Here is a 144,179-nt window from a genome sequence, read left to right as displayed (position 1 = left end):
CTACAGAACCTTTGGTGAAATTCTTAGTGATAACTATTCCTCCCCTTCCCTTCATTTTACCAGTTCCAAAGCAGAAGACCCAGGCACTCAGCAGATGTCCACAGGGGCAGAAGAGACCACCATTGCCAGGTATTGAAGCAGCTGAGAAAGTGATTCACAAACTCAACACACATCTGTTCTGATAAAGGAAGAAGCAGGTACACCATGCACTGTGCCTGCATCAAGTCCCCATGAAGATAGGGCACAATTTGAAGCTTAGTCTCCACCAGTTTGAAGCCTTTGTTTGTTATCATAAAAAGCTAGTGATGCCCATAAAATCATCAGACTCTCCAGAAAGACCACCTATGTATTTTACCTCAGTTATGAGAAAAAACAGGAAATTCTTTTAAAATGCTCTGAATAGTACATTGATGGGTACATACTATAGAATCATTGAATAGAATCATAGAATCATTAATGCTGGAAAAGACCACTGAGATCCCCCAGTCCAACCATCAGCCCATCCCACCACACCCACTGCCCATGGCCCTCAGTGCCACATCTACACGGCTCTTGAACACCTCCAGGGACGGGGACTCCACCACCTCCCTGGTGGAGCAGGTTTACATGTATAGCTGCCATGTAGACAAACAAAATAGCATTTGATTTGCAGCAGCAGACTTTGTGTTACAGCCCTGCATGGTTACCTGGTGCATTTCAATTTTCTACATAATTGCTTTGGAAATGTAGGTGGAAAACGTCTCTCTCTTTCCTTCAGCAATGCAACACACGGCCTGCACCCACTGCTAAAAACTGTATCGGTATCAATCTCCTCAGCATCACAAACACACCCACATGTGTCTGAATCCTGAAATGCTTATTTTGCAAAGCGTGCCAAAAGATTTACTTTCTCTTTAGAACTGTTTAATGATGTTGTGGGGATCAAAGGAGCAAGCATTTTCATGACAAAAGGAATTTGTACTCCAGGCTCCACAGCACAGACAGTGATTAGTGAGTCACAGAGCAGAAAGTGTCTGGCTTTTCTCTTTTAAATAAGTGTTGTAGCATTTACCTAAACATTACGGTGCTGAATCAGTAGTTTCTCAAGTCTTCACGGTGATTGCCTCAACTGCATACCTTTACCCGGTACTGTGAAGGAAGGGAGAAACATATGAATGAACAAATCAGGTATTGAAGCAGCTGAGAAAGTGATTCACAAACTCAACACACATCTGTTCTGATAAAGGAAGAAGCAGGTACACCATGCACTGTGCCTGCATCAAGTCCCCATGAAGATAGGGCACAGTTTGAAGCTTAATCTCCACCAGTTTGAAGCCTTTGTTTGTTATCATAAAAAGCTAATGATGCCCATAAAATCATCAGACTCTCCAGAAAGACCACCTATGTATTTTTCCTCAGTTATGAGAATGAACAATATCCTAGAACTTAAAACTGAAGCATTTACTCCCACAGATACAACCCCAGTCCTCACCCTTCCTCCTCTTGACTTCTTTGGATTTAAGCTCCACTCCAACCATTTTACAGCCCCTGTGTGTTGCAGCAATATTCTTATCTCCCCAGTGCCCATGCTGCTCCAACCCCTGCCCTAGGCAGGGCTGCCCCCCACCAGCTCAGGCTGCCCAAGGCCCCATCCAACCTGGCTTTGAGTGCCCGCAGGGATGAGGCACCACAGCTTCTCTGGGCAGCTGTGCCGGCGCTTCACCTTAGCAGGCGTTTCCTTCTTGTAAATTTCTAGGGAAACCTCCAACTTCTTGAATGAAATGAAAATCTGCATGAAAATAAGCCGTTTTCTCCCAAAACTTGTTTATGAAGGATAATAATAAAACCTTCCAAGATCGCTATCTAAGCTGAGATCACATCTTATTTTTGGTCTGCTAAGACTTCTTTTCCCCTTTTACAGATCTGCCACCAAGTATTCATTCACTTTCATTATAATTGCCTTCCTTGCCTTCAAGCAGCTTGTTAGCAATCTTTCTTCATTTCTGTTGGTTTTTTTCCTCAGTGTGTCTCAACTGAGAAAAAACTGAGGGGACCATCATGCATCAGATATGACACTGCAGTTACAGTGGCCCCAGTGGGTTGCATATCTCACAGCTTCTCCACTGTGTGGCTTAATTCCTCCCAGCATGGCTGAATCTGACTCTATTGGTGCTGGCACAGCTGCCCAGAGAAGCTGTGGTGCCCCATCCCTGGAGGCGCTCAAGGCCAGGTTGGATGGGGCCCTGGGCAGCTGAGCTGGTGGGGGGCAGCCCTGCCCATGGCAGGGGTTGGGGTGGCATGGGCTTTGAGGACCCTTCCAACCCAAACCATTCTGTGACTCTACTCGTGAAAAAGCAGCTAGGATAGTTTTAGTGCTCACCTTTCTCGTATTTCCTACTGCACAGAGCAGGAAAATATGTTCTACTGCAGGGCACAGCCCTTGCACTATCACTGTCCTGCTTCTGAACCCAGAAGGCTTCACAAGGCCATGGGCAGAAGCAGCAGCTCACCTACATGTCAGTGGCATGGGAGAGCTCAGTATGCGCTTCTGCTGCCAGGCACAGTGCTGTATGAGCAGAATCTCTGCTACCAGGAACTCTGAAAATCACTCAGGGTCCTAAATTGCAGGAAAAATACTGTTCAGAAGAAAATGTTACTGGAGCAGGAGCGTTCTACATGACTCATGGGCAGCATAACACCTGAAATATTTCTGCGACACGAGAAATTCAAAAGAACATGCCAATATACTCAGAGTATTTCCATACAGATCCCTGAATAGATGTTGGTAAATGTAACTGAAGGAAAGATCATAAAGTAGTACTGAATTCCTACGTCAAATATACCTAAAAACACGTATCTTTACTTGCCTGGTTTGCTTAGTGTTAGGAGAAGAGGGAATATATATGTTTGTTATTCTGACATTAAATGACTTAATACTCTGACAAAGGTTATCTCAGAGATGGTATCTTGTAATGCCTATCCAAATAACCATTTTCCAAAATAAAAGGAATATTCTGATTAAAACTGCAGGCCTGGGAAGAGTAGGGAGAAAAGTCTGCAATACCGTCAGTCAGATCTGGAAGATTGACATGAAAGCAGACTGCTCAGCTGGAAACGAGGCTTGGCTTTTTGAGAAAACTTAAGTCCTGTCTAATAGAGCTAGAGGCACACATGGCTAAGGCTTTCAGGAGGCCGTGTACGTAGCGATATGCCCTTCTTTCAGCTGAGTCACAGAGGGAGGCAGATTCTGGGTTGGGAAGGAGATGTGGCTTCAAGGTATGAGATGAGAACAGCTTTCTTGATTCCAAATGAGAATTTCACAACCATTCACTAAAAATCATGTTCCAGATTTCATGACCACCTCCTAAGCAAATATGGTCTGAGAGATCCTAAGCACCCACAAATCTTATTTGTGCCAACAGCAGCCGCAAGTATTCAGTATCTTTGAAACTTCATTTTACATAGCTGTCTTTTGACAGATTAAACCACCTAATATTTTAATGCAATTTTTATTATCTTGAGTAATATTCGAGAGCTGCAACTTTCTCTCTGCTAAGGCAAATTCTGCAGACCTCACGTGGTTCATTGGCTCTCACTTGTCACCATCCTTTTGTTAGAGTGTTGACACCCGAACAGATGGTATTCCCAGAGCGATCTCGCTAATAATCAGGAGTACTGCTCCCTGCCTCCTTTTTCATTGCTCTTTAGCTATACTGCTGCACTGATGCTCATGCTTGATTGATTACCTGTTATTGCCTCCACCTCCCGCACGGATCTGCTGCCTCTGAAACGTGCTGCCCAGTCTGATAAGTGAGACCTCATTTCATTGTCCCTGGATGGATGCCCTGGCATGTCACATTAGTAAAATGCATGTTGTTCAGATGAACCCACCTTCTTGAAAGATCAAGGGATCAAGGTGAGCCTATACCATTAACCAATTCCCCTTCCTGTTTATTTATTTCTGTGTTATCACCCGGGGTTTACTGTGATTAGCTTCGAAGATATTAAATAACACTAAACCTAGAACAGATTCTTGGAGAAAACTTACATTAACACCCTCATTAGGTAATTTCTCTCATGGCCCATTAGTAAGGCTGGTTTTAACCCACCTTTTTGCTGCCTTTCTGTCTTGATTTTTCTTTTATCAAAGGGGCAGGCATGAGCCATTCAGAAACCTCTGAGAAATCAGAGCAAACCATACCAACAATTACTCTTTGCTTTATTAAAAACTGTGAAGTTAGAATAGAATCATAGAATCCTTACTGAATGCTTAATGAGAGAAATGTCAATTGACATCACCATGCAACCTTAACACAAGCTTAATTTTTGCCCCATCCCAGGGAGGAAAAAAGGTTTTTCAGGAGTTTTATTGGATTTATTGTGAAATTAACCTGTTTGAAGTTTCAGGAATTATACCAGTTAGTATTTATAAAAATTAATTTTGTCCAGTAATTTGCAACTTTAATGCTAAAAGTCAAGAACAAAGCCTCACCCATTTTGTGTAACACATTTGGGTGAAAGATATCCAGTCCTGAAGAATTTAAAACATTATTCCTTAGTAGCTGATGTTTAATTTCTGGGGGGAAAAAACAAGCTGTTAGAATGTAAGTGAATCGCTCTGCACCTTCCTGTTGTGGAGTCACCTTCCCTGGAGGTGTTCAAGAACCATGGAGATGTAGCACTGAGGGACGTGGTTATTGGGCATGGTGGGGATGGGCTGGTGGTTCAACCAGATGATCTTAGTGGTCTTTTCCAGCTTTAATGATTGTATGATTCTAATTAGGATGAAAACTCTGTCATTCTTGCATGGGTGAGGAAATGGATAAGGGGAAAAAAATCCCTCTTACAAGAGTTCTTTCAAAAACTGAAAAGCACCGATTGTCCTTTATCTCTTACAAAGGAATGACATTTTTTCCAAAAGGAGAAAAAGACCCTTAAACTCCCAAAACAATTTTACCATAGTGAATGAAACATCCAAATGCTTGGATCTGCATCCCATATTCATAACAGACTCCAGCTCTTTCTTTTTTCATGAACATAGGCCTTTTTCTTCACACAGGCAGGTTGTGAAAAGTTATCTTCCTTAAATATTGAATCGGGGAAGGGATTTATTTGCTTCTCTAGCCACTTGTTCCATTTGCACACTTTCTCATCTAACTTTTATTTACCCAAATCCTTCACAGGTTGCCTTCTGCCTCTGATAATCCTTTTGAAAAAACGAAATGCCATATTTGATGAGTTCCAAAGCCCCACTGTTTTGGCCCTGTGGCTCTGACACTGGCTAGCATCAGCTGTGCCAGAGGCAGATACTGATGAGCTGCCTGCCCAAGGAGTCTCCTGATTTCTGATGCTTAAGGCATATTTTAATCTTCATCCTCTCTCCCTTCTCCTTTCCCAGAATCATATTTTTAAAGCTCACTTCAGTACAACTACAGGCAGGATAATGAGAGTAAAATCCAATCACCTGTTTTTCATGGGGATCAACAGTGAATCTTTTGAGTCAAGCCTTTGACAGAGAAATAGGCAGTTTCCATAATGGAACCGTGACTCAAAACATATCCCATTGATGGTGGAAGGGATTATTATTGAACTACCATCCTACAAACTAGAAATGTGTTTTTGAACTACTGCTTTTAGTGTATATTACTTCACATTCACCATACTGAAGCACGTAGCATCCCTTGGTTAAGAGAGATGATTTATTACTGCTGTGTGAAACTTCAGTTGTTACTGTTACTGCAACAGTTACCATATGCAACCTTAAAACATCCTAAGTATGCTTTATTAAATGTTTACAGCCATCACAAATAGGATGTATTATATAAATAATACAATATGCATAACGAAGATTAGACATGGATGACACACAGTTATATCATGCCCCCAACATGTCCCTATATTTTCACATCAGCCTACCTAACAGATCTGTAAATGGAAGGGCCATGCATAATAAATACTGAAAATTTTCTATTTAGTGCTATCAGGAGATGTTATACCAGTTTATTTATTTGTTCTATACGCGGTAGAAAAATAATTATACTATATTGTGAGAACAACCAAAAAATGCAAGCAAATTCATGAGAATCAGACCTCAAGAAATGATGGGACAGATTCAGAAGAAGAGGTCACCACAGCTGAAACAATGCCACCGTGCCCCTGGCAGAGGGTGCCCTCCTTGCTAGAAGGCTGTTGACAATGCCATTGTCAACAGTTGCTGCTATGTAGAGCAGCAAATGACATACAGGGACACACAGGGCACCCAGCAGCAGCAGCAGTAGTTTTTAGCTTTATCAGGTTAGCTGTGGTATTTTCCTTCATGTCTCAAATCCTGGAGGCAAGCAACCATATCACTACCTCAACTTACTTGTTTTTTTGAAATGATTTCTTGCCTCCAAGTTTGCAGAGAAATGTTTAACAAATATGCTGTTAATAACTCAGAAGACAGAAGGCAATTGCAAAAAATTTTTAACTTATTTTTCGAAGTCTTACGCATTATTCTTCCATGCCTGTTTTAGCCTGACTCATCTTGACTAAAAGCTTGGCAATAGCAAGGGTTGCCAATGACTCTAAACAACATTCAAGTGAGAAACTGGAAGGCTGGCAGAGGTAATGAGGTTTGAGGATAAAAAACAAATCTCCCAGCAAAGATATGCATCTAAGCAGCCTTACCACTTGAACCCCAGGCATGCTGGATGGCGTGGCATAAAGTGAAGGTGCACAGAGCAAGGAGGGGAACCTGCTGCAGAGAGCCCATGCACAGAGCATCACGCTGCCATGACAACTCGCTTGCTGCAGTCCCAGGGAGCATGCTGCTGAAACCTGCAGTTCAGCACACAAGCAATGATTGAAGCTATAATTTATTCTTTGCTCTGGCCCATTTAGAAAAGCTGCTAAATGCTTACCCAATTGTTTGCAGGATCAGAAGCAAAAGTGAAATTAAATTTTTCAGTGGCCTATAGCTACATTACAGGGAGCAAAAGGAAAAAAAAAAAGACTCAGAATTATATTTTATCTTTTGGTTATCAGAGCCTTTTTAAAGCATTCCTCTTAAGGTACAGTTCATAGTATTTGACTAACTGGCATCTGTGATACGAATGTGTTTTCAGGTTGTGCACCTTATTTTAGTGCAGCTCATGTATCTGTTACAGCATGAAAATGGCAGAACATCGACCCTGAAAGTCCTCCGAGCACAGAGGAGACATTTTGTTTGCTAGGAGCTGATGAAGTTGCCTAAGGTGATACAAACAACTTGAGAAAACACTGCTATATTAGCTTACCTCTTTGAAGAAAAACACATACTTTGGTAATTTCTTAAACAAGAATACATGTATGTTTAATGTCTGCTTAATATCTCACCTCTACACTCCCAGAAATCAGCTTATCTGCCATGACATTTTGTCTGCCCAAGCAGCAGGTCAGCACAAGCCTCAGCAGTCCTCAAATCCAGGCTTACACAGTGACTCCCTCAGAGCCACTATGATGCTACAGTGGAAGTAAGCCAGTAGGCAGTAGCCCCAAAAGGATGAAAAACACTGGAATTAATGGCAATTCTCACGGCCTTTAAAGGTGACTGGAAACATATACACAATGACTGACAAGGATAGAGACAGCACCAATGGCAGAGAACTTCAAGGAGGAGACTCTACAGACTGTGGGCAACCTGTTCCAGTGCTCTGTCACTTGTACAGCACAGAAGCGCTTCCTGATGGTCAGTGCCTCTTGTATTCCAGTTTGCGTCCATTGTTTCTTGCCATGACACTCAGCGCCACCAAAAATAGCATAGCTCTGTCTTCTTTACACCCACTCTTCTGGCATACATTGATATGATCCCCCTGGAGCCTCCTCATTTCCAGGCTGAGCAGCCCCAGCTCTATCAGCCTCTCCTTACTGGAGGGGTGCTCCAGCCCCTTGATTATTTTCCTCCTCCTGTTCAACAGAAAGCATTAGAACTTCACAGATAAGAGGCTGTATGTTTTATGAATTACAGAGTTCAGTACAGAAGATCCTTTATGCTGAGCAGGTAAGCCTGGAAGATTTACATGTCTGAAAGATCTGCAGTAGTGAAAGGCCTGAGCCTCAAACACCTGCTCCATCCATTATGTCTGATGAGACATGATCAGACCACAAATGGAACCCCTTTTATACCACAGACTTCTGTGATTTTGGAAAAAATCCCTCACATCAGGCTGCAAGACTGCAGTTGCTGTAATTACTTTGGTGATGAGGCATGGAAAATTGGCTTGTGACTGTGACCAGAGCCACCAAGTTTGTCACAATTAAACTGGCATGGCTGTGGGTTCTGTTGGAAATAAAGGCTTCTGTATGGAAGCAAAGGTGGGAGTAAAGGTAGACTGTAGGAAGCAATGTATGGTTCTGATGACAAAATCTGCCACTGTAACAGAAGAACATTGTAGAAAATGGCTCCACAGAAGTGCTTTGAAGCATATTTTGAATGTTATGCATTAAATAGCAATATGCAATACTGGATCTTCCTATCTACTCCAGTGCAGCTCCTCTGGCGCTTCACACATTTCCTAAGCAAAAATGAATTTTCTTTCCTGTTTCCAGGCCTGGCAGCTGGCCTGGTCTGTGACCCAGCACTCAGTTGTGCACTGAGGGAGGCTTCAGCAAAGTTCTGCAAGTGGAGCAACATTCGCAAAGCCCCTGGTACTCCAGCCCCAGGGCTCTTTCGTGAGTCAATATGAGCCCTGAGGATTATTATTTTTTTTATTTTATTTTCTTATGAGTGGTTCCTGGTGCTGACCAGGACTTTTTCACTCAATGTCTCATTTTCCTAGGGCCCACCAAGTACTTTCTTACCCCAGCACATTCTGGCAGGGAGGGAAGCGATAGGGGAACGTGTCCTGCTCTGGCAAGGGCAGGAAGTCACATAAGTGTGCAGACAGACATACGGTATCAATACACCAGAAATTAATTCATCCCAAGAAAAATACCCCAGTGGCAAAAACTTTTATAAAGACGAATGAAGACTTAAATTGCATGGAACAGTGTGATCAATTAGCATTTTTTCGCCTTGTGGATTTGTTTTACTTTTGCATTTGTAATTACTTAAATCAGTGTTCTTCTCAACCAACATAATTCACAGGCCTTTAATGCCATGCCTTTCAAAACAAACATGAGTCACAGCCCCTAGGTAAACTTCCTGGGCTGGCAGCGAATATCATTATTGTGTGATTGAGTGCACAAGCTGTTTCCCAGATTACTCAAGCTCCTAAAGCTAGCAAAATACATTGCCATTTATTTATTATGCTCATGATAATTACAATTATCATCACTGCAGTGCCAATCTGTTTGCAGCAGAATGAAGGCCTCTTCACAATGTCTCCAAGGATTCACTGTTAGGCCTGAGTAGTTAGCCAAATTATGGGGCCTTGCAGGGTTTTTTTTTCTGTTAGAATGAGAACTTACTAAGAGGTATGAAGCAGCACACTCCTGTTCATTTAGCAACAACTCACAGGAAGACTGGAAAACCCCTGCTACAAACCTCCTATTGTGCACAAAGCACTGTCTCTGTCTTTTCTTAAGCACCTTCCAAGCACAGGTCCCAGTTCAATAGCACATACTTTGAACTTAAAAATTAATACATGTTTCCATTTCCCCACAAAAGTGTCTTTTCATGTACGTAAGAATCTGTAGAAATTACATAATGTCTGAGAACGTGTACAAAGTAAACATGAAACTGTCTCTGCCTTTATTTCAAGGCAGATCCTCAGTACATCTTCGCACTATGAAGGAGGAGTCAGAACATAGTGAGACATTAGGCCAGAGAGAGCAGCAAAACCCAGATTGTGAGCAGAGGGGGTGGGAACATGGAGTGTAGGCAAGTGAGAAATGTGAGATCATTTATCCAGCCCTGCAGCAGTCTAAAAGAATACTTAGCCTCATATGGTGCTTTAAATCTTCAAAATCCTCAACTAACATTAGTCAAACTAATGAAATTAGTCATCTGAGGTCATATTTTTATTTTCATTTTAAAGGAATTTTTCTTAGATGACTTTGATGAGTTGCATTAATTTTAAACTGTACAAATGAGTTCTCTTAACCTACGTTAGATTTCCCTCAAAATCTCTTCTAGCAAACCATCTCTAGGTTATCTGTTAGGCCCTTGAAGGCTCTTGACATAATAAAAAACTATGTTTCCAAGTAACACATGTTATAATGCTAGATGACATTTCTTGAACAAGATAAGACTGCATCTTTGGGACCTACTCTGGTTAACTGCGTTTAGAGAGTTGTCGTGTCAATGTACTTCCACTTACTGATGCTCAAATATGTTCAGTACAAGTGCATTAATCTCTGTCTTTCATTTTCATGTACAAGGAGATGCTAAATAAGCCTCTATACTCATCTCGGTGGGTGATGCAGATGATTGTAATTACTGTAAAATTATTGAAGATTATTTTACTGCATTGAAACTTGGCAGTTCAAATATGAACCTAAAGCTGAACTACAAACTGAGTCAGCTCTTGGATTGTATTACTGTTATTGTTACTCATTTGTGTTGTCTTAATTAGGAATGACTGGACAGTACAATACATGGTGTATGGCACATTTGGTTACTCTTTAGACACAGCACTAGTAGGAGTCTCTCTCTGCAGAAGATCAAACTATAGGTCAACCTACTTCTAAACATGCCAAGGAACTTTTCCACAGGCATCTGTTATTGTTCTTCAGTGAGAGAAAATGTAAGGTGAGAAAAGTGTGTCTTGAGCATTCACCTTGTCAAATTTCCCAAAATAATGAATACCAAAAGTTCTCTTAAACTGACACAGATTGCATGGCAGTAATTTGGGCAAAATTATCAAAAGCTGAAACTGTTTATGCCTCATTTTGCTGCCATGCATAATAGACCAATTCAGATATATCATGAGCTGCTTACTGATGTCAGATGTAAAGCAGAGGAACACAATCGATGGAAACTAAGTCAGACCATTGAGAACAAGTATAAAAGATCAACATCAGTACATAAAGAGAAAAGAGAAAGCAATGAGCAGGAAATGCAGAGGGAGACAAGAATCATTCAAAAAAATATGTTTATAGTAAGAGACTGAAAAAAGCTTTGCTCACAATAGTAAACAAGGAAAGTGTTACTCTGCTATTTAACAGGAAGGTAAAGTGACTGACAGGTGATGCTGGGAAGGCCATTATGGTTAGTATCCATTCTGCATTGAGTCTTCATCTCAAACATGTACCCTGTAGCTATCTTCTTTCCATCTGTAACAACAGAGAACAGAGGATCTTTCCTTATGATGAAAAGACAACAATTGCCTTGGCCTGATGGACTTTATCCTAGGATGTCTATAGAATTGTCATGAACCTTAACAGTCATCTTTGAGGACAGGAGGAGGACAGGTGAGATGGCAAACTTCAATGGGGCAAATCAGTGTACATCATGAAAAAAGGAAAAAGAGAGAAAACAGGGAACTGCAGACTGGTCTTTGTAAATACAACCCCTATAAGTATTCTGGAATAAATGAATATATTTGCAACCTTCTAAAAGGTTCTAATTTCAAACCGATTTAGTTTCTATCTGTAAAAGAATGAGGCGATTTGTGAATATAGGATAGGCAGACAATGTCCTCTGCTGTAACTTTAATAAGATTTTTTATATAGTCTGACATACTGTTTACATAACTGAGTTGTAAAGCCTAGTCATGAAAGAACTGTCTATCTACATATGCATACCCTAGATTCATTCTTGCTCTGTATTTTCATTAATAACTGCAACTATAGAATAAGGCTAGAAAATGCACATGGGAATAGAATGCGAAATTATATTTACACACTAGGAAAATGGAAGAAAAGAATAAAGTTCAACAGGTACAACTGCAATATTCTACACTCAATAGACTGAACAAACACAGGATGGGAAGAAACAGGTTAGGTAACAGCTCTGCAAAGAAGGATGTAGGTGTTACAGTCAATAACAAACTGAGCATGAGTCAGCAGCGTCACATTGTTGTGAAAATGGCAAATGTCATACTGAGATACTGAAACAGTAATAAAGGTTTTGAGACATGAATCGATCCTCCTGTTCTACTCAGCACTGACAAGAACACATCTGGCATGCTGGTTCTAGGCTGGGGCACTGAGCTCAAAGGAAGTATGGACTGGAAAAGAGTCCAGAGGGGAAGAAATATTCAAAGAACTGGAATACTCAGGTTGAAGAGAAAAGACATACTCATCTTCAAATAAATAGAAGGCTGTCACAGAGAGGAGGGAGTTACCTCTTCTCCATGGAAAATAGTAGTTTTGGAGCATTCTAGAGCATTTGCAGTAAGAAAAAGTTGGATTAAACAGTAGGAAAAATATTTAACTGAAAAGCCTAGCTAAACAGAGTATATTCCCTGGTAAGGCTGTTTCTCCTCTATCACTAGAGGTATATAGTAACATGTTAGAAAACTATCTGTCTTGAAAATGCATAGGTCTACTCAATCCTCTTCACAGGAGTGGACTCAAGAAATTCCTTCCACCTCTCTAACTACCCTTCTGCTGACTGACATCTCTGTCATTTGCTTTGTGTAAGGTGACCACAATAAATGAAAGCTAATTTTAATGAGTGTTCTTGCTCCTGCAGTCACAATGGCTAGTGTGCCTCACCCCCCACCTCCCCATCAATGCATATTCTGAATATAAACAAATTCTGTAGCACATGTTACAGCTCTCTCTTCTAGGTAAACAACATTGTTATTTTTAATTCTGAGCCTTTACCTAACCACGTCTTCCATTGTTGGCAGTTACATTTTGTGCTTAAGGAGTTATTTCAGAAAATATGCACATACTTTTCTTTTAAAGCATAAATACTCTTTCTGTTAAAAATGCATTCCAAACTAATGTAATGTTTTACTAGCTTAAGGAACACCATAAAAATTTATCACACATCAAAATGCATTACTGAGTAATTTTACAAGGAAAAGCATACAGCACTTGTTTGGCTGTATCATTTCGTTCCAAACAAGGTTTTATCTGTAAGCAACTGAACTAGAAAACTACGTTACTTTACATCCTGTGCAAGTTCCCTCACAATGCTGACTCTCCTGTTCCTGTGGGAAAGCTACAAACTGAATTCTGCTCCAGCCAACATTTATAATACAACTGCTTTAATCGATACTTTCTTAGTGCCTTCCATCAGGAACACTCAAATAAGTGATCAAAAACTGTTGCAATTCTCATTTTAGCAAACAAAAAATAGCAGCAGCCGTGCTTCACCGAAGGCTGAATATGATCTCTCAAGGTCAAACAGGAAATCACTCACCAAAATTGAGAATTTTTCTATTCATTCCCTGCATTTCTTTATGAATCCAACTCTGAGAAGAATATGCCATGTTTTGCCACATAATGTGATGCTAAATGCCCAGTTATAGGCTGAGTTCCCTTCTGTACTAAATTATAGAAGCACAAGGAGCACTTTTATGTTTGTTTGTTTGTTTTCAGAAAATACTGTACAGTGTTAACCATTGATGTTTTATTGTCATTGATTTAGTAGCTGCCAGAGAGCTGCAGCAGGAGATAGATTGCTGTTATTTTAGCCCATAAAAGGTCTTATGCCTCTGTCAGCAAACACTTTTGTTCCTTAAAATAAATAAGTAATCTGAAAGAAAATACACATGCTGGAGAAATCTTATAGAAAAAAAAAAAAAAAAGAATAGTGTTGTGCTGAATATTTCTTTCTAGATAGGAGTATACAAAGCTTTCTATATTTTACAGGGACCTGGAGGATTAAATAGGACATTCTTCATGCCCCACTGGAATGCTTGTACTGGGCATAACTGGCATGGCAGAGGGTACTGCAGGGATGACCTGTGTGGCAGAAGGCCATGAACTGCCTTTGGCTGATCACAGCCAGGTTGAGACAGCTCTGAAACAAATGAAAACAACCTACATCCCAAAATTTTAACCAGCCAGGGGAGCATGCGGCACCTCTGCTCAGACATGTTGAAGAAATGGTGGCAGGTGCTGGTGGCAGGAGACACAAGGACACATCAAAGGAGCCCTGTATATAGAAATGTAGAAAGGCAGATTTGAAGAAATAGAAGAGAAAGCTCACATGGAAGATGCTACTGGGGACACAGCTGGAGATGCCCTGCTAGAAGTAGGCACTGCTTACCAGAGGAAATTTCCCTCTGAGTGATGCCAGCCCATCATAAGTGGAGCAGGCACATCCTAGAGAGACTGTGACTATGGGTGAGCCATACTGGAACAGCGATACCCCAAAGGGACATGGCTGTGAATGACCCACTACAGGGCAGGGACCTCCCTGAGGCATATGTCATTCTAGAGTATCCCTGAAAGGACTGCAGCTCATAGAGGATCCCTCACCAAAGCAGTGAGAAGCAAAGAGCTGGAGAGAAAAAAAAAAAAGCAAGAAATGAGAGTTAGCAGGAAAAAAAACAAAAATACAAAAGTACGAAAAACTGCATGGTGATCTAAACTCCGGTGCTGCCCGTTGCCTCTGCACAGGTGTTTTTTGAAGGGACTTATTGTAACATGAAGGCATAAGGAAAGTGGAAAGTGGAGACAGGGAAGAGAGGAGGAGAGGTGCTGATCTGAAGCTGATCCTGAGGAGGAAAGCTGTTTCTCTAGCGTTTGTTTTAGTGTCTTCCTGTCTATTCTCAATGCCTGATTCATGTCAAATAGTGACAAGCGAAATTCCTTGAGATGTTTTGCCTGTGACAATACTTTGTGCCTTTACCGTATTCTGAACAACTTTCCAAACACTGTCATGTAAGCACATTCACCTTCTGTTTCCTACTTCTTAACTCAGGTTTTAAACTCACCCTCACTATAGTATAGGTCAGATTTAGACTCTGAATCCAAACTGGCCGCAGAAGAACACTTGAGGAAAAATATTCACCCATTTAGAACATCATCAGGAAATGCTACTGTGTTGCAACTAGCTTTTCCAGCAGTGCTCAAAACAACGTCCTTACATTCCCGTTCTGTGCTTTCATACATATAGCATAAGCATGTGCAGAATAGAAAAGTATTATTGGTGCTTTCATGAGGCATCAACTTTGAACAGTTAGCATTCAGCCAAAAGGTAAGGACTTGGCCAACATACTTCAATTATCTAATTTGTAAGGCTATGTTTCATATATGTTTTAGATGGATTTAATTAGTGTTAATTAACATATCTTTATGTATTATGAGAGACAGCAGATACCCATAGAGAATTTTATATTGAGCCATATGGCAGCCTGCAATACACTAGCCAAAAAAAAAGTATAATGAAGCATACAAAAAAAGTCTGCTATACAACACTCCTCGGTAATTTTGAAAAATGAATGTCAGAGTTTGCACAATACAAACAGTGCCATGCTGTTCTTGCCTTACCCACTCTATCTATGGGAGCTGGACCAAGCTTCAGTTAGGACTATAGAAGAAACAGACTCTGTATTAACAAGGCAGATCTGAAGGGAGTCAATTCCCACCTCTGGTTTTGCTTCTTTTGCAGGAAAGTTCTCCAATTGCTGCAGGTTGCTGGGGAATATGTGAGTCTGTAATGCATGGAGTGAATATTCCCTGGGCTTTCCTTGATTCAACACCTGTAAGACAATTGTCTGAGGTAGCAGGGCTTTGAGATTTTGCCTGGTCCTTTCCAACACTGCCTTACTAAAACAGTGACAAATGGAGCTTGATGTGAATGCAGTGACTAATCTCCACCTACATCCATGATTTCTCTTCCACAGGACAAGGGGGAGTCCAAGGCATGAAGACATGGATAAAATAAAATAAAATAGCCTGAGGAACAGCAGACATATTTCTGCATAGCATGAAGGGGAAAATGAATAAATAAAAATTGGAAGGGAAACAGTAAAATCTTTTTATCTCTCACAGTAAACAGCCACCTACTGATCCCAGGCACAGCCAACTCTGGACAGGAATCCTCTCTCATGTCAGAAAAAATGGCCTGTTATTTTTTTATGAGCATCTTCCTTTTGTTGCATTGCTGTCACCCATACAGGCAGGATTGAGGAGCTTTCAGTGACCCAATTTGCCATAAAGGAGAAAAGGTGAATGAAAAACAAGCAAACGGTTCCACAAGAAGATTTCTTATTTCTTTCTCCCAGTATTCAAAGCAGCACAGTTTCCAAACAGAATAGATGGCTTTCACATTGCTATAGCTTTATTTTCAGATTATTTTAAGGCTAATTTCAGAGGGGAGACAGGGAAGATAGCTGTTGGAATACCATAGGAAAAACTGGAAAATTTAAGCATTGTAAGGACAAAATGTTCCTATTAACTGTCATTACTCATATTGAATTACAAACTTCAAGAGGGTGCTGGTGAGAAGAATAGCAGAAGGGTTATTTCCCTCAGATTCTGGCCACAGAGGTATATCATGGAAAATAGCAAGACCAAAAAAACCCTCAAAATACTCATAAGCAAATACAACGTCCTCCCTGTCAGCTGCCCTGAGTACCGAACACCCCAAACTTCAGACTCTGCCCTGAGCTCAAAATTAAGGACTTCACTTTGATATTCTGGCATCCTGGAGTCGTGCCAGCACCATCGTAAAGGCTGTTCCTTACAGACACTGTTATCCTGGGCCTGAAGAGATGAATGTGCCTTACATGACTGTCATGACTAATAAATGCTGGCAGAAAAGCTCTGCAGAGCTGAACTGTTTGTTCCTGTGCTGGTGCCTGTTTTTCTCTATATCATACTGACATCTGGTGGGAATGGGCAAGAATTGACCTGCATTAGACAGCTGGGACTCCACTCTACAATCTAATGGAAGACAAGAATGCATCCTGAAATGCAACCAAGTTACACAAGCAGAAAGTGAAAATTATTCTATTAAATGCCTCTTTAGAAGCTAGCAGACTGTATGTAGATTTTTAGAGAAATCCATTCAAGTTGCTTTATCAATCTTCTAGTTGTGAATTTTTTGTGATAAAAGAGGCATAGTTAAAAATTGAATTGCTTAAATGACTCAGGATAAGTGGTTATTAAGTATAAATTTTCATTATACTTACTACTTCTTTCTATAAGGAATCAATGCCACAACACAAACATTTTTCCACACAGAAATTGATGGTTTCATCTTTTCACAATCTATAAATGGAAATAAGCGTAACAGAAGACACTCCTGCCTTGTTGATTTGTTCACATGCATAAAGACAATTTTCTGCATAACACACAAACAGTGTTATTCCTTCTCATAATATGCCAAAATACCACAAAAATTCCCAGTACTCTGAAGAGCTCTTTTCTGAAAGAGAAGGCATTGAAGTCACATGGGCAAGATTATACAGTGAGCGTCCGAGCTCTTTATCAGCTGCACTGGTTATCTCATTGGCCTGTCTCGGGTAAATAATTAGTGATCAGGATAATCAGAACTTAAAGAAGTCAACATTCACAGGGAGAACTCTTAACATTTACTCTTGCCCAAGAACAAGCCAAGACCAGAGATGCGATCTTCTCAATCTACAACTTAACAGTAACAATTCTGTTTTGAAAGTTCATGTATTTAAGGATTTGACAGTAGGATATTCACTTTCAGTGTCATGGACGCCTCATCACGTTGAATGAATTGCCAACAGCAGACCACATCAGGTCTTCCACTGATCTGATAGCAGTAATATTTCCAGTTCTGCTAGACCTTTCAGGACTCACTAGCCTCTACAAGGAAAATGGAAGCTCTTCCCTCTTCAAAACAAAGACTGCATGAGTTGTTTCACACAGTTGCTAGTAGGTCTGATACCATTGCTGGTCTGGCAGTTTTATGAGTGAGACAATATAAATAGTCCTTCTTGCCTCCTGCTACAACTGCTTTTTCATGAGGTTCTGTATTAACATAGTGATACCCCATTGGGCTTAAATATTTTTCCACATATCATGACGTATAACAAAAAACTAACCATAAAATATTCCAGATAGTACAGAAATGAAATTTTGCCTCATACACATAACATTATCTTCATCAAAGAAAAAGTATTGTAAGTAGTTTCATGATTTGAATGAGAGACTGATGTGGGTAGCTTGATACATCAGCATGCATGGAACCTATATTTCCTACACCATTTTTCATTGAGATTGCTTCATAATGCAAAGTCCTTTATAACTTTCATCATTTGTCATTTCACTGACTTCACCAGCTATCTTTCACTTTGTTCTCAGATCTGATTCAGTAATACAAATATCTGTAAACTATGCATCACACATGACTGGTAACCTCTTGAAAATTTCATCAGCATACTTGGCACAAGTATGGAGAAACTGTCAGACAGAGTGACTCTCTCTCATAGATCATAGAGTTATTCCTGCAAAAGCTCAAACTCAGTCCTCAGCAGCTGTCAGCTCCTCTCGCTATACAATTTATGGCCATCCTCTCAATGCAGCCCCTCCTCACTTTAAATACTTCATGATCTATGCAAGTGCATAGATGTGCAGGTTAAGGATTTATTAAATTATTTTCATGGTCAAGAACAATGTTGCATATTTTCCAAAACAAAGTTTCTCATTTTCCCAAGCTATTCACCAAAATAGTTGATAAAATTGTTCAAAGTTGAATCAAAAAATATTACTAACTCTCACTTATTTTATTCGCTATAGTAAAGGCCATACAAGGTAACATTATGTCTTCATGGACTATCCCTAACTAGATCTCCAAATATTTCTTAATAAGGACCCAGTGACACCTGACCAATCAACGCAGAGAATTTATAAAGCCAAGCAGATGTGTTATTTGGGCTGTTATAAAAAGCCATTACCCAAATGAGTGCCCCCTGGATCAGTAGTCTTTCTGGTCAGGTGACTGCACTGCCCCATGTGATTAGAGGTTACTCGAGATCTTTTCTTTTGTAGCTTCATTTTTAAAGCAGCTGAAGCAAATCAAAGCCCACCAGGCTATATTCTTTCTGTGATACAATTACTGCTGTCCCATTGTTATTTAGATAACCCACTTGGACTTTCTTCCTAGTAATATTTTTTACTTACGTGAGAGCGTATCTAACCAAATATTTTAAATATGCTAAGCATGCTTCAGCTTTAATCTAACCCTTGGAGCCCAACCCAAATGAAGGTTTTTTAATCATTTGGCTATTTTATAAAGAAACATACACTATGTCATGGTTTTGTGGGGGTTTTTTTTTTGGTTTTCGGTATTCCACATCATAACATCATGTAGTGCACTGGGAGTTAAAGTGTTAATGCTCCAATTCCAGGTACCTATCCCTATACATCACAAAAGTCATGGGATGGCTTCTCTTACTGCCAGGCGGTCTCTTACTGCCAGTAGGTGCTGAAGGGTGCTTTCCAGCCATTCCAAGCTTTTCAGATTTGACTCGGTCTCAAGAACTCTCTCCTATTTTATTTGATTTATTAATCTCAATTTCAATTAGATTGTATTATATTGTGTTATCTTGCATTCTGATGTCATAGTTAGTAAAATAAGTTTTTCTCCATACATCGTTGCCACTGTTTGTTTTTTTTTTCCTTCCTTGAGCCCAGCTCCCATCTCCCCATCCCTTTTCCTTTTCCCTCCCCATTTTGTGGGGCTGGAGGGGGGGGGGGAAGAGGGCTAAGGGCCTACTGCCCCCCTGTCAGACAGAACCAATACAACATTGCTGAGCCCCTCAGCATCACTGATGGCATCTTCCCCAATAGTATACTTTAAAAAGGTTAAAGAACACGGAGTGAGACAAATGAGAATAATATGAGAATCAACCCTGCAGACATTAGGGCTAGTGCAGGAAGAGGGCAGGAGGTGTTCCAGGTATGGAGCAGCAGCTCCCTGCAGCCCAGGAGAGGCCCTTGGAGGAGCAAGCTGTTCTCCCTGCAGTCCTTGTACACTGCATTGAGCAGATCTCCCCATGCAGCTATGGAGGAGCCCACAGTGCAGCAGTAGATGAAGCGTGAAGGATGCACACCTGGAGAAACCCTGCAGGAGCACCCTGGGCCAAAGCTGCAGCCCATGGAGAGCGGCCAGCAGTGGGACAGGATGGCTGGGGAAGCTACTGCCTGTGGGGAGGCATGGGGAGCAGTGCCTGAAGGGTGGGCCCTGTGGTACAGAGCTGTGTTGGAGAAGTGATTGGAGAGGTGCAGCCAGTGGGAAGCCCAAGTGGGATCAGTGCAGGAATGATGGCATCCCGTGGGAGAGAACCCGTGCTGGAGCAGGGGAATAGTGTGAGGGGGAAGGCGATGAAATGTTCTGAACCAGCCTCAGCCCCCATTCCTATCCCCTCTGCATTGCTCAGGGTGAGGAGGAGGTAGAAGAGTCAACACATCAGGACTTACAGTTAGCCTGAGAAGAAAGAGCTGGGAGGGGCAGTGGACAGTTGTGTTTTTAGGTTCTTACGGTGCGTTTTCTTCCCACTATCCTACTCTATTTTTCATTGGCAATAAATTAAATCTATCTTCCCCAAGTCAAGTCTGTTTTGCCACTAATGGTAATTGGTGAGCAATCTTCCTGTCCTCAGCTCAACCCATGAGCTTTTTTATCTTATTTTCTCACCCTGCTTTACTGAGGAGGGAGAGTGAGAGAGTGATGTGGTGCGTACCACGCAGCCAGACAAGGTTAACCACCACAACATGCAAAATGAATTATTGTTTATAAAGTAATTTTGATGTGTTGGTGCAGAAATCTTTGGAATGTAAAAAGATTAGAGATTGACATGTGCTCTGTCCTCTCTAAATGGACTTACAAGGGATCAGTAACATTCAGACAAGAGATCTCAAATATTTCTATATAGCGCTAGTCTTGAGACATTGCTGAGACTAGTTTTAAGTGACTTAATTCTGCTCTATCCTGTGAAGTCTTGCAACTGAAAGGCTTCCCTGTTATCTGTCCTACACTTTCCTCTCCATTTCATGCTATTATACCTAATAATACAACGATTCTTTTCTTAGCCTGATATTTATGTTTAAAAACATGCTAGAAGTGTTTTTAGACAAGACAGATAACATAACACAAAGTAAAGTTTCTCTAGAAAAGAAATGCATCATAAAGTTTCAGTTACTATGCCTTTTAAACATGATTTTCCAACCAATGGCAGTTGGACTTGATGATTTTGCGGTTGGACTTGATGATCTTTAAGGTCTTTTCCAACCTGAGCATGAAGATAGAGTCCATGAGAGAAAAAATGAAGCTGAATAGACTGTGAACAGTTCCCAGCTCTTTGAAGTGCTGTCGTGAGGCCCAAATAAATAACAGACATCAATCTTATGTCATAGAAAGATTCAGATAGTTGAGATTATGGTCCAACCTTCTCCTCAGAGTATGACCAGATTCACAGGTTGGGCCTCATTCAGAGAGTTCTGAAAATCTCCAGAGGTAGAGATACCACAGCCTTCTCTGGGTACTTTGTTCTAGTACCGAACTGCTCTCAATCATGGGATACTCCTTCCCAATTCCACTATTTCTTTTGTGGCCAAAGAACTGTGGGATTAGTGGTGAGTCAGCTTGTATGTTATTACTCAAAAAACTCACCATGCTCCAAGTATGACATTCATAGTCCAAACTACCCAGTATGACCAGAGATCAGAATAGAAAACCTATTCTTAGTTTCTCCACCATAGTCAGGTGCAACTTGGGAAATCCCAAGAAAACATATCAGTATGTAGTTATCTCCAGCATTCTTCCAGAGTCCCTCAATAGTCAATGGGTAGCAATTAATTAAGATTCTCCCTGCCTCCAGGATCATTCATCCAAGCTAACAGTTTCAAGATAGCTTTCGTGAAGCTAAGCACATTAAGAAACAGATTTTTAAAACGTTTTGTCTATGAAGACTGGCAGTCATTTCTAATGCCTTCATTCCCTTCCCCAGTTGCTTGTAGTTCCTAAAAGTGCCTGAGATTGCAACCTGTAGACAACATAAATATTTTAACAAACACAGAAACTTGGAACACTTTGTCTTCCCAAATATTCAGTGCATGTATCACCAGAATATTAAAAAGTAAGCAGAAAGACAGCAGTGACACTTGGCCTAAGGCTGGCACAGCCAAGTGATGTTTAAGAATGCTTCTTTGAATTCTGAAGCACTCTTATGCTCTTTTCTGTTCACATACCCCTATTTTGAAGTTCATAAGCATTCCAATGAATTGCTTTGTGATTCTTGTGAATGCTTGAAAAACATCTATTCTCTCCAAAATGCCTTCACATAATCAAGTCTTTCAATGCAGTACTACAAATGTTTACTATTCTACATTGTACTTTCTAAACAAATCTGTTCAGCAATGACTATGTAGCCATGCAAACACACATATATCACAGAGGGCAAATAGTCAAACTGAACAGTTTGCAAATTTAAATTGAAAATTGTTCACCTATATGATCTACTAAATACATTTGCAGAATCCAGATATAGTTTGTAGACAGTTCCTGAACAGCAAAAAAACTATATTCCACCTGGATAATTTCTCAGTCCCTTAAAATTTCTGAGTTTTATTAATAACAAAATAATCACTATTTTCCCTTTTTGCACTGTTACTCCTCATTACCTTTTTTAAAAGGCATAAAATTACCAGATATTTGGGAGCAACTTGGTTTTTTTTTCCTGCTGTACTGATGATAATAAAACATGTGAGTCTGCTTCATTTGCCACATGCAGATGTGATGGTTTGGTACTGCAAATCATCATAACATTGCCTTGGAGAAAATACCTCAGCGCACTAATTGCCTCGTGTGGACCTTCTGGAGATTTATTTAGTTAGTTAGATTTTAATTATTAAAGAGATGGAAGTGTTTTGCAATCTTCACACAATAATCTTAGGCAAAAATTGAAAAGTTCTGTCTCAAGGTTTTTTTTTCCAAAATTACCATGCTTCCAATACTCTCAAGAAAACTGACTGTTCATATAATTCTGTGACTGAAAGTATTACTTTCAGAATTAATTCCACATACTAAACTTCCACTCTGAAATTTTAGGTATATCCCCGCTGTATTTTTAGCCTGCATACAAACCTTACCTTTTGATGTTGTGGAAGGGCAGAAATAGCACAAGGCAACACGAAGCTTTACACAAGGCTCATGTTCCAGCAGGAAAAGCTAACACAATAGCCTTTTGTTGGCATTTCTTCTGATTCCTGCCAAAGGAGTGTCCACTGAGATAATGCTGGCACGTGGAACACAAAGCAGGTAACAAGAGCTTCCCCAAAACCACTTGGATCCACGCCATGCGCTGAGCGGGTGCTTGCCAGGCTCAGAGCTCCGAATGTGCGTGGCCTGGTGTGTTTTCCCTGACGTGCCCTTGGCCCAGCCGTTCCTACACTATGAGGAAATGAGCCCTTCATCTCTGTTGCCTGCAACAGGTTGCTTTCACACAAAGCATTTGCGGTTTGACTTGTTTGTTATGAATTCACTGCCGTTCATTCTCATAAAGAATCCTCTTGTTCTTTGAAGTGGGAAAGAGTTTAAGGAAGAAAAAAAAAAAAAAAAAAAAAAAGGCTTCTTTCATTATCTTCAGCTCTTTGATTCTAAACTCTTGACTAAGTTACATAAGCACTCTGGTTAAGGTTCCCATTGTGCAGAACCATGCCTTTGTCTCAGAGTTGTGGTCAACCTTCATCAAATTGTTCTGATCTCTCAGATAATTTGCTATCTTTTGTTTCAAATGACAGAAAAGTGCCCAAGTCTGTTCTTGTTTAGATCACTACCTGTGGGCAGAACTAAAAAAAAGAAGGATGTAAGTTACACACGGTTATGTCGCCTTCATGCTGGTGGGAATACAGAAGTCCTAAAAATAACCAGTGTCCTGAAGATAAAGGAAGAGCAGTCTGATTCTCCCACTTTACTTTTGTGCAGCCCCCTCCAGAGCACTCTGAGGACTACATTGTATAGTAGCTTAGCAAATTACCATGCATCAGCTGAGCCGTGGTTATTATCATTATTATAGTGCTCAAACCATATAAAATCTCAAGGAAAGCATTTAACACAGATGCACATTCTTTAGAGTTAGCTACAATTGTAGAGCAGGGCTATTTCATCACAATGAAGCTTGCCTGAGAAATTTTCAATAGACATTTTCAGACAGAACATGCTGAACCACAGCTAAGACATAATTTTGAATACTGTGAACAGACTCAGTCTGCTGCAACACAAAGCTGGTTGTTTGTTGTGTTTTGTTGGTGTTTTTTAATCAGCACCAGTAATTTACACTGACAACCTTTTGAGAGCATCCCAACAGCGTGTATACTGACAGTGTGTATTTCAGCAATGGATAGTGCAAAAATTAGCAATGTATTCAATGCTTGTTTTTTTGTTTTTTTTTTTCCTTAGTCTTCAGAGTCAAAGCCTTGTTTAATTCCACTCTGCTTATCACAGACATGTGAGAGGAGAAATATAGCTAGCCATGGGAGAGCAGGTTATTCAAGAAAACTAACAAGATTTACAAATAACAAGAACTAGCAAGATTTACCCAAGTGTGATGTAAGAGCTGGCTGATAGCAAGGCCCCTGCCTACCAAAATTTTGTGCAAAATCTTGACAATTGAGAAAGGTGACCTCACTACCAGGAGAAGGCTATCTTAAGGCCATCCTCATGAAGATATGAGTAGCAGGGCCCAAGGGCCTATAGGCCTATTGGTGTCAGGAATAGTCACAGAGAACTGCCTCCTGGAATCCATTACCAAGCATACAATGGACAAGAAGGTAAAAAAAGGACATTCTGCAAATTTAACGGGCATACTACACCTGAGCAACCCCACTGCCCTCTAAAAAGATGAATAGCTGGTGAAAGAGTAGGGGCTGTGGCATATCTTTACTCTAATCAGACTTTTGACGCTGTCTCCCACAGCATTCCCATTTTGGAGCTGAGGTTCAAGTTGGATATACGTAAGAACATGGCACTCTACTGAAACACGCTGCCCAGAGAGATCATGGATTCTCCATCCTCTGAAGTTTACTTGAATAACTTGTCTGGATATAACCTCAGTTGACCTTAGCTAGTGTCAGGAGCAGTCTGACTGTAAGCAGGAAGCTTACAATCTTCATAACACCATTCTGTTAGCTTTTTCCACAAATCCACAGCTCACACCACAGAATGCTAGATTGCAACTTTTCCCCAGAGAGATACGCAGGAGCCCTGGAACAGATCTTCCCTTGCTTTTGCAGTTAGGTGAAAAGCATGTGCAAGATTCCTTCCCGTCACCTCATCCTAAACTAGCCTGACTAGACTTCCTATGATTTGTTTGTGATTTGTTGTCCAGCCACAGGTTTGCCTGAACACCCTCTTGGGACATGGAAGAAACTACAAAGAGGTTTTTCTTCTAAAGAATATTTCCTCCCAGGGCTATTTTTGAGTGCAGACAATATGATACCCTGCGGAACAGGATACAGAAAAAGGTCCACAAGTTGCACCCAACATGTCTACATCTTTCATGGGACCATAGGACAGATGTTCTATAGACCAACAAATCCACCTGGTTCAGCATAGCAACTCACACACATACTGGCCAAGGTCCAAAAGCATGATAGCTGTGCTCTGCAATTTGACATTAAAACTAAAGAATTCCCCTACATGAGCTAAACCATTTCTGCAACTAGATAGTCTCCTGAGGTACAGAGCAGCAGTAGTAAATTAGCTGTCAGAGCCCCTCAACAAGGCCCACTGTTTTAAAGTGGCCTCAGTCTTGCCTTTCCTTCCAGGCTAATGAGCATCATGACATCCACATGAGAAATCTCCTGACCAGTTCCTATCACTTGCCTCCCCAGTCTGCACTGTCATCCTTTCAATAAGGAGTCCAGGATTTTTCAGGCTCCCTTTTCTCTTAGTATACTTTGTCTTTTTCTAAAAAGCTTTGTTGTTAATTCCCCCTGTTCCATGCTGGTTCACGTAAGCCAGAGAGGATATAAAATGGTTGGTCTAAATCCCTGCAACTGTGCATCACTGCATTGCACAGGGGAGCCAGCCATTCTTTCAGGTCTCTGAAGAGCTAGTGTGCCCTATTACAGGTCTCCAAGTCTGACACCTCTTAACAAGGGGCATAAGTCCACTCAAGATTTAGCAACAGCTAAGAGCATTTTAAGAGATCCTTATCCTCTCAGGCATGCAAGCACGTGAAACAGTTTCTCATAACTCTCTTTTCAGTTTCCTTAGTTTGAACAAGACTCTGCCTTGCGCCTAATAATCACATCATGTAAACAAAGCTCCTCCAGTGATTTTTGCATGGAAATACACCTCTCCCCTAGAGTTCTTCCTATTACAAAGGGCTATCAAAAGGCCTTCCACTTTTCTCCAACTCTGGTAGGAATGAGAGCTATTTCCATTAAATACTTTCAAACTCTAAATACAATAGCAAATGACAAATCGCCAGTCCCCAAATAATGGATTTAAAAATTGTAACATAATTTTTAAAATAAAAAAAGACTCTATACTGTAACTCCATTCCGGTTTATGAACATTTCAGACATATTCACATCAAAAGTTCTTCTCTCTAGAAATATTAAGGCTAGAAGCAAGCTTTTTCTTTTTTTTCTTTTTTTTCTTTTTTTTTTTTTTAATGAAAGAAAAGACTTGCACAAAAAGTACTTGTCTGGGGGAGCTGGGTGCTACAGACACACAGTAAATAACAAAAGGCTCAAGATAAAATCAGTATGGTGTATCCCCAAACCAGACATATTTTACTCTGACTTTCACAGTTGGGTTTTGCCTCCAGGCTTCCAGGCTATAAAGCATACTGTTGTAGCCTTTTCCTTGAGCTGCATGGTTCATGTGGAAATCTGTGACTGATTGCATTTGGCCAATGGGAGAAAAATGCATAGGATAAAAAAAAAGATAATAAACCTTCTGCAGCACAAAATGTTACAGTTAGTTGGGCCTTGAACATCCTCCAAAGTTTCCTGTCACTCTGCTTCCACTACTGGATTACTCAGTGCAGTATTTTTTTAGTCACTATAGAATATGTTTGTGAGTTCTTATATCATTTGTTCAATTCAAAATCAGTTTCCTGATATATTTTCTTTTCAGGAAACATAATCCTAAAATTAGCCTGATTCTGAGCAGAAAGTAAATAATGATGAACCTGGAAATAGAAGGCTCATATTCTTCTTGATGTGTGACATCTGGAGGAAGATGCATAAAGGAATACCAACAACAAAAACACAAATACATTAAGCAAGCTCAATACTTTCCAGGGCAGTAAAGAATACGAGCAATACAAGCAGTGCTGATACATGAGAGAGAGCATGTTGAGGATTAAGTCGGGGAACACAGAAACTCCTTTTAAGAAGATATAAATAGTGGAAACAAGGAGTGAAAAGAGTAATGAAAAATTCTAAAGGCCAAGATGAGAAGAGTATGATGTAGAAACAGCAAGGAATGAGTAAAGGCTTCTAAAATGAAAAATTCTAATTGGCATGTGGTGATGGAGCTGAGAAGTATAAACAGAAAAGCCACAACAATCAGCAGGTAAGAACATTAGACTAACAATAGGTCGCTTTCAGAAAAGATGGGGACAATGAGGAATGGAAAGAAGTGAAAAATATATCTGATCTGCATGAGCTTTATAAGCAACTGCGGAGATTATGGAGGGAAATGAAAAAAATAGGCATAGGTTATATGCTTGATGCTGAGACACAAAACAAATAAACATGGAAAAGCTTATTCACTGAATCAGAATTTAAAAACTTGGTATATATGCTTAAAAATATACATGCCTGTTTTGACTGTGGGAGAGAGTGGTCTAGGGCAGAGCTCCACTTGTTTTTTAAAAGGTACTTTTGTGGTGATAACAACCAAAATGACACTAGCAACGAATGTTGCTAGCAAGAAAAGAAAGATGAATAGTGAGAATCAGAGGGGAAGAAAAGAATTTCTGGTTTTTGTTATCTTTTAAGCACTTGTATCTCTCCAAGAGGAAGATAAGACAGGTAGGAGCAGAATTATTGATGAGAATGTGGGCAGACAAGAAAGAAGAAACGTACTTAGGTGCCATGAGCATACCAATATCATTGGTGAGGAGCAAAAGCACTGTTGATAGGGTGAACATAAAGATAGCATACAGACCCAAAACAATACGCTAGGCAAACTGCTAAAAGAAGCACTTCAAAACTGCTAAAAATCGAGAAGATTCAGTTGGTCAGACTGGAAGAAAGGTGAAGTGAAAATTCAATATCATGCTAATGAAGAAGTAAGAAACAATCTGGTGTCAAACACAGCTCAGGAAATTTGATTCCTGCACAAATCAAGGATGTCTGGTAGTAAGATGTCATGGAGCAAGAGCATCGAAGGGCTACAATGGTTCATCTCTTAAAGCCTGAGGATTATCATTAAGTTTACATTTTTCTTCCCTCAGTATCTCTTTCTAACTGGATGTGTTCCTAACTTGCTGACTTATACTGATCTGCATCTGAGATTTTTTTTTTTCTAGACAGGGCAAAGCAGTCACATGGAAGTGGAAAAGAGCAATGTCTTAGGCAGAGAAAATCATAGAATCATAGTATAACTGAATACGTTAAGTTGCAAGGGAACCACGAGGATCATTAAATCCAAATCCTGGCTCCACATATGACCACTCAAAATTCAAACCCTATGTCTGGTAGCAGTGTCCAGATGCTCCTTGAACTCCAGCATTCAGGTCCATGCCCACAGCCCCGTGCAGCCCGTTCCCCGCCCACCGCCCTGTGGCGCAGCCCCTTTCCCTGACCCCCAGCTGCCCTCCCCTGACGCAGCTCCATGCCGTTCCCTCGGGCCCTGTCGCTGTCACACACAGCAGAGCTCAGCGCTGCCCCTCCGCTCCCTGTCAGGAGCTGCAGCCGCCATCAGGCCTCCCCTCAGCTCCTCTGCTCTGCGGGGAGCACAGCGAGGGGCCTCAGCTGCTCCTCATACATCTTTCCCTTCAGATCCTTCCCCATCTTAGTAGCCCTTCTTTCGACACTCTTGTCTGAGTCTGTACTCAAGTTCGTAGAATACAACCACCACTTTTCTCTGCTACAGTAGGTATGCCACGAATGCCCACTCTAGAAAATGGTATTTTAACCTTACAGTCTTCATCCGTAGCACAAACATCTCTAGGAAATACTTCAAAAACCACAAAACTGAAGCTCTGAATGACTACAAACGAAATAAGTCACAAGGCAAGAATGACAATGAGGCATAAAGACTCCTCTAGTTGAGGAGTTTATATCTAGGATCTAGTTGATCCTAGTTTATACAATAGGAAACAACTTTAAGTTTACGCAGAAATAAAGAGGAATCAGAAGGAAGAAAGAGAAAGCACTTTTAAATTCTCTATGAGACTGAAAAAAAATGCGATGCAAGAACACATTGAATGAATAAGAAAGAGTTAAAGTAACTTTAGGTAAATCCTCGTACATATCTTAGAGGAATAATCCATGTAGGTGAAGGAAAATAATAGGCAAGTGCATTACATGCACCTTGATTAGTTTCAGCAGCAACTGCTTTTTTTTCTGCAATTTTAAATAGATAAATTCTTTATTTCTGAAGTGCCTTAAGCCAACCTGTAGAGCTGCTGGACGATGTTCAGCAATCACCTGCACTCACTTCAGAAGCAGTTGCTCTTTACTCATTACTGAATTTCAGTAGCATTACTTGCAAGCATCAAAACTACACTGAAGAGACGTTCCACTCCAGTAGCATGCTTTCACTGACTCAGGCCTCCCAAGGGGAAAGAACTGGCGGAATTATTTCATGTTCTTAAGGGCAAAGAGAGCGTTATTTTTTTTCCTCCTTAAAGCTTGAGAATTATTCTTCGGACTACAGGGTCCGAAGGTCTTTGCAAAAAGAGTATGTGCAGATAGATAAATGCATGCATGTGTTAACCAAAACTACTTCAAAAAACCATGAAAAATACATAGTCAAGCATTGCATCAAAGCAAGAATTAGGACTGTTAGGATAGCTTTCCCTCAAGCTTCTTCCCTGCTTATTATTATTAAGGATAATTATATATTATCCTTATCACATTCATTTTTTGCTTCAAGCACTCATAGAAGAGAGCATACAGCAGTCCGACTGTCTCCCAAATCCATATATATCTACTGCAATGAGTAGGATGAGGCCCTGGGCAGCCTGGTCTAGTATTAAATGGGGAGGTTGATGGCCCTGCATGTGGCAGGGGGGTTGGAGATTCATGATCCTTGAGGTCCCTTCCAACCCTGGCCACTCTGTGATTCTGTGATTCTGTGATGCTCCTTGAAACAGGTGGTAGGATTCTTCAGCAAGCAAAGAACAGTACTGGTCTCCCCCTCTACGCATGCTTACTTCTTGGGAAAATTGGTTTTGTAAGTTTAAAACTCTCTTGTTCGCTTGTGTGAGTTGCATTTCCTTGGCAGATTATTCCTGATCTCACTGCCCTTGGCAGCATTAGAGGGGTCACATTTTTACACAGCTGAACTTTAACAATTTCTTCAAAGTATGAAATAGAAACATTCTTTCCTTCAAAGCAGCCATGCATGCTTTCTTCTTTATTCTGTTTGTTCAGTTTTTATGGTTTTTTTTTAAGTCAATAAACACTTCATACCTTGTATTCATTGCAAGAAAAATAAACTCTGCTCCATTACTATTATCTGCATTTTGTTTGTGGCATTTACTACTGAAAATTAAGAATTTCGCATCTCAAATTCCTTTCAAGACTTAAGCACAATCTGTAAATGACGTTTTCTTCAGCAAAAGTTCTAAATGTATCTGGCAGGAATGAAGTAGAAAGTGACAACTCTGATTATCATTTGCCAAGCCTCAAAGAGCTGTTGTGTCCTCTTTCCCAGTTCCCAGGAGAAAATCAGTACAGTAAACATCGCCTTCCAAGGTACTGCATGTAGGAGCCGCAGACACACTGGCAAAGGTGACCTAGCAGAAAGCATTCCTGCCAACTTTGCTTCAAATTCAAGGGGTTATTATGAACTATTTAATGCAGAGTCTGCTTATATTTGATGAATTAACTGCATGTTCCGTCTCTCATGAGTTATATCTACTTATTTATATAGCATAGGAGATGGATAAGGGTATTGCAAATATAAGGTAACATAGAATTTACCCAGTCCTTTTATGTGGTCGAAATATGGAACTTCAGCCTTTCTGAGACCCTGGAAAGATGAGACAGCCATTCTTCTATGCTTTTTCCCTTTGAAACATGTATTCTCGTAGAAGTCCAATAAAGGAGATTACCTCCAACACCGCATCAACTTTTATTTCATAATTTTTTATTTCTTAAGCAGACTAATAGGATTATCAGTTCTGTATCCTGGAATTCATATTCAAAAGTAATAGCAACGAAATCTTTACCATGGAGACCAGAATACTGTGAGTTTTTTTGTGTGGTTCTTCAGAAGGCATTAAAATGCAGTCAATAAAGTCATCCAGCAGAGAGGGACAATGATGAAAAAAGCAATGACATGCCTGTAAGAATCCAGAAGGTCTAGTTGTTCTCTCTCTCTCTTAAGAGAGAGAAAGAGAGAAAGAGAGTGAGAAGGAAGGAAGGAAGGAAGGAAGGAAGGAAGGAAGGAAGGAAGGAAGGAAGGAAGGAAGGAAGGAAGGAAGGAAGGAAGGAAGGAAGGAAGGAAGGAAGGAAGGAAGGAAGGAAGGAAGGAAGGAAGGAAGGAAGGAAGGAAGGAAGGAAGGAAGGAAGGAAGGAAGGAAGGAAGGAAGGAAGGAAGGAAGGAAGGAAGGAAGGAAGGAAGGAAGGAAGGAAGGAAGGAAGGAAGGAAGGAAGGAAGGAAGGAAGGAAGGAAGGAAGGGAGGAAGGGAGGGATGGAGGAAGGAAGGGAGGAAGGGAGGGATGGAGGGAGGGAGGGAGGGAGGGAGGGAGGGAGGGAGGGAGGGAGGGAGGGAGGGAGGGAGGGAGGGAGGGAGGGAGGGAGGGAGGGAAGAACTCATATCTTCATTGGACAAGAAGAGTTTTAAAGTTACCATTACCACTTCAGCCGTGTAGGTCTGTGCTGATAGCCTGCTCCTGCTGTTCCTACATATACACCTCCTTTCTCCCTCTGAATCATGCCACCGTGCAGATTAATTTCTACTTGCCCTTTCACAACTCTCCTGTTCTCATCCCTGTGCCTGACAAACCAAGACCTGTGCAAAAGCTGCCTTCCCTTGCTGTACTCTCCTCAGAGGTTGTCGCTTGTGCTGTCTCCATTCCTATATCCAGCACTGCACTGCCTAAGAGCAGTAACTCCAAACAAAGTCTTACTGAGCTCCACTCGAGGAACAAGCAGAACTCTCAAGTCTAAAAGTGAAGGCCAATAAAGAGATAGAACACTTTCAGTGTTAAAAGGGGTCCTTGGAAGAAATTAGCTCCTAGATCAGTTGCTGCTGATATTTTTAGAGGACAATACCTGTCCAGCTGGAGAGGAGGTCTGCAGAGAAAGAGCTGGGTGTGCTGGTGGACAACAGGTTGGCCATAAGTCAGCAGTGAGCCCTTGTGCCCAAGAAGGCCAACAGTATCCTGGGGTGTATTAAAATGAATGTGGCCAGCAAGATGAGGGAGGTGAACCTCTGCCTATACTCAGCTCTGGTGAGGCCATAAATGGAATACTATGTCTATTTCTGGGCTCCTCAGATAGGAAAAAAAAAGACATGGATCTCCTAGAAAGAGTACAGTGGAGAACCACAAAAATGGTTAAAGGTGTGTAGCATCTCCCTTATGAGGAAAGGCTGAGAGACCTGGGACTGTACAGTCTGGAGAAGAAAATGTTAAGACAGGATCTTATCCCTGTTTATAAACATCTAAAGTGTGGGAGTCAAGTAGATGGGGTGGACTCTGTTAGGTGGCGAACAGTGATGGAACAAGAGGCAGCAGGCAGAAACTGGAACATAGGAAGTTCCATACTAACACAAGGAAGAACTTCTTTAGCCAAAGTGACAGAGCACTGGAACAAGCTGCCCACACAGTTGTGGGGTCTCCTGTTCTGGAGATATTCAAGACCCTCCAGGATACTTTTCTGTGTGACCTGCTGTAGGGAACCTGCTGTAGCAGTGGGTTGAACTGGATGATCTCCAAAGACTCCTTTCAATCCCTACAGTACTGTGATTCTGTGATTGTGTAATACCTATGATTATGTCCAGATTTGTTTTTAAGAAAACAATGGAAGACATATACTTCACAACTTTCTTTTGATAACTTTTTTATGGTACCCAGGCATTCCAGATCTGCTCTTCACCAATACATAAATAAATAAATAAATAAATAAATAAATCCCCAACTAGACTGTTTTTATTTCAGCTATAGAACAATTTGTTTTTCTTCATTTCTGCATTTCTCAAGAAGGCACTCACACAAAATAGGACAAGTTTCTGGCAGATATGCAGCTTGAAGTTTAGCAAAATTATAAGCTCTCACTAGAGATGCTGGGCTTTATCTACTAGAATTCATACAACAAGCTCCAAGTAATACACGTTTCTAACGTCTGTCATAATAATAGTATAAACTATTAAAAATGAAAGAAAAAAAAATGAAATAAAATGGCCAGATATTGCCCTTATCAGCAATAAATCAGTCTGACTTACCTCAGTGGGCTCAAAAATTATAAATGAGTAAAGAATCACCAGAAGTTTTTCCAGCTCTTTTTTCAGACTTCTGCTTCTTTTGGCTGTCTGCCTGTGAGAGTCTGTGTCTCTGAAACAGCCTCCCTGATGTATTGTTTCCTGAAAACAAAGGATACAAAAAGGCAAGCATAACTATTCTCATTCATGGATACTTGAAACAAACAAGAGAAGACATAAGTAATGAGAAGGCCTGTAAGTCAGTATCTGATGAGAAATAATGAAGTATCTTACAGACAGAGAAAAATTGAAGTGCAAAGGCATGTAACATTTCACACATTAATAATGTAATCATACTTTCTAAGATAACACATCTTTCTTTTTTTTTTTTTTAGAGAGGGATAGTGGTGTTTTGCCTTAGAATTTATTTTATCTGGACCATTTCATTTACCATCAATACCAACCAACAGTAGGACAACAGTTGTTTTTCTGATTGACTTGTTTAGCCTTATGTTTTTAAGTTCTATCCTGCAGAAAGACCGGCACTCACCACCAGAACAGTTCATTATCACTTTCCAAAACTGTGTGTGAGTTTTACGTAGCATTTGAGGCTTATCATTAGCAATAACACTCAAAAGGCTAAATATACCCTCAAACATCATGAACAAGCATGATAGTTGCTGTTGGAGTTGATTCTGTATAACACAATTCCATTTCACCTTTCTCTAGCCCCAATAAAGCATTTCAGGAGTCTCCAGAGGCCCAGAAGGATAACAATAAGACTTTATTTTACCAAGCTGATAGCTGAAAACCTTTCCCAGATGCACTGGGTTTTCCCTCTGGCTTAGATGCTACAAATAGTTCAGAGCTTGTGGACTACTTTGCTAGTAACATCCTCATTTTTCATGCAGGTGTTCATCTTTACATGTCTAACTGAAGAACTTTAATATGTGTAAGATACTTCGGAAACAAAGAGCTCAAGCTTGGTATTTTTTTCATCAGAAAGAAATAAGACACAGAGTAGATTATTTAGATCAAGGTCACTTAGAGCACTGTCATAATTTTATTTTCAGCGGGATGAAGACTTTACCCATATCCCTGCTACTATTTTGGACAAAAACAATGTAAATTTTGTAAACAAAGCACATTTTTCAAAACTAGAAAGGGAAAGGAAAAAAAGAAAGGACCTCATTATAAGCTGCAAATAATCCTTTAGCAAAATGAAAGTGATTTAAAAAATAATCCCACTAAATACATACCTAGGCTGTCATTCCAAATTCTCTTTCAGCCAAGTGTCACTCAGACACTTGATCTGAATTCCACGATTCAGCCTTCAGCACTTCAGATTTCATTTACTGCCCCAGTATACAGAATGGCTTAGGTTGGAGGGTACCTTCAAGATCACCTACTTTCAAGTTCCTGCAATGGGCTGGTAATTTATTGGTCCAGGAGGAGAGGAAAGGAAGGAAGCTCCGTGTCTACATGGCAGTCACTGAGTTGAAGAATATAAATTAAATAAAGTACAGATCTTCATAGATTATGGCAAAATGCACCTGCCACATCCAGTCTGCAGAGACTCTGCCGTGGTAAGCATCAGAATGATAATTAAAAAAGCAAGTTATAAGGACAGGCTGCAGGAACTGATTTTACCATGCATGCGACCATTTATTGCTTGAACTTTTCAGAATGAATTTGTTATGCAAAACACCACGGAGAAAATAAAGATAGCCAGCAACTTCCCAACTTTAAGTTGGCTGTACAGACAGTATGGTCCATCATAAGATTCTTCTGAGTCTCCAAAGACAGGCATAGGTATAGACCCACAGTTGTATTAAATGATAAGCTTATTATAAAATAGCTTCTGAGGAGGGTGCAGCCAGGAGCATGCCTGCAACCTCCTTGTTAAATGTCTGGTACACAGATGAATTGGAACAAAACTGTAATCTGTGCTTTTATCTCCCTGAAGTGACTAACATGCTGACTTTCACAGGCATTCTGTGTTCTAACTTCTTCATTTCCCAGTAAACACTGCTGAGGTCTAAAAACTTCTGAAAAGCTTGGACCAAGCTTATTAGTTTCCTGAACATTCAGTAACTAGCAAGTCTTTATACTCATACTATTAACAATAAATGAATAGTCCACCAATGCCAGGCAAGAGGATTGCAGTCCTCCACAGCTATGAAAGTATCTGAGTAATCTCAGCAATACGTGCCAGCTGTGAGTGTGGTGTTTTTGAAGTGCTGTTAAAGTTCACTGCATGTTTAATTTTTCATAGTTTATAAATTTATAACCATTGCCTATTTGTGGTGTAGGAAGGTCTGGAATCAGAAGGTCGATACTGGATCATTTAAGGACTAACCCACAAATAATTTCTTCCATGGTGCCAGAGGAGAGAGTCGAGAGAGCCTGCAGAGGTTTGTGAGGAGAAATAACACTTTTCTAAGAGTGGTCAATAGTGGTCAATGCATTCAACAGGAATTCTGTAGTCTGCCTCTGATGTGGGGCAGAAACTCAAACATCTGCCCTCCCAGCTAGCAATGAGCCACATCAGGCCCACAGTTAGCAAAATGTAGTCTACCAGTGATACACAAAGGACAAAATACAGTACTAATTGTATGAACAGGACTGTAGCACTGGGATGTTTGAGACCCTAATCTCTGCTCTTTTGCTGCTGTTTGAGCCTACAATATCTGGGACAGCCAGGCTTTGAGCCACTTAAACCTGCAGCCATGGTTCTTCCTCCCCATTCCTTTGCTCCTGGTCCTTTCCACAAAGGAGGGATGGTGGCATATTGGAAGATTCTGCTTTAACTAGAAAACAAGCAGCAAGCAAGATCTTTTTCCACATTTCCAAACTTTGGTTGGTGACACTCCACTTTCTTCCTGACAAAGGGATGAGGTGTTGCAAAGAGGAGGGCAGAAGGGCTTGAGGTCCAAGGGAGAAATAAAACATTCTGGGATGTGGAGGTTTCTATAGGAGAAAGAGCCTCCAAATGGAGAGGAGGAATGTCCTGTGGAATCTTGGTGAGGTCAAGGATCTTGCTCCAGGGAAAAAGATGTAGACTAAGGACCTCGGCACCCCTCTGGGTGACAGCCTCTACCACAAAGCAAAATCTTGGGATAATTTCTGATCTCATTTCAGCCAGGCGCCAGCAGTGACCGCGCAACTATGAATTATGTTTTTTCTCGATTTGTAATGGAGCTTTGACAGAAGACAGTTGGATTTTCAACATCTCACATGATTCAGCTGTAGCCAAAAGAATATATAACCTTTCCAAAATCTATTTGCATAAACACTGATCAAAGATGACACTTCTACCAAGATACTCTACCCACAGTAAAGAGAAAAGACACTAAATATTTCCACCTACATCCCCAACCGTGCGTTCTTCAGCCACAAGATTAATTTTGGATTAGTTCTACACACTGTGCTGTCCTTAAACAAATCTCCAGACTGTCCATGCCCTCATTTGGCACAGGACATGTTACTAGACCTCTAGGAGCATCACTGGAATAGCTCTCCAGTATGGCGTGCCCCTCATCCTGGTTTATTCATTCTCTTGGCAGACATGCAAAGAGCCAAACCATGCTATCTCCACTGCCGCTCTGCTGCTCAGCTGTTTACTGCTCTGTCATCTGCCAGCAGCGTTTCACTGGATTAGGCACAAAGTATGAAAGAGCTGATGCATGGAGATTGCAAACAGAGAAGACCATTTCCAGTGAGGTCTGAGAAGAACAAAATCTCCTCTTTCCTAATGCCATTGAACTCTTCAGATTAACCCTCTGTGCGCTGCAAATCCAGCTGGGTTTCTTGCCATACCAGTGTGCAATTAGTGGTAAAGAGCAATCAGTCTTCTTAAAACTGAAGTATTGATTACACTAACAGTAGGAACACAGAAAGTAGACAAAGCAATTTTAGAATAGAAGTCTTTATTTTGTGTCCATCTCTCCTTGTTCTTACATAATGATAGCGTAGGTCAGCCTGACTTCTTCAGAGGCACAGCTGACAATTGCTTCAGTTTTAGCAGTCACCTAAAAGCTTCCTGTTTTGGAAAGAGAAGATCTCTTTTTAGACATCCAGAGTTCCTCTGTTCCCATCAGTTCCAGCACTTCCTCTGCATGTTCAACCTTCTTCTCCATTCCTGTTCTCCCTATAGCTTCATTCTAGTATCTACATATAGCAACTGTCCCTCAGACTTAGCTAATACAGCTCATCCAGTAGTTACGTGTTTATGGTATACTGTATTCTCTAAATACTGGTGGAAGGTTATGCTATAAAGACATATGTTGATTAACTTTCAAGTGGCTCACAGTTTAAAGCACCACAATAGGATCAAAGCAGATGGATGCAAAGTCTAGATATACCTGCAAATTTATATGTGAACAAAGGACTTTTTAAAAAGACCTATTCTCACTGTAATGTTTAAAGATTTTTAACAACTGTTTACTCAAAGAACACATACTTGGAATAACAAAATACAGAGAAAAAAAATCTTCAAATACGCTAGAAAATAAGGAGCCCCGACACTCTTTATTTGCATCTGTTTCCAGCATTTCATTTATTTTGTATATGTGGTACATTTTGTGAATGTGGATGCATTACATGCAGATGATTTCTTCTCCAAGCAACTGTTTGTGTAGTCGGGCTCAGTTCTCTGGAAGTTTATAGTGTCTTCTCCCAAAGTAGCTGTTTACATTACTCTCATAAGATCTCTTTCTGCCATTGTTCAGACACGCACAAGGTCTGCTCACCTGCACATGGTACAGCTTGAGCCTCATCAGATTCTTCAGTAAATAAAGACGAGCACAGACAGATATCTCACAACACACTTTTGTGTGAACATGGGTCTGGCTGTGATGATGTGATGGGAGGATGGAAAGGTTACGTGTACACCACTTCGCATGCAGCAGCTTTCTTATCCACATGTGCAATGAGACTTGTACATAACCACAGAAAACAGGACAAAAAAAGTGTGACAAGACATGTGTGACTTAAAGGCTATGCTATATCTTCCATACTTTGACAACTACACAGTTCTCTGGCTGGGATTGCTCTCCCCAGAAATATGGTAATGTATCTTAGCAACAGAGGCGAGGGGGGAAGGCTTACTGTACTGTAAAAGAATTCAAACAAAATGTATATAGCTGCTGACTGTTATAAATACACCCCTACCACTCTGAGGGGGTGTTCAGTTATACTCCTGATTGCTTTCCTTTCACAGAGGGGCACGGGCACTTCTCCAGCTCTCAGCTCACCCACAAAGAGCCTTAACCATCCTTCAGCTGCAGCGCTGACGACACAGGTTGTGCAGCACTGCCTGCCCCTGCTCAGTTCCCCCCCCCCCCCCCCCTCCCCAAAAGCCAATACAGAGCACCCAGGAGATAACCACTGTTGTGAGCCAAACTACCGCTCCCGCAGGTGTTTGGTTGCCAGCCTCCAAAGCCGCACTTCCCAGCTCCTCTGCCCCAGGCAGCTCAGGCTGCTCAAAGTAGGGCTGCAATCTTTCACCATTCTCTTGTCAGGAAAAGAGAAAGCTTCCTGCCACCTGGCAGGTGCAGGGTTTGCACAGTTACACCTATGCGTTTCCTACAAGTAAAATAATGTGAATGCAACCTTTATCCTTGCCTTCTACCCAAGTTCTCCATCAGGACAATCCTGCTGCTCAATTCCCACCTCCAGAAAATCATGGCTGAAAGCACAGCAAAGCGTCCCTCCTCCCCATGGATGCCAGGGACTGCACCCACTCTGTGCTGTGATGTGTGAGAAGCACTGAAATGATCTAAGGGAGCGGTTACAAAGTGAGGGGAAGGGCTCGAGGATTTGAATGACAAGCCAAGGTGCTGAATACATCAATGAAAAAAAGTGAAAGCACCTCTTTTCCTTCAGCGAGAGCAGGTGGGCTTCAATTTTCTTTCAGAGTATTGTCCCCAAGCAACTTTGGCAATACCTATGAGCAACAGCCTCACCTAAGCAACCTTCCAGCAAAGAGTTTGCTCAGGCTTCCTGGGAGCAAGAACAGACATTGCTTGCCTCAAAGGAAACTTTACTCAATAGCTGTGAAACACCTGGAAATCCTTTGGAGGATTCTTGCCCCTCAGGAACTCCCGCTGCTTGCTATAGCAGATCTTCATGCATGCAATATGGAGTGGGTATATACTCAAGGATAAAACAGGTGGCTGCTGAGGGTTTGCTAAGGACAGCACGTCAGAGAATCAGAGAAAATCCCATATTGGAAAGGACCTACAAAGATCACCAAATCCAAATCCTGGCTCCACATATGACCACCTGAAATCCAAACCCTATGTCTGTGAGTCCTGTCCAAACACTTCCTGAATTCTGGCATTGAGGGCCCATGCCCACAGCCCCGTGCAGTCCATTCTATGCCCACTGCCCCCTGGTGCAAACCCTTTCCCTAATCCCTCCACCCGTCCCCTCCATGCTCCATGCCGTTCCCTCGGGCCCTGTCGCTGTCACACACAGCAGAGCTCAGCGCTGCCCCTCCGCTCCCTGTGAGGAGCTGCAGCCGCCATCAGGCCTCCCCTCAGCTCCTCTGCTCTGCGCTGAGCATAGCGAGGCACCTCAGCTGCTCCTCACACACCTTGCCTCTTCACCAACTTCATAGCCCTTCTTTGGACACTGTCTAATAGCTTTATGTCCTTTTTGCACTGCGGCACTCCGAGGTACACCTGGCTGAGGCTGGGCAGGCATCACTTATTTCCTGCAGAGAAGGTGGGGCAGCTGAGGGGTGCAGAGACCAAAAAAGCACGAGTGAGTCGGCTTAGATTGGCTTAATGCCACATCTAAAGGCTTCTGCAGCACCCAGCCTCACAGTGCCATTACTCCAGAGACGCAGAGGCTAATTTCATCCTAAGTGTTCTCATCCTCTGAAAGGCCACACTCGACTGCTGTTATTAATTCCGTGCATGATGAAGACATTTAGAGCCTCGCAGCCTTTTTAATAAGCGGACGCCAGTCATGCCCCGCTCTTATGACAACACGCCGTTAATGCAGCAGATGAATTTCCACACACACACGGACAGGACACGCGGTCACAGAGAGATGGCGACGGCGCGGCCCGGCGAGGCGGCGATGCCGATCCCACCGCCCCCGCTGCCGTCCCTTCGGGGCTCTCGGAAAGTTTCCTCCCCGCCGGACACACCGCGCCGACACAACTTTCTCCGCCGCCGCGGGGAGGAGCGCAACTTGTCCGGCCGAGCGCGGGCATCGGGGCCGTGCGGAGGGAACGAGGAGGAGCTCGGCGCGGGGGGAGGGGGGAGATGGAGCCGGGGCGTGGGGAAGCCGCTCCCGCCTTCCTCCTCCTCCTCCTCCTCCTCCTCCTCCTCCTCCAGCCCGGCAGCCAGGCGGCCGCTGCCTCCCGCCCGAGCCGCCGCAGCCGGGACGTGCCGCCGGGATGGCCGCTCCGGCGGCTCCCAGCCTCCTCCTGCTGCTGGCCGGCGCCGCGGGGCTCAGCCGGGCCTTCTTCTCGCTGCCGCTCCGCGTGTCCCAGCCCGCCGCTCCCCGCGCCTCGTCGGCCGCCCCGCTGCCGCTGAGACCGGGGAGCGCCGGAGAGGGGCAGCGGGACGCCCAAGATGAGGTGGGCGGCCTGGCCTTGGCCTCCGACCCCGCGGGCAGCCTCAACTTTTTGGCCATGGTGGAGAATCTGCAGGGGGACTCCGGCAGAGGATACTACCTGGAGATGCTGATCGGGACCCCGCCGCAGGCGGTAGGAGAGAGGCGGGGGGCAGCGGGGAGCGATATGGGGGAGAGCAAGCATCTCGGCAGCCGGGCTCCGCCGTGCTCGCTCCAACGCAACTTTGTCTCGATGCCGGGCACGGCGCAACTTTGCAGCCGAGCCCGGAGGGTCCGCTCAGAATCCCCCGCTGAACTGCGCCCCACCACCGCTTCAGGAGAGCCGCCGCGGCGTGCGGGGATCGGAGGGAGCCCGAAGTTTCCTCGCGCCCTCCTTCCCCTCCCCGCCCCGCAGCGCCCGAAGTTTTCTCGCGGCCGCGTCACGAGACGGCCGGGCTGCGGAGGGGCTGGAGGATGACTGTCAGCTGAGAGGGGCCGTTTCCTGGCAGCCCGCGGGGCTTCCACCCTTCCCCCCCTTCACCGACCCGGAGCTTGCTCTCTCAGGCCGAGCCCTGGCGTTCCCCGTGTACACAAAAATCTCTGTTCTTCTTTGGCTGTTCTCTGTAGCCAGGAGGCAGGGAATGCCAGAACGCCCAGCCTGCAGAGAATGTGTAGATACCACGTTTTTGGGGGCTTCTGTGGAATTTTTGTTACACCTGGATGTAACTGTAATTGAAGTGTTTGATAGCGAGCTCGATATTTAGGAATGAGTCTCTTGTTTTACAGTCAATAAATGGGGTTAAGAAGGAGCTAACCAGGTCTGAGGTACCCAGGTGTGGCCTGTTAGCCACAGAGGACAGAAATAATCCCTCCTCCACTGTGTATGCTGTGTTTTTTATGAGCTCTGAGAGTGTGGCATTGCATGGTCTTCATTCCTCGGAGGGATGTTCAATATTGTTTTCTGCCAGCATCAAGATATCAGGTTGAATTGGACTAATAATCCAATTCTGTGTGTCTTAAATTAAAAAATAATTTCAGGCAGAAAGGGTGAATGCAAAAGATGTCATCTTGTATATCTAGGGGGATTTTGAAAAGGAAAGAAATGGAAAAGGAAAAATGTGACAGGTTCTTGATAATGTAACTGAAGGTCTGCCCTCAGTATGCCTGGAGACTTCACTGACACTAACAGCCAAGTATTACTTGCACTGCATGCCATGCAAACGTGCCTTGCTGATTTTTCCACCTGGAAAAAACTCCAGTTGCAAAGCTTTCATCATCTTGAACCAAGTTCTGAGTTCTTTCAAGGTTAATTATTTAAAGGATCTCTCCTGGTGGCTAACACATAATAAGTTGTATTCATGTGAGCAGGCCCACCATGGTTGCCATAACGTTATAGATGCGCTTCCAGAATGTCAGACCCCAGGATGTAGTGATGGAGCAGAGTGCAGTTAAAATGTATTTGCTACTTTGGGTAAGAATTTGTTATCTTGTTCCCTACCTGAAAGTGGAAGACTTAAAGATCATGAATGTGCTTGTTGCTTTTCTGCTCTACAATGAGCAATAGATCTGCTGCAGTACACTTCCACTTGCGTTTCTCACAGTGCTGGCACTGAAAGCAAGTGTCTTGGTACTGCCAAGTGCTGGGATCACGTCAAACTCCATGGGCAGGCAGTTGCTGGAGTCACAGGGGACCGTGATTGGGTAGGAAAGGAGAGATGTCTTAGGCTAATTTAAAGGTTCCTCCCAGCCTGACTTTGCCACACATGGCAAGCTAGAGTGTATACCTTGAACACCTCCCTTCTATGACCCCCTGACGTGGGACTTTCCCAAAGCTAATTCCCTTCCTCATTCAGTCCCCTTCTGAGCCAAGACACACACGGCACCGCTGCTCCAATGCTTTGCCATGGATGAAGAGGAATCCTGCCAGTGAGGAAGAGCTGTGTAGAAAAGAGCAGAATGACCAGGGAGCAAGGCTACTCTCTGCACAGCATCTTAGTGAGGGGGGGGAATGCAAACAAGGCAGGAGCATATCAAGACCAGATAGCAGGCTGTGAAAAAAGGCACAAGATTTAATGTTGCAGTTATAAGGCTGTTGCTAGCTTTGCATTTAGTGTTGAAAGCCTGCTGTGCCAGTATGGGGGTAAACATTAGTTTCACAAGAGACTTTAGCATTCTTGAACTTGTATTACTACTTAACTGCATTTGTAGAAATTTTTCTTTTCTAATTTCAGTTCTTGGAAGGAAGCTGCTATGAAAGAACTTATATTTTCAGGTCATTTAAGGCACACAATTTGGCTTTCGTTCCAAGTCTGATTTGTCATACAGCAGATAAACAGAACAGAACTGAGCTTCACAATGGCAGTTCTGAAATACTTGTTCTGCCAATATAAAAATAGAGCAGTTGTGTGAAGTCAATTTTTTTTTTTTTCAAGAGAGAAAATTTGAGTGTAGTCAGTCCAATTTTGTAAAGTATTTGCAGTGAAAATATTTCTGACCATTTCCAATTTTACTATACATGGCAGATCTCCAGATTAGCTAGCAGATCACCAATAGTTCTCATTGCCTGCATTAATTTTCATTAATACACACACATCTCTTCTACATCCTAATCTCTAGGATTATGTGAAAGCTGAAAAAGAAAAAAAGGTTTTAGATTGTTTTGCATTGAAGAGTGTGATGTATTTGTCTCTTGCATCGTGAGTGTATAACCTCTTATTTCTGATGGCTTATGTGCTTTACACCTGTATAGGTGCACTTTTTCCAATGCTAGATTTAAATATGAAGAGGCAAGAGTCCAATATGAACTGTGTACACTGCTCTCACTTTTTATTTCTTTAAATAATCTGATGGAATTCCTCTGCTCTGCCTTTTATTATTTTGCCCGCCTTGAGATTATAAGCACTGTGCAGAACTGAATCAAAGATCATTCAGGCATTTGTTCACTATCTTCTTTGTAGTTCTGTTGATATTAATTTTGCTACTCTTAGAAGCCTTTGACCAATGAAACAGTCAAACTCCGAAAGCACCCCATGTTCTTCACAGCTTTTTTGAAGTCCATCTGGACCATATTAAATCTTAGCAAATAGAGTACTGTTGTCTCATTCCACCTGTTATGTTAGTCTTTATTATATGAAGTAGTGGCAGTCCTGTCAGTCTTGCTGTGTTTCCAAACTGTGCTTTTGTTGAGATCATACAAATATTATACCTTCAAATTCGTTGCAAAGGGAGGCTTGGCATGCACCACTTGAAAGCTCAGAGTCCTGTAGCTATGGTTTGATTAGTGGGTATTGAAACCATGGTAGGATCTGATTTGTGCTCTGAATACGCAAACCCTTTCTCAACCCTGAAATTTAAACTTCTCATTCTATGTACAAAGAGATTTTGTTTATTGTTCCTACTAATAGCAGTTTGTTCTGTGCAGGGGGTGAGCAAAAACCTCTCCTCTGAACTTTGCAGGTGAACATGTTGGGTCCAGTGGTCTTTGCTGCAAAATGCAAACTTCAATTTCCACATAATCAATGGGAGGTTGTCTTTCACTCAATTTATTCCAGTTATTAAAGAAAAGAAAGATATGTATTAAATATCTCAAGTGTATCACAGACTTTTATAATTTATAGCTTGAAACTTTGAAGGTGATGAACGCACACATTAGCAATTTCTGAACATGCAGCCATTCTTCCTTAATTGTTGATAGCTTTCATATTCAGGGTGAATATTGTGAGGAAAGATTCAGCTGCTCTTGTAATTTCATCACTTCAATAGTTTTGCTATGTTAAGTGATAAGTGACTGATTTCTGCAACTGTGTCATTCCCCAAGAAGCTAAGCTTTGTTTTCTTCATTTTGTTTAAAAGGAGTTCACCTTCCTTCTAGATACAAGGAGAAATTTTGAAAATATGATCCTACCAGGTTCAAATACTAGAAGGCAAGTTCCAGCTCAAGTCTCTCATTTCTTTCCCCTTCTTTTGTTTTGTAACAGTTACGTGGATCTCAAAAATATATTTTTGAGCTCTTTATGGAAGATGAAAAATGGAATGAAGATGAGTGCTGTGACGTATTGAGTATTTTAAGGTGGCAGCACAAAATTCTTTCTGATCCCTCTGCTGGAAGTACTGTGGAGATGCAGTGTACTGCTGTTACATGATGAGTTGGGTAGATTTTTTTGTTGCTGTTGAGTACCAGCAAAATAAAAAAGACAAAGACCTGAAAGTTACAAGAGACAGGGCTGATACTCTGATATAATGTGCTGGGGTGTAATATATTTTTGGTCAAAACAAAAGTAAACAAGAATACCAGATTTTAGGTGACAAAACTGTCCCTTCCTTTACAAATCTGCATTCCAACACCTCCTTCATACAAAATCAACCCTTCCAGGTTGACTGCATGGAAATAGTTGAGCCGGTATTATAAAAGCAGCCCAAATCATGAGTTAACTACAATGTAGTGGCCTTAGTAGAACATAGCACAGGGAGTACTCTGTAGCAAGGCTTTGCCTTGGTTTGTTTTGAGAGGTTCATCATGGCCTGTAACGTCTATGTGCAGTGTCACTGAATGGAAGAGGCTAGTTCCTCAGGATGTCCTTAAGGACAAATTCTTTAGCAGGGTGTGCTGTGACAGGACAAAAGGAAATGGTTTCAAACTGAAAAACAAGGCGAGATTTAGACTGGATATAAGGAAAGTTTTGGGTTTTTTTTTCAGTAAGAGTAATGAAGCACTGGCACAAGTTGCCCAAAGAGGCAGTGGATGCCCCATCTCTGGAGACACTCACGGTCAGGCTGGACAAGGCTCTGAGCAACCTGATGTAGCTGTAGGTGTCCTCGTTCATTGCAGGGGAGTTAGACCAGATGGCCTTTAAAGGATTCTTCCAGCTGAAATGATTCTATGTGCCAGCACAAATAGGTTGGATTAGAGCCCCACCTGCTTTTCGCAGGACGCTTTTCTGAAAGGCGCTTAACTTCAGAGCAATGCTAGAATATGTTATTCAGTGTCCCTGGTCATAGCAAACACAGTTGCTGTTCCTGGGCAGTTGGGGCAGAAGGGTGGCTGTGAAGATCAGTGACATGGCAGAAGGTGGCAGGTTCATACTTTTTACTGCCCCAAGCATTTATTTCATCCCCTACCAAGGCAAAAGCATTAAGTTAAATTTAGAAAAAATAAACTAGAATGTGTACAAAGAACAATGTTGCCTATTATGAAGCAGTGAAGCAGTACTTGGGATTTGGAGCAGGAGTGATACAAAATAAATAAATAAATAAATAAAAGAAGGAAAAAAGCCAGGGTACAAAAGAAAACCCATGTGGAATTTGGGATTATTAAGGGAGGAATATATATATTATATATTAAGCTCTAACCAGAGGTTTCTGAGCTCCAGGGATATTATCTGGCAAGATCAATTTAAAGATGACTGTACTTTGCAGTGGTGTTTAATTTTTTAAAGGAAACTCATGACTTTGACTCTTTGTGAACGTTAACTGCTCTGTTTGGTGTCCGTGTTTCATTATCTTAGAAAATGTCTCAGTTATTGTAGGTGAAGTTGTGACCCAAAATGTTATCTGGTTGTTGTCAAGTGTAAGTACATTTGAAAAAGGAAACTGAGATAGTTACATAGCCCAGCATATATGCTTTTCCAGTCTGAATCAAACGTTCTTCTCTCCCTTTTCTAACTTGTTGTAAAATATAGAATTGATCAGAATTTATGTTAATAAGTGAAGGAACTTGTTGCTTTAATTTATGTTCAGATTAGGACTTGAAATCAGGTTTTCAAAGTAAAAGAGGTAGTATTGAGCTGCCTGAGAAAAAGGAATTTTTTTTCCCTACCATTGATGGAACTGTCGTACATCCTACTACTTTTTAGCCTCATTTTGCTATGTAAATGTGAGCTTGTGAAGCAAATGGTATGCATATTGTACAGATACCAGACTGCTGTAGAAATAAAGAGTTTTAAATTTGAATCTGTATCTGTTAGCTCAGCATCCTTCAAAGCACTTAAATAGCCCAGGACTAAAATCTATTTTATCTGTGGCATTTTGCACATGAAACCTCTAGTTTTAAAATTATACATTAGCTGAATATGTCTCCTTTTTTTTTCTGTGCATGTCTACATCACAGACACTCATGAGAGGAAACTTTGGCCAGTTGGACCTCTCACTGCTACTTTATGAGGAGTATTGTGGGACTGATTCATTACTTTTTTTATGAGACCTCCTCGAATAGGTAAAGCCTGTGGAATACAGTGGAGATGGAATCTGAGGAAAATAAGTGAGCTGGAAAAAATCTTAAACAAGTGAAAATTAGAATTCATGGAATGCAATTAATGTGTCATAATTAAGAGGTTCTTGAAGAGAATCTGTGAAGACAGTAATTGCACTCTACAATCCTGTTACTGCTTACTAGTAATTTTAAATCATGAAAAGTAAATTACTTGTAGATTTTTGTCGTCTTTGCACAGCTTGTGTGTACTAAAATTAGTTGGCTTTATTTGGCTTTATGTTTGGTGTATTTTTGCACCTAGTTACTAGCAAAAACTGCTGTTAAGTTATGCTACATGCATTCAGAGAAAGTGTCTCAAAGTCGATAGTCCAGTTTTAATTTAAAGAGGAAGGTTATTAATGCTGCAGTAACACTTGGGAAGCTCCTATTTAAAGACACCCATTGGTTCCTAGGGATCTATTTTCTTTTTGGAAGAAAAAGCCAACTCAGGAGCCAAGAGTAACCTTTGCACTTGAGGGCCGGAACATAAACCTTTTCTCAGGAAAGGCCAACTCCTGCCATTTGACAGGGAGAAAGTAATCAGGCTGTTTTGGCAGCTCTCTCTTAGGTAATTCCTTCTGATATTTGTTTGTGGATCTGCCTTGTGAGCGGGCTGCAGGCAGTGCCTCAGGGCCTGCTGTGCAGTGAAGCCTACTTTCAGCACTGCAGCAAGGCCAAGTGAGAAGGTTTTCTTCCCACCTAGGCTCTTCTTTCTCTTTCTGCTGCCAAGCCATACCTCACTTTGCTTCTTGCTTCATGCCAGAAGGTCAGCCTATGGGCTATATGGGGCTTTTAAGGAAACAAAAGGGTTACCTAGAAGGCAGTCGTATGGAAGGGTGGTTCCAGTCTCCCTCTGTTCCCTAAAGTCATTTTATGTGGTATTAGAAAAGAAAATGCGCAGTTCAACTGCAGATTTGTTTTTCTAGATTGCAACTTCGACTGTGAAATCTTGAGGGGGAGGTTTTTATTCCTCTCTCTTTTTTTTTTTCCTACTTCATTAGAATCATAACTTCAAAAATTCAACAATTATCAGCCTGCTCATGCAGGACGTCTGTCAGCCTTTGCGACATAAAATATTGGTAGTTGTAACATCTTTTCAAGACAGAGCACGCTGTACCCTTTTGGAAGTTATTTAGTGCAGTGTGTTATCAGGCTGCTTGAGCACAGTATGGAAAGCCCTATGTTTTCCTTCATGGAAGGTGCTAGGTGTCTGCTGCAAGTGAGAGGGAGTTGGGACATGTCAGAAACTGATTAATCAGTCCTGCTGATGTTTTCCTGTGACTAAAGAGATTTTTATTTATTAATTCATTCATTTTTCTTCTCCCACACTCTAAGGTTGCAGATATGACAGAGTAGTCCAAAGGTGGTCACACTTTGAAAAAGTGTGAGAAATGCTGTAGCAAAGTAACATCTGATGAAGTCACACTGCTTCAGTTTATCTGTCACAGAATAATCTTCTCATTACTTCACAGATGCATAGTCCTTCAGGGAATAATGCAAAACATTTCACACGATCCAGAGTGCCAGTTTTTTTGCATTTGGACTGCTGAAATAAATAATGTATGGAAAACAAAATCGGAAAGTTTCTCAGCAGCCTTAGTTATAAATGCTGGAGTGTGTTACATATTTCAGCTAAAGTTAACTTTCATTAGCACTCTGTTTATTGTTTAAGCTAGCCTTGTCTTGGCAAATGATCAAATACCAATAATACTATCTACATTTTTATTCGGATTTAGGAACTTTGTTCGCTTCAGGTATGCCCTACAGTGTTTTCCATTTATTAGTCATACTTTCAGTGCTCTACTGGTCTGAGCACCCCAAGCTTCAGCACGAGCAGCAGAGTGACTGCATGCTGCAAAGCTTTGAGAGAGCCATTCCGGGCAGGACATGACATTTAGAAACCGTGGGCAACTGTGGTTCCTGAGGTACCATCATCACACAGTGGATATTAGCCCCTGGCTGAAGCAGAGCATAGTTTACTCCTTCATACAGGTTGATATTTGGAAGGGTAGCAGAAACCTCTCTATGTGAAGCAGCCTTTGTAAGCCTGAGAGAATAAAAAGTATTTTAACTTCCTGCCCTAAAAACTCAGCCTGGTATCTGAAAATAAAGCTGTGTTCCTGCATGCCTCTGTGTTCTCCTGTGTAATAAAGATTTTTATAGTAGAACTTAGTTAACAATTGTAACGATGTATGAGCCACAGGCAAAGCTAGTTCATTTCCCAGAGCTGCTGCCTCCACAGAATTAGCCAGAGTAAAGAGAGTAAAGTGTGCATGTTTGAGAAGGGGAGAGAGAAATAAATGAGACCAGGAGCAAGGGGAGTAATACTGCTGTTTTATTATTATTTTTTTTCAAAATAAAAAATCATATCTTATTTCACTTGAAAATTACGTCTGCTTTTCAAATTGCCCTTCTGAATTTTTAAGTTATGGTGTTAGAATAAATATGAGTAAAAATATCGTAATCATTTTTAATAAATCAAACTTTGTTGTGACATGACTTATAAGCTTTTTCTTTTATTTTATTTTCAATCAAACAGTCCTTCCCAGTCTTATGAGTTGGAAAGCTGCTTTTTGTGTATGCCTTTGAACTCCAAGGTGTGATTCCAGTAAATACCCATGATAACAATCAAATTCTGCTCATGATACTACCCTAAATAGGTCAGGTGGAATGGGGAGCAGAAGACTACCATTACTTGCATTCCCTGTAATAATTACCAGGGTAGTAAAAACAATAGTGTTGAGTCACCTTGTTTGTGCTCAGAGACCTGAAGCTGCATGTGTACATTCCCCGGGCTACTTGCATACATTCCCATGGCCGATCAAGGCAGCACAGAGCAGTGGTCAGAAGTTTGACCCAATAGCTTTCTCCAGAGATGTGGCACAGCTTTTGTAGCAGTGAATGCAGTCTGAATAGCCAAATTGCCGTCCTTCTGTTTGTCGCAGCTGGACCTGGTGTGATGTCTTCCCTCTCTTCTTCTTGACAGCAGCAGATGATCCAGTCCTGTCCCTTGTCATTGATATAGCAACAACCCAGTGGCTGTGTAAAATTAAGTGATGGTGGTTATCTCTCTAGGCAGAAACATCCCTACCTGGCCATACTGTAGAAGTTTTCCTAGGCTGAACAAAATGGAGCAGTATTGGAAGTCCCATCCTGAGGAACAAGTTGTGACATTTTTATAGCGTAGGTTATGACTTGAAATATAGGGAGCTGCATAGTGAGTGTTTCCAGGAGGGTGCTCATGTATGGATCTCCCTGTGTCCCATGATCCTGGCTAATTCAGGAATGCCATTGCGTGACCACGGGCTAGCCTAGTTTTCTGGCCTTCAGAAGGCAGAGGCTGCTTTCACAACCGTAAACTCCACAAGAGCAGTGAGGTGGGCATTCTCGTGTAGTCATGTCCATTGGTTTTAGTGTTTTGGAAAGATATATGTCACTGTTGTGGTGTGAAGATGAAGATTGCTTTAAGAAAAATGGTGCTTATCTGCTATGATTTTGTTACAGTGTTTTAGGGGAATGGGTGGAATATACTGTATAGGCATTCAATGTCCTGCTCTATGAAAGGCATAGAAAAGATATGAGTGAGACCTTTCTGTAGGAGTCCTTAGGTACAGCTGGAAGAATGTTACAGTGAGCGGCTATACTGTGTGGGTGCAGCACCCGGGTGAGGGCAGCCTGCTCGGGGAGAACAACTCAGCCTGATGTGTCTGGCTTGTCCTTCCTTCACCTTTCCTTGTGCAGCTCTTCAGGCTTTGAAAAACCTTTACTAACAAACACCCGTCTCTGAAACGAACGTCTTGACAGGGAGAAAAAAAACCTGAAGAGAGTCGTGTAGCTACAGGAATGAACTGACAGGGGGAGGAGAGGGAAAAGGGCTTTTGAGATCAGGTCGAGCATGCAGCATTCTTAAAAGATGGATTTTTCTCACTACCATCCTGCAAATGTAGAAGTATGGAAGTGAGACAGAGGCTCTACTCTTAGGCTGCTGCTGGCTCTGCCTGCTACTGAAAGATCTTGTCTTTGACAAAAGGAAGACTTAAAGCAATATTTTTGAGGCTAGACATACCTCCTAGTCTATACTCAGGAGTGTTAGGAATGGATTTCATAAGGTGTGTTGAAGTTTGAAATGTGACCTTTGATTAGTTATAATACTTCCAACTGTCACAGTAAACATGGGCAGTGACTCATGGTGTAGAAGCTTGTATGTGCGGCATGAGGAAGGTCAGATTAGCTGGGGCAGGCTTTCAGTTTATTTGGTGTAGCTTGGCTCTGCGTAAATGTGTAAAACTTTCAATCTTACAGATGCTGCAGTGGGAGGTGGGTTTCTTTAGAGTATAGGACTTCTGAAGGTAGGCAGAAAAAAGAAATACGAATGCAATTTCTTTTTTCAGACAGCAGTTTCTCTGATTCTAATGAACAATAGAAGTAAAGAAAAGGATGGACTGACAAAATAAATTGGAAGCTAATTTTGTAGAGCAGAAAGCCTAGGAAAATTGAAATTCTAAACTGTATGCAGCTTCTGACTATAATAATTCACTGCATATAATACATTAACGTAGGCTTACTGATTTCATTTCTTTAAAAAAAAAAAAAAGCAAAGCAAAAACCCCTTCTTCATATTCTGAAAAGTAATATATTAGCATGATGAGTTCTTTTCTCCTTTTTCTTTTTTTCTAAAACAAAACAAAATAACCCTCTGAAATGTTTGACATAGAACTGTGTTTTTTAGAAGTATCATGCTCTAAGAAATAGTGGTAGACAGAACAGACATAGCAGATGTCTAAAGTAAGACACATGAGGTGGATGGTTTTTTGTTGGTTTTGTTGTTTTTTTTTTCAGTGAAGTATTTGTTTTACAGGGAAAGTTTGGCTTCAAGTCAACTGAAACAATTTGATAGTGTTTTTCTTTACTTCAGGAATGAATTGTGGTTAAGCACATGGATATTAGTGCGTAATGCTAAGGAGGAGCTGGCTGGGGACAGTGAAACCATTTATGGCTGGTGGGTGTTCCTGTATTTTGAAACAGCTGTGCAGTCCTTCCCAGATCTCTACTGCCCTCCTGTTTACTAAAGAGCTATAAGCTCTTTCCTCTTTCCTTTCTCTGGGTCTCTGTTCAGCACATGTTCAGCACATACAGTCCCATGAACTCATAGCTATATCATATGGCTGGCCTTTGCTCCACAGAGCTCGGAATCCTGCCCAGCAGGGCCCAGCAAGCCTGCTCTGCTGTGACTACCCTCAGTGGTTTCAAAGCAGGAATGAGGTTCATGTTCAGAAGGTGACTGAAATCTGTCATGGCATTCACAAGCTGCTGGTTGAAACAGTCTTCAGGCGTTTCTTCTGTTTCTTGTTAGCTGTCGGGTTATTGAATTAATAGCTGTCTCTCCAACACCTTGACTCTGTGTTCAGTGGGGAAGGAGTGAGCTATGGATGGGATGCTCACTAATTCAGATGTGGCACAAAGCTCAGATGCCCATTTCTCTAAACCAAGGCTGAATGGGCACTGGGATGCCTAGTGAGCCTTGCAGTAAGACAGGAGTGTTAGTCTCGGTGGTACTCAGTCTACACTTCTCTTTTCTCTCAGTGCTGTACTGTAATTAGTGGAAAATTGATGAATTTAATTCCTGTATACCTACTAACAGGTAGAAACTTGCTTTTGGTCTAATGTGGGCTTTCTGCATACTTAACATGTAAATGCCTGATGTTTTCTGCTTTCATTCTTACATTTCGGGATATGTTTATGTTTTGTTGTGGCATTGTGTTTTTTTTTTTTAATCTTACACTTATTTAAGCATGTCATAATCTTTGAATTCACAAACATCCTTAGCATAAATATAGAAAATATATGTTTTTTCCTCACTGAAATTTGTAAGGACATCAGACTGTTCTTAGTAACAACTAATTGTCAACTTCACATTACAAGTGAAAGATGATACAGTGGGAAAGGCTGGAGAAGGTGCAATAAGCTTACATTCTGTTAAAAGACAATCACAGTTTTCCACAATCTTGCACAGTTCAAGCCTTCCCAGTGTTGGAAGGTATCCCTAGACCTATAGATGATTTTTGTTAATGAAAGTCTTCTGAGTTGTCCAGATTTTCCTTAAAACGCAATATCTAGAACATGGCATGACTTCAGTTGAGGTATAGCTGTTTTGACGAATGAGGGAGTTGTTTTGCACACATTTTTGTCAGCTATTCGGTGTCCAAGTCAGTGATACAGGAGAGGATCTTCTATCTGGAAGAAAAGAGGGGAAAAAAGGTCAATCTTTTCTGAAAAGGCAGTGAGACGAAATTGCTACGATTCACACAGCACTAAGATAAACAAGTAATCGCTCATGTTCAACAGCAAAGCATGTTCATGTAACATGAATAGGATGGATGTGTTGTGTGATGAATCTAGACACAGCAAATAAATTCCAGCTTGAAAAATAAGATACCACATGAGACAGTGTGTGCAGGAAGAATGTTAATGTTGAGGAAACTGAAGGAAATAGTGGAAAGGAGGGCGCAGAAATGAAGAATAGATATTTTCCTTTGTTACCAGGATTGATTGGCTTTTTTTTTTTTTTTCTTTAAACCATAATAGCCTTCCCTTATTGTCAAAACGATAATATATATAAAGCACTTCCTGTAATATTTCTCTTCAAAATGACTATTCATCAGTCCCAGAGTCAGATGTTCATATTTCAAGTCACAATTTAGTTTAGCAAGTTTATACTTCAGAGTAATCAGTCATCTTTAGCATTTGTGTTTTTAATACAAATCTCAACTACAGAAGCACACAGCTCTCTTAAACAGGGAAAGATTGGCTAATCCTGATAGTACTTTTCATCTTCTGGCAAAGAAAGAAATTACTACATTTCCAAGGAGAAAAAAAGGATTTTTCCCGACCCAGCAATTCAGATCATGAAAAGATTTGGGGCAGGAGACTCTGTCTTCTGTCAGCCCAATGCAGGTGTGATGGTAGCTAGTGATAGAAAAGTGTCTTGGAAGACAGGTGGTGGTAGAGTTAAGGTAAAGGTTATATAAATGTGGGATCACATCTCAGGTCCTGACAATATTTGGGTATGTGATGGGGGGAAATGACAGCAAATGCTGAACAAGTTCTGGTGGACTTGATCTACGGCAGCTCTGAAGAGCCTCCATTTACAATTTGTTCTCCAGCTTATTTCAATAACCTACAAACAGACCACAGTTTTTCTGACAGACTTCTGCTCTCACCAGAGCGGGAATTGTCTTTAGTAATATGCTTGACTGTCTGGTTTGGCCACCTTTTCATGGTTCTATAGTTCACTTCCTCCTGTGTCCCAAAGCGTGACGTTGCAGCAAAACATGGGCACCACCTGCTTAACAAACTTGATTAGAAAATCCATAATTGCGTTGCCATTTTGATTTCTTGCACCATCTCTCTTATCTCAGCTGGGCAGTTAAACCTTTCTAGAGAAGTAGCAAAGAATTTGTCTGTTGACTCCTGTGAGTTGGCTTTCCTCAAAGCAGCACTTGGAAATTCTCCTCCTGGATCCAACATAATTTGTGGGCTTCCCACTTCCTCATTCTCCACAAAGGTGAACTGTGATAAGGTCCAAGCCACAGAGTTGGGTAGGGAATTTCTCCAGTGTCACCAGTGGTATGCAACAGTCAGTCAAACAGCTGAGTAAAATTCTGTATTTCTCTGCTCAGCCCTGGTGAGGCCACACCTGGAGTGCTGGGTCCCCAGTACAAGAAAGGCATGGACATATTGGAGAGAGCCCAACAGAGTGCCACCAAGATGAAGAAGAGACTGGAGAACCTCTCCTGTGAGGAGAAGCTGAGAGCTGGCGCTGCTCAGCCTGGAGATGAGGAGGCTCAGGGAGGTCTCATCAATGTGTGTAAATACCTGAAGGGTAAGTGCAAAGAGCCCAGTGCTAGGAAAACTGGGAATGGGCACAAACTAGGACATGGGAGGTTCCATCTGACTGTCAGGAAGCACTTCTTCACTTGTGTGGATGATGGAGGACTGACTCAGGTTGCCCTGAGAGGATCTAGATTCTCCTTAGGTATATTCAAAACCTGTCTGGACTTGGACATGGGCAATCTGCTGTAGTTGGCCCTGCTTGAGTAGGGGGTTGGATCGGGTGATTTCCAGTGGTTTCTTCCCACCTCAGTCTTGTGATTCTGTGAAGTGGTGCAGGGCTGCTCAAGTCTAGGGACTGCTTAATGAGCCATGAAAAATTGCAGAATCCTGTCCCTGCTCCAGTGTTCAGCAGCAGTGTGCCAGTCTTTTGTACAGACTGACAGATACACACTTTTTTGTTTCAGTCCTGTCTGTCCAGTGAAATATACATCATTCTATAAGCAGAAATTGTTCATCACAGAGGCTTTCAGGTTTATGTGCAACTTTGCAGGCCTTGTATCTAGACACACTTCCAAAGATTCCTCTGACTCATGTTTTAATTAGGTTTTATTTCTTTATCTCAAAAGGAAGAGATGAACAATCCGCATTAAAGCTTAGTCTTCTGAATTTATTAGAAAGTAGGCTGTAAGTGCTAATTCTGGATAACACCGAAAATAGTGTATGGTAACTGTGCCTAAAAAGCCACTGTATATTGTAACATTATTAATTTGTAGAAACAAATTGCTGAAATAAGCTGACTGACAATCTATGCCGATAATTACACATAATAAATGTGGGCAAACACAGCATATAGTTGCTAGAGTTTTCTGTTTTGTACGATGGCTCTAAGCAATTCTTGCCAGATGGGCTGATAATGTAATTAGGAATCGTTGTGTTAAATGAGGCAGTATTTAAATTGGCAACTAATTTTCCTATCTATTAACCAGCTTAAAAAAGAACTGTTACCCAAATGATTTCTAGCTGCAATCACTTTTTTGCACTTTTTGTAAGCACTGCCTAGGAAATTATTTTCTGTAGGGCCTAGTATGTGTGGAACAAAAGAAGAAAGAGAGGGAGTTAAGACATGTTACAGTTTCAGGGGTTTTTGGACGGGATGGATTTCTACTAAGCCAGTGTATCATGGTATGTGGCAGCAGCTCAACGAGCCAGTAATGGGATGTTTCCAATTTAGAAGTCTCTAAATGTGGACAGAAAATGTTTTTACTTTGTGATAGCTTACTGTGCAGCATACTCCATCAAGCAGAGTAGGATTGTGAACCCTATTTTAAGCATATGTGTAGGAGAAATCATGAAAACACAGCAGGACAAGATTGTGAATGGTGTATGAACGTTAGTAGCGTGTAATGTTCACTCTTTACTGGGGAAGAGAGATAGAAGAATAGAAAGATGGGCCCTTGGGTCAAGTAGATATCCCAGGGAAGGTATGATCATTTATAGTTTTCATTGCAGTGTCTTACGAGTCCTGCTTCATTGGATCTACTGGCTTCATAGATTAGCTCAGGTTGGAAAAGGCCTTAAAGATTATCAAGTCCATCTGCAACCTAACCATACTACCCTAACTCTAACAACCCTCTGCTAAATCACGTCCCTGAGAACCATATCCGAATGGATTTTACACACATCCAGGGATGGTGACTCAACCACCTCCCTGGGGAGCCTATTCCAGAGCTTAGCAACCCTTTCTGTAAAGAAGTGTTTCCTGATATCCAACCTAAACATCCCCTGGCACAACATAGGGCCATTTCCCCTCATCTTGTCACCTGTCACCAGTGAGAAGAGACCAACCCGCTCTCGCTGTAAGCACCTTTCAGGTATTGGAACAGAGTGATAAGGTCTCCCCTCAGCCTCCTCTTCCCCAGACTAAACAGCCCCAGTTCCTTCAGTCTCTCCTCATAGGGCATATTCTCCAAGCCCTTCACAAGCCTTGTTGCCCTTCTTTGGATCTGCTCCAGCATCTCCATGTCCTTTCTGTACTGAGGTGCCCAAAACTGAACGCAGTACTTGAGGTAAGGCCTCACCAGTGCTGAGCTGAGTACACGGGCAAGATGACTTCCCTAGTCCTGCTCACCACACCATTCCTGATACAAGCCAGGATGCCATTGGCCTTCTTGGCCACGGGGCACGCTGCTGGCTCAAATTCAGCTGACTGTCCATTAGTACACCGAGGTCTCTTTCCATCAGGCAGCTTTCCAGCCACTCCTCCCCAAGCCTGTAGGGTTGCCTGGGGTTGTTGTGGCCAAAATGACCTGACACTTGGCCCTATTGAAACTCATACAGTTAACCTTGTCCATCAATCCAGTCTATCCAGGTCCCTCTGTAGTGCCTTTCTCCCCTCTGGCAGAGGGACACCATACTGACGTTCTGCTACAGGCCTCCTGACCAAGAAGTCTAAATGGATAAGGCCTTCTATAAACAGATATGAACAACTTCAAGTTCACAAAACATGGTCCTCATGAGAGACTTCTTCCACCCCAATATCTATTGAAAGTACAACACAGCAGGGCACCAGCAATCAAAAGGTTCCTGGAATGTGTTGATAATAATTTCTTCTTCCAAGTGGTACAGAAACCCATGAGAATAGGTTCTGTGCTGCACCTTGTCCTCACCAATGAGGAGGGACTGGTGAGTAACGTGAAGCTCAAGGGCAGCCTTGACTGCAGTGACCATGAAATGGTAAATGTTAAGATCTTTAGGGTGTCAAGAGGGTACACAGCCAGCTTACAACCCTGGATTTGAGGAGAGCAGACTTGGAACTCTTTGGGGAACTTCTTGGCAGGATGACATGGGATAAAGTCCTGGAGGGAAGAGGGGCCCAAGAAAGCTGGTAAGTAAGATCATCTCCTCCAAGCCTAGAAGCAGTGCATCCCAAGAAAAATGAAGGCAGGCAAGAATGTCAGGAGGCCTCTGTGGATCGACGAGGAACTCCTGGACTTACTTAAGTGCAAAAAGAAAGTTTATAAGGAGTGGAAGCAAGGAACAGGTTACATGGTAGAACTACAAAGAAGTTGTCTGAGCAGCCAGGAATCGGATGAGGAAAGCTAAAACCCAGATAGAATTATATCAGCCAGGGACATAAAGGGGAATGAGAAGAAATTCTACAGGTTTATCAGTAATAAAAGTAAGGCCGGGGAAGACATGGGTCCTCTCTGGAAGAAAACTGAAGACCTGATCATGAGAGAGAAAAAAAAAGCTGAGGTACTTAATGATTTTTTTTTGCCTCAGTCTTCACCAGGAAGGGCTCTGGCTACACCATCCAAGCTGCAGAAAGCAAAGGTAAGAAACTGGAGAAGGAAGATCTGCCTGCTGTAAGTGAAGATCAGGTTCAAGATTATCTAAAGAACCTGAAGGTGCACATGTCCATGGGACCCAATGAGATCCTTCCATGGGTTGCGAGGGAACTAGCAGTTGAAGTTGCCAAGCTGCTATCCATTGCATTTGAAAGGTCATGGCAGTGTGGTGAAGTTCCCATTGACTGGAAAAGGGGAAACATAACCCTCATTTTCAAGAAGGAAAAAAAAAAGAAGATCCAGGAAACTACTATTAGTCTCATCTCTGTATCTGGCAAGATCATGGAGCAGATCCTTCTGAAGGCCATGTTAAGGCACACAGAAAATAGAGTTGAGGTGATTGATGGTAACCAACATGGCTTCAGCAAGGGCAAGTCATGCCTGACAAACTTGGTTGCCTTTTATAATGGAGTTATAGTGTCACTGGATAAAGAAAGAGCAACTGACATCATCTACCTGGACTTGTGCAAAGTGTTAAACACTGTTCCACATGACATCCTCGTCACCAAATTGGGGAAAAACAGATTTGATGGACAGACCACTCACTGGATAAGGAATTGGCTGGATCTCAGAGAGTTGCGGTCACCGGTCAGTGTCCAGGTGGAAACCAGTGATGAGTGGCATCTCTTGGGGATCAGTGCTGGTACTGGTAATATTTAACATCTTTGTAGGCGACATGGACGGTGGGGTCGAGTGCACTCTCAGCAAGTTTGCAGACAACTCCAAGCTGAGTGGTGCAGTTGACACACTGGAAGAAAGGGATGCCATCCAGAGGGATCTGGACAGGCTTGAGAGGTGGGTCCGTGCCAACCTCCTGAAGTTCAACAAGGCCAAGTGCAAGGTCCTGCACCTGGGTCAGGGTAACCCCAAGCACAGATTGGACAGAGGTTGGACTGAGAATGGCTTGAGAGCAGACCTGAGGAGAAGGATTTTTGGGTGTTGATTGATGAAAGACTCCACATGAGCTGGTGATGTGTGCTTGCACTCCAGGAGTCCAACCATATCCTGGGTTGCATCAAGAGAAGTGTAACCAGCAGCAGGTTGAGGGAGGTGATTCTGCCCCCCTACTCTGCTCTTGTGAGACCCCACATGGAGTACTGCATCCAGTTCTGAGGCTCCCAACACAAGAATGACATGGAGCTATTGGAGTAGGTCCGAAGGAGGGTCACAAAGGTGATCAGAGGGCTGGAGCACCTCCCCTATGAGGACAGGCTAAGAGACCTGGGACTCTTCTGCCTGGAGAAGGCTCTTAGGTACCTCGTAGTGGCCTTCCAGTACCTGAAGGGGGCCTACAGGAAAGCTGGGGAGGGACTTTTTATAAGGGCAGGTAGTGGCAGGACAAGGGGAAATGGTTTAAACTGGAAGAGGGTAGATTTAGAGTAGATATTAGAAAGAAACTCTTTACTGTGAGGGTGATGAGACACTGGAACAGGTTACCCAGTGAGGTTGTGGATGCCATCTCCCTGGAAGCATTCAAGGCCAGGCTGGATGGGGGTTTGAGAAACCTGGTCTAGATGGAGGTGTCCTTGCCTATTGTGGGGGAGGTGGAACTAGGTGACCCTAAAGGTCTCTTCAAACCCAAACCATTCTATGATTCTATGAAGAATCTACATTGTTTAATCTGAAAGTATCAGGTCTGTTAACTTGAAAATATATACTGGGTTTTTCCACAGGCCAGTCTTTTATGGGGATGAAGATGATGGCCATGTCAGTGTGGGTGACCCAGAGAAACAATAGTGCAACAAGGTTGCATGCAAGCCCTAGGATTCCACACCTGGTAAAGACTGTGGATGCTAAACCCCCACGGAGAACTGTTTCAAAGAAATGAGTTATGCACCTTGCAGTCCGTGGGATTGGTTTTGTGTGTTTTTCTGAGCATGATGAAAAACTTCTGACCTCAAGACAAAACAGGAAAGAAACACTTCCCTAAGTCTGAATATAGTGTAGTTCAGAACAGAGGCAAGGTTTGTCCCTACTCAGGGACAGTGAAGTCACTTTCTGAATGCACTGTGCCTTTTGCAAACTGCACTTCTTCTCACCAGACAGTTAAATTAGACATAGATAATGCCTAGTGCTGATGATGTTGTATTAACAGCACTTGCAGTAGCAGGCAGGGCATGAGCCTGAATCAAGACAGAGGAAGCTTTGCTGAATGAAAAAAGATACCAAAGTACAACAATATTCGGCAATGAAAAACTTAAAAACAAAAAAACCTAAAGACATAGTGATGAGTTAAATTACTGAAGCAGTTGAGTGAGTATACAGTAAGTGTTATTTGATGCTGGTACTGAATCAAGCATTGGAAAGTTTGAGAGATCCTTGAAGTATTGACAATGCAATTGACTTCCACTTGAAATGAATCATTACAACTGTGGTTTTTTTTCAGCTTCACCCGTTCAGAGTAAAAAACAGAGTATGAGATATATGGCCTAAGGAGACTTCTGCCTCTCTGTTGATGCATTTCAATGTTCATTACTTTCAGTAAACAGGTTTTGAGTTGTTTGGGCTTTTTTAACTGGAACTCAATGGCATGTAGATAGGGTGCCAGATTTCAGCTGTAAGTTTTTCATGGCAGAAGTAGATATTCCTGTCTTGCTCGGTCTATACCCAGGCACCTCTGTGAATCTTTTATTTATAATCATACTGGTTCTGCTTCTGTATGAAACATACTATTCACAAAATACTAATCTCCAGGTATGATATGAGGTACCGATTTCATGTCCAACAGCTGTAGTACAGGTGACCTTTGGGGCAAAAAAAAAAAAAGGCTTTTAAGTTTGCTGTATAGGTCTAAAGCTGAACTTGGAAATGGAAAAAAACAAAAAAAAAAAAACAAACAAACAAACAAAAAAAAAAAAAAAAACAAAAAAAAAACCCAACCCACAATAGTAGGCTTTCCTTTCGTGCTTCAGGAAGTGAAAGGAAAAGAGTTTTACATGGTTTCTAATGCTAGGCATGTGATAACTCAGCAGCATTTGGGAGTTTTCTGCTTTGTAGCCTCATTCAACCTGAGGGAATGGCATGGAGCTGTGTCAGGGGAGAGGCAGCTGGGGCTTAGGGAAAGGGTCTGCACCACAGGGCATTGGGCACAACCACCAGAGCCAGAGTTTAGGAAGTGTTTGGACAGTGCTGTCAGACATTGAGTGCTGTGTGAAGCCCAGAATTGGACCCAGCGATCCTTGTGGGTCTCTTCCAACTCAGGATTATTCTATGATTCAGTCATGCCTCTCTGATCTTGGCTATCACCTAACAGTTTCTGAAAAAACATGGCAATGGCTAAATAGTCAGTTGTAAGAGATAGGACACAATTCTTTCAAGGTGGCTGCCGTGAATCCAGTGGATTTGCTTTGCCAGCCAAGGGAGAGCTTTGATTCTTGGTCTCTGGTGCTTTGCCAGGAGGCCATTGAGGAGAATGTTTCCACCACTGTTGGATCTCCCTCAGCATCAGTGCCTTCTTTTTCTGCTGCAGATAGGTGAAGGGACAAGCTGAGGAGCTGTGGAGTTCAGGCTTCATTGGCAAGCAAGATGGTGAAATGTGACAGCTGTCACTTCCATCTGCTGTGATATGGGCCCAGCTGACCTCTGCAGATGGAGCAGGGCAGGCCCTGGGCCTCAAGAACTCTGTCTGCTGCCCTGTGACTCACCAGAGCTGGTCTGGAAGCTGCCCAGCATCCCTGTTACACTGGCAGAGAATTGGCACAGAATAACACAGGCTCTGGCAGCAACAACATGAAAGTGGCTCTTAATGAGATGGGGAGGCACTAAAGAAAGTTCAGAGCCAAAGGGCAGTGGGAAGAGAAGGAGTGCTCAGTCAGTTATACCCACCCCAAAATGATCTGTTAATCACTGCTGCCATTGTGAGGTTCACAATAAATCTGTGTCTGCCCTGGCCGCCCGCGTCTCATTATGCACAAACATGCAGATCAGGAATGTCGGCCTCAATAGTGATTTGTCGTGTGAGCTCGGCTGCAGCCGAGTGGGCTGGGACCTGCATGGTTAGCTGTCTTTGTGTTTTCTTTTTTGCTTTTTTTCTGCTTTTTTTTTTTTGTTTGTTTTTCTTTCTTGTGAGGATATCAGTTTGCTTTTGGAAATGTTGGTTCACTCTGTCCTGTGGGCAGTAAACTTGCCCTTTTTCTCAGCGATTTGCAAATTCTGTGATGTTAACATTTTATACAAGGTGGGGAGGAAAGAAATATCTTTCATACGTGCCATTAGTTAATGACTGAGTTTTTGTTCACGTGGTTTTTTTTTCCAGTCCTCCTCCATGTACAGCGTCATGCATATTACTGAGGCTAGGGCAACACCTACATGTATTTATGCAGCTGATATACAGTGCCCATTATTCAAACATTCCGGACTGCCTTGATAATGCTAATTAATTTAAGCCCTGCAGCACCCCTTTGAGGCAACTTTTGTTGGTCCTGATAGATGCATGCATTGTAACTGCTCTTTGTTATTTATTTTTGATATGATTTCTATCCCAGAGGGGAAAGGGGGGGGAAAAAAAAAAAAGGAATAACTCTTACTTTCATAGGTAGTTGGCAGAATGTTAGATTTTAATCTCAGCAAAACAATGTATGAAGTAAACTGTGGATTTTATTGCAAGTCATGCCTCAGAGGTTCTCATTTTCTTTCAGAGCCTCAGTTCCTGAAGCCAGGTGAACTTAAATATGTCCTTTTGTTTTTAAAAGTCTGTCTAGCTTGTGTGTGTGTGATTACAAAATAAATTTTAATGTATTGTCTCCACTTAGACTAAAATCTGAGATGCAGTGAGGTAGGTAAATAACTTGACTAAGGTTGTGGTTTTATTTATATTTATTCTTAACGTTTTTGCATGATTAGGACTGGGAATGCCAATGACAAGTGCATGTAGTTCAAAAGAGAGCCCCACACATTACTAGTTGGTTTTGTTTTCTTCAGATCTCTGCAGTCCCATATTGCATTAGCTAGGTCAAACAAGGGCAACCCGCTGTTTCCTTTCTCTCCATGTGCAAACCAAAAATGTTTTCAGACATCAGCTCACACTTTTTTTTGGTCTATGCTCATTGTAAAATCTATTAAAGAAGTATTTAGCGTGTCTTCTCCAAATGCTTTATCCTCCTTTCTCTTTATGCTCCTTTCTGAACTTGATCCTTTTTCTCCACCTCTTTTGTCAACACTGAGCTCATTTACTGTATCTTTCTTACCCTTCCCACATCTGCTTTTGGTGCTCAGTCTTGAGTCTTAAGTACTTGACAAGGGCTACAGAAGCAGTGAGCTCAAGTTTTATTCAAAGCACAGGCAAACCAGTCCTGATTTCTCCCTCCTATTGGAAAATTCTTAATTCCTTAACACTGTTATAGGTGCAGGTGTCTGCTGTTGCCTGGAGGATGATTTCACAATCATTTTGGGGCCAATCTGAGACCACACTGACACCAAAGGAGGCAATCACCATTTTCTAGTATCTGCTCCTACCATCTCCTGTCAAGTATCTGTCTGAGTTGATAGATGACTAATTTTTTGTAACTGTAGGTGAGGAAACTGATCTGATCTGCAGCACAGCCACATGGTTACTAGTGCTTGTGCCAAGAAGCCGTGGGAAACATACAGCCAAGAGCAGGCAAAAGCATGGCCACCAGTTTTGGTACAGTCTCTGGCTTAAATTATCATTTAATGGCACTCCAAGCTGTAGTTTCAAGGTGATCCCACATCTCAACAAATTCACAGCTGTGATCTTCTGCTTTTTGCTAGTACAAGCATTTTCCCACAGCTGTGGTGAACCAGACTGGTCACCTGAGCCAAATGGAGAAAGAGAGAATTTCATTTTTTTCTGTGTTTATTAGTCAATTTTTGGCATAAATTATCCTCCCAATTAACTGAACAAGTGGCCCACTCTAAGGCTGCCTTCCAGTCAGTGCTTTTCACTGTGTTATAAATCTGGCCTCCTGTTCCCAAGCAGTGAAGATTGTGGTAGAGTACTGCTGCTCGGAAGGAGTTATACTTTCTTCTTATGCTTTCCAAACTTCATGTTTATGCTTATTTCTGCTCTGACTGGCACTCAGCCCCCCACCTAGAAACCTCACCAGCCCTACAGCAAGCAGTGCTTTAAACAGGTCACAAAGCAGTATGTGTCCTAGACAAGGCAGGTTGCTGACACACATGGATTGAGCCAAAAAGAAGTTTGAGGTGTTCATAAATTCATTTGCTATGCAAATACGGGCTTGGTGGGTGTTCTCCCTTCCACAACCATGGCTATTTTAAAGCATTGCATTATAATCAGCTGTTCTGGAGGGTCCACAAGCAACGTGTCTTCCCCAAAGGTTAACACTTTGTATTTATTTTTTCAGAGCAACTTCCACCTTCATTTTTAAACTAAAGGTAGTTTAGACAAAAAAGCTTTGATGATTTTTTGTTTGTTTAGTTGAATATGAAAACCACCTCTCCTTTCTTCTGTTTCGGCAGTTAAATATTCTGGTTGACACTGGGAGCAGTAATTTTGCTGTAGCAGGTGTGCCTGATCCTGATGTCACCTCCTACTTCAATACAGAGCTGTAAGTACCTGTTTCTGCACGCAGTGGTGGGATAGGATGTCTTTGAGATTCTGACTACTCGATGCATAAGAAGATGATCAGGAAGTTCATGGGGCTTCTCTGACATCCCGTTGAGAGTGGGTTTCTTCCTGAGAGGGTTTTCTTCCTGAACCAGAAGGTCAGCAGTCCCCAATGCAGAGTCCACCACAAATGTTCCCAGTGACAGCAAAATGATCTGGTGATGAAATAATGACAGCAAAACAGATCTGGGCCCTGTGCTAATTAGAGCTGAGGAAAAAGGAAGATTATAGTGTAAAAATTATTTGCAAGATCACACCAACTTCAACCAGTTTCTTGTCCAAACAGTCTTGGAAGGAATTACAAGTTTAAAATTACTTTCCTTTTGTTTAAAAACAATAACTAACACTAACTTTATCTACTGCTTGACATTTTATCTAAAACCAAAATTAATCAGTCAAAAACTAATTTGTTGTTTAATTTGGACGAGGTCTTCAGTCACTGTTTGGGATAGGCCCAGTTTGGGTATTTATAAGATACAACTTGGAGATTTTAGTGCCTGTTACCCACAAAATTTGCTGTTTAACAAGAGCTGACATTAGTCACAGCCAAACACAGCACTGTGCAAATAATTCATCCTCCTTTCATCTTTCCTTTCAGCCCTTCTCTAGTTTCAATTACTTCAGTTACATTTCTACAAATCAGAGTGCTTATCTTTAGCTGACCATGTAGATAAAATTACTTGAAGGTCTGATAGTGAGGAGAACATCAACATTTTCTTTACCTCTTCATGTGTTTTACCAAAGCGTGTTGCTTTTTTTTTCTAATAAGATGCACTGGTGATGGAGGAAAAGCCAGTATTTCCATGCTGCCCAGTAGAATAACCATACCTCCTGTCACATATTCAGCTGTTGGCAGAGATGTTTCACATAGGTCTGAAAAGTCCAGAATTAGCACTTGAATACTATTTCTGCGCTACTGCAGAATTTTACTTGCTAGCTATCCCTTTCCATAGGTGGCGGCTGTAATTACAAGAAAACTGAATTGTCAGGAACTAAAAGCTGAAGTATTCCTCCTCACTTTTCTTTTCAGTGATGTTACTTTGTCTGGACAGGCAAGGCCTCTCTTAAAAGAACCACACACCATTGCAAACAGCAACAACAACAGAGACTGTGTATTGAGAATGCTATGAAATCAGTTGAAGGTTACAGCCTCTTATCAGTGTTCTCTGTGTACATTGTGTTTTTAGAACTTTGATACAAAATTAATGATGAAACCTTGAAAATTAGGCCCTGCAGAGTTAAGGGTACTTTACCAAGTGATTTGAATTCAGTAATAGCAGCAAGCAATTGTGATAGCAGTTCCTAGCTTGGGTTGGATTGATGCAGAACTGGAATTTGCTCAGAATGAAGTGCAGCCATTAGCACGCTTGAACCCAGCTAGATCAAGCTTCTTTCCTTTCAGGTAGTTAAGGCATAAATGTCAGCTGCAGCACATCTTGGCCCCATTGTAATCAGTAAGGCATTTAAATACTGATTGAAAGAAAACTCTGTAAGTCACTTGTTACGTATTCCCACTGAGGCAAGGGCTGTCACTAGAATGGATCAACCACGGCTGATTCTTGCCAAGTCCTGTAAGCCTCTGAGGGTGGAGAATTCATGAACTCTGGGCAATGTGCTTCACTCATGTGCCATGCTCTCCTGTAGAGGAAATGCTTCATAATATCCCAACTGTACTTAACAAAAGGATGTTAACCCTGACAAAGAAAGTTGTCTGTGTCATTTCTGTAGCCATCTTTTAAGTGGTTGTAAGCTGCTATGAATTCTCCTTTTAGCTTCATTTGCAAAACAAGCCAAGATCCACTTAACTTTTCATAGGTCCTTTCTTGAGGTCCCTGACCTATTTGGCAGCCCTCTACCAGTCCATTTCTCCACATGCCTGTTTAACTGGCTTCATACAGCTGGCTACAATATTCCAGTTGTGGTCTCACCAGTGCTGGCCAGAAAAGGATAATAAACTTGCTTAGATATATTGACTGTTGCCCTCCAAATGCAGTCTGTTGTAGTTGCTATATGCACAGTGCAAGTATACTGCTGGCTCTTATTCTGGTGTCTACCATCACCTGAGATCCCTTTCTGTTGCTTCTCAGCCTATCCCAGTGTGTGGAGTTGTTTCACCCGAGCTGCAAAACTTTATGCTTCTCCTTGTTGAATGAATGAGGTTTCTGTTGGTCCACTCTTCCCATTTTTCAAAGTTGCCCTGGATTCAAGCTCTGCCATTCAGCACGCTCTTTAAGGTAGTGTCCTGTGGTAATCTGCTTGAGGGTGCAGTCTGTCCATCATGTCAGTTCTTCACAAAAATTTTCTCCCCACTGATGTCATGCACTCTATATGTCATGAGCTTGACACTGAGCCATTGATCACTGACTCTTTTAGGCCTGGAGGTATAGCCCATTTTCAGACACCCAGTGGTCTGTTCATTCAGCTGTACATCCTCAGCTTCTAAATGGGAATGCTGTGGGAGGTGGTGTCAGCAGTCTGACTAAAGTGAAGACGTGCTACAGCCCCTGATCTCTCCTCATCTGTGTAGCCAGTCATCTTGGTGTAGAGGGCACTGGAGTTGTTCACACGTGGTATGCCTGTGAAATTCCTTGCAGAGTTACAAAGTCCCTTTTTACCTTCTTGTCCATTGTGTGCTTGGGAATGGACTCCAGCAAGCGATTCTCTGTGACTCTTCCTGAGCTGAGGTGAAGTCACTGGGCCTATAGGCTCATTGCTCATCTATTTTTGAGACTAGACTTTTCCTGGCAATCAGATCACTTTCCCTAATTGTCAGTGATTTTGCATAAATGGTAGGCAGGGGCCTTGTTTTTATGTCAGCCAGGTCTGTAAAATGACTCCAGTGTGATCTTTACCCATGTGCAAGTGAAGCAAATAGTTTGTATGTACTTTTCTTCCATTCTATTTAGGACACTTCAAAATTAAAGACAGACATTGTCTCTCATCTAATACTTATTTCTGTAGTTTTTCCCTTTCTCATCATAAAGTGCTTTCATATCAAAGTCATAAACTGGAAACTGAAGGCAAGAGAAAAGAACGGTTAGTAATTTGTTATATTAGTAAAATTACTGGGACTGAGTTAGAAGTAAACACTTATTAGAATATTGTGTTGGAGAAACATTATGATGAGTATGAATTTCCTGATTGCCAAAATCTTATTTTAATTTTTTTTCAAATGATCAAAATACTAAATTAAATGCATGATTGATTTTGAACAGAAACTGGGGAGAGTGCAGAGGAAAGGTATCATCTATGTTTCAAGAGTCTTGAGGAACTTGGCATGTGTTTTGTTCAGAACAACCTTCCTTGAGCAATTTTGTAACCAATTTGTTTACTCGTATTATGTTTTCTTGTCATATAGTTGCATTGTTTAATTATCTCAGGTTTTCCATACAAAACAAGCAGAGCTATTCTCATGAATTCGTTAGCAACTTGCGTTTTTGAGTGGCTCTTAGAAAATTCTGCTGTGAAAAGTTCTGGCACTGATGTTCATACTTCATAAGTCACCAACATATATAATGTTGTGAGAAGTGGCCTCATAAACTGGAAAGAAAAAAAAGTTATGGCATTTGTTTCTCATACTATTCAAAATAATAAGTAGTTTTTGTTGAATATGCTAGTTATGATAAAAAGAGCTACTTAAACAAATTTATGAAGTGGTTTTCAGACTTAAAACTAAATCAGCCTTAGCGTTGTAACAGCGCATAAGAGAATGACATACATGGGCTGTTAGAACTCAGAATTGGTATCCAGTTTTATTTCAGTGTAAGTACCACTGCCTCACAGTCTAAAGTTTAAAGAAAAAACTGCTCAAGAGTTAGGTGGGGTAAGAAAATTACAAGGAAAAAAAATTGAGATTATGCAATAAATTATATACCTGCTGGCAAAAGTAAGCTTCTGCTTTACATTGTGGTCCTGCAAATTTGGCTGTGTACCCTGCATATTTTATGGTTCAGGTGAATTAGAAACTTGTTCTGGAACCCCTTCAAATTAGATGGGCTCCTTGGTTAAAAATTAGTAATTTATGTTGTGGAATAGCCTGTAGACAACTAGGTTGGTTGCTCAGTATTCTTTTTCACTTTGTCTTAAAGTCATTGGCTCTGAATCACTTGTCTTGTGCCATCTATCTATCACTGGAGGGAATGAAAACATCTGTTCAGATCTTTTGGTCAGTTGCCATTTTCCATCTCTTCTTCGCCATTGCTGGTTGTAAAGATTATTTGCTTCTTCAGAAAAAAAAAGGGGGGGAAAAAGGGCAGACAGGAAAATCTAAAGGTTTGTTTTATGCAGAGTGGCAATGGGAGTGCATGAAATGAAGAAGGAGTTGCATGTTTGATGAGGTCAAAATTAAACAGTGCTTTATGCACAGTGGTTTTGTTGTAGCTCTGTTGAGCTTCCTTTAAGTGTAGAATGACCACAGAAATGTTTTGACTATGTTTTGTTCAGTGCTGTAGGCTGGTATTGAAGATTAACTGCATATGGTAATGAACCTATTACTAGAGTTCTAAGCTGAGACTGGAGAGCCATTCAAGGTCTGAGAATTTTCTGTCGGCTGCTCTGGAGAGAAAACAGTTAACTGCTGAGGAAAGGGTGAGAGGAGTGGTAGTACCAGAGGACCTTCTGGTAGGCCTTTTTCATGCAAAGAAACACCCTTGTGGTGTAACCCCGCAAGCAGCCATACACCACAAACAAGTGATGTATAAAGCAATTGCTCACCATCTGCCAACCAGTGTCCAGCCAGTCCCCTGGCAGCAGAAGTCCCCTGGCATACTCCCCTCACTTTTATAGCTTTTTCAGCTTTTTCATGTGATATCATATGGTATGGAATACCCTTTATACCCTTTGACCAGTTTAAATCAGCTGTCCTGGCTCTGACCACTCCCAGCTCCTTGTGGCCACCTCCATCCCCTTCACTGGCAGAACAGTGTGTGAAGCTGAAAAACTGAAGTGTTCTTGACTCTCTTTAGCAACAGCTAAAACATCGATGCATTATCAACATTGTTTTTCTCCTAAAGCCAGAGCCTAGCGTCATACCATATACTATGAAGAAAATCAACTCTGTCCTATCTGAAACCAGGACAACTCCATCCCACTGAAAAAGCTGGATTTCTTATATTTGTTTCATAGTCAAAATGGCTTGTTTGGAATTAATGTGCTGTGCATTTATTTTAAAACTTTCTGCAGGTGAATAAGAACAACTCTCTAGTTTTGACCTCTAAAGCCATTTTCTTCTTTTGGATCAGTGAGTTGGAAAAGCATGGGCTGATTACAGTCAATAAGATGTAGCAGGAAATGTTTTTGCAGAACAGAATATAATTACTGCCACAAGGACGATGTCAGATCCCTCCCACATTAGGAATTTTTCTCCTTGAAATAATTAATAAGGCTTCCTCTTCAGTGTGACATTTGTGTGCTTTGCCAGTGCGATGAACAGCCTCATACACATTTCTACAAGAGGGGAAGCACAGAGGGGAGGAAGTGACTTGTCTGCCTTTGTGCAGAAGAATTCATCAACAGTACTGGGTGATGAGCCCAGTCCTTTTGTATCCTGTTCCAGAGCTCAATCCATGAGCCTATTAGTGCTCATGGAAGAACAGATATGTGCTGCTATTGTTGCTGGTCATGCAGAGTCTGTACTTGCAGACTGGCTTTGTGTTACTGTTCCAGTACTCACCTATCTTTCTAGTTTCAGATGATTCTTCTGTTGCACAGCCAGACACTTTTCAACATGACCAGCCCTGTATTTTCCCTTCCTTTTCCATGTTCTCTCACAGGTTTCTCTTATGTTGCTAATTATTCAGACTCTGTTTTGATTTATAAAATGTACTGCCAGTATCACAGTAATGCTCTGAAGACCCTGACTGAGCAGAGATGTCCCTTTGTTTAAATGTCACGGAAAAGCAAAATTACAAAGCACACTAAAACAGCAGTAGAAATGACCAGATACAGATAGTAAGTGCCAGTAACTCTGGAATTTGTGCATTTTGAAATATAATTAGTGCAGCCTATTTTCTCATTTATTTCTACTGCCTTGGATGTTACAAGCCACTGAGTCCTGAACCTCCCTGAGGGGCTAGGCACTGGGAATATCAAGAGCTACTCAGGATGGGGGAATGGTTTTAAACTAAGACAGGGGAGGTTTAGGTTAGATATTAGGAAGAAGTTTTTCACTCAGAGGGTGGTGATGCACTGGAACAGATTGCTCTGAGAGGTTGTGAATGCCCCATCCCTGGATGCATTCAAGGCCAGGCCGCATGTGGCTCTGAGCAGCCTGGTCTGGTGGTTGGTGGCCCTGCTCTCTGCAGGGGTGTTGAAACTACATGATTTTTGAGGTTCTTTTCAACTCAGGCCATTCTACCATTCTATGATTACAGCTTGGCCTCTTATTCCTCCATTAACTTGGAAGGAGGATCACTTGTATGGGCATTTGGTGAAATTGCCCAACAAGGTGTGTGTGCTCAAAAAGGTGGGAGTATGTGTGTAGCCATCTGAATGGTGTTCCCCATGGCAGGCAAAATTCTCCAATCTTTTTTCTGGCTGGCTCAGGTAAAGGTGGCTGAGGAGACTTCTGTGGCAGCTCACAGGCCAGGAGAAGCAGCTCTCCAGGTCAGCTCTTGTCAATGAGCTCTCATCTCTTGCACTGCAGTCAAGGACTTCAAGGCTTCACGGCAGCTTCTGTCAGAGCAGCTGTTAGATTAAGGCTGGGTGGATAAAGCTGTCCGCACTTGATAAATGACCTCTACTTTCTATTGTGTTACATGCATGTAATTTTTTTTAGATTTACTTTTAAAAAGGCTGTCAAGCTGAAAGTCTGCTCCGATGAAGTAAGCATGGTCATTTTTCTCTTTAGGACAAGAAACTGCATGCCAAGGAATGGGACCAAAAATAGATTGTAAGGGATCTATCTAGGTGTTCTGTTGCTCCTTATTTGTGATGCAGATGGAGGGTAGTTGCTATGTTTATACTGCAGGTTTTTAAAATGAAAAATTTCATGGTTTTTTGTAATGTTTTTGCTAAGCTTTCTACCCAGGGTTTATTTTCTTTGCTCCTTTGCTTTTGTTATCTTGGTCTAGAAGGAAATCCTCCCTTTCATTCTCCAAGTTAGTGAATCATTTGTTAGTGAAATCCAGATCTATTAACTTCTTTATGGACAGGCCAGGCTGCAGATTTCAGTGTGTATCTTACTGCTTAACTCACAGTAATATTCTCGTTTATCCAAAATGGAATTTTAATAATATTAATGAGATGTTAGTTTACAGCTATCCGGTTATCTTGGTATTTCAATTTTAGATTTGAATTCACAAGCTTTTTATTTCTTACCACTGCTTAGTACGTTCCATCTCCAATTAAAAATTATTGCTCCTATTTTGATGGACAAGTTTGAGTCAGAGACACATTGCTCTAGATGGCACAAAACCTTACATTAAATTTAAAAAAATGGGAGAGGAAATTTGAGTCATTTAAGGCTTCAGGTAGGGGCTCAAGGGTTTGCTTTTAATTATTATTATAATTGACTGTTACTTCCTTTAAAGTCCATCCCCCTTCTTCTGTATGTATACGTGATTGACTTTACAGATTTTGCTTTCTTTTTCCTGTCTGTGAAAAATGAAGATTGGGCAGTGCTTTGGTGTCTTAGATTGTAAATAAGCAGCTCACACGTAATGGTATCTTTTCCTTTTAAAGGTCAAGTACATACAAATCACAAGGGATCGAAGTCACAGTTAAGTATAGTCAAGGAAGCTGGACTGGAGTGCTGGGCACAGATGTCATTACTATCCCAAAGGGGATTGATGGCAGCTACACCATCAACATCGCTACCATTCTTGAATCGGAGAATTTCTTCTTACCAGGGGTTAAATGGCATGGAATTCTTGGTCTTGCTTATGACACCTTAGCCAAGGTAAGTCGTCTTTTCCCCAGCTTTTATCTTTCACAATGACAATAAATAGAAATGTAAATATTAAAGAGGACAGATGATGATCTGTCAGCATGAGATTCATCCCTTCCAATGACTCTATCCTAAGGATCCTTCAGATTTGTTAAAATATTGAAAGAATAAATTGGGTTGTGATGGTATCCCAGTTTCATATGTGGATTTAGGCTTTTCTGATGATGAAGGTTCTAATTTTAACGCATCTGGAATAAATAAACTTTTTAAGAGTTTGTAATACAAGGAGGATAGGAGTAAAAGTTATAAGGCTTCTGGTGTATGTGCAGAAAGCATTTATTAGTGCTCTGGTAATATCCTTCAAGACTTGTCAGCAGACTGCTGAATCTTTTGTAAAAGCCCTTGGCAGTTCATTCTAAGACATTCCCCATTCATCAAGTAGAAGTTGAGACAGAAGGTATATATGGGTATTTTCAGTACAAACGTTAGCTACCATGTTTTCATGAACATATAACCAAATACATTTTGTTCTTATGAGGTAAGAAATTCAGATAGAAGTTTAAATTAAAACCTAAAATGTATAAGCTTGTAATCTAAAACTGACATTGTAATTGTTGTGCTACACAGTCATAGCTTTCAACCTACACAGAACTGTCTGAGAAATTCACAAACTGAGATGTATCCATTTAGAACAGATGATTCAGAACTGTCTGCCAACTCTGGAATTAAAATGCTTTATTCAAGAGCTGTGTGATCGTTCTATTGACTTTACCTCAGCTGCTGTCATACATTGTCATCAGACAGACAAAGAGGAGCTGCTTCTAAGACTCTGCTTTTGGGCAAATAGCGTGTTCAGGATATTTAGTTCTCTCCTCTTCTGAAGACTTCAGTGTTGTTGGCTTCTGAGGCTGCACTATGCTTTGTGTAGTAAGAGCAGTTGGCACCTCGCAAGCTAATCAGTAGACCTGCCTGTCATCAGATGTAACTGCACAGAAATCTGAATTACAGTGAAAATGTAGTACTTCAATAACTGCAAAGGCAAGTATGGCATAGAGTGTAGCAAAGAACTAGCCATTAGTACAACATTAACCAGTTGAACTTGAATTTAAAGTTCTTAAGAAGAAAGAAGAGGAAATAAAGCCATCAAATTCAAAATTCATTAGAATTAAATTATGTTTAAAAGCTGCAATTCCACACTTTAAAGTCTGTCCTTTTAACCATAGGAGATGGAAAGAGAAAGTCACATTTGAGCATTCTAATAACTGAAATCCTTTTCCAGACAGAAAGTATTGATGAGAGCTTTTACCTGAAACTGAAATAAGTATTCGAGTTCCAAAACTGCAGTTGGAAAATAATCTCATGCTTTAGAGATTTCTTTGACAGTGGTACAGATTAAAACAGAAAAAAAAAAAAAAAGAAAAAGAAAAAGAGAAATGACAGGTGTTGGTTGTTTTTTTTTAATGATACATAATATCTAGGATTTTCATCACTTGCTTGTCAGAAATTCAGTTTACTTGCGAAAAGTAGTCTTGTTTAAATGACTTGCTCATTACTATAAGGAAACTTTGTAATTAATACTTCTGCAATTCTTTCTGTTTTTCTACACCTTCAAGCCTTCAAGCTCTGTGGAGACGTTCTTTGATTCTCTTGTGAGGCAGGCAAAGATCCCCAACATTTTCTCCTTGCAGATGTGTGGTGCTGGACTGCCTGTTTCTGGAAGTGGTACCAACGGAGGTAGTCTTGTGGGTATCTGTCAATCTGAGAGGGAAGATGCATCTTTGTTAAACTCTCTCCCTTTTTCCTATGATTATCCGACTACCAAATTTAGTGGTTAAATATACGAAATGTTTTATAGCTTTTTGAGGTGAAGTTAAGCACTTAGGCAAAACTCAAGGATCTTGTTATTTTCATTCTCTATTGTCTTTTAATCTCTTGAGTTTGAATAAACTTTTGCATTTGAAGTTTTAATTTTAACACAGAAAAAAAAAAAAAATTGTGGTGTACCTGCTCACCAATTGTATTTCCTCAGGGAAGACTGTGCTACCTTTCTCAAGCTGAGTGGTCCTCTATTCAGCTATCAAAATGTGAAAGTACTTTTTTATATGATGTGAAAAGGGGGAGAGGAATCAAGGCTCTTTGTCTTTTTTGTAGACAGCATAGCAAAAGATAAAATCTGAGAACTGGATCTTCCCCTTGTTAATCAGGGAAGTTTTTGCATCCATTTTACTGGTTCAAAGTACTGGATATTGTTTATTTGAGATAATGATTTGGTATAACTCGTATGCTGAAATAAGCATATCAGCACAGGAGTTAATTGCAAATAATCTGCTGTAAATTCACGTGCTACTGTAAATGTTAACACATTTGAGACAGATAATGCCTATGAGAACTTATGTTAGTAGAGTTCAAAGCATGATGGTCTAGTACGCTGTCACAAGCTTCAAAGTAAGTCTTGACAGAAGCTAATGATGATAGCAATTACATGATGATCATATTCCCTCTTTTATGTGAGTGAATTGTTGTTAAGCAGTATTAAAGCTATTTTGATCTGATAAAGTGAATTTACGATATACAGGTTTTACTATTTCATCCCAGTTTTGTACGTTGCCTAGATTAAACAACTGAAGGCATGGTTTTGATCTGAAACATAGATCTTTTGTAAGAAAATCAGTGTGAATTTGTAGAAGGTGCTGGAAATTTGCCCCATTGCAGGATTTTTTTGGTGTACTGAAGCAGTATCTTCTTAATTTCTAAATGTTTCGAATTTCTTTATTATTGGTAAAGAATTTGTTAGCAAAATGACTGGAAAAGGTGCTAAATTAAAATTTTGATGCCCTCTGTATCACAGTGAAGTGTTCCCCTTTTTCCTGTACTTACCCCAAAGGTAAACACCTGTCATTCTTAAGCATGTGAATTTCTTTCCATTTTCACTCAGGTTCTAGGTGGCATTGAACCAAGTCTCTACAAGGGTAATATATGGTACACACCTATCAAAGAGGAGTGGTATTATCAGGTTGAAATTCTCAAGCTGGAGGTTGGAGGACAGAATCTTGAATTGGATTGCAGAGAGGTATTCGCAGTAATCTGTTTCTGTCTATATAAAACATATTTTTTTTAAAAAAAGCATCCAACTGATCATTTTTTACCTTGCAAGCTCCTCTTAGAATTAAGACTGCATAGTGACTTTGAAAGGAAATGAACAAACCATGTGAAATGTACGTCCATGCTAAAATATATATTTGGCATGTACATAATAAAAGTGCTTGAAAGAGAAGTTCAGAGTTGTTGATAGTACTTGCAGTAAATAAAGAACCAAGTTATAATTATTTTGTCAACAGTTCGCTGAAAATAAAGCTGCTGTGGTTTGGAAGGGCTGAACCCCTTAACTAGTTTCAGATGTACTGCAGATGTCTAAAAACTGAAGATACTGCACTGATTTAAGAAGACTTTCTATAACACTCTGTAAAATCAAACCAAAGGATTTTTAAAACAGTTCTGGTCAAATAGAGAAAAGAGAATATTTTGCAATGAACTCTGGAGATATCTAAGCACATAATTCATGATGGCAGTAGGCAGGTATTTTCTGTGGAAGCTTCCCAGACTGTCTAGGCTCATGCTTCTTTTTTATTTTTGAAGTTCACTTTTCACAGAATCACAGAATGGTTAAGGTTGAAAGTGATCTCTGGAGGTCATCTGCTCCAACCTCCTGCTCAAGCAGTGTCACCTCCATCAGGTGTTCAGATGGCTTTTGAACATCAAAGAATCTTGGATTATCCTGAGTTGGGAGGGAGCCACAAGGACCACTGGGTCCAACTCCTGTTTCCACACAGGACAATCCGAAAATCAAATCATTACTTCTGAGAGCACTGTCCAGATGTTTCTTGAACTCTGAGAAGGGCAGTCTTCAAGGAAGGAAATTCCACTCTAGGCAACCTGTTCTTTTGCTCCACCACATGCTCAGTAAAGAAGCTTGATGTTCAGATTGAACTTTTTGTATTCCAGTTTGTGTCCATTGCCCATCTTCCCTTTATGGCTTTATCCTGTGGTATTTTGCTGAGCAGACCCCTGAAGAGGCTAGAATATTCTCTCCTGAAGTCCAGGTTTGTGAGTTTGCTGGGTGCCCTACCCACAGTCCTAAGGATGGTGAACTCCATCATCTCATGCCCACAGTGGCCAAGATTGCCCTTGAGCTTCACATTCCTTGCCAGTCCCTCCTTGTTGGTGAAAACGAGGTCCAGTGGAGCACCTCTCTGAAAAAGCTCCTCTATCATTTGGAGAATAAAGTTTTCACCAGTGCAGTCCAGGAAACTCCTAGATTGTTTATGCACTGCTTTGTTGTCCCTCCAGCAGATTCTGGGGTAATAGATGTTCACAATCAGAACTAGGGCTTGCAAATGAAAGGCTGTTCCTATCTGGGCGTAGAGAACCTCATCCACTTATTCTTCTCGATCAGATGGCCTGTAGCAGACCCTCATTATGATGTCACCTCTGCTTGCCTTCCCTTTAATCCTGACCCATCTGTTCTCAGTCAGTTCCTCATCTATCCTCCAGGCCAAGTTTAATGCACTCCTATTGGTCACTGACTTAGAGGGTAGCATATTTTCCTCATCTCCCCTACCTGTCCTTCCTAAAGAGCCTGCATTCTTCCATTGCAACACTGCAGTCCTGAGAGCCATCCTACCACATCCCCCTGATGCCAATAAGATCAAAGCCCTGCAAGGATAAACACATCTCTAACTCATCTTTTTTACTCCCATATTTTTTATGTTAGTGTACAGGCACTTAAGAGGGGCACCCACACATTTTAAATCCCTAGAAAATGCTTTTGATAATTTCTCCATAATGTTGCCATGTTGGCATTTCCTTATTTTGCCTGCAAGTGCTGGATGTGACCTCTCTCAAGACCCATATCGTTGACTTTGTGATCCCACCCTATCACATCACTCCATGTCACTTGTTCAGCAGGCCTATGCATCACTCCTTTACTGGGCTTCTGGTTGCTTCCCCCCTGTCGTAGTCCTTCCTAATTTAAAGCCCTCTTTACAAGGTCAGCCTGGCAAAAATGTGTTTGCCCTGCTAGGGTGCATCCTATCTCTCCTGCACAGATGCTGATTCTCAGAGTCCCATGGTCAAAGAAATGAAAACTAAATTTTGTTCACTTCAGCCTTGCTAATTATTATTCCTCATGGTTATGTTTTCTGTTCTTATTAGAAATAATTTTCTGCTGTCTCTGGATCAGTCTAATAAAACTGTGCTGTTGGATTTTTTTGTTCCAAAGCTGTTTTATGTTTTTCTGGAGGATATGTGTGTATGTGTGTGTTTCATTTGGTTCTTCCTGTTGCCTGTTGCTAATCATGTTTTGATTTTAGTTTGGTGATTTTCATGCCCTCTTTTCATTAGACACCCTGTCTTAGCTGTCACTTGTCCTCTTCATTGGAAATCAGTAGAATGTGATAATTCTGAAGTTTTTATAGTTCATAGATATTAAATAAAATTAACAATAAAAAGACTATGAGCATAAACGTATTGCCACACAAAATACAAAAGTCATATTTCTGTAGAAAGTATTTTAAATGAATCATTCCATCTTCAATCTACTTAATAAGCAGAACAAGGTCTATTCAAATGCCTCCCTATTATATTGCTCGCAATGCAGAACTGCTGAGCCTCTAGCAAGAATGTTTGTATTTGCTTTTCTTTCCAGTCCTAAAAAACAGTCAACGTGTTTTGAAGAGGAGGCCTTGTACCGACTGTTTTATACATGCTGTTTCCAAAAAACAACTCACTTAAAAATCTAGTAGTGTCATGAAAGTTTCCTGTTATTGTCACTCTTCTGAGCCGTGGTTTGCTTTCACCTTGGACGTATCAGCATAGTGTGCCAGTCAATACTGCAAAAGGCATCATGTCTTTCTTGATTTAAAGAAATCTCCCAGCAAAACTTTAGGAGAAGAGTAGTAGGTGAAGGCTAGAATGATAAAAAGTTAACTAATTATGGGTTTGCTGAGAACACATAATTCTTTGTATGTGTTGATGAACTATGTGCCCTCTCGTCTCCTAATTGTTTTCTAGGAAGCAGAACATTTCTTGTAACAGTCACTAGGGACTACTCCTTTCCTTGATAGGAAAAAGCTGTCCCTCTCACTTGAGCGCTCAGAATCTGTCCAGTATTGCATTGCAGCTGTGCCCGTGCTGCTGGCAGAACAGGACTGAGAAGGCAGGGAGCTGCCACTGGTACTCTGTTAAATATTAACCAGCAAGACTGAGAAGGCAAGAAGTTACTGCATGCTGAGTGTACACTGTACACCACATGGAAATCCATAAGAAAGGAATTCTACATGTTTTTATGCTACTGCTTGGCCCTCTTAGTTGTGCCTCCCACCTACTTACTTTCAAGGGTAGCTCTCAGGATTGCTGACCATTGCATATTTATGGTGCAAATATGCTAAAAAGTGTTTCCAAATGCCTTAACATTTTTTTCCCCTCTTCAGAAATTCCTGAGAAGTTCCTGAGTGTACGATAAATGGCAGGTGTTGCCTACCAGTGCTCTTCCTGTTTGCTTTTTTTTCAGCGCTGTTTGGCAGCAATTTGTATTTGGAAGCCAATGTATTTGGAATTTATTTCCCGTATGATCTTTTCCTGAAAAGATTATAGTGTGTGTTTCTTTGTGTCTTTTGATTATGCCATAGACACATCACTCTTCAGGTATATTAATCCTGCTGCCTTAGCTAGTACTTTCCATAGCTAGGAAGTAATTAATGCCAATGACTGCCAGTGTTGCATGCCTTTCTTTTTGCAATTAATCATAGTTTTTAAAGGATCTACAGATTTTGAAGAGGCAAGATTGAAATTTTCAGACTTCTTTGTAGTTGCATTTGTATGTGTTCTTGTAGTTTTCCTGAGATGAGAAAGAAAGGTGTGCATTTGGCTTCTGTACTCTTGAGTCAGTACCAAACATGACGTGTAAAGAGGACTCATGTTCTCTGATCATTTTCAAGTGAGAAACAACAGTCATTAAAGGCAAGCTCCTATATGACATTTGAACTAGAGTGAGTGAGTACTTTGCATTATTGCAGAGACCTCAGTGCAGGGCTTAGGCATACATGCAGGTGCTTCAGTGTGCTTACCCTTTGTCAGTGCTAACCATGAAGGCACTTTAGCCATTCTATGATTCTATGACTGCTGAAAGGTATGACATACTGGCTGATGAAGTCAGCTATCAAAAAGGAACAACCTTGTCATTGCTATGAAACAGTTTAATCTGCATTACATTAACTAAAGTGTGTAATTTGCCTCCTTTTTCCTCCTTCCTAGTACAATGCTGATAAGGCAATAGTAGACAGTGGGACCACCCTCCTCCGTCTGCCCCAGAAAGTCTTCAGTGCTGTCGTGCAAGCAATAGCTCGCACATCCCTGGTAAGCTAATGCCATTAATTTTGCTTTAAATGTTAAATTCATGTTAAATAACTGTTTGATCTTTGAAAGGACTGTCATCTTCTTTGTCTGCCTTGTAAGTCATAGGGTCTTTGACTTGAGGGGATCAGAATCTTTCCTGGTGTACTTCTGTTAAGAAATTATGGATGGATTCGATGGAAACAGAAAAGGGAAAGGAAGACGAGAGAACAGGAAGGGAGGTGGGAAAAATGAGGTCTAAATCCAGACAGAAGGTGCGTATGTGAAAATGCGCCAGAAATAGTGTGGAGACTGAGTATTTTGCTCTAAGCAATTCAGAAATACGGACTTAATTCAATATTTTTCTATTGAAGGTATTAAGAGTCCAAAAATCAGTCCTTTCATTCAAAACAGAGTGTTTGTAAAGCAGAAGAGCCTGCAACTACAAGCAGTTACTTTCCAAATACAGGCTTGATTGCTGCATAGAATGGATGCAATTCATCCGGATTATTCATATCAAAAAAGATACTTTTGAATGTCATTATTTAATTATGTTTTAAAGCATCTTTCTTTAGAAATAGAGTAGGCTTTAGAAATAGGGCAGGGACATGGTGGATTTATCTGAGTGTAGAGTAACTGAAGCGACATTTTCTAGTGAACAAAAGCTATTCATAAGTTTTGATTGAATACAGTGAACAACATTGAGGAGGTTAAAGCAAAGGAATAAATTTCAGATATTTTGATGTGAACAAATTGAATATTTCTGTCGTGGCTTCAGGAAGAGATAGTGGTAGGAAGTGCAAATCACAGGAAATGTAATAAGTAAGCTATTGGCCAGCTGTCCAACAGGCAACATACTTACCTGTATGCTTGTAGTTCAAGACTGATACCCTTTTCCTGACTGAAAGCACAGATTTGGCATGAAGAGTTTATTCACTGCCTGTAGTTGTCTGGTGTGTAAAATAAATATACAAATTATCTTACAGAGCTCAGTTTCCCTGGTTAAAAGTTCTGCTCTTTGTAAAGTGCTTAAGTATTGATTTGTAACAATTGCAGCTGATGAGGGGGGGAGGGAATTGAAAGAAGCGTACCGTAGAGCTTGTGCAACGTGGGCATGGCATCCTCCTGGGGAGTGGGTCATAGCGCTCCATGCTCTTCCCTGATGTGAGTCAGGAGGATGTTCAAACACGGGCTTTCCACATGCCAAGTAAGCAGCCAGATCAATAAGATATTAGAGGGGAACCACTCTCTCACTTTGCCTAATGATTTTTGTTCTTCTTATTAAAAATGCATAAGCAAACTCTTCCAGACAGGGTTTCTTTTTAATTTCAAGGGCCTTGTTGTTGTATCCCTTTGTCTCCACACACACCAGAAGTTATGTGCACAGCTCTAAACAAAGGAGATAGTCTACTAAATAAGAAAGTAGTTAACGAGATGTAAGGATTAGTTTCTTGAGTTGTCAGAGTTATTTTAGTAAAATGGGTACTTGCAGCAGTTGTACCAATGGCATGACAACTTTGCTTTGGGGTCTGTGCTTCTGGCAAGCTATTTATCACAGAAACGTAAAACCAACTGCTGTAGTCAGATACCTCTGACCACAGGTGCAGTAGGTTAACAAGTTCCTGCTCCTAGCTGCTTGTTACCTGCTTCCCAGCATGACATTATTGCCCGCTCAGGTTTATTGGCATAACTGCTTATGTACCATTCCTTTATTCAACTGCATTTAAAAAAAAAATCAAGTCTGTAGCTTTCTACTCTTTAATGGTGTAGAGAGTTTTCCAAAATGCCCTTATTTGGTCTGAAGTCTTTTAGGGGGCAGTTATAGATGCGGTTTGATGTTGGAAGGTCTGAAGAGTGGTGGGTTTGGCAGATGAGCAGAGATGAGTTGCAGGGAAGGCGCAGCGACTGTACCTCATGGAGCTGAAGTCAGAACGGCATGTCTTCTCACATCGTCAATGCAAAGTCAGTAAGCTGGAGAAGGGAAAGCTCAAGTAAACCTAAAATCTTTATTTTAATAACCTTTTAGGTATCATAAAGCCAAATGCCTCCCGATGCATTTGTTCAGCATACAGAAGTAAGGCAAAGGAAATACAATGTAATAAGCAGCCTCACTGGAAAATCAAAGTAGGCACTTAAAATAGAGCACTTGATGGATTTTGTCTGTCCAGTCTGGGTGCTGCCTGGGAGCTCTTCTCAGATAACAAGCTCTGCTTTGCAATGCAAAATGGAGAGAGTGCTGTGTTTTCAGCAGGTCTGACATGGCACTGCTGTGAGAGGTAGAGCATTTTGATTCCATACCAAAAGATAGACTTAAGCATGCATTGAGAGTTAAGTGTAAAAGCTGGCTGTGTAAGTCTCATGCTGTTTTTGTATGAACGTACGTTTGCTGGCCCAAGAACAGAGATGAGCACTTGGAAATATAACGTCTCTAATACAACCTTAATTATTTCATTGGCAAGAAGGTGGGTGTGTGTGAATACTTGTCACCTGTAAAATGCCATATAAATAATGCATGAACTGATATTTGCAAAATAATCGATATCGCAGATAATTATAAATGAGTGGGGTAGAGAGGCTGGATTCCATCTTTTGCACCTGTACGAGATAATTTGGCTGTACAGCAGCGTAATAAGATATGGGCTTGTATGCTGCTTCATTGTGGAGTCAGAGCCAACACAAAGCACTGCATGCAAATAATGTTTTCCTCTGATCTGGCAGAACATCAAATTTATTTGCTTTGGGGAGCAAGAACTCCAGGCAAGATTGTTATCTTAGGTGAAGAAGCTCTGGAAGGGTTTAATTTTCACTTTGTTTATGTCATGGCTATATTAAGAAACACTGCTAATCAACTTTTATTTCAAAAGCACATCAAGTCATACTGGTGGTGAGTGACAGAGCAGCAAGAGAGATAGAGATGTGTTTCTTTTCATTGAGTAGCAGACCTTGAGTCTCTTGGATGCTGGGAGATTTTGGCATACCTTTTGGCTTCAAAACCCTGAAGCTGAGTAAAAAACTGTGTGTGTGAGAAAGAGAAGCAATCCCATCAAATATTCTTGTTGCTTGTATTTACTTTGTGTTTTCAAAAACTATTTATTTATTTTAATTGTTAGCATTCAGTCATAGCTATCAAAATCTATCAAAATGCATGTAATCTGTATGTATCGTGGTTTTTTTTTTCCATAGATACAAGAATTCTCTTCTGGCTTCTGGTCTGGTTCACAACTTGCATGCTGGGATAAAACTGAAAGACCTTGGTCCTTATTTCCCAAACTCTCTATTTACATGAGGGATGAGAACTCTAGCAGGTCATTTCGGATCTCTATCCTACCGCAGGTCTGTTTTCTTTGTTTATTCAGTGTTGCTTGTATTTTTACTATTATAAGGCATGTGCTCTTTAAAAATGCTAATAAAAATTGGCTTATCACATGCAAGGGAATTTTCTGTAATGACATTTTTAAAGATCAGTTTTTAAGTAGGAAAAATAGCAAAGAAACTTGTGTATTAGAAGAAACTCCAACTCCCAAAGCCAAATACAAAAGTTTCCCTCAGAGTGCAGCCCATGCAGTTGGAAATGATTCTTTCAAATTGTTAGGAAAAATAAGTAGGTTTTGTTTTGTTTTCTTGAGCATTAGCCTTATTATATATCAATACAGTATTCCTATTCATTTTGATCTTCTAATTTTGGGAGAAGGAAATTGATTTGTTTTTCATGGCATTCTGAATTGGAGCACTTCTGAAAATGATACTCTTGGCAAGGAGCCTGTGTGATCTCTTCACCAGTTCATATAACTTGGTTGGTTTATCTTTTATTCATATTTCATTCTAGCTTTTAGAAAATAGCGTTGTGCCACTTTTATTTCTGCTCTCTGGCTTTTTTTACCCCAGTATAGATTGCAATATAGGCCAGTATCTTCTAACATTCCTAATACAATCTTTTACCTCAGGGAATGGTCAGAAGTATATAAGAGAATGAATTTTTAAGTACATTTTAACTGGAAATATAGTGAAGCCTCATGATAAGCTTTTTCTTTATTGATCATGTAGAATGTCAATCTTTCATCTTCTCCCAGGAGAAAAGAGGTAAAATGTGGCTTGAATGTATGAATCTAGAACTTTGAGCTAACACTGAATGCTTTCTGAATCAAATTTATCCTGATATTTTTGTTTTAAATATTATTTTTTTCTATAATTTGGATTCATGTTCCAAATTCTTTCTTACGTATTCTCCCCACATGGAACATACAGTAAGAAGTGGGTTTTGTGAACTTGTAGGTTCTCTGCACGTAGTGAATGACTGTGTTCAAATTTAAGCTTGGGCTCCCAAGAGCTTTTACATGCATGTAAGCTTTGATCAGATTTAAATGTACAAAAGTCTGTTTGCTGCTATTCACTTTTGACTTCCAGTGGAATTTGAGTGTTTGATTATAAAAACCCGAAAAAAGTCTTGTAAGTACTCTGTGGTGTTCCTTCTTACACTGTCTTTCTTTTCTTTCTTTGTTATTTTAATAGCTTTACATCCAACCCATCCTTGGGATAGGAGAGAACCTGCAGTGCTACCGATTTGGGATCTCTTCCTCCACAAATGCTTTGGTTATTGGTGCTACGGTCATGGAAGGCTTCTATGTAATCTTTGACAGAGCTCAGAGGAGAGTGGGCTTTGCAGTGAGTCCATGTGCAGGTAAGAAGGATATTTTGTGCAGGACTGGTGAGTGAGGAAACAATTGCTACTCTCAAAATAGACCTTTGTCCTTTACATAATGGGGAAAGGTATGAAAGCGTGGTTAACAGTAAAGTATGTTTTTTAGCAATCCCTAAGTATTCAGATTTCAGGAAGAGTAAAAAAAGAAGGTCTTTTGGTATGAAGTAAATCAGCATCAATTTGGATATCTTAGCTGCATTCTTCCAGCTGAGATAGGATCTTTTACTGAGACACCCATCTGTGCGTGCAGCTTCCCTAACACAGATCAGTCCCTGTTTTTAATGCAGCTTCATGTGTGCAGTCCTGTTTCAATTTGCAGATAAATTGATTCTTTACTTGACTGGGCAGTGAAGTACCTTACTCATGTTTTTCTCTAAATACAAATTGTGCCTTTACAGCCTTTCAGAAATCGTCAGAGCAAAGATGAAAATGGTACTCAAATTAAGATTTGTGATGTCTGTGTTGGTTCTAAACACGTTGTTTGCTCAGTGTGAGTAGGAAGCCATTGAAGTTTTCATTAGCTGCTGAGTAAATGGGAAGAAAAAAGCTGATCGTTTTTGGCAGATTTCGCAGTTATCTGGTTAACTTTCTTGTTGTTTTGTGTTATTTTATCTTACCAAAGGTAGCTAAAAACAATTACAATTTTGGCGTTTTCCTCCCACTGCTGATGAGACATTGCTTTGGCACCACGTGAACATAAAAGTGGGAGAAAAAGAAAAGGCTGTGTACATGTATGCAAATGTCTGTCTGAAATACAAGTGGTATATGCCTTGAAAAACAGAGCATCTGTGATTTGCATGGGAAAAGGAGTATTGACTGACACTGCCTCTTTAATCCCCGTTATTTATGTTAGAGATGTAAGGGCAGTAAGTACTTGAGTGCTTAGTGCAACCAGGTAATTGAGGGAAAAAAGAGACTAGCTGAGTTGTAGATTCAGAGCATTCTAAAAGCTTTATAAAATTGTTTATTTATTTTAATTTCTATATTGTTAGTGGGTTCAAAACTGTTGTCTTTGAACTTGCAAAGAAAAAAATTCTGGACATTTGATGCAGGCTGCTTAGTGAAGAACTCTATGAGATACCCTACAGTGATGAAATACACATTTTGAATGCATCTGGAAGGACAGTGTAACTACACAAATACTGCCGGGCAGGTTTTTCTGTCTGTCATTCCTCCATTTTCTTCCTAACTGCAATTTATCAAGCCTAGAAGTGCCTCAGTCCCTGCTATGCTGCAGCCATTAATGGAAAGAGGAAGTGGCATTTTGACTCAACACTGTGACCAACATCAGGATGGCAGGGTGAGCCAGCTGATGTTCATAAGGGTTGCTTTAACAGCCATGTCTGTGTAGAGAAAAAAGAATCTGGGAACCATAGTAACACTTTCACTATTCACTTTCATAATTAATGTTGCTACACAGAAGCATGGAGTTTGGTCAGTGCAGTTAATTCTGCTAACCTCTCTAGAGTAGCACTGAGCTTTCTGACTAGAAATGAAATCCAGATCTGCATGAGCATGGACACATGATGATCCCCAGGTGGTGTTAGAGTGCATTTAATTCTTGTTTCTTTGTCCATGTTTCATGCATAAGTCTAACATAACATCATGGGAACCTGATGCTTCTTGAAGAATCAGATGATGCAAACCAGTGACTGAGACAAGATATACTGATTTGTCAGACTTTATTCATGGGGGGCAGATGACATTTTGCTAGATGTGCCAGTTATTCTGAATTCACTTCTTCACAGCTTGTGGTTTCCATATTTAACACTACTTTCATCAGAAAACCACAACTATGAGTGGTTAGCAGTCAGTGCAGTGTGAGAGATTAAGCTGCCTAACTGGCTTCCTGTGGAGGCCAGCCACGTCCTCCATAGCAACTATATTAATGTAATTTATTTGGAGCTTTTTAGTCTGTTCATGGCATAAATTAAATTGAATTACCGATGGCATAAAACCTCAGAAGTAGAGAAATAGAAAAGACTGTTCAGTGTTGCTGTGCTTCTTTATAATCATCTGTGCTTTCTTGTTTACAGTAGTGCATTAACACTAAATTTAAACCCATGCTTTTGTGAGATATTAAACAGATATATGCTGAATTTAAAAAACAAAACAAAACAGTGGGAACAAAAACTAAGACTAAAGCCCTCAACTTCACTAAGCTCCATGTTTCTGTTGGCTAGAATGGCTAGCAATGAGAAATGACTTATCCCACAGTCCTCCTTGCCCTGTTTTCGTTCTCCAGGATCTACCAAGAACCAAAGGGTGAGGAGAGCTTAGTTAGAAAGCAAGAAGCTAATCCATTGTGGCAAGAAAGGAAATATTCTTTTTCCTTTAACTCTTATTCTGCCTGTTACTAATTTCAAGTTGTTTCAAAATGTCTGTTGTTAACTTCAGAGACAAGTAGCATTTATAGGATGACTAGGAAGGGGTTTGGATTGAGCTCCATCTTGAGACTGAATGTTTGAATCACTTAGATAGTATTAGTGATGCAACCTGATGGTACCTCAGCATTGAGTAGAATTACACCTCTTGTTATTTTGTAGTAAGTGAGAAAATCATAGCAACAAGCCTTAGATGTTTTAAGAGCAGAAATGCACCAAGCACCACAATCATAAATAACTTCCACACTAAAATGTGATCAGACAGAATGCAGTCTCACCACTTTTTCATTCACTAAACTTGAGAGAATGGCTGATATGGTGAACACAGTGGCTAACAGAGCTTCAAGTGAAAATGACCGTGCTAAGATGGAGGACTGAGCACCAGGAACCTCATGAGGTTCAGTGAACAGAACTGTGGAGTTTTGCATCGTCAGCAGAAAACCATCGTGTGTGGGTACAGTCTGAGAGGGGCCTGGCTGAAGAGCTGTCCTCTGGAAAAAAGAAGTGGAGATTATGGTGGGCATCAAATGTAAGTCAAGGGAGAATGCAAGTGAAAACACACAATGAAGGGCAACACCTACCAATTATATCCTGAGATGTTTACTTTCACAGTAGGAAACCTTCAGCAGGAGAGGAGTATAGCAGGTTCTCCAGAGAGATCATGAGTTCTCCATCCTTAGAGTTTTCCAAGACTTGGATGGACAAAGAAAGCTGCACCTGACTTGATCTATTGATGGTGACAGTCCTGCTCTGAGTAGGAAGCTGCACTAGGTGACCTCCAAAGGTCCCTACCACGCAGCAATTCACAGTTCTGTGATATATTTGGTCTCACTTCAGGTTGCTTCCTTTCCAGAAAATCCAAGACAGTGAAAAAGACTGTTAGACCTTCATAACTTTGAGTTCTACAGGGATATTATAAGATAGCATTTTTGTCCTGTGATCATCAATATCGTAGGAAATCCCATTTGTTCAAGGTCAAGAAATGAGTGTAGGTAGCTATCACCAGGTATTCTAACAACAACAACAAAAGCCAAAATATCACAATTCAGCTAACGTATAATAGGTTGTGTGACTGTTGTTTTATGTTAGGGGTATATTTGAACAATTTAGACAAATTTCTCCCTTTTTATTTCCTTGCAATTTCAGAGTAGAAGAGGGTAAAGGAAAAGTTTTCTTTTCAGAAGGAAAAAAGCAGAGTCTATGCTGCTATCAAACATTCTCAAAATGTAATTTCAAATGTCAGCCACTGCAGCAATAATTTTGTATTGCTTTTTTTTTATAAGGAGTAGTTATTGTATTCGAATCAAATAATAAGTAATTAGGGACTGCTTATTTTCAGAGCTAGCTATCTCCAAGGTGGAAAATTGTGCGCTTTTTTTTTCTTTTCATTTTTTCACTTCTTCAAAATGCTGAATTCCTAAATAGTAATCCTTATGCCTTACATTTCACATTAATATTATATGTGGTTTAGTTTGGTTTTGCTGCAGGGCTTCACAAAGACATACAAAATGTGGGGCGGAGAAGAACAGTGAGATATGTATGAGAAATAACTGCATGGCAGGGCAAGTACAATATGTGGTCTCTGAACAACGTAGATTTCACAGGCCTTCAAGGTAGACTTTTGCAATTCTGTCCACTCCTGTGCAGCTTCCATACAGTGTCTGTGCAACAGCAGTGTCTTGGCAAAGACATGCTGATGATAGAGGGCTGCTTTATCTTGGTCTGATGAGTTGAGAGAGCACGTTTGGCTATTACTGGTGTCAGAAAGCTTGTGAATGCAGCCTCAGGTTTCAAGCACCTCTCTCTAATACTTTTTTGCCACCAAAGAAGTCTTCTCACATCTGCAGATGGAGAAAGGGTTGGTTCAGCGAGTGATCCCTGAGAAAATTCCTGGGTTTGACATTTCTTATGGGACACTTCTTATGTTTTCCATCAGATGAGTGAGCTGTCCAGACTCTCCTGGAAGCTTACCTGTCACCAGGGACAAGATTGTGAGTGAGCAGAACAGCCTTCTGCTTTAGTGCCCTACCATAAGTTGAATTAATTCTAGTGAGAATTGAACCTTTAAATAATATGAGATCATGGGAGGCTGGGAACTGAATACTAAATCCCCCATCTTTCTTCCCAAGGATGTTTTATGCCAATCTCTCCAAACGTGCTTTCATGAGACTTGTCAAAGCTGTGTGTAAAGGAGATGCAATGTTTACAGTAGGCAGGGCCGCTTAAGGTCTGGTAAGTGTGTTTCTGTATGTAAAATGAACAAGAAATGAGGCGAGAACCTTAGAACAGAGGTCTTTACGAGAAATATGCAAATGAGTCTTGGAATATTTCAGTAGAAAAGCAGATGATGTCTGTTTGGAAAGTTTGTTAAAATGCACAGAGAGCACTGACTGCAGGCTCCTAGTTGCCCTAAGCATGCTGGAAGGTGTGTCCTTCCCCAGCTACAGGCCTGCAGGTACAAAACGCCCTGAATATTTTGTTGCCCCAGGCAACTCCCTTGCTCTGCCTTTACAACACACATAGCCCCATCCACAGCTCAGGGGAGCTTTGCTGGCTTGCCGTGGTTACTGTGACAACCATGGACAGCATAACCCTTTCCAGCGAATACTGGTTTAACAAGTACCGGCTTGTGGTGGTAATGAAACAAATCAGGAACCTGTGATATGCCAAGATGGATGGCTGCTCAAAAACAGCTGCAGAGGCACTCCTTCACGATTTTTGCTTTAGTTTTGTCCTGTCCATTTTTGATCTGCTTCTTAGCTTCTTCCTCATTGCCCAACATATCACGTCCAAACTCCTCACTATTGGCACTGACCATCCTCTTCACTCTTTCCCTATGCTGGGCAGATGTTCCCAAGCTCTCCTGCTTTACCTCCCCTTCCTTTTTGATTTTCATCTCAGCAGTATCGCTCCCAAGGCTATTGGTGCTGCTTTCTGCCTAGAATATGGTCTTCTAAAGTATCTGTGAAGCTAATGAACCTGTATATAACTCTCTAAAACCTTAGGAGGCAGCTAATACAGAAGATGTAAGAATCCTCTGACTCTGTTCCACTTGTTGCAAATGCCAGAAACACACAAAAACTCTCCAGGCCCTGAACAGTGTACTGGTACTGTAGGATTTTTTAAGCCTCATTAGACTGACATTTCTGAAAGGTTAGTTCAGAAGGAAAACGTGATCCACTGGCTGGGGCTTTAAGTTGGCTATGGGAGACCTGAGTTAAAGTTCTGCTCTCTCATTGAGCCTATGTAGATGTGGGAGTAATATAGTCTCCATTTGCCTCAGATTCCCATTTTATATATGTGGAATACCAGCATTCTAATTGCGATAAGAAAAGCATTTAAAAATGACTGAGCTGAGATACATGATGATGGAGAGGGTTGTATAGGTTTTTAGGCTAGATCTTGTTACTTGCTTTTAAATGGTCTTATAGACTTAATGCTTCTCTTTCTGTAATTTCTCAGAGGTTGATGGTTCTCCAGTGTCTGAGATTGAAGGCCCTTTCACAACCACAGATGTTGCAAGCAACTGCGTTTCTAGCATAACTTTCCATGAACCAGTGTTGTGGATTGCCTCCTACGCTCTCATGAGCCTGTGTGGGATTATCCTCCTCATACTGATCATCCTGCTGCTTATTCCACCACGGTGTCAGCATCGCTACACCGACAATGACGTGGTCAACGATGAATCCTCCTTGGTGCGACATCGATGGAAATGAGAAACTTCATGGTGAAACCTGGGACTTCAACAGAATGAAGGACAAAGTACTTTGCCAAGGGGAAGAAGCCAATGCCTCAGTCCTTTCTACATCCATTACAAATCGTTGTGGAAAGCCCTCCAAATACTCTGCATCATAACTTTTTAAGCTTTATTTTCTAACACTGATTCTGAACCAAAGCACTGTTAACCACCTCTCTTAAGTGCTACGGTACTGGATTTGCTACTACAGTACAATGAGCCTTTATGCTCACAATAGTACCTTCTTTTTTTTTTTTTTTTTAAAGAAGAACCTTACACCATGATGTTCTTCCACTATCTGAACAAAACTGTCCATCCCTCTTTCATAAAAAAAAAAAAAACAAGCTATCAGAATTTTCTAAGTGATCTGACTGTAGAAAAAGAGAAAAAAAATTAATAATCTTTCTTACTAATCACATTAAATGAATACTGCATTGTGTTTACATCAGTTCATTTTGAAGCTGTGCTTAAGGTGCGGGGGAAGGAGAAAGGTCAAACACATGCAGCAGTTAAAGCAAGTGAGGTCAAGAAAAATGGTGGTTTGGGTTTTTGTTCCTCAAGATGTCTGCTGCCACTTGAGGGGTCACCATTCCCAGGTGTCATTGCAAAATAGTTTGAGGAGGTAAAAACTGAAAAACAAACTTGTTCAGCCTTAGCGTAAAACAAGACTACCTCTCTTAATTCACAAGGATGATGCCACTGGTAAACATGTAACTTAGAACTGGTCTTAAAACACAAGACATCCCATACAACCAAATGTAACTCCTGCACTTCTTAGTAGTTGATATTAGAGAAATTAATACTTAACAACTTTCCATTTCGGTGCATAAAAAAGCTTTTCAGTTTCCCCCCGATTGTGGGGTTTTGTGTGGTTGTTTGTTTGTTTGTCTGTTTAATTCAGGATGACTGATATATAGAAAAGGCTGGGTTGCATATGTGTAGATAGATCCTATAAATCTACGGTCCGTGTTCTCTTGTGTCTTTTCCTATTTCTAGTTGGTGTGTAAAAAAGGAAGCAACAAAACAAAAAAGACAACCCATTTTTTGCTGAGCTCAACAATGTAGAAAATCAAGAAAAAAGTCTTTCCTCATGGACAGACTGTGAAGTGAAGATCTTAATGCCGGCTTGTTTTTAAACATGAGCAGCAGTTGGGGGTTTTAGTTTAGCTTCATTGGTGTGACAGGCAAATGAAAAATTTCTGGACTGACTATCTGAATACAAACATGCAGTAAGACTGAAAACAATAGTGGGAGAGATCAGGAAGGAGTGTATTTGACCAGACCTCCACTGTGCAAGCATACATCTTAATGCTGAGGTCACAACACAGTATTTTCTTTGCAGACAGAACAATTTTTCATGTATTTTGTCAGACAAACAACACAAGGTTGAACATTCCAATGATAACAAGTTATCTCTTTGAAAAATAACAGAAAAAAAATCCTTTGCGTTTCAATAGCAGAGCAGTTTACAAATCTACGAGTAAAAAGAAAGTGGTAAAAAAGGAAGCTTAGCTCAGAATCTCCCAATCCCTCGTCCAGAAATTTTTCTGCCTGTAATCCCTTCCTGCAGTTTTCTGATTCACACTGCCTTTGCTTCTGACTCTGCAGGGAATAAGTGAATATTTCTTTTTTTTTCAGGATGGTGCTTTTACAGAGGTGAGCATACTATGTGTGAAAATAAAGCACCGTTGTTTTTTAAACTAATGTGTATATCACTTCATAACTAAAAGTGCTAAAAACTTTCCCTTTTAATTCCTGCATTTCCAAACTGCTTGACTGCATAAGGTAAAATGATTCGTGTTTTGATCTAACATCTGAAAATGATTTAATTTAGAATTAATAGTTGAAAGTGGGAGGAAGTTTTGAATTTGCCTCATTCCTCCTCTGCCTCTCAGCTTTTAAATGGAGAAAAACAATTGCAAGGAACACAAGAAATAGAGTTTAGGTGTTTTCTGCCTCATATACCTTCCATATGTCTCTTTCTTCATGTCTTTTTACTTCACGTCTTAAATTTTAATCAGGTCTTTTAGTACACTTCATAACAAAACGTTTCTTTGGGTTTTCCTTACAGCAAAAGACTTTGCTTCATTTCCAGTTCTGTGATTCAGTTCCCCATAGTCCTCCTGGGTTTGGTTTGACGCGTTAACGAACCTTTTCAAACTTGCATTCCTTCTTGTATGGTACAGTAATACAAGTAATGCTTTTGTCACCTGTTTCAAACAGAAATGTGTTGTGCATGTTTGGATTGATACGGCAGTAAACAGTGAGCCCTTTTTCACTTCAGAAAGCACCAACTGTTGTATGTTCTCTGAATACGTTAACTTTTGTTTCCTTCTCCCCTCCTGCCTCCTCATCACAAGGAGTTTTAGGAAGGAATTCATTGGGAAAGGTTTCTGGTATGCTTCTGATGACAAGCTAGAGTTGTTCTGAGTTGTTTAACAATGTGTAGAAAATTTGATGTAAAAGCCTTTCAGTTTTACCCTTTTGTTTTGAATGTCATTGGTCAAGACATTGTAATAGAAATGCTTGAATTACATGAGCAATAATCAAGTAGGACAAATGAAATAGTAATATATTCTTGAGTTTTCATGGCATCCCTTGCCACTAAAATTCAGTTTAGTTTATAGTAAAATGCTGTTAGTGGCATCTGCTAGCGGCAGAAAATTCATCTTAGCTTGTAAATTGATACTTACATTGGCAGATATTCAGGTGAGTATTGCTTTGTTGCTCTGGCAACAAGAAGAGCAATAGAAACCCTTGAGGGTTGATTTTTTAGCCTACAGCGCATTAAGAAAAATAATGCTCTTGAGCATTTTTCCATGAAAGATGAAACACAAAGATAGACTACAGCGTTACCAGGTATGTCTTACCAGTGATCGCTTCCCCTGGTGTATTTTTGTAAAGGAGAGTGCTGTGAGGTATTTTATACTCCCGCTAACTAACTTCAGAAATCAGATTAAATCATACCTGAAGAAAAAAGAAAAAAAGAAAAAAGAAAGAAAAAAAACAACCACCAAAGCCAAAAAGCAGAGCTTTGGATAAAGATGGTGCTGGGATATATTCTCTATTTATTATGGAAGACAGGGTACTCTAAATCACAGCACTCTAAATCATTCCTTGTATACATATCAATATTTGTTGCAGAACCAGCATTCCCCTAATGTGAATGTAATATCGTGTACCATGAAAATGTCAGAAAGCCATGTTTTATTGGATACAGCCTTTTAGATAATTGATGCTATCAGTTCATTCATTAGGGATTTGAAGATGCGTGATTTGAGTACAATAGTTAAACCTGAGTTCAGGCATGGGAATATATTATTTATATCCTACTGCCTTGCGTGTTTTAGAAATTTTATCATAGGCTTTTTGGCTCAATTTAAGAGCTGAAGAAAACATGAAGAATTTTTATAAGCTTTTTTTTTTTTTCAGATTCAGTAAAAGGAGTTAGGTACAGGGGATTTTTCTGTTTTAAGGATTTGTAAGTTGGACCAACTTAAATGCAATATATCAAGGCAGGGTGCAATTCCAGTTCTCAGCTTTGATGTTCTGCAAGTTAATGTGTGGCAATCACAGTACTACTGGCTTTGCTATCTCTTGTTAACAGATCAGTTTCTTAACGCTTAACTCTTTATCAGTTGATATCAAAAGATTCTGCTCAGTGACTTGCAGCATATGAATTTCTGTTTCACTGAAGGATTAGTCATTTGTATACTAACCTTTTCCAGTCTTTTTTTTTTTTTTTTTTCCTCTTAACATAGCATTTTGTTAAAAGACAGAGTAGTTTTTTTCGTTGTCTAATAATCCAGAATGCCTGAAACACTGAAACATTCTTTCGGTTCCATAGAGGTTTCTCAACAACTCTATTGGTTGGTTGCCATATTCTGACCTCCAACATGAGCCTCATATACATGAGCAGTAGTAGTTCCTCATCAGGAAGGAAGCTGGTGTGACTGAAGGGAAAGCAAAGAAAATAAAGGAAAGAGAAATTAGTAGGCTACCCATTACTCCACTTCATTAAAAATTTTAAGAGCACAACTGATTAATCCTTTTAGGAAAGGTCTGCGCAATCTACAAAGACAATAGTTGCTGTCAAACTTGACTCTGATTGACAAATCGTTCATTTCTGGGTGGTGAAATTCCTGCTGCTGTTCAGCTAAGGGAAAGCAGATGGCAATGGGATATGAGCACTCTTCAGAGGCGGTCAGATCTTCTGGCTTCTGGAGTCCAATTAGATTTTAGGTCTGTCTTGTGAATAATCTGGAGTCCTGGTAATTTCTTCTCAGGAACATTACCTGAAATAAAATTGTTGCCTTCAGCCAAACCCCTGAATGGAGTGAACCCGTAGTGCAAAATCTACTGCTAAGAATTGCACTAACTGACAAAGGGGTAAGGTGAACTGAGGCTGGCTGGTTGTGTGAAAGGATGAGATGCTAAATCACAGAGTCTTCTGCCAGACTTTCAGGTCAAGGCTGAGGTTCCTCAGTAGAGAAGAATAGGAAAGCAACTGCAGTTGCTGAAAAGCTGCTGTAAATGCAACCACGCCAGCTAATCATCTGGCTTTTTGGTAAGAGAACACGTGCTTGAATATTTTGGAAAGGGCACTCTGTGGTGCTTATTGCTATTACTGGGAATTATCCACCCATAAGTGAACAAAGGGTGCAGTCATCTTTAAGTAGGATCACTGGCCTGCTACTGAATAGTCCCCTCTCCAGATAACAAAGCACTTAGTGGTATTTCTCACCCATTTGTAAGTAACAAAATGGGTTACTTTAAAACATGTTGACATCAGCCACTGTACAGTCAGTTTGCTTTTTTATTCTGTTTGCTACATTTAGGTTTTGCTGGATCTTAGTGGCCATATAGCTTTTGAAATGTTGGAAATTTTAGATGAATTGTAAAATACATATGCATAAAACATATAAGGTAATTCTCAGCATTTAAGTAAGAGCATTCAGTAACACTGAGTGTTCTCTCATGCTTTAAGCCGGTGATAATCATTTCAAATCAGTGTATTTAACTTCTGTCCTGTTAATTCACTGTCTGTGAATCTTCTGATTTTCTGAAAGTCTCTGACCACCACACCTACTTCCCCCAAAAGAAGTTCCAAAAAAGCCTCGTATCCAAAATTCAACCTACTAACAAAAGATACCATTTTCTTGGTCACCATTCACAGATCTGTTTTAAAGCACTTTGTGAAGCTTTAGAAGTTAACTCTGGATTGAAAATAGTTGCAGTCAGGTGGTGGGCCTGGAAGGAGAGAATTAGAGCCAAAACTCCACCTGTGAAAGGGATCCCAGAACTTGACAGAGTGCAAAGAACCCCTTTACACTTCTGAGTACAGCTCCTGGACTCTTTCACTTCTCACTTGGACAAAGTTTAGCACTGGTGTTCCTCTCTGGTTTGTACTTATTGCCCCAGATTGCTTGGAAAGCATTTGGTGTAGCACTCTCCTTCCTTCTTGGACTTATTTCCCAACATATTGAACTGAGTGTAGCTCAAGGAATACTGCGTAACCCATGGCAGACCTCTGGGTAATACACCCTGGAAACTGCTGACATGTATGCATATTTTTCCTTGTTCTCTGCCTTATGAAATACAGGGGTGGAGGGAGGACTACAAGGAGCTGTGAGAGTCAGTGCCATTCCTTAAGCAGGTGATGGTCCCTAATGGAAGGCCTGGCTGGTTTTGTACTGCCACGAACTACAGCCAATCCCTTAGTGACTTCTGGCTCTTCCTTCTGAATGAGAAACTTCTACTTTTTCAAGTTGAGCGACTCAACTTGATTTTACAGCGATGTGTAGTTAGGTAAAATACTTGAATAAACTGCATTGTTTGTAACCATTGTATTCCTGTTTGAAGTGTACCTTCTCTCATAGCTATGTCAAACCCTGAAGGGTATGTTTATCCTGTGTTGTTAGAGGCTAATCATGTAACAGTGTTTAAATGGCTGTGTTTGCAACACAGGTGTCCCCTGGAAAATCCCAGGCAAAATAAAACAGGTTCAAGTGAGGCATACTGAAATGACAAATGACAGTTTCTTGATAGCACCAAGGTATGGATTACTGCAATACGTCCTGGGAAAACTGCTTCTCTAGCCTCTCTGTGTGTATAAAACTACACAAGGTTGAGTTTAGATATGATTTATCTGAACCAACTCCCATTTTTTATTAAAAAATAAAAAATAAATGGAGATACAGAAATCTTTGACAGCTATCACTACATCAGCTGTTATTTGATGGTTCCTCAGGAAGCATGGAAAGGTCTTCACCATCAAGGAAATGATTCCATGTAGTAGAGGCAAATCTTCACCTCATCAGATGATGAGAGGCAACACTGACTGAATGGAAAACAGGATCAATACTTTGAAAAAAGGAGTACAGTCTCTTTTATTATTATTATTTCCATTCAGTCTTCAGGTTATATTAGGATATCTATCCCAATTACTAGCAAGCCTCATTACTGGATTTTCCAAAAGTCTGTATTTGGCACTTTCAGGCCTTGCCATTTCCAGATAAACACTATGTAAAAGTCAAATTTTCCGCTGCTTAAAATAAATGATTAATTCTTTCAACTCATCCACTATGTCTTTTTAAATCCTGTTAAGATGAACTTCAAAGCCAATAAATCGTATCCATCCAAATTCTTTGAGTACTTTGAGATGTTCAATTCTAACCTCTGCTCTAGCTCTAAAAAGAAAGCAGAACTGCTTCACAACTCACCTGAAACCAGCAGGGAGGGGAGGAGGTAGGCATGTCCAGCTCCAATGTGATTTTTCCTGCTTACATTCAAACAACTTGAGATGTTCTTGATCCAAATTTTCATCAGTATGTTTCCATATTGGGCAAAAGGTAACAATTAACTAGAAAAGATGAAGCTTCTGATCACCTGCAATGGATTGAAATAATATCTGGGACAGCTGCCCTGAACTCTGAAAAAAGAAGGCATAGGATCTGAATGTCCCATCACTCAGACGGCAGCATTGTTTCCTCGCCTCTGCAGAGTGAAGAGCAGCAGAGTTTTTGTGCTCTGTATTCGGTACCCCAGGAGGTGGCGCCCACGTTTTGTTTTTCAAATACAAGTTTTGAGCCTCTTCACAGCAAATTCCATTTGGTTGAATTCTAGTAAATGTGCTTTCGTTTTTTTCTTCTTACCTTATCTTATCCTTAGCGTCCTGATCATTTAGTGCTATCTCCCTTACCCTAAAGTCTTATTTTAAAATCCACTATTTTTAAGCCCAAAGTTATTTTTAAAGGTATAATGCTGTACACATGTTAATAAATTTAGGAGATTGGTCAAGCAAGACAGATTAGTGCAAACTGCTTAACGTGGTGTTTTGTTTCACAAATTGGAAAGCTGTCTGGTTTTGCTCATTACTGTCCTGATGTTTACTGCAGCCAACCTATTATCACGCAGCTCTGCTCACAGCAGTACTATACAAGTTTGCATCTTTTTCTTGTTTAAACTTCTCCTGTGCATCTGAAATCACCATCATCTTCAGAACACTCTCTGTGCTTCAGGCTACTGAATCCAAATCTGTAAAGCCATCTGACTCATATTAATAACCATCAATCATTCACGCTTCTCTTGTTCTTTTTTTCCCCACTGAAGGTGACCCATCTAAACAAAACACCTTCTATGTTTGTGTGCAACGTGAGAGTAAGAATTTATTGCAAGAACAGGGAGTTTTTAATCAGTGCACTCCATTACAGACAAATATGTGAAGGTTTACGATTCAAGAACTCAATCTAATTCTTTGGGACAACATGCAATTCTTATGAATGTTTAATATGTAATGTCTTTCTGCACCAAAACGAACTCTTTTTAAAAACAAATAAATGCCTTTTTTTCCTTCTAGAAGTTTAGAGATGACTACTGCCTACGCCTTGGATTCATCTCTTGTTTTTCTAGGATACTCAGGGGCATTTCCTAAGAAATGCAGGTTACTGTAAAGACTACAGGAATTTGTGTTGACAGTTCATGCATAAATACTAGCACAATTAATTTTACAGTCGGCAGGTAGATGCAACTATTTCTTATAAATAAACAAGGTACTGCATTCCTTCAACTGCTTTATTTTTAGGTACCCAGAAGAGTTCTGAAGTGCACTGCACAAGTATATCTTTTCCTTTGGTGGAGGCATTTTTTAAAGGTGCACTAAAGGGTAATACTAACTTCAGCTAGCTTTGTAAATTCCTATTACATATTGGGCTACAGCTTGCTACATCCTCACTAGATAAAGAGGAGGGGAAGGGGGGGCAGCGGCTGCTCCCAACTCCTCACGTTTTATGGTGTGATTATTTTTGCTATTCAGAGGGACCTCAATAGACTTGAGAGTGGGCCTGGGTGAATCTAATAGGTTCAACACAGCAAAGTGCAAGGTTTTGCACTTGGGATGGAGGAATTCCAGGCATCCATACAGACTGGAAGGAGCGGTCCTTGAGAGCAGAGAAGGACCTGGGGGTCCTGATGGATGAAAAACTTAACATGAGCCAGCAGTGTGCTCTTGCAGCTCGGAAAGCAAATGGTATCCTGGGCTCCAACAGAAGAAGGGTGGCCAGCTGGGACAGGGAAGTGATTGTCCCTCTCTACTCTACTCTTGTAAGGCCCCATCTGGAGTTCTGTGTCCAGGCCTAGAGCCCCCAGTACAAGACAGAGAGCTGTTGGAGAGGGTCCAGAGGAGAGCCACAGAGGTGATCAGAGGGCTGGAGCACCTCCCCTACGAAGACAGGCTGAGGGAGCTGAGCTTGTTCAGCCTGAAGTAAAAAACACTGCAAGGTGACCTCATTGCAACCTTTCAGTACCTAAAGGGAACCTATAAACAGGAGGGAGTCAACTCTTTGAAAGGGTATATAACAGCAGGACAAGGGGAAATGGTTTTAAGTTGAGGGAGGGAACATTTAGGTTGGATGTCAGGGGGAAGTTGTTTACTATGAGAGTGGTAAGGTGCTGGCACAGGCTGCCCAGAGAGGCTGTGCATGCCCCGTTCCTGGAGGTGTTCAAGGCCAGGCTGGATGGGGCCCTGGGCAGCCTGGTCTAGTATTACATGGGGAGGTTGGTAGCCCTGCCTGTGGCAGGCGGGTTGGAGATTCACGATCCTTGAGGTCCCTTCCAACCCAGGCCATTCTGTGATTCTGTGATTTTTAAGTGCTGATATATTTTTACAGCCTTCAGTTTGCTCATGTATGCCCTTCTATTTTGTACCCACCAATTTCCCACTCTGTCCTGCAGTATCAACCCTTCTGTGGCCACCCACATCTGTTGCCATCCTGTCCCAAAGGTAAGGTGATATCCCTTTCCTCTCTTCCTCCTTTCCACAAGACAGGTCTGAAAGAAATCCAGCTCTCCCTCTGTGTGTGCGAGGACTTGGCTTTACTGTAGAATTTTTGCTCCTGCAGACCTCCAGCCTTGCATTCAGGTGACCAAAGCCTGGCACAGCAGGTCAGCCTGGATCCCTGTTGAGAAACTATGCAGAGAGAGTGGATTGAGGACATACTCCAGGACGAGCCACAGGATGTCTTCAAGACACAAGTGCCTTGGGATTGCTGATAGCAGGGACCAGCTGCCTATGGTAAGTATCTGCTGGACTGAGTGGGCTTACAAACTTCTTTACTTGCATGGGACTGCACGAAAGGGACCTGTAGGCCTCATGACTGCACTGACACCAGCATTTCCAGAGAACAGACCACAGAGACCCTGTGCAAAGCCATATCAAAACATCCATCTTCAAGGGAGGGATTTTCCTTTTCCTCTAATTTTGCCCTTCTTCTTTCTCTCCTGTAACGTGGAATCTAGGTGACTATTAAAGATAACCAGATTTGTGCCCAACAGAGTATTGAGGCTTTCCAATCTACCTGGATTGAAGAGCACATCTACTTGGATCTACTTTTGATTCCCATCTACTTAGATGAAGAGTTATGAGTCTATTTTCCTTATGCATCTCTGGATTAACAAAGTATGGGAAAACAGAGAAAAAATGCCCCACCTTAAACAACATAAGGTATAAAGCAAACCTTTAAATAGATTCAGCAACATTCTGGAACTAGATTTACTGGTTGTACAGGTTTTGTAGCTTATAAACTGGAATTGATCATTGCTCACTTTTTGCCATCTGTTACTGGAACTGGCTTTGCATTTCTGGGAGTGTTTACATTGCAATATATCCACACAATATCTAAAAGCTTCTGTTTCCTGCAGACCTTCCAGGTCTACTAGAAATAAACATTCTTATATTAAAATACATACCAAAATCGCTGTTTCTCCACTTTGCTCTTCATGTTACCACAATTTCAGATACTAAGATTCCATCTGAATTATGGGCACAGACACACCATGAAATACAGCTGAGTTATGGCAGCTTAAAGAACTGCTCTTCTGCTTTGCACTTTGTACCTCATCCTAGGAGGATTAAAAATACACCATTGGCCATTTGTGGATGAGCAGAGAACTTTGAAATTAAATAGCTATGAGAACAGGGATGATACATACAGCAGATGATTGGCCAAGTGAGATTGGTGCAGAAAGCAGCTCTGGAGGTACCGCCACTCAAAGAGCAGGCAGGAACTTATTCTGTTGTCATTTCACACCATTAGCAAATGCCCATAAACGTTCTCCACTAACTGTGGCCTCACGCATAGGCATTCTGTCCATACACACATCTGTTTCATTTACTGTCTGCTGGAGTGGTTTGTTTCATGAATAGATTTCCTGCGCTGCTGCTTATCATCAAAGGGTCTCACTTCCTCACAAACATCTAAAGCAAAGATTCATGTTTTGAATTTTTTTTTCTAAGCTTTCAAATTACAGGATGAGTGGCAGAATAGTGAATACCAATAATTATATTTCTGAAGTGTTCTGCATTCCTTATCTTTGAATACTTACATTAGAGAGAAAAGTATCATATTGCTTTCATAGACACAATATTGAAACACCTGAAGTAAAACTTCCTTAAGCTTCCCAGCTGTCTGGCATTTAAAATTCTCCCCTCAGACAGAGACCGCTGGATCCCTAGGCTTTGGCAACCAGAACAATGAAAGTGTTGCCCTGTTTTGTAGCAAACACCCAGGTATAGTTTGGTGTAGTTTAGGCAGTAATGAAAAAGCAATAAACTGACACATTTTTTTCTGGTTAAAATTAGGTAAACTGGCTGTCACCCAATTTACACCAACTGCTAATGATGTTTTGTCACAGTGGTGACAAAGCGCCTCAAGGCTTGAAATTTTTATTAGTGAAATTCATGACCAACTGCTGGTCATACAATAAATGTATGGCAAAGTTAAATTATCCCAAGTCCTAGCGAATTTTCACTGTTTTAATAAAATCTGCAGAATTTTTCATTTTGATGCCACCATTAACTGCAGCATTTGGGGCTTAAGGCTTCCTTATTTTCATTTTAAAAACAAGAAATATCCCCTGTAATAGTTTTAGTCATTTATTAACAGATGTTATTTTCTCATGTGCCATCTTAGAGTAACACTTCCTACAGAAATAACTGTATATTATATATTTGGAAAACTAATTCAGAACAGTGTTGTCTCTAACTCCTTCTTGCCCACTCATAGCTCCTTTTCCTTTTTGCTCTATGCTTTCCATTTCTTAAATTTATTTGTTCCACGCTACCACTTAAATTATTTACACACCTAGGTTTTAATGTTGCTTTTCATTTGCTAACAACAAGCAGCAACTACTCCTTCAGATTTTACCTTTATAGGACTTGCAGATGAAGACAAAAAATGCCTCTTCTCTGGTGACTGGAACCATTGTTTTCACAGATGTCCTAGCAGAAAGGCCAAAATCAGAACTGACAGGTGCTGATGAGGTTCCCTGCCCACCCAGACCTGCAAACACCCATTAACAAAGCCTACTGGAAAACGGAATATTAAAAACCCAGCAAGCCCATGATGTGCGGCTCCAGCTGGGCAATGCTCTTAACTAGAAAGCAAGCATCACCAGCACTGTGCTATAGTTCCACACTCCTGCTGTTGCCCAACACTGGAAGTAGAAGAGGTGTCCATTTTTTCAAGGTGATGAGAGCCAGGCACTGACCAAGTTACCCATCAGGAAGGGAATATCCAGGCAATGGTGTGTGATGCCTTGCCTTCAGCACCAGCACAGCTCACAGCAGGAAAAGGTGAACCAAGAGCTCACTCTGGTGGCCTGGTGCCCATGGTAGGGCCATCTGGTGCTACACTGGAGGGGCAAGGAGGCCTCAGTGAGGTCCTACTCATGGTTTTGGCTAAAGCACAGGTCCCGTCAGCTAACAAACCATGTAGAGCCACGCCATTGTTGAAGACAGGCTCTAAAAACTTACCTAGCTGAAGATGTTCTTTGTATATGTTAAATTGACAAGCAAAGGGCAATTAAACATCCCTAAACAGATTAACGTCCTTCAACCAAGGACATCCCGGAGCAAGTAGGCCTTGACGAAGACATTACTCAGGATGTTTTAGGAGCATTGCCAATTCAGCAAGAAAACTGGAAAACTAAGAGACTTTTAATTGAAGTACCATCATTACAATGACTCCCACAGACCCTTTTATTTTGTTATTTGCCCCTTGACATGCATAGTTGCAAAAGGATTGTTAGCGATATTATAACTGTATGTAACTTACTGACCAGTCATCATAAAGAAGATGGAAAAACTAGTAACTTTTAAAGCTTCGTGTATAAATACAGCATGGACAGTCCTGTTTGATTTGTAGGGAACTACTCAGCACCCAAATCAGCACAAATCTGAACTAAATAAGCAATGTCTCTCCGGAGTGTGTGATTACTGACTTGTTATGCATCTGCTTCTTGGATAACGCTATCACCAGGTAAAACCCCTTACTTGTATATTGTTTTCTGAGTAGGGTTCAACCAAGAAAAAAAAATGGTTTTGAGATTTGGGGCGAAATTGTTTCTCAGATGGACTTCTGTATGGCACAAGCCTTGCCTTCAATCCTGTAAGCAAGTTATTTTCTTTCTCCAGATAATGACTTCTAGCACCCTGTCTAATGCAGTATGACTGAATTACAGAACCACAGAATCATAGAGGTTGGAAAAGACCTCTAAGATCACCTAGATCAACCACTGACCCACCCCCACCATGCCCACTGCCCACACCCCTCAGTGCCACATCCACACGGCTCCTGAACGCTTCCAGGGATGGTGACTGCACCACTTCCCAGGGCAGCCTGTGCCACTGCAGCACCGCTCTTCCTGAGAACAAGTATTTCCTAATATCAACCTGAATCTCCCCAGCAAAACCTGAGGCCATTCCCTCTTGTCCTATTCCTGCTACCTGGCAGGCCAACCCCACCTCATCACAGCCTCCTTTCAGGTGGTTGTGGGGAGTGATGAGGTTCCCCTCAGCCTCCTCTTGCCCAGACTGAACAGTCGAGCTGTTGGAGGCTTTTCTAGATGAGAGGTACAGCTGTATTTTACAAGCTCAAAAGGAAGTTTGTTTCACAGTCCTCTCCTGCCCTCAAGAGCAGACGTGGCCCTCAGAGCACCGGGCCGTCCACTGCCGCTGCCAAGGCGACATGAGGAGAGGCTTCCATATCGCCAGGACCGAGCCCCATTGCCAGCAGGACCCCACAGCCCCCTCAGAAAATGGCGGCGGCAACTATCACCATCCACGGCGGCAACTATCACCATCCACGGGAACGCCTGATGACCGGGCCAAGGCTAGCTTAAGGTCAGCTCGTCAGCCGAGGAAAACCGCCTACACTTTTCCCCATGAGTGAACGAATAGCCCGGAGCAGCAGGGTGCGGCGCGGGGCCGTGCCAAGGCGGGGCATCCCGGACAGCTGGCCGCTCCCCTGCCCGTTCCGCCACTCTGCTGACGGCCCGGCGAGGCGGGGGTCAGTTGTGCCTGCGGTCAGAGAAGAACGGAGGAGAGGGGAGGAGGAAGAGAAGGAGGAGGAGCAGCAGCAGCAGCAGCAGCAGCGGGGAACGGCGGCGGGCAGGGGGTGGGCGGCCCATCACCGTCCCAGCGATGTGGCAGAGGCGGCACTGTGAGTAGCAGTCCCTCAGCGTTCCTCTGTCTGGTTCTCCCAGAGCGCAGCTTTCCCTGGCTGTCAGCCGCCTGCGGTACGAGCCTCTGGGAAGCATCATACTGCGAATCCACGCCGGATTAGTTTTGGGTTTTTTTTTCTTTCGATCATCAGAATTTAATCTCAAGCCTCCAGGTGTCTTTTTTTTTCTCCCCTTGAATGCCGGCCTTGGAGCAGCGGGTATGAGTTGGCGAGGCGTGGCAGCGCGAGTGTTTCAAGCTAAGCACAAACAGAGGTGTGCTGTGCTTAAGCTGCTGCCAAGGTACGAGTGAGCACCTGAGCAGAAAGGAACCGGAGCTGTTGGACACGTTTTCCGAGGTCTTCCCGACGTGCCCTTCCCCACCACCACTTCATCTTTCCACGAGTTTTCATCCTCCTATGCCTCTCTGCCCCTTCAGCTCAGCATCTGCCTGTCACAGCCCAAGCGCCTCTCTGTGGCATGCGGTTCCCTCACAGCTCTGAGTGCCGCAGCCATGCTGAACCACAACCTTTCAGCTCAGCATGAGCGCAGCCTTGCTTCTGTGAATGTAGACCCAGCTTCTCATTTTATGAGTGCTGCTTGCAGCAAGTCATAAGTTCTCTTCAGTTTGAGTTTATGGTTTAGCTGCATATGGGTTTTTATGCATTTCTGTGTGGGGAATTTATAATATGCGTGGTATATGTGTCTTCAGTAAGTGAAGACCCAGTGGACTCCACTGATGCCTTCAGTGCAGTCCCCCACTGGCTTCTGAATCCCCAGAGGCAAAGCCAGAAGTTCACTGGCAATGTTCTACAACAGTTTTCTGGACTCCATCCCTCCATCACTCAAGGCCAGGGCAGCCTGAGCTGGTAGGAGGCAGCCCTGCCCATGGCAGGAGTTGGGGCGGGTGGGCTTTGAGCTCCCTGTCAGCCCAAACCATTCTGTGATTCTGTGAATTCCCTTAGCCTAAGATTGCAAATGTTGCAAATCGCAAAATGTGTTCTCTCTCTGAAGATTCCCGTTATATAACTTTCTCTGTCATAATGTTTTAACTCTTAAATGCAGTGGCACAGAACATCTTAAGAGCTTAGACCATCTTGAAAAGATGATGTACTGTCCTTACTGTTTGTTTTTTATTTATAAAAAAGATGAGAAACTGTATAAATAAAACTTCAAATGTTCATAATGATCTGCATTGCCCCTCACTGAGATTCAAGGGTTGAAGTACAACTGTTGCTCAGATGTTAAGCTGACACCTATGATTCAGAGGATTTCCTAGTTCTGTTGCTGTTATGGAGATTAGGGTGTGTTTGTGATTCTTCTTAGTAATATTTAGAGTTAGTGTTACAACTATCTTCTGTTGAGTTTTGTTATTTTTGTGTGTGTGTTTTGGTGGATTTTTTTTAGGTACAGTACAAGGAACAGTCTCATGCAGTAGTTGATATAGAGGCTAGAGAAGTCAAAGCTTTGCAAGGGAGAAGATCTCTTTGTGTAGTATTACAAACTGAACTTGAGGCAGTAAATTCTACTCTCAAGGTAAATGTCAAAACTTCCTTTTGGCGTGAATAAACGTAAGCAGAGCCTCCAGAATGGGCACATTGTACTATCATGTCCATTCTGCATCTAACAGATGCAGACAAGTCAGGCAGTCAGTGTGAAAGAGGTAAGACTTGCAAAGCACGACTTGAACGAGTGAAGAATATGACCTTATTCTACAGAGGGGATAAGCAGAGAAGGGACAGAAGTCTTAACGGTTGTAAAAGCCAGGGTTTCCCAATTCCACTGTGATATTTCACTGTTTAACATCATAACTCAGGTAATGTATCCCTTCTAAATAAGGAATGCGTCTTCGGTGTGCTCATCCTGATGGACCCTGCCACCTGGGACTGGCAGGTTCACTAGCCCGGCTCAGGGATCACCAAGACCCATCAGTGATGTCTGTCACTTGGTCTCTGCACAGCTGAGCCTGCAAAGGGGAGTTTTAGAGCCCTCCTTGGCTGTGCCAGTCAGTGTGAGGGGAAAGCATGGTGAAAATGGATGATTGTGCTGCAACAGCATAGCCCAGCCTACGCTGCAGCTGGCCACTTGCCCCATGCTGACATGGTGGTGGCTTTGCCCCACTTGGAGGCCCAGCCTGGCCCCAGACACACATCCATCACTCAAAACAGCCTCACAGCAATGTGCGATCCACACTGCTGGGGCCAAAACCAGGGCATGGGGAGGGAGGGTGCAATCTGTGCTAACAGATTATGGGAAATAATCATATGCATTTTGATACGTTGGCTAAACACAGTCCTGTGAAAAGTGAAAAATACGCAGCTTTGCTGTCCATTTCAATAAATTTGAGAACAGATTTTAAGACTGCCAAGAACCAGACTGATGTGTTATTTTCACTAAAGGTCACATATCCTACTAGTTTTATGTTTTTGTTGCTTGCTTTTTTTTTGTTTTGTTTCATTAAAAATTATATATTAAAAAGAATTAGCTTTATTACTTATATATATTATGTATTTTATATGTGGCCCAAGACAATTCCTCTTAACTTAGTGTGATGCAAGTAGTCCAAAAAGGTTGCACACCTGTGGTTTAAACCATTATTTTAGTGTCTGCACATCACACAAAAACAGCAGTAATTGTGTACAACCTACATAGTCGTGTATGATGTCTGGTACTAATTTTTGAATTGAATTTCATGTCTCCTTGCAGTATCGTAACTATGGGTTGAGGGGATCTGGTGCAGAGCAGGGGGTGGGTTTTCTTCTCAAAGCTGAAGTTTTCAAGATGAAAGGAATTGTGAGAGATGAGTGTGCAACCAGTGCTCTGTCACCATATCACCAAAGGCAAGGTTAACACAGTGGTAGAAAAAAATAGCCGTTTTTGTAGCAGTGCCAGAGAAAATACTTTTTTTGTGTGTGTGTTGCTATGGGTACATCTTTATGTCTGTGTTTTTCTTCTTGGCAGATTTTGTGAAGTTATCAGGGCTCTTGTTGGCATCATCATTTGCTTGGTACTTGGGATACTTATTTGCTGCTCATTTATCACAAGAGACACTGTCGACATCTATAGCTTATCTTCAAGACATTGGAAAGAAACCAGTGTTGAGGGGTATGTAGTTGTATTTTTTTTTTCCTTTTATCTAATGTTCTCTATTTACTTGTTAAATTAAAAAGGGCTTACAATCATAAAATCACTAAGATCACCCAGTCCAACCACCAGCCCACCCCCACCATGCCCACATCCCTCAGTGCCACATCCACACAGCTCTTGAACACCTCCAGGGACGGTGACTGCACCACCTCCCTGGGCAGCCTGTGCCACTGCATCACTCCTCCTTCTAAGAATAAATTTTTCCAAATATCTGACCTAAACGTGCCGTGGTGTAACTTAAGGCCATTACCTTTCGTCCTCTTGTTACCTAACAAGCTATTATAAAAATGATGTTGTTTGGATGTTGTTAGGGCCAGAGGGAATGGTTTCAAGCTACGGCAGGGGAGATTCAGGCTGGACATGAGGAAGTATTGCTTTTCAGAAAGGGTGGTCAGGCACTGGAATGGACTGCCCAGGGAGGTGGTGGAGTCACCGAGCCTGGGGGTGTTCAAGGAAAGGCTGGATGTTGTGCTGAGGGACATGGTTTAGTGGGAGCTATTGGGAATAGGTGAACGGTTGGACTGGATGATCTTTTAGGTCTTTTCCAACCCTGGTGATTCTGTGATTCTATGGATAAAGTGAATTCATTTAATTAGTGTAAATCTGGACTACTTCTTATGCACTATTTTGAAGAAACATAATGTCATCTTATATTTGCCAGTATGCAAATATTAATAATTGACTAGTAATCTAATAACACCTTATTTGTTTGTTAGCATGTAAGCATAAGCAATCTGCAAAGCTGCTGCTGAAGCTTTGACTATATCTTAGGTGTTTTTTAGTGTTTCCGTAACTGATGGAATCGCTAGCCAAAGTTTGTGATGTGGTTCTCTTTTTTTTTTTTCTTCTGATCTGATGGACTTAATGTTTTTTTCATTCTATGACTGCTATTGTGTGAAAAAAGTTTAGAATTGTAACAGTCAGCTTCAAGCTATCTGCAGGAATTCTTTATCCATATAGCCCTTGTTTACTTTTAATGGAAATAGTACAAAATAGTATGATCTGATTTGAATCGAGAGTATATGGAATTATTTTCTCTAGGCAAGTTAGCTCTTCTTCCCAGCAGTGGTTTGAAAGCCAACAATAACCCAAAACCCAAGCAAATCTGTGAGAATGTTGCCACAATACTGGAAAGCTGACAGTATTGGCCTCTGTGTATATAAGTGTGAGCTTATATATTAACGTGTTGACGCTAAGTGATTCTTTCCATGTAGAAATTGCTTATGTAGCACTCAGGAAGACTTCCTCATCTTTGCTGTTGTAGCCCCACTCCCCAGAAGGCAGAAATGTGATCACTGGTCTCCCTGCTCACCAGGGAGCTATGCCTATCGGATTCTTAGTGGCGGTGGCAAAGAAAAGCTGGCTAAAATCTGTTTTGAGGATGAGCTGTAAGTACCAGGCTGACTTTTAATATATGTCAATACTTTGTAGTATAAAGAAGGATCTTGCATTTTGGTTCACTAGCAAGTAAGCTCCTAGGGAAAGAAAAGACCTCTTCAGTAAAATTACATGCAGAAAAAGGTCACTGTATATTCCCTTTTCAGTTACTAAGTATGCCCTAGGTCTCTTAGGAACAAGTGAGTTTTTCCTCCTGTTCCTATTTTCCTTTTTATGGCACTCCTTCTGCAGCATGATTTGAATTCCATCTTAAATACACATTCTTCTCTGCTTCATTCTGGTGAGCTTTATGGTGATGATTCAAACCGAGACAGTTCATTTCCATGGAACTCTGGCCTAAAGTAGAGACTTAACAGCACTGAAGAAGAGCTAAAGATAACGTGGAGATAGTGACTTTGAATATATGCTTATAAATGTGTTTTTTAAAGTTGTTTTAAATTTTTCTCCTCTTCTTGTGTGTTCTGCCTTTGGGATAGCACATTGCTGCCGTGTGGGTCTGTACTGTTTTTGCTGAAGGTTGTATTTTCCTTTCACAGACACTGTAGTTTCTATGTAGTATACTTGCCTTTGCTCAGTATCCGGTCTGTTTGATTGGCTTTCTCTCATATCCTGGGCTGACTCAACTTTTGTATTGATAGGTAGATGTAATATAAGGTTCTGAGAAGCATGTCATCTGAGTCATTTAAACCTAGATCAAAAGACTTGTAAATTGTTGATGTTTTATTGGTGGTAAACATCAGCATATATCTGATAATATTTAACTTTTTTTTTTTTTTAAATACATACATCTCAGGTTATTGTCTTTATTCCTGTAGATAAGCTGTTTTCAGCTGTTGGTTTCAATTATGATTTTTAGTTTTAGTCGTTCAGGACATATATTGAGTGGTCAGCACCTTCTGAAAGTCAGGTTTGTTCCTCCTTTTTCAGACTGGACAAGTAAAGTGACTTTAAATCCTTAAGGTGATCTTTCAAGTAGATACAGCCACATGGCTTACTATCATAAAAACGAACCCACACATTTGTTATGTTTTTTTTATTTATCTTTTGGATGGATTTGTACAAAGCACTTTCTTGATCTGGTTCATTTTGCAGAACTCATTAAGTATCTTTGAAGGAAATGGACTGGTATAACATGCAAGACTTTAAAGCCAAAGCTCCTGCTTACTACTAGCTCTTGAATTAGATAACTGAAAAAGTTTGAACACCAGGAAATGGCTTAGCATTGGTAAATCTGAATCAGAGTCTCTGGAAGGATGAAATCTACTGATACAGCACTTCTTTTCAATTCCAGGCTTATAAGTGAAGAAAAGGGTAATGTCGGAAGAGGTATAAACATAGCCATTGTCAATTGTAAGTAAGATTTAAAATGTTAGAGATATACCTTTGTGATGATTAAAAAAACAAACGTTTGGGGTGTTTTTAGTAGCTAGTATGGAAGCAAAGGAGAAATTGCAACTTGATTCATGTTAAATGTAAGAAGGACAAATCACTGCTTGAGAGAAATAGTCTTCTGGATAAATGAAAGAAACGTGTACGTAATCAGTATAAGCAAATAAAAAGATATACAGTAACTGAGAATTGCAGTTCTACGTGAGGTACAATTTCCTTTTCTAGAATTGGTCAGTGGACAGAAAGACAAACTCGAAGCTTGATTAATATTAAAGTGCTTGTAATAGAAGCTGTTGGAAAGCTGATGCAGTAGTTTGTTCCAGGTCTCATGCACCATTTTAACTTAGATGAATAGGTATGGTGGTGAAATGCAATGCATTCAATGATGGATCCTTAGAAAAATGATTGCTAAATATCGTGGGGGAGTGGAAGCAAGGGATGCACTGACAAGTTGGTTTTGATCACAGAACATTTTTGTTCCAGTTTCCTTGTCTCATTATTGTTAAACAAGGTTTTAGCCTTGTCTAAACCTTCATGATTTTATTTGAGTTGCTGGGCTCAATTAATGTAGACAAGAATCTGAAACACTGCACAGAATGGAGCCATTCAAATAGAATCAGGCTTAATCAACTTCTATGTGTGTGGTTGCCACCTAATGTAGTATATGTATGTATGCGCACTTGGATGTGTACAGTAAACAGAATTTCTTCCTTAAAACAAAAATAATGATGGTTTTGTCATCAGCGATGTTCAGATTCAGGCTTTTGTTTAAAGAAGAATTTGTTTATTTCCAGTGTGATTTCTCTCTGACAGTTTGCAGGTCTGTGTTGTAACAGAAGTGATTTGAGAACAATTTTTTCAGCTGACTGCAGCTACAAGCAGTGACTACACAAAATGTTTTCCCCGAATCTCAAATTTACATTATTCTGTATTTCTTCCAATTTGAAAATGCAAACGAAAAATTGGAAGCACAATAATACCAAAACTTAGAGATGCCTCACTTTTGCTGAAAATGCTGTGCATGCTGATAAATGTAACCGTTTTTGCTCATATTTGCACTCTTAATCTTTTCTTACAGATGAAACAGGAGCACTAACATCAGCAAATTTCTTTGACATGTGGGAAGGAGGTAGGGAAAAGAGTGCAACAAAGCTTTTGTTAACATCTCAGTGTTCAATAAAAACATATTAAAATATTTGTCCTAGTCTTTAAGTGACTGTGCTTCTTCATTGAAGAAGATCCCTTAGAAACAAACAGCAGATGTAGTCATTTAAACATAGCCAGATCAATAGCCAGATCTTCTGACAACAACTTTTCTTGAAAAGATGTGGGGCTTTTTTTTCTGTTGGTTGAGTTAGTTAATGTTTGTTGTGATTAGTTGCTATTTTCTTTCTCCGTTATTTCAGTCTGGCAAAGGACAGCACTTACCAGATACTGCATCTATTCAGCAAAATCTTTTTTCTGATACATTTTGTTCTATTCTTTTCTAATTGCAAAATCATAATAAGTAATAAGCTAGTCTTTCCACACTACTATGTAGCTAAACAGAAGATCTACTTTAAGAATAGCTTCTAATACATTTTCCAGACTTAGGATGATACCTTACCGTACTTCCTACTAAGAAGAAACAGAATGCTATGAGGCACTTGCAGCCAATTCTTTCACCACTTAAGAATGTTTATGACCTTGCATGCATGAACAGAAATCACACTGGGTCTAATCATGGGGCTTCAGATTTTTATATGGTGTATGGACTGCAATGTCTCCAAGGCTACTGCCACACAATACACTTACTTTCTATAGAAAATAATGTATGCCTTATAAATATCTTAGTGCTGCAAATTGCCATTTAATGCAAATGGATGTACGGTAGGGTGTGTTACTTAGATCTACAGTTGGCATGGTAGTCAGCACACAAAAATAAAGGCACAGAGTATCAGTGACTTCTGAACTATTCCATGTTTTGCTTGCTGGTGGAGTGTTACGCAGGGTAAAATCTCAGCTTGTGTGTAAATGTTATCTGTTTTCAGAGGTTCAGAAGTATCTTTCTTTACAGCTGGGAATTATAGATCGACCTTTGCTCTTCTGGTCTTCAGTGAGAGCTGGCAGCTTTCTGCACCTTCAAGGATTAGGCAAGTCCTGTGCCAGTGCATGGAAAGATTGCCTAAATAGGTCTCATTTTGAGTAGGCAAGGTCAAAAAGTGAGGAGAAGTTGAATGCAAGGGAAAGTAGGTGGAATGTGATCGTGTGTGTGAGGGAGTAACCAGTTGTGTAATTAATTCAACAGACCACTCAGAAGAGATGGTGGCTTTCATTGAAAGTGCACCACAAGGGTCCCTGCTTTTCATGGTTACTCATGATGATGGAAGCGCCCGGTAAGGAAACTATTCATGACAGGCTGAGAAACACAGCAACAAATAGCCTGGCAGTCACTGTTGTGCAGTGGTTTAAAGGAGTGATTCATTTCATTGTATAGTCATTTCCTCTCTTAAAAGTGTGGATTATATACACATTCAATGCTTGCTCATGTCATATATGTTGATGCTTCCAAAGATGGAAGGAGAGCATCATGCTTGTTTAAAAGCACCAGTTATCATCATAAAGGGCAGTGTTATTATCTCTGCATCACAACCTTTTATTAAAAAGGTATCCACAGCTCTAATTAGAACATACCTAGCTTGCATTCCTTCTTACATCTTAACCTGATTCTTCAAGTCCTTTCAAATCTTATGATTGAAGTCATGATACCATAATTAAACAGGGACAGTCTTAATCATTTTGCTGATAAACATTTGAAGCTTTTGTCCACATTTAAAAAGGAATAAAAAGTCAAATTTTACAAATTCAGTGTTTGAGATGTATTTCTTTCTGCTGCATTGTTACAAACAGATGGTATTGACATCAGGGATGTAGAGAAGAGGAATTCAAAGATATAATTTTGGTCTGTAGGTTTAATGGCATGCTAGTAAGACAGCACTCGGGAAGTTTTTAACTTCTAATTGTTTCTTGTGCCAACCTACTAATGTAAACCGTAGAATTATAGACTCATCTAGATTGGAAAAGACCCTTAAGATCATTAAGTCCAACCATCAACCTGACTTCGTGAGTCTTATCATTAAAATGTGTCCCTTTGTGCCACATCCACATATCCCTTAAATGCCTCCAGAGATAGGGACTGCACCACTTCCCTAGTCAGCCTGCTCCGCCCTCTCTGTGAAAAATTTCTTCCTGATGTACAACCCAAGTGTCCTCTGATAAAACCTTTGAGGCCATTTCCTCGTGTCCTATTGCTCGTGAATTGAGGGGAAAGACCAGCACCCACCTCACAGCAATCCCCTTTCAGTTACTTGTAGAGAGCAATGTGGTAAACAATCCCAGTTCCACCAGCCACTCCTCACTATAAAGCTAAAGTGTTCTTTTTCAGCTTTTTTTCATATTACTAATACTTTTTTTTTTTTTTTTTTTTTTTTTTTAGGTTGAAAAGTAATGCCAAAAAGTTAGTAGAAGCTCTGGGAAGTAAAGAAATACAAAATATGAAGTTCAGGTCAAGCTGGGCTTTTATAGCTGCCAAAGGCTTCAAGCTTCCAGATGATATCGAAAGAGAAAAGGTCAGGTTCATTTTATTTTCAATTTTATTTGTCTCTGTCTCAGATGTAAACTTTAGGTGCAGATCTTGTGGGGTATCTGTAGTAACTTCAGGATCAGCCTCAGTTGTTCAAAGCAAATTCTCTAATGTGTCGTTATTCTTTGCTTTAGATCTGAGACTTTGAATCTTTGGATTTCTTAGGCAGAGTGTAAGAGAAATCGGTGGAATCTTCACCCATTGTGTTGAATAAGATGTCTAACATACCCTCAGCTTCCCTGTTTCTCTTTTATGTTGTATAAGGTTTGACAAACTAATTTGGTAAACACAAATACTGATTCATTTTATTTTGTTTTATTTTTAACAGATAAACCACTCTGACAGTAAGAAGAATAGATACGGTGGCTGGCCAGCTGAAATACAGATAGAGGGCTGTATCCCAAGAAACCTGATGTAAACAAATGCATACCTCCTTAGCAAAGATTCTTCTATATTTTTATACATATAACTCTGGTAGTTTGCGTCCAGAGCCCAATAAGCACCTGAACAGCATTTGTAAAATAAGTCATATATACAGTTTTTACTCTTGCTTTCATTTGTGAGGTTTTTCTCAAATCTGAAAACAAATAGATCTTTTGATGCAAGTGGTAAGAAAATGCTCTGGTTTGAAATTACAGTACTTAGACAGTTGGTTGTAAAATACCAGGGTTATTGAAAGTGATTGTACATTGTCATCAGTGACTTGTTAGTTACTTGTTTTTAACGTGTGTTTCCTCTTGGTTCCCCTTATAAACTAACATAAAACTTAGTCTAATCTATAATATAAAATAAAATATAAATATAATATAATATAAAATAAATTATTTAGTACTAATTTATTGGTAACTTCTCTTCAGAAGAAGCCACTACGTTTTCTGAGCTGGTTTTGGTCCACTACGTTTTCTGAGCTGGTTTTGGTAATGTTAACAATCTGGAATAACGTTGTTAACGTGTGGGAATGGGATGTTGTTTCTGCATTAGATATTAAAAAGGGCAGTTGGTTTGAAGAAGTAGAACATAATGTATTTGTATTCTGTAACTTATCCTTAGATTGAAAAAGTAGAAATACTGTATACGTTAGCAGCATCTTTTGGAGACCTAATTACTGAATTATGTGATTAATTATTTCTTGCAAAACTGCAAGAAGTTGTTAAATGTTCCAAACAATGTGGTATAGTGTTAGGGATTAGAAAACATACTGTAGGGTTGTTCTGTTAGGATAAGAAACTCCCAGCAAAAGAAAAATAGATTTAACAAACATCAAAGAAGGTAGGGCCTCTACACCAGGCCAGACTGTCTCACTCCGTGAGAAGCTTGGGATGTGACAGGCAGGCATCAAGATACTCCCCTCTGTCCTCCTTCCGAGCTTATCTCTATGCAAGGGTGGACAAGCAGATATCCAGAAACAATGACCAAACATAATGATCAAAGGGTCAGAAGTTAATTAGTTAATTAATTAGAAGTTTATGCTTAGCCAGCGAAGATTTATGTTTGTCCACTGTTTGTATGTTTAGTGAAGCGTTGAGAAGATTGTGAACATAAAGTACTCAGCCAGTGAGGAACTCGGGGAGAAAGAGATAAGCGTCGGGCAATAAGGCATAAAAGATGCAACACTGTTTTCTGTGTGCTCTCCTGCTTGCAGGAGGCCCGCCATTGCAATTGTGAATAAAAGCTGCTTTATTAGAGATACCATCCTGATAAATTATTTGGATATTTCCAACAATTTGGGGGGTCATCTGGGATAATTATCACCTCCCAGGGGTCTCCCCCACTGTCCTGAACAGGATAGGTGCACCCTGCTGATTTTAGCAGTCCTGTCTGGGTGGTGGGGTGACACCTTGGGACAGCCGATAAGAAACTGAGGCTGTTACGTAAAGGACAGGCTCTGACAAAGCCAAGAGGCAGGTAGGCACGGGTGTTGGCCTTTGCGACCTGATAACTTTGTGCGTGGCCAAGGTAAGGGAATTTAATTCCTGCCTTGGGGGTCGGTGGAGACTCCTGAGTGTGTGCAACTGAGGTGCGCTTTCAGTGCAAACCAAGTGCGGAGTCCCCATCTGCGGTTCCGTTGTCCTGCAAGGAGCACGGCCAGAGACAGATGAAGCGGCTGTGATGGTGAAAGGAAGAGTCTCGGGAGGGAGCTGTTGGTGTGCGGTGCCCTGTGCACGTGTATGGGAACTGCTGAATCACGGCCTGAACCTCTGATTGATCACCTGAGGCGAGCACTAAGTCAGCCATGGGAGCACAGGTGAAGGCAATTGAGCTGTGCTGCCAGAAGGGGTGGAGCCTGGCTGCACCTCTCCTAGACCCATTTAAGAGCTGGCTACCAGTGGGGAAGGACCTCTTCTGGAGAGTGTCACAGCGAGCCCAGGATATGGGTAAGTTTTCTATCTATTCTCTTTTGGTATAATAATTGCTTAGCCAAACTCTCTGGTATATTTCATAACTATAGCATCTATACATTCAACTGATTATACAGCACTTGATGAAGTGCCAGCAGTACACCCCTATTAATCCGAGAGATAGGAGCGTAGTACTCCAAAGGGATTGGGCCCAAAATCCAAAAATCGGGGTGTGATAATCTGTGAGCTGGTAGTTCACAGTAGAGTTCACAGTAGCTTTCTGGAGGGATGGGTAATAGGAGCTCCCGAAAACAGGGGAAAAGGGTCCCCGGAATGGTGCCTAGAGATAGCCCCTTGGGAAAGAAGCTTCAGAATTGGAAAAATAACCCCTAAGCTAGAGATGAGAACAGGAAAAAGATGTTTAAATACTGTGTACAGACGCACTACATGGAAAAACATTTCGACCAAAATGTGAGTCTGACAGAGATCAGCTTTTGTCAGACTTTGAATTTGTATGTAAACAATAAGACTCCTTTCTCTGAAACAGAATTGGCTTATACTGTTTAAAGGGAGCAAAAACAGAACGTAAAATAGTTCCTCACAAGAAAGAGTCAAAGTTCAAAAGAGAAAGGAGAGAAGCAGAAAGATCATAACTGGGATCCCTTAGATAACTACCCCACCCCCCTTAAAAAAAAAAAAAAAAAAAAAAAAGAGTACTTACATACTTGTTTCAGTATTTTTCTGCATCTAAATTGTACGTCTTTTGCTTGTTCATCCTACATGTTTTGTAGGTCACAGGGTTCATTTTGGTGTTTTACAAGTGTGATGGTAAATGCATGTGAACTGTCGTGCCACATCCTGAATTTGTCCTCATTCTTGAAATGTAGGAATTTGAATGGAAAACTCAAGGTCTGCTAGCAGTCACTGGCTACTTAACACTAAAGAAAAGTTATTTATACCTCCTTCAGTTAAAAAAATAAAAATAAAAATAAAGGAGAGAGTTCACAGGCATCTATTGTGACCAAGTTGGCCACAGCTGTCTGGAGTTCTGGAGATGTTTCAGAGCTTATTCCTTGGGAGATTTGAAGCAGTACTTTGTATAGGCTCTTTAGGTGTGTTATAGCACTGTGACTAAATCACCCCTCACTTTTGCTGCTGTCAAAGGGATCTAACCACTTGTTCTTCAGCACTCCTATCAGACAGATCAGTGCTAAGACATAAGGCTTGTGTATGTTTATTTTCTTAAGTGCACAGCTTTACATGATCACTATTTCATTTGGGCAGTGTTCACGTTACTGGCTCAACAGTTATTCCTTTAAATTTGTTGCCTGCTTGAATTGTAAAAAAACCAACATAATTAATTACAGTAATAATAGCAGGCAAATCTGAGGATGCCAGGCTCTGTGGCAGTCATGGGACTCTGCAGTTTGACACTCACTACCTTCTACTCCAGACTACAATTGATCTTGCGTCAGTTACAATTAAATTTTACATCATATCATAATCATAGAATCATCAAATGGCCTGTGTTGAAAAGGACCACAATGATCATCTAGTTTTAACCCCCCTGCTGTGTGCAGAGTCGCCAACCAGCAGACCAGGCTGCCCGGAGCCACATCCAGCCTGGCCTTGAACACCTCCAGGGATGGGGCATCCACAGCCTCCTTGGGCAACCTGTTCCAGTGCGTCACCACCCTTTGTGTGGAAAAACTTCCTCCTCATATCTAACCTAAATCTTCCCTGTCTCAGTTTAAAACCATTCCCCCTTGTCCTATCACTATGCACCCTCGTAAAGAGCTGTTCCCCCTCCTGTTTATATGCTCCCTTCAAGTACTGCCAGTTCACAAAGAGGTCTCCCTGGAGCCTTCTCTTCTCCAAGCTAAACAAGCCCGGTTCCCTCAACCTTTCTTCATAGGAGAGATGCTCCAGCCCTCTGATCCACTGGCCCTCCTTTGGACCTGTTCCAAAAGCTCTGTGTCTTTCTTGTGCTGAGGGTCCCAGGCCAACATCAGTTTCTTTTTAGCAGTTAACACAGTGTACTGCTGTTACGCCTTGTAGGTAAAAAGCAAAGTAGGGCTGTAGCTCTGGCATTACCAAGCCTCACCAGCATCTTGCCTTACTGCTCCTGCAATTGCTTGCAAGCCTTAACAATGCCAAAGAAGTCCTTGCTTAATGCTGAGGTGAGGATGTTACTCAGTTGCCCAAGCAGCCTTTCTTTGATAGAATGCTCTGGACATTTGGTTTTGTATGCCTGTCAGCAGATAACAGTTCTGATGTATCAGGAACAGGAACACCAATTCCAAGTACAATGTTTTGCATTATTATCATTCTTTCCATTACATCAGATCACACAGATACTGTTCATAGGTTTGTGTGGGGAACATATCAGGACATATTTTGTCCAGAATGCTTATGATTGCTTCCTATTAACTGGGAGTATTCTGTGTGCCTCACCTAACCATTCCCAAAGAGGCTTTTGGTACCTTTCTTTCTGCAAAGAGGTTGGTTTGTCTGCCAGTCCCCATGAAGCAAGTTCACGGTGCTCTGTTCTCTATGAATGGGCAATAGTAAAAGTCACGTGCTGGTGGTCTGACTCAAATCTCAGCTACCGAGAGCCCTTTGCAGCATGAGTCACCATTCAGTGTTCTTCAGCTTCACTGGGTTTTTGCTTTCTCAGAGAAGCAGCTGAATCATCCAGACATAGAGACTTCTAATAAGATGCGGTGTTGGACTGTCAGTTTTGTTTTCCTCCGTTCGTGGCACAGTGCTTAAACATGGTAGGTGGAGGAGACTTGGGTGCTTTGTGATGAGCAGAAGATGGGATGTCCTCACCAAGAAATGGGGTTAAGTCCTCCAGAGGAACTGCTCTTCTTCTGAAGCAGAGAACACCGGCTGAATGGGAAAGTATCACCTGTAGCCTGCAGTGCTGCTCAGGGCTTGATGTGGTATTTTCAGAAGCAAAGCAACACAGCAAGTGGAAGCAGTGGCTGTGCTTATCCTGTGCCTGCCTGCATGGGACCGAGCTGCTGCCCTGGCTGGCTGCTGGCACCCCACACCTGCAGCTGAGACAGAGCCAACAGGTCCACATCAACCATTTCTTCCAGCAGCACATGGCTGTTAGCATTCTTCATGGGAAGCATCCAGATAGGCCCTCCTGTCCCCTGCCCACTTAGGCAGACACTTCAGATAGAAGCAGTTAGAGAAATAGCTACCGTTCCCTTTACCCTTCAGTGGAAGCATGATACAAGCAGTCCCATAAGGAACAGAGTGCCAGGACAGAAACCCTTCTTTATCTCTCCACTTAAAAGTGTTTCAGGCCCTGATGGATTTCTTGCAATCCAGCTAGAAGGCAGAGACAGAAATACCAATCAAATAATAGGTATCTTTTCCATTTCTCACTGGCAACGGTTGCTTCTGGTTGTTGGCCTAACACTATCTATCCCCAGGTAGGAAGTTTCTCAAATGTTTAGAAGGAAGATACAAGAAAGTGGAAGTTGTTCAGCAAAAGATGTCCTTTTGTAGACAGTTTGTGCTGAAAGCAAAACTCCCGCTAACTGCAATCTACTCAGGAGAGCAAAGAGGAGCTGACACACTTGATGCCTGCTGGGAAATAATATAGGAGTGGTGTATCTCTAATCTCTTCTTAGCTGCTGGTGAATTGCCAGGCAGTAGCTTGAATTCAAGGCATTAAGATGGGTGTCTTAATGATGCCTAAGCAACAGTGATTCCTCACTGCCAGAAAATGAAAAGTTTTGGTTTCACTTTTCTGCTGTGGATGTTTTGTGGTGGTGGTGGCTGTGGTTTTTACCCCAGAGCAATTATTGAGCAGCATAGGAAATGTAGAGTCAAATACAAACTTTACATTAGCAGCTCTGATATGATTTTTCTGCCTGTTCCAAAGAGCATAGAGATAGATGCTTTGGGCTTGCCCAGTCTCTATTGTGATTCTCATTAAAAAAAGGTAGATACAGCCTAGAGATTGGGACAGTGTTGCTTGGAGGTGAAATTAAACATCTCTGCTTGTGTTTTGCTGAGCCCAAAAACTGCTGTACAGCAGATTGTATGGTAAGGCTTGGATAAGATATTGGTGGAAGCTGGTCACTGTTTCATTATTCTTACTGTAGTTTTAAGAGTATATGGTACTTCTAGAGAACGCAAGTGTGAATTTCACAATGCAGATGTTCACACTGTGATTAGAGCTGCTCTGCAACAGTAAAGTATGTGTTTCTGGAGAAGAAGATTTGGGGTTTTGGCTGGAATAATCTTCTCCATAGTGGCTCGTATAGTGCTGTGTTTGGATTTAGAATGAAAATAATGTTGATAGCACACTTTTGTTGTAGTTGTTGCTGAGCAGTGCTTTCACAGAGCCAAGGACATTTCAGCTCCTCACATCGCCTGGCCAGCAAGGAGCTGAGGGGGCACAGGGAGCTGGGAGGGGACAGAACCAGGACAGCTGACTCTGGCCTACGTGGATGTCTCACAACACGTGGCGTCACGTTGAACAACAAAACTGGGGGAACTGGTGGAGCATCAGTTGGCTGGTTGTGAGCAATTGCTTTGCACATCATTTGTTCTGTTCATCCTCTTTGTTCCTATTTTATTTGTTCTGTTTCTAAGCTTTCTCAACCCAAAATTTCCCATATTTTCTAATGTTTTCCCCCATTCCACTGCGGGTGGCCAATATACGAGCCATGTGGCATTTAGTTGCCTCTGGGTAAAACGACACCAGGCTGACACAGACATTTTTTTTTTTTTTGCTTCCCCAAATGTAGAAGATGTACTCCAATCTGTGGTAACTGTGCAGCTTTGTAGTTGGTATTACTTTTGACAGCCACAGGCCACAATTTTTGTGCTGCCTTTGCAAGGTTTCAGCACTGGAGCTTGTCAGATCTGCTCTGTCTGAAACTTCTGTGATCTATCTGGAGATTTTCTACCTCATTAAGCAGTGATAGCAGCTTCTCCGTCTGACCAGGAGAATCTAGTCTACCTCTACTTTGTTTTGCTCTTTATCTTTGTGTGGCACTACCATGGTTTTATACTGAAAGCAGTAACAAACAGAAAGATATTTACAACTCCAAAAACAGAGATGCGATGTAGAGAAGTACAGACAGCAGAAGACTGGAGAAGTAGAGAGATGGGCTGTGACATGGAGGAATGCAGGTGTGGGATGTTAAGAGATGGGATACAGGCTTTACACCAGAATCCCACAGCTATAATGGAATCTCAGTTCACTAATGCTCAGTTAAAAATAACTAAAATTAAAATTCTCAGACTGGAATACAACAAAACTGGTTGTAGGGAAAACAAGCAGAACTAGGAAATAACATCTTACAGTATTTGCTACCATTTGCATACATGAATTCAGATGTAATCTGAAGCTATGTACTAGTGAAGACAGAGAAAGGTGTAAATATGTGCTAGCAAACATATAAATGTGACTCTAAGTGAAATGGGGAAGCAATGGGAAAAAGAACCCAATCAATGTGGTTATTGTATTTCCCCCTGTGAAGGGACTCCAGGTGCTGCCCGCTCACTGTAGTATCCCAACACCAGCACAAAACCACCAACATTAGAACACAGAGGAGAAATAGATGAGCAAGCATAACAGCAGGAAAGAACAGAGATGCCAAGAAGTGTTAGAATTTAGTTGTTACTGCTATTGTTGTGACTTTGTCTGTATATAAGCACTCTGTTAGTATTATTATTCTTTGCTTCTCAGTAGTAATTGGAGCTAGACTAATAATGATTCTTGTTACTTCTAACATTTCCAGTATAATATGATAAATATACATTTTTATATTGCCCATATATTAGAAAGTGGGTATAAATATTCCCTCTTTGCCCATAAACAAGATTTTGAGTGTAGCAGTGTCCCAGCTTGCAGTGCTGTTTGTCCTTGGTGACCCAGCAGGAGTTGGTACCTTTTTCTCTTCTACTACTGGCCAGGAGCTGCAGGAGGCAACTTCTCAGACCACTATATCGTGTCTTTCCCCTTGCTTCTCACAAAATCTTGCCCATTCTCCATATAGTCTATTGGAACAGAAAACAAGGATGTAGAAAATGGCCTGAAAGGTATTGGTCTTCCTTCAGTGTTCATAGAATCATTAAGGTTGAAAAAGACCTTTAAAATCACCTAGGCCAACTCTCAGCCCATCATCACCAAGTCCCTTGGTGCCACATCCACACAGTCCTTGAACGTTTCTAGAGATGGTGACTCCACCACCTTCATGGGCAGACTGTGCCACTGCCTCACTGCTTTTTCTGGAAATAAATGTTCCCTGATATCTAACCTGAAAAGTAAAGGGGTTGTTGCTCATCAGCAGTATTATATGCCCTCTCATTCCTCTGCAGGAGAAGGAGAAACCACAGGATGAGGAGTGTAGCAGTGCACTGGAGTGGTTTTGTTACTGGGTTCTGCAAAGCACTGGGAAGAAAATTGGCTAGCGGACGAGGATGTTGAGTGAAACACACATCAGGGTACTATTTCCGAACATGAAAGCATTTTAGTTTCGTTTCTGCTTGTTCACATCATGTAGGTGGAGTCTGTGCATAGAAAAGCACCCAAAGAAGCTGAATGCAGTTGTTTCTCCTTGCTGCACGACTCTGGCAGGTATGACTTTTCCTTTCCTTTACCTTCTTTTAAAAATAACCATGTGATTTTTAATTGCTATATTTGTTGCTTTTAATAGTTGAAGGTGTCAGCAGCACAATCTGACCAGCAGTTTGCATGTACAGTGTTAGGAGTTTTGCACTGCTATATTTTTTCAGATAGTGTTAACAAATGTACAGCCCAGAGGCTGTAGAGATTACGCAGATATCTTCTGGTCAGTGTGACAGGTAGAAGTCTGTGTCCCCTTCTGGCTGGATGCAGACTAACACAATTGATATTTGGGAGACAAAAGGGGGTTGCATGCTCAGCACCACAGCTTTGTGTTTGGTGGTTGGTTTCGGAGCTACTCCCAGAGCAGTGAAGCCAGGGCTGCCAGAGGAAAGCAAGGCTACTTATTGCCAGGCAGTTTGCAATCCATGCGGCCCCAGCTGGGTCAGGCTGCCCAGAGGTTTCTTGTGGGGTGGCAGGCAGCTGCTGGCACAGAGACTGCAGATGCCTTCAGATACAGTTCAAGGAGAGCAGAATGGCAACAGTGTCACAGCAGCTGTGGTGATGATAGAATGCTTACAGGGAAGAAGTTTTTCCTAATACCCACCCCAAGTAGTTGAATTGTCTTCTGTTGCTGGTCCAAATAAAGCACTTTTCTCACAGTCTATTTTTCGTTTTTTTGGTTAAAGGAGAGAGGAATATTAATAATAAATTGGACTGAGTAGGAAGTGAGGAATTACTCTATTTTTATAAACTTGTTTTGCACATTTAAAGTATCATTTATGTTTTATGTGCTCTCCCCATATTGACGTCAGCTAAAAGTGCAAAATACTTATTTTTAATTCAACCGAAGAACAGGCTCACTAGTAAATGTATCCACTAGGACTAGCAGATATTTTGGTCCCCTAGTCCTAGGTAATTCAGTAAAATCAATCTGCCAATATCCTCCAGGTACCTGTCTCTCTGCTGTTTTTCTGAATTGAATTTTATTCTCTGTTTTCAGATTGGTTTGTTTGTTTTGCACTGTATTTCACACCTTTCAGGTGTGAACAGGTGGGGGGGAAAAGTGATTTTAGTTTGCTTTTGTTACACTATATTACAGGAATTGCATTAATCTCCCTGTGCTTAGTTTGCTTTGTCCTTGACAATAACTGGTGAGTCATCTCCTTGTCCTTATCTCAATCTTGGAGCCTTTTTCCATCATGTTTTCTCCCCCAGTTCTGTTGAGGAGGGGGAATGAGAGAGTGGCGTGGTGGAGCTAAGCTAGCCATTGTTGTGAAACCACTGCGTCCACCCTGTCCAAAAAATTTCTTGTTAAGTCTCCATAAGAGAGACTAAGAATACTTTGGGAATATCCTGTGTCAAATTCTTTTTTGGGGAACACAAAAAAGGTTTAAGTGACGTCGTGGGAAGTGTTTCAAGTCTTTCCTCTGGAGATCAATCTTAATAATTTGAGAAGAATTTGGGTTCTTGATCTCTGTTAAGGGCTTGAACCAGGAGGAAGAAACATTGTTCTGATTTTTCTCTGCTATGGTTAATGTTGATTTCAGAGTCTGTCAAGAGTGGTTGGTATTGATAGTAATCACTGCTCGGTGCAGTACGTACGGACACGCCATAGAGCAAGCCAGAACAACAGCAGAACATGAACGGTGCAATGTTCAACTTCAACAAACCTTTTGGATGTGCCAGTCAGATCCCAAACTCCAACAAACCTTTTGGATGTGCCAATCAGATCCCAAAGCAGGATAGTAACAAACCACCTTCCTTACCAGCACCTTTTGTTTTTGGGATACCTCCACCACCGCCACCAGACTGTAGCAATCAGATGGCTTCCTCTGTACCAGAACTGACTGCCAGAAAGCCTGGGCATGAGCAGGAAGTGTCCGAGAAGCAGAATGACAGTGAAGAGGACAAGGACGAGGTAAGGCAGGTGGCAGAGAAAAGCACAGATACTCTTCAAACTCACCCGTGTTTTACGTTGCGACTCAAAATGAATTCCTCTGTCTCTTTGGGGACTTCTTAGGTCGAAGGAGAGGAGAATTTTTAGGATCGGTGTCAAGAAGTCATTTGCATAGCTAGGAAGATGTGTGCCTACTGTTAATCTGCTGGCATAAAAACTGCTCATGTGATAAACAGCATGGCAGCAGCCTAGCAGCCAGTGTAACCTGTAATAAATATCTAATTCATTAGGAACAATTAGCAAACACCAGTAAATGGGAATCCTAAAATCTGGGATATTTTTTTAACTTACTGTTTTTACTTTACTTACTTTACTTACTGTTACCTTCAACGGAAACATAAAGAAACTTTACTAATAATCTGTGTTGTATATTTAACACACAGAGATTATCATAGAATCATTAAGGTTGGAAAAGACCTCTGAGATCATCCAGCCCAATCATACACCTACCCCAACATTGCCCACCAAACCATGTGCCTAAGTAATACATCTATACCCTTTCCTTAAACACTTCCAGAGACAGTGACTCCACCACCTCCCTGGGCAGTCTTTGCCAATGCCTCACCGTGCTTTTTGAGAAGAAATATTTCCTAACATCCAATCTGACCCTCCTCTGGTGAGGCCATTCCCTCTCATTCTATCACCTGGGAGTAGAGGCTGGGCTCCACCTTACCCCACCCTCCTTTCAGGTGGCTGTAGTGAGAAATAAGGTATCCCCTGAGCTTCCTCTTCTCCAGGTTTAACAATCCCAGTTCCCTCTGCTGCTCCCCACAAGGTCTGTGCTCCAGACCCCTCACAAGCTTTAAGTCTGTGTTAATGGGGTTTCTTGAGAATGGCTGGGATTTACTAAGCAGTAAACACTGTGATAAAGGTAGTATGAAAGTGTTATCAATTATCAAAGTATCAAGGTGTTTTAAAACGCCTGCTGGCAGAGATGTGTACCATCTTTCTTATCTTGAAAGAAAAAATTGTTTTTTTTTTTTATTATATCTGACAAATATTTTCATAGGTGACTCTTAGACAGAACTGACGGTGGTGGCCAGCTAGGATCTGGCAAAGAAAGATGTGAACTACAGATTTTAGCCATGTATGGAGGTTGGTGGCCCTGCATGTGGCAGGGGGGTTGGAGATTCATGATCCTTGAGGTCCCTTCCAACCGAGGCCATTCTGTGATTAAGGGCACTACAGCAGAATGATTTGGCGATTGATTACCAACTAAATCTTCAAACTTCAAAAAAGATCTAATGAACTTTCTGTACTAAATTATCTCATCGCTGTGGCCAGTCTCTATTTACATGTGTGTCCTTCCATGCATCTGTATGAGTGAAAGAAAATGACAGTTATTAAAAAATATATATATTCAAAGCACATTTAGTGTTGAAGTCTCTTTTTACTTTTCACTTTTCAGGACAGCTTAGAAAATTGGCCATTTTTACCAAGGTTGTTTCAGTCACTGATCCAATCTCAATAGAGTTAATCATAGTTATAATCCATCTGTTTATAGCATGAGGGTGCAAGGATGCACAGTGATATGAAGTACAGGCTGGTGCTTGTACAGAGGTTTACTAGAGAATGAAGAGCTGGAAAAGCTGCCTAGAAGGTGTTTTGTAATTGTTTTGGATGGGTGGGTTGTTTCGATATTTATTTTTTTGTTTCTGGAATCAGCTTATTTTAAAATTACCTTTAAATTAATTGTAAGTTTAACTCCAACAGGCAGCAGAACACACCTTGCACGACCAATATGGCAAAAAGATCCGACCTTGTATTGACCTTGTCGACAGCCTGAGAATGCTTGGTATAGGAAATGACCTGACGTTGCCTGCGATGGCAGTGATTGGAGACCAGAACTCTGGGAAAAGCTCTGTCCTTGAAGCTTTATCTGGCATTGCTCTTCTTAGGGACAGTGGTATGAATTCACCTTCTCCAATTTTCATCTGAATTTGACACTGGTGAAGTAGAAGGGATTTATTTATTTTTTCCCCCTGGTGTTTACGAGTAGATAACATTATGACTGAAGCTGTACCTAAATCATGGGACTCCAGAAGCTTTCCCATCTCTGGTTTCCAGTAGAAGAAATGGATATGCAGGTGGGACGCTTCAGTGTCAGTCCAACAGGTTGCACAGTCTGGGTGGACAAGGGAGGAGAAATAAGAAGTATATAATGTGACATACTTGCTCCAAATTGTAGGCAGGCAGAAAGGCAGCAGCATCAGCTAACTCTTTGTATTCCCCAGCAAAATGTATTGATTCCATATGCAAGATTAGTTTTGAAATTTGTTTCTGCGTTGCTCTTTTTAGATCAAAATTTTCTTACAGAAATGTTTGGTTTTGGCAGAAAATGTACAAAGATTTGCTTACAGACACGTGCCTTGAATGTTAGATTGTTCAAAGACTGTATTTACAGCTCAGGACAATTCATTTTCTACGTGTGTTCACGTGTATGTGCATGTATATCCACACACCCAAGTTCTGTGAGTTCTGTATTGGTTGGCAGTACCTGAGCACATTTAGGCTTTCAGTCTGGACCTCAAGTCCAGGAATAGGGTTGCCTTCATAAGATGTAGATGCAGTGACCTGCACTAAAGCAGGTCACTCAGAGAAGAACAAATCTCCATTCTTGGAGGCCTGCAAGGTAAAATTGTCTGGCCAAGCCATGGTTGACCTCACATAGTACTGCTGACACAGAGAAGGAAGTCAGATGAGAGCCCTTTGACTCTTCAAACTTTTATGTGCCTTTCCATGTAGTATTAGGCAACCCTGCACACATCACCCAGTCCATTCACACACAGTCTATTGTGCATAACAACTGTGTCACCTATGTCTTTGGTGCTACTGCAGATGTCATTACTCACTGTCCTCTGGAACTCAAAATGAAAAAAATAACACCACCATCAGAATGGAAAGGGGTGATTTATTACAGCAACATGGAAATACAACTCCAGAATGCCTCAGAGGTGAAGGAAGCAATAAGAAAAGGTAAGTTGTGTATTGCCCTTGCTCAATCTTGTTTGAATTCTTTCTCTCCTTTTCTTAGGCTGAGAAACAGTCCTCAGACTAACACATGGGATTACAGCCACCAAGAACTGAATGTAGAGCTTAAGAAGATGAGGCATTGCAAGAGAGTTGTGCTAATTATTGCTTCAGTGAAGAAGATGGTCCACAATATCTGACAAAAGCTCAGGCTGTGTGCTCAGCTGGATGCTATTTGTCTTGTTAGGGAAGTTTGTCAAGCTGTAAGCATGCAAAGCCCTCAGTGGTTCATGATGTCAGCTCAAATGCTCAGAAAATGCATGTGGTGTCTGTGGCAGGAAAGCCTATGATTTTTGAGAAAATTGAAAGATGGCAGAGGAGGGCATACAGAGCTTCTGTTAGTTGTGACCATAGCCTCGTGCACTGCCATGCCATAGCTTTACTTTTATGGTATTTCATGCAGTATGAGAAAATATTTTGTCACTCAAAGTGTAGTAAGCACTTGCCCGAAATGTGAAAGTGGTTTTGTTCTTATTTCCTTGGTTAGGACAGCTCTACAACATTGCTATTCATTATATTCATCATGAGTACCCTGTTCAGTTTTGGGACCCTCACTAAAAGAAAGACACTGAGACCATGGAACGTGTCTAGAAAAAGGCAACAAAACAGTGAAGAACCTGGAGCACAAGTCTGATGGGGAGCAGCTGAGAGAACTGGGATTGTTCAGTCTGGAGGAGGCTCAGGGGAGACCTTATCACTCTCTGCAACCACTTAAAAGGAGGTTGTAGTGAGGTAGGGGTTGGCCACTTCTCCCAGGTAACAGTGATAGGATGAGAGGGAATAGTCTCAAGTTGCACTGGGGAGGTACAGGTTGGATATTAGGAAATAGTTCTTCTCAGAAAGATTGGTGTGAGGCATTGGAGTTACCATTCCTGGAGGTGTTTAAGGTAAGGGTATAGATGTAATACTTAGGCACATGGTTTAGTGGGCAATACTGGTGTAGGTGAATGGTTGGACTAAATGATCTTACAGGTCTTCTTCAACTTTAATGATTCTATTATAATGTTCCTTCATTAGTTTTTCAATATAGTTTTCAACATACCCTTCACAAACTGCAAAGAAACTGGTATGATTTGAGTAGGCCAATTACATAGCTGATAGAATCTCTCATGAATATTATAATGGAGTTTTCTTGCTCCACATGGTGTTGTTGGTTCCATCATGATTGCCGATACACAACCTGGAGAAAAATGGTTTATCTGCCAACCTCACTATCAATGCGCGGAGAATACATAGTAACACCTATTGGTCTTTAAAGGCAGCTAAAAATTAATTAAAGTCTACAGAGTACCTTGATGCTGAGGAATAATTTCTGCAGCTGACCAATACTTTATGCCCTTGCTCTTGTGATATTTTATTTATGTGTATTTTGTGTATGTGTATGACAATCCATTAGTATATGCTCTGTAAAATACTGCAGTTTCCACTCCAAAGGGATTTCACGTAATAATTTTTTTGGTTTTTTTGCAGAAATGGATTTACATTAATGTCTAGGTCTGAAAAAAAGCCACACCTAAAAGAAATTTAGGTGATAGTAGATATTTTTTGGAGTCATCATATTCCCACTTCACCTACACTTCAACGCAGAGTTTGAAGCCTGTATTCATTGCTTTCCTCTTTCCACCTTGCAGCCCAAGATACAGTGGCTGGCACTGATGGTAACATTAGTGGAGAACTAATTTCCCTTGAAATCTGGTCCCCGGATGTCCCAGACCTGACACTAATTGATCTTCCTGGAATTGCTAGACAAGACAATGGCCAACAGGTAACAGTCAGTTTTATCTGCCAACTTATGCAAAGGTTCTCTTCTGTAGCCTATCTTACATGCAAATCTTTGCTGTAGGAGTCTGGAATTATTATGCTGGGCTTCTGAGCCATTATGAGAGCTACACTAGCAAACAGACAGATCTGTTTTTTGGCAAGGCAGTGCTGGTAGGAACAGTGATAAGACCTCCTGTCTTTTTTTGTGCAGGAGGGAGCTGCCCATGCTGACATAGGTGAGCCATCCCAGGCACCTGCCAGAGCAGCAGGGAAGAACACAGATGCACTGACCCTGTTTTGCATACAGATGGTCTCTAACACAGCAATGCCTCCATGCCCATAGGCTTGAACACAGGCTGGACTGTAGACAAATCCCAAACAGGTTGCATTTTCTCAGTATTGTGGAGGTGCTTGGCAAAAGTGAAATGTGTGAGTTCTTGTAAGCTCTTCTAGAGCAAGAAGGCAGGTCAACACTTTTACTAGCTCAGTGCTCTTTGCTGACAGTGTACATGTGAAGGGAACCAACTGTCATTTTTTTGACATCATATTTCCCTAAAGAAAGATGTTATCCACAAGAGTTTAAATTTTACTTAGATGTTAAATTTTATGTAATTTAAATGATTTTTTCATGACAGGATATAACAATAATCCGTTCTTGTTCACATTAAATGTTTGGGTTTATCTTTCTGTAGGAAAAGAGACTACACTATTTTCTTAACCCATTTCCATGCCATTCTTTAACATTTAATGGTACTCACAGTATATGTGACATATCATGTGGTGGCTTGTACTGCTAGGAGTAGTCGCATCCTACATGCAAGCATTTGATTTCATTGAACTCTTTACTACTGTATTACATTTCAGATCAAAATGCTACTTAAAAAATATATTGGCTGCAAAGAGACAATCATTTTGGTAGTGGTACCATGCAATGTGGATATTGCAACAACAGAAGCTCTGAAAATGGCTCAGGAGGTGGACCCCACAGGAGAAAGGACACTTGGTGAGAATTTTTTTAGGCTAAAGTGTGAATCATTTATTTTCACGAACGTCTGATTTGTGTACTTCATGCTAAATCTTCAAAGTTTTAGTTCAAAGCTACTAAAAGAAGAAATAAGCAGACTAAATAAACCCTTTACAAAGCTGGAAGTGATCTACTAGCTCTTAAAATATCTCAAATTTGAGTCTAGCTGGCATTCACATTGTGAATGAAAATCGAAAATCTCAGAGTTAGTGCTGGGAAAGTCTTGTTGCTCTCTGTTGAAAAGGTTTGCAAGGCAAAAGATGGACTGAGAGTCCAACTGCAGAGTGAGTTTTACAGTGCAAAGCCCATGAGCTGAAAGCTTTCTAGGAGAGAAAACAAAACAGTGCAGTTAATGTAAAAAATCAAAACAAAAAAAACACCGTAGGGAACATTTCCACTCTTACTGTGAGATGTCCTACTGCACCTCTTCCATCTTCAACTTTGGTGCTTGACTAACTTTCTCTTTGGGTAACTTCACAGGGATCCTTACTAAACCAGATCTGGTGGACAAAGGAACCGAAGAGGCTGTCCTTAAGATAATGCGAAATGAAGTCATCCCACTCAGAAAAGGTTATATGATTGTGAAGTGTCATGGGCAACAGGACATCAATGACAATCTGTCCTTGGACTCTGCAATCCAGCAAGAGAGACAGTTCTTCGAGACTCACAAACATTTCAGGTACTTCTCACAGAAAGGACCTAACCCAAAATATACTGAAATCACTTCAAATCATGTAGCAAAAGGATGAAGGGAAATGGCTTTAAACTGGAAGAGGTTGTGGATGCCCGCTCCCTGGAGACATTCAAGGCCAGGCTGAATGGGGCTTTGAGCAACCTGGTCTAGAGGAAAGTGTCCCTGCCTATAGCAGCAAAGTTGGAACTAAATGTTCTTAAAGATTCCTTCCAACCCAAACCATTCTATGATTCTCTAAGAGCAACAAACTTTGCTGGTAAAGGGGCTAGAAAGCAAGTGTTATGATGAAAGGCTGAGGGAACTGATGCTATTTAATCTGGAGAAGGCTGAGGGAAAATCTCATCACTCTCTACAACTACCTTGGAAGAAGGTTGCAACAAAGAGAAGGGGACTGGTCTCTTCTCTCTGGTGACAAGTGATAGGATGCTAGGAAAAGGCCTCATGTTGTACAAAGGAGGTTTAGATTAAATATTAGAAAGATATTTTGGTCAAGCATTTGAGTGAACTGCCCAGGGAAGTGGAGGAGTCCCCATCGCTGGAGGAATTTAAGACATATGTGGATGCAGCACTAAGGGATATAGCAATGGGGCTTGGTAGGCAGGCTTACAGTTGGACTTGATGATCTTGAGGGTCTTTTCCAACCCAGATGATTCTGTGATTCTAAAAGCATTAGCCTCAGAAGACCAGAATAGTCCTAATGAAGACGAGGTAGGCATATGAACACTTCCAGTTAAGCACTGAAGTATTGCTATTCAATGGAAAACACTGTAAAACTCAGCAATCACTGATTTCAATCAATCAATCACTGAGAATCAATCACTGAGAATAAGTGATTGAGAGGTGAGAAGTGTTTTGAATTGGCATACTTCCCACAAGCAGAAATAACATAGCAGGTTTTTTGATATTTTTTTTGTTTATTTTCAGCATTCTTCTGGATGAAAATAAGGCTACTATCCCTCATCTGGCAAATAAGCTTACAAATGAACTTGTGGGACATATTGCTGTAAGTAATGGAGATGCCATGCTAAGAAATATGCATCAGTTACTATCTTAAAAAAAAAAAAAATAAATAAATCCAACCCTTCTCCCTTTCAGCATCTTTTTTTTTTTTTTAGTTTTTATGCATACATAAGGCTTATCCTTTAACCTTAAACAATCCAAGGACAAATAGAGATGAGATTTGAAGAGAACAAAAACAGCAATCTGTCCTCAGATTTGCCTTTAGCTGAAGAATTGACGATAGGCAAAGTATTTCATTTGCTTGTAACTCATGACACCTGCCTTTTCACGAGCAGCTTCTGGTGCTTCTTTTTGTTTGTGAATATTGTTGATAGGCTGAGTGACAATTACTACCATTAGCTTTCTAAAACATGATCATTTCTACCAACTGAAAATGTCTTCAAAAATCCCAAGGAAGAGCTAATTATCTTATTAGACTAATATATGCATATTATTTTTATTATTTTATACAAATATATCTATAAATAATACATTATTCCATGAAGAGAAAATGCTAAAGTACAGGGACCTGAAGGAGGAAAAAAATCTGTATTAATGTGAACTTACATAAAAAATAAAGCAACCAAAGAATTGAGTTCAATCACGTATTTGTTAGGAATGGAGGGATCAGTATACTCCCTACATCACAAGCTGTCATGAGACACCTTTTGGCCCACTGTAGGTGAAGTCTTGCCTTAGACTGCAGCTCCTCTGCCTGCTGACAGTGGTGTCAACCCTAGCATCTCAGGGAGCCCCCAGCCTTCTCTCTATGACGGTCATATTTCCCCTGTGGTGTTATTCCAGTTGTTCCTGGAGAGATTTTTGGTTTCATTCCAAAATCAGATGTGTAACTAAGAGTCCTTCTTTCCTGTCTGCCCTCCAGAAAACTTTGCCTGCAATGGAGATCCAAATACATGATGTGCTGCAACAAGCAAAGAAGGAACTACAAAAGTACGCACAAAGCACACACAAAACTGACCGTGAGAAGATGCTTTTCCTTGCAGGAGTAAGTATTAATATTGCTTCAGTTACAGAGCAGAGCAGACCCTTCTAAAGAAAGCAAGGTAACAGAATGGACCAGGGAGATTCTGGAATCTGTCACTGACGGGTCTCAGTGAGTAGACCCCTGAGTATCCTGAGTAGAATCACAGGATATCCCAAGTTGGAAGAGGCCCACAAGCTCCAGGTTCCACACAGCACAACCTGAAATTCAGACCCTCTGTCTGAGAGCATTGTCCAAATGCTTCCTGAACTCCAGCACTTGGAGCTGTGCCCACTGCCCTGGGCAGCCTGTTCCTCTGGTGCAGAACCAAGCAACCAAGAGCTAAGAGCATGAAAGATACAAGGAAATAATGCCTTCAGTCATGTCTGTAATATCAAATGTCTGTGTATTTAATGAACACCTACAAGTTAGTCTGAAGAAATAAAGCTTCAGTACTTTGTTTTTTGTGTTCCTTTTTGATTCATTACAGTTGATCAAAGTGTTTAATGAAGATATCTCTCAGGCAATGTATGGAAAGGAATCCTGGTTTGGAAATGAAATCAGATTGTTTCCAAAAATCCGCAGAGAGTTTCGTACATGGGGAGTAAAAGTCCTGGAGAGCTCTGCCAAAGGTAAGCATAGAAAATCTGAGAGATTCCATCCCCTAGCTTTTACATTAAGAGACAACATCATCAATATGTTGTTATGAAAGAATGAATATGAAAGAATCTAGGAAGAGATGAAATCTGCAGTAATGTTTTAGTTACACATTGGCCCTTAGGGACAAAGAGACCCAGCTCGTGCAAATCACTGTCCTTACAGAGAGATCATTTGACTTCTCCCAAAAAAAGCAATAAAATAAAGACTGGCTTTGGCAGAGAATTAACTGCTGATGCTCTGAACTATTCCCCTAAATAACAGCAGCAACCATAACAAAAATAATACTTACATTATAAATTAATTGTTGTTGTCATTAATGTTTTGGCATTTTTATCTTCTGTTCAGCTCTTGTTTAAGATGGGGGAGAAACAATTCCAAGTCTACAGTAACTATAACCCTGTAAGGAGTAGCCCTTCTTGTTTTTGGAGATAACATAGCAACATTTGGTAGTGAAGCAGTAACTCTTTAATCATGTTTAGTCTTTGATGCACATTTATTTTGTCAACATCTCTAGTGGCTATAAAACAATAGGTATAAACAGGCTGTAGACATATGGTCAGCCAGAGGCAAATACTATAGGGAGACAGAACAGACACTGCTGTGTCATTGTTTCTCATGTCCTGTCCATGGTGTACCAACATGACTTTATAGGGGGGAGGGGGGGGGGGGGGGGGAAGAGTAAGCTAATTAAGGCACTGAGCAATGAGTGCCAACTTACTTCTGCAGTAAATGTGTTGCTTTAAAGATGAGTTCTACTGAAGAGCATTTTCTAAGAGACTTCTTTCTTAATCAAAAATTTATGAAGTAACCTAGTAGTAAAGCAGTGTTATTTTAATATTACAGTTGAAGAAATCGTACGCAGTAAAGTGTCCAAATATGCAGACCTGTACCGCGGACGGGAGTTCCCAGGCTTTATCAGCTACTGGACATTTGAAGACATTATAAAAGAGCAAATTTCAAAGCTGGAGGAGCCAGCTGTTGTGATGCTGAACAAAGTGATCTGTACGTCTCACAGGCCACACAAGGCCATCACATAGGTGACACTGGTGTGCCTGGTAATTTTGTGTCCAGAACAAGCCACTTATCATTGATGGAGTAAGAGCTCCAGTTGGGATGCCTTAATGTGGAAGTGAATCCCACTCAAACTGTGAGATTATTCCTTCTCTAGAGCTGAGACCTCTAATCTCTGCATATGACCTTAACAATTTTTTAGTACACTTCCCCGTGGCTGGGAATGGGGAATTAGAAAGTAACTATAATACATAATAGTGTAAAGAAATAGCATCTTGGAATGCTATTTGGTGCCAGCCGAGCTGGCTGATATTGCCAGGCTCAGTTAATGGGATTCATAAACCAGTACTGGGAATCCAACTTCTTTACCAGTTCTTTGCATAAGGGTATATATATTGCACAGTGACTAATGGGGGTGGGGGAAGGGATAACTCATCCCATAAGTAACACATAAGGAAAAAGTACGTCACAATCATTTCTCTGCCATGTTTGCTTTAGAAAACAGCTACAGCATCTGTGCCAGTCAGGGCCCTGTATTACAGGCACCAGCCCCTCTCCTTGGAGTGGCCACTCGGATGAGAGGCAGATGTGCCTACGTGGCCAAGCGATGACCCACCTGGTCAAACTGAAAGCACATAGATTGCTTTATCTAAGAAGTCTCAGGGATATTAAATATCTGACATGGTGAGTGGTCTTTAGTGACTCATGCACATGGGCCTAGAGATCTAAATTCCTTTTTATTTGTATGGTCATAAAGGTGCCTTACATCAGGATGAATACCCAGCTATTTTAGCATGAACACAGAAAGACAGTGGTTTTTCCAGGCCTCATATTGACAATAACTTAAAAACCTCATTTTCTTACCTGACTTTTTGTCTGTCTGTTCTTCCCTAGGTATGGTTGAAGAGAAATTTTTGCAGCTGGCTAACAAGCATTTTGCTAATTTTCAGAACTTAAACAAAGCTGCTAAGGTGAGGGACTAGCCAAAACCTGAGATAATTCAAGAGCAAAATAGAATGATATTTGTAAATATAGCCACGCTGATGGCACCTATTCCATCTCATTACATGCAACTATGTGATTTCCTGACAGTCTATGATTTTTTATAAAGTAAGACATTTCAAACAACTGCATGTTTGTAATGGCACTAATGAAAGCACACTCTACCTTTTGGTGTAATGTTGACAAGATCTAAAGCATGCATTCTCCATTCATTTTGGTCATATTCTTGATGCACACAACACAGTGCAAAGAAAAGCTGGTATGGCTGCCAGGAAGAGCTTAGTAACTTCAGTTTTAAGTCCTGAAATGTTTTGTTAGCATGTGGGCAGCCTCGCAAGCACAGTGCTTTTGCTTTCTGAAAGGCAAGCCAGTGTTAGCCAGGGCAGGCATCACACTGTTGATCAAAGGCAGTAGCAGCTAATGAGCAGGCCTTTTAACCATGATAGAGTTAAAAGATCCCTTTTTGCAGTTTGGAGTTTTGGAGGTGTCCAGGTTTTGGGTGGATGCCCTTGAATACCTTATCTGGGAAAGATCTTTGAAGAAGAGGTGAGAGGCCTGCCATGAAGAACAACCCACACACAGGGCACTGCTTGATGGGAAACTCATAGGCAAATGCAACAACTGTCTGCTGTGTAACTTGCACAGCCAAACCCTATTGAAGTCCCAGAACAAATAAACAGGGACCAAACAAGCTATTTCAGCCAAGCATAGAGGTGCGGTGTCTTCAGGCATAACACAATGAGAGGAAGTGTAGCAGAAACGCTAACTCACAGCCTGAAGGAGTGACCTGGTGGGAAGGCAGGGCCAACCTGGGGAGCTCAGGTGCAATGCACCTGAGTGACCAGAAGGGATGGAGCTGGGATCCACCCCTTCCCAGACCTCATTTAGGGGCTGGCAGTGGAGATAAGTTTATCTTGCTGGAGATCCTTGTTTACTGGAAGACTTCCAAGGTAAGCAGCTTTTCTTCTTTTGTTGCTGCATCCACAGCTGCTGCATTTGGGCTTGTTCTCATTTGGAGAACAGTCTCACAAGGATTGTGCCACTGTGCTAATTATTGCTATACTTTCCATCACATTACAGAATTACAGGAAGGAAGAAAAGAGGAGATTCTGATAGACTCTGAGGGAAAAACAAAAATTTTATTCTGATGTAGGAATGCTAAGTTAGCATTTTAAGAGACCTTGGATGAAAGAGGAGATTATTGTCTCTGCAGGCAGATGGTAGCACCAAAAAGGTGAAAAAAAACATGTTATTTTTAAAAAGATGCTAGATTGCTATGGATTAGATAGGGCTGGTTTGATGACAACGGGTAAGAAATCATGCTTTTGAGAATGGTGGAAGGGGAAATGGAGCTCACATCAGTACTGCTGCCACTGCCTACTTCAAGGAGATTCAGCTGAAATGCATGCAAAAGCAATCAAAAACTGAGCAGGTGCAAAAACTGAGGGCAGGCTGAACTCATCACTGGCAGTTGTTGCTTGTTCCAATCAATCTTGGGATTTTCCTTCAGGATACAAGCACCAGGTTTAAACTTGATTTGACATGATCCCACTTGTTTCTCATGAGGGGACCAAACACCACATTTTCCTGCTCTTTCCTCGGAAAGGAACCAGAAGCTAAAACATCAAAGTATGCACCAAGGGCCAACCTGAGATTAGCAAATGCTGCTACTAGCAAGTTGCAAGTGCAACTACATCCACTTCACCACCCTGAGGGATGTTGCTAAGCATCTCAAAACTTATTCTTTTCTTTTCCAGGCCAGAATTGGTTCCATTGCAGACAGACAAGCAACGACTGCGAAAAATTTCATCCTGACTCAATTTAAAATGGAGAGAATTGTATACTGCCAGGATAACATTTACGCAGATGATTTAAAAGCTGCCCGGGCAGAAAGCATCAACAAAAATACAAAAATCAAAGACCTTGGTCCTTCAATTGCTTCAAGTCAAGGTCCCAGCTTTGTCCTGGAAATGGTTTCTCACACAAAGGCCTATTTCACTGTAAGTCTGCAGACTGCAAGGCAGTACACCAATGCCCTTTGGCTGGCTTCTCCTATGGGAACAAGAGCTAGGGGGATGAGAGGACTGTTACTTACCTGACTTGGGGGAGAGGAAAGCAAGGGGAAGAGCCCTTAGCCCTGCAATGAGAAATTAATGACATCTGAATGATGGCAAGCCCTATTGCTCCAGTAAAAGAGCTGTCGGATTCTAAACTCAGAGGGCCGGACAAGTTGTAGTCAAATAACTGGTTAAAATGGATTTGGCTCTCTGTAGAGATCAGAGTGGCTATGCCACATCACATACAGGTTAGAAGTTAAATGGAGATAAATGGGATACTTTAACAAAAGATCATTTTAGAGCAAGACAGCCAAGAGAATGCACAGTATGAGAATATGCTTTTGATCTTTGTTTCATAAACTCCCTCAGTAAGCACCAAGTTAAATATTAATGCACTAACTTAGGTAATGGTTCAATTTCAATAGAAAGGTTTCCGAAACATTGCTGCAACTGAATGTTCAGGCTGTTCTTCCAGGTTTTTGCATTGGGAAGCTTTCAGAGAGCAAAAGACAAAAGCAGAATTGCATAAAGTTCTTCCCTTCAGCCTCAGATACTTTCTACTATACCATAGAGTCTTGAAGGATAGTTGTATATTTGTAAATGCCCTAAATACCCTTTTTAACAGTAACCAAATACCAGGGCATCACAGCTCTTGGAGACTTGGAGCCAAATACATGAGATTAAATCAGATTAGAGCTCTTAAGTCCATGGTATTTGAAAATGGCATGCCTGATCCCATGTCAATTAAGAAAGGTCAAGATTCTGTGTAAGGTTTAGCACCAGAATAACAAAATACATAGGCTCAGTAAGCACCCTGCTGACTCTGCTGAATTGCTCCATTTTGACTAGATCTCTGCAAACTAGAAAGAAAAACTAAATATCTAGTCTTTGGTATTTTTCATTGTCCTTGTAGATGAAAGACTTCTGAGGTAAAGCAGTATCTGAAGCCAGAAAAGACCAAGACTTTGCTGGAGATGGGTGGCCTAAGTCCTTTAGGACTTCCAAATCAAATGTGCCTCTACCTGGTCTAGCTGCTGGCATCTTCAAGTCATATGCCACCAAAAGAAAGGAAGATAGAACCTCTGTTATTTGTAGCCAGACACTCATGTTGAAGTGCTCTTCTAGTCGCAGAATAATTCTTATCAAGGTTAGCAGAGAGAGAGATAAACTGGGAGTGGCCTGCATTGGGTTTAGTTCACTGAGGGAGAAAAAAATAAAGCTACAGCTGACAATCCCATAAATCTTAACTTCTGGATTGTTTTTTTTTAGGAACAAAAGGAATTAATGGCATTTTCTAGATCCAAGAAACACTCAATTCCTTGAATAGCAACTCCATACAGTGCTTTAAAAGTGTGCAGTCACTTTGTAACAGAGCACCTATAGCCCATTTTTTCTTCTTTTAGGAAAGCAAGTCTTCACTTTTTTTTTTTTTTCCTCATAGGGAGCAAGTAAACGCCTGAGCAATCAGATTCCTCTGATCATCCTCTCTACTGTTCTTCGTGACTTTGGAGATTATTTGCAGATCTCAATGTTGCATCTCTTGCAAGAAAAAGAAGAATTAAGCCACTTACTCCAGGAAGATCACAAAGCTGCTAACCAGCGGAAGTTACTAACCAGCCAAATTAGTCGCCTCAACAAAGCCTACCAGTACCTAGCAGACTTTAAGTCTCTGTAGATTTCCTCATCTTTCAGAAGTATTTTTCTGCTTTTGCTTTCTAGCATTAATGAGGAGCTTCACAAAATCCTTCAACGCAGCAACCTTTAATACCAGTTTCTAGATTTTTCTAATGATTTAGTGGCTTAGTTCTGTCTTAATTTCCATAGTCTGATATGCCTACCCTTGTCTAAGCTCCACTGCAGTAGTTGTGATAAAATGTTATCCCACTTTCAACCATTCATTATAAACTTTGTCTTCCATACAACATTAAAATATATTTTTTAAAAGCTTGAGCTCTGAGGTAGGTGGTTTTGGTTTTATTTTTTAAGGGATGGGGAGCCTTCAGCTGTGGAAGCCAGAAACTGTAAAAATCCAATCACATAACTTTTCTAGATCTCTGTGATTTTGCTGTGGTTGTTGTATTGCCTGCCTTGCATAAAAGATGCTCGTGCAACATATTACCACTGGTAAGTTCCAATTCTGCAGATAAAGATGGTGCTCACAGTGTGTCTGAAACAGTTCCAGCCTAAAGGGAAATAACTACAGCTGATAAGTATACTCACAGGATGATGATAGGATTTGTTTCTCTTTTTTCTCTGACTTATATGGTTATGGTTAGAAAACCAAGATGTTTTTCTATTAGGTGCCTGGACCTCTGCCTGAGATTTTGGGGTTGATGGTGGATTTACCAGACCACGGGATTGGGTTGTCTGTAACAGATTAATCCACAAGACTCTGAACACTGAAAAGATGCCTCAGCACATGGCATGCTACCTGATATCTCCTCCTTCTGAGGCTGAGGAGAACGTTTCCAAAAGTTGTCTTTCATTTCATGGAAGGCAGTGCAAAACGCAATACTGCACATCATAATTGTGACATCTTTCAGAGGGAGATTTTAACAGGCAAAACTATACTCTGTGCAGTGAGTGAGGGCTGGCTGCATTCTGCTAAAAAAATGTGCCTATTCCAGTTTGTCATGTAGCAGTTCCCAAGACAAGCAGTTCCCAAGGTTACAAGAGAAGCCTTCTCTTTGTAACATGGCAGCAATGGAGGGCTGACTTCTGCAGCACAGAGCTCAACCCATTGGAGCATGCAGCATTTATAACCCTGTTAAGCACTACCAACAGTTTTCCACATCTACTAGCAGCACAGCAGCTCACAAGCCCTATAAAAACCTGATACCATAACACTGAAACACATTTAATTTTTATTTTGAATGTGCTTTAAACTTATAAACTGCTTCATGGTATCCCCTAAGGGGCGCATGACAATCATGTGCTATTGGAAATACCCCTAGAGTAAACAGGCAGGTACACACTGCTTTGGGCAGTGTGAGTTACAACAAATTAGGGTGCAATTCCCTCATCCCACTGCTTTTCAGTCTAAACTTCCCCATTTAACTCCATCTCATAAGCCCAAGTGATTTTGGCAGCCCCCTCCCCTGAAGATATCCAGTATCCCTGAACAGCCAGCTCTATTCCCCTGGGTTTACTCAGGAACCTGAAATTCTGGAGTTTAAAAAACTCTGGAGTTAAAAAAAAAAAAAAAAAAAAGCAAGATAACCCTCTTGTTTTTTCTTGTCCTGCTTCTTCTTTCTTGAATGAGCTTCTCAGAAGATTTCAGACATTGAGTTTAGCAACTGCTTCCAAGACATCCCAAACAAACAAACTGCTACAAAGGAAAATTATTTGTAAAAAAAAATATATTTTTTTATTTGGCGCAGTGTTTCCATGCAAGGTAATTGCATTTCAGTACCAACAAGACTAGCGTCATTTATTTCAAGAAAATTATCCTTCTTAATAAAAGTGACTTGTTATGGCTTTTTGATCCTCTGTCCTATGATTATAACTTATTTTCCAAATCTTAGTCAAAGTGGCACTCTGATATTCATTGTATTTTGCTAAAAACATCATGCGGATACCTAAAAGAGAGCTCTAAAGTACTAAAAGCCAAATTTAATAAATGAGGTAGTTCATCTGGTTAGGCAGAAACACAGGCTTGTGTCTCCTCATCCAGAACACCCAGTCCCCAGATGGGCGCTGCAGCCAGAGGTCTGCTGCCTGCAGCACACCCCACGGAGCAGCATCACATCCTCTGGATGCACGTGGCAGGGGACTTCGCTGGCAGGATGCTCAGCTGCCTCCTTTCTGCTGCAGCTCTGGAGCGTTCCTCTCTGTCACCAATATCACGAGCGATGGCAGGTCCTGCCCTTTCAGGAGTCACAGCAGTTCGAGGCAGAAGAGCACTTTTAATTACTGAGAGGATCAGACTGATCTTACTTGGAGCAATCTGAGTTGGATGACGGCTGTCGTGATCCTGAGGATTTATAACTACCTGAATATACAGTTTGTATTTTTTTTTTCCTGTGCCTCTACTAACATAGTGCATGAAAACTTCCCTTCATATATACCAAAAAACATTCATTTCTTCTTACATTGCCAGCCAGCAGCTCAGAGATTCAATATTCACATTACTTGACAGTTAATTTAAAACCCCACAAAACCAACTGTCTCAGAACCCTGCTACAAAAATCTGAAGTTGTGATTAAAATTTCTATTTTAAACCTGCACCTGATTACCAAGTGAAAGTTACTCAGCTAAAAAAAAAAAAAATCTCAGCAAGCATTTAGCAGAACGACTTTTCGAGAGGCACCCCATCAATAAAGGTGCTTACTGTGATATTCCCTCACTGACTAAAATCTGTCACTGTAGCCAGCACATAATCCAGCGTGCAATCCTTCATGTCATTAAAAAAAAAAAAAAAAATTCAAAGAGAAAAATCATTTGTAAAAGTGAATAAATATCCCAGGCACCCATGGCTTCATTTTCTCTTGTTCTCAGAAACATCGAATGAGAAATGGCGTTGTCATCTGTTGGCCTGTTTTAAAAAAAAGAACAAACAAAAAACAAAGGCTCTAGCTGTGCTAACAGACCATCTCATCAATTGCTTGGATGCTTCTCAATGGAATAACTGAATGGAATAAATGATTAAAGTCAAGTTTCACGACTTGGGGCATTTAGAAAGATAGAAACATTTTACCTGCATATTTTTATAAATCCAGTCTGTAAACACAGTCATATTTCCATAAACTCCAGGCCTGTTGGGACTAGCGCAGCCAGTTCCCCAGCTGGTATCTCCAACCAACCACCACACCGAGTTTTTGTTTGTTACCAGAGGACCTCCGCTGTCACCCTGCACAAAACATTGGTGCACTGTTAGTGACTGGACACCAGTGAATCATAGAATGGCCTGAGTTGAAAAGGACCACAAAGATCACCTAGTTTCAACCCCCCTGCTATATGCAGGGTCACCAACCAGCAGACCAGGCTGCCCAGAGCCACATCCAGCCTGGCCTTGAATGCCTCCAGGGATGGGGCATCCACAGCCTCCTTGGGCAACCTGTTTCAGTGTGTCACCACCCTCTGTGTGAAAAACTTCCTCCTCATATGTAACCTAAACCTCCCCTGTCTCAGTCTAAAACCATTCCCCCTTGGAATATGAGTTGGATTTCAAAAAAAGAGCTAAACACTATTGCAAGGGAGCAACTAAAATAAAACACTATGTCAATTACTGTATTAAATGAAGACTATATGCCATAGGAATGAAAATAGTTTGCCCAAAGCACTAAACAAGACAGACTTTACTGACTTTCTTGTTCACAAGCGTCATGCTACAGTAATGTAGTGATTACAAAGAGCATTTGTTCATTTTCAAGTATGAGATTACCGAACATCCTTGAAGCACATATAAAAAGACTGCCTCAGCCTCTCAGCACTGGCCCCCATGCAGAGCATGACAA

The 144,179-nt window shown here is 41.1% G+C and overlaps 4 protein-coding genes across 4 annotated transcripts in view; 3 read left to right on the top strand and 1 right to left on the bottom strand.

The window, feature by feature from the left end:
- Positions 1-40,654: 40,654 nt before the first annotated feature.
- BACE2 (beta-secretase 2) lies at positions 40,655-91,035 on the top strand (the record flags this gene model as incomplete). Its single annotated transcript, XM_079549411.1, is given in 10 exon segments — positions 40,655-40,760; positions 40,763-41,100; positions 64,815-64,903; positions 72,643-72,859; positions 74,461-74,589; positions 75,783-75,917; positions 80,159-80,260; positions 83,420-83,569; positions 84,746-84,914; positions 90,782-91,035. Coding segments are annotated over 10 exon segments (1,689 nt in total).
- A 13,543-nt stretch (positions 91,036-104,578) lies between these two features.
- Positions 104,579-115,024, top strand: FAM3B (FAM3 metabolism regulating signaling molecule B; the record flags this gene model as incomplete). Its single annotated transcript, XM_079549371.1, is given in 10 exon segments — positions 104,579-104,733; positions 105,696-105,733; positions 105,736-105,906; positions 108,012-108,155; positions 109,462-109,585; positions 110,887-110,945; positions 112,063-112,113; positions 113,272-113,359; positions 114,460-114,592; positions 114,935-115,024. Coding segments are annotated over 10 exon segments (1,053 nt in total).
- Positions 115,025-125,197: 10,173 nt separating this feature from the next.
- LOC306957978 (interferon-induced GTP-binding protein Mx-like) lies at positions 125,198-140,423 on the top strand (the record flags this gene model as incomplete). The annotated part of the gene is made up of 13 exons (XM_079549357.1): positions 125,198-125,464; positions 127,217-127,409; positions 128,342-128,479; positions 130,165-130,298; positions 131,159-131,297; positions 131,799-131,997; positions 132,937-133,015; positions 133,895-134,017; positions 134,484-134,625; positions 135,497-135,655; positions 136,559-136,635; positions 138,424-138,666; positions 140,165-140,423. The coding sequence occupies 13 exons, from the start codon at positions 125,198-125,200 to the stop codon at positions 140,396-140,398; spliced, it is 2,127 nt and encodes a 708-aa protein (XP_079405483.1). The 3' UTR covers positions 140,399-140,423.
- A 2,042-nt stretch (positions 140,424-142,465) lies between these two features.
- TMPRSS2 (transmembrane serine protease 2) overlaps positions 142,466-144,179 on the bottom strand; it is a gene marked incomplete at both ends in the record, with an annotated part of 13,353 nt that continues 11,639 nt past the window's right edge. Inside the window, 2 exons of the mRNA XM_079549346.1 lie at positions 142,466-142,696; positions 143,420-143,572. Of these exons, the coding sequence (XP_079405472.1) occupies positions 142,466-142,696; positions 143,420-143,572 (384 nt within the window). The remainder of the gene's footprint in view (positions 142,697-143,419; positions 143,573-144,179) is intronic.

The sequence above is a fragment of the Tetrao urogallus genome (genome assembly GCF_951394365.1).
Source record: "Tetrao urogallus genome assembly, chromosome: 1".
In the NCBI taxonomy this organism is placed as follows: domain Eukaryota; kingdom Metazoa; phylum Chordata; class Aves; order Galliformes; family Phasianidae; genus Tetrao; species Tetrao urogallus.
The sequence above is the reverse complement of the archived record's forward strand: the minus strand, read 5'-3'. Positions and strand labels throughout refer to the sequence as shown.